We start from the raw sequence: 118,686 nt of genomic DNA on the forward strand, positions 1-118,686 counted from the left end.
CCCAGGCGACATTCTGTTGAGTCTCGACCATTAGGGAATGGCTGCCTACAACTGACATTCGAAACGACGGCCAGCATTCTGACGCGGGAAAGTGCTGACATGGTTCGGGCAGGTCCTGCCAAACAGTCATCTCACTTTGAAAATACCCGGAAAGCGTGGAATAGTGTGGACTGGTCAAAAGTCCTGTCGCTGTGAGCTGGTGACACCAGGTACTGCCTGATACTTCCTATCGTAACAATTCGTGCGTCCTATCTCAATTAAATATCAACATTCTGTTACTTGAAAAGTCTATAAACACTGCAGTTCCCAACAATTAAACTGAACTCGCATAAACAGCTCTTCTGCGCCAACGCGTGTTGTTCCATGATGAACACCCATGAACATGCTGGAGTGCACCTTGTGTAGTCCTCCTCTCCAGTTTCCTAGTAAAGGTTATCGAAGCCGCATCTTATCCCACTGGAAACGGGCTTCAGAGGTTTCCACCATTGACAACCATTCCAGAAGTATCTTTCTGGGCGCCTCGAGCCAAGACAGACCTTGGATTCCTTGCAATTCTCTCGCGCTCGAGTCGTTTCTTTTCCTCAACACGCTCCTTGTACTTCCACCACACCTGCTTCACGCCGTCGAGGGTTCTCGTTGGAAACCTTTCCTGGAGAAGCCTGTGAGTTTTAATTCGGTGAAGGCAGTGCCACTGTTCATTTGCCGTGATGGAATATCAACGATAAGGAGACTCACTCGTATTTCCTCAAAGCTCACGCCTTCTTTTCTCATCTGCACCACCGTCTGGATCTCAGCGCCTCTCTACAGCGTCCGATATGTCTTTGGTGGATCAGCTCTGTCCAAGGCGTCTCCCCTAGTTCCAGCATCAAACTGGGTCTTCCAGCTCTTGCCCTCGAGGGCTTCTTGGATGGCGATCTCGAGCTTGCGACCCCGAAGACAGATCCAGGGCCGGATTCCGCGGTACATTGGAAGAGGACGCCGACCGGACTTTAAGGCTGAAGCTTGCAACGGTGTCAGAACCGTGCTTGATAACCACGATAGCCTGCGACGGTTGATCATCTTCTTTGATTCGCTTGGACTGGGCGAATTTGTCGAAGATGGGGAGCCATGTGGTGTATCTTGCGATAGGGAAGCTTCCGTGCTGCGCATGCTGGTTCCAGACGGGTGTTCAAAAGGGCCAAAAGTCGCCAATAGTTCAGTCGCGGATGTTCAAGGTCCAGTCGGGTCTCGAGGTGGTGATGACGATGAATTGCAGGTATCAAGATTTGAGAGAAAAGGGAGAGACAGAGAGATAAAATGACTGAGCCAATGTGAATGGATGCCCAGGAATTTGCTGATAAACGCAGAAGGCAACAACAGCGGACGCCGTCTGATGTGTGGGCTGATCCCCTCAGTGCCACAGGCAGGCCACGAGCAAGCAACGAACAAAGCGACGATAGCTGGAGACTAATAAGGCCAGCGCCTCCTTATGGTCCAACTTGGATTCACTTGGCCAGATAGTAGGGACATGTAGTCACTACCACTCCAATACTTGTTCAGCGACCCGGTCCGAGAAACCGGCCAAAGGATCGACTGCTTGGCCGCAGATGAGACCAAACTGAAGAGCAAATACTGTATGTTTCGTCTGGATAAAAGGTCAAACATGGAACCACGGGAGGCAGCACAGATTTTTATTTCCACAACACCAAACTCAACTGCAACAAAAAGCATCTGGTGAGTTGAATCCAGGACAAAAGCGACTGCGTACGTGCTCTCACACTTCCAAGAAATATGTACACTAACGCTTGCCGGATGCTCGCTCCGGGAAATATCAAGACCGAACCTGAGCACGTCTCGAATGCCTTGCTAGTCCTGTCCCTGGATCGAAGACTGGCGATGCGTGTTAGACGGAGCCATCTGCCGAGAGATGGTTTTGATTTTTCATGCTTTTGACGACCGGAGAAACGTGTCTCATGATGTCGAAATCCGTTGGGGGTGACATGATTCCGCAAAAACGGTTCTGATCCTTTTTGGGTGGAGCTTCCCCACAGGGAACTTGAATTCGGCATCATGGAAAAGGTCAGCATGGTGGTGTTTTGCCTCCCGCGCGAACTCTCGACGTTGCTCCGGCATTTATCGCCCCTTGGGCTGTTGATTCAAACCAGGAAATCCATCTCGTGGATGGGGCCCAACAAGCTGGGCTCTGAACAGATCACAACGTGAGAAAAACTACATCGTCAGGTCTTCAAGACAAGTGGATAGATAGCCTCTTGGCCAGCATTCAGGGCTGGCACTTGGGAGCGCCTTCCTACACGATGTCGTGCATCCAAGTTTAGCCTAGCGCAACCTTCCCCCACGTCAAGGTTCACTGGTGAAGGTATTGGTAGCGGGGCATTTCATCGCACAGCTTCCTCCGTCTTCCTCCCACAAACCACGTATCCTTCCATCCGACATTCCTAATACGAATTGCTTGCAGCGAACAATTACTGGGTCCCATCCTTAGTACTTAGTACGATTGCTCAACATCATCTACAATGGATGACCAATTTGGCGGACGAACCGACGATGATCTGTTCTACGATGACTTTGAACCCGTCGAAAGCGAGACTGTCATCGTCTCTGAGCAACCACCAATAACGCCCGCGCCTACGAGATCGCCGGCGCCTGTTCCTGTCTCCCAGCCACAAAAGAGCCCTTCAAAACCAGTCCAAGGTCTCTCGTCTTCACGATTCGCCGACAGTCCAGAGCCTCCCGAGCAGACGACACCTCCAGCCGATGCGTCAGCTGAACCCGCAGATGCTGCCTCACTCGCTGCGAGCGGGCCGCCCTCAGACGCGCCAACCGGCCCCAAGAAACGCCAGAAAGGGAACGGCAGAAATCACAAGAACCATCAACCCCGCGCGGGGTCTGGCGCCAATCCTCGGCAAAAGCTCACGGAAGATGAGCTTTCGGCCAAGATGCAGCATATGAAGCTACTCAACGCAGAGAAGGAACGCAAGTTCGAACGAGCTTCTCAAGACGAGAAGCAGCATGCTGAGGCCTATGCTAAAGGTATGGAAGAGGCACGCAAGAGGCGCAAGGAGGCCGAGGAGCGGAGAAAGCGAACCGAAGAGACCCAACGAAAGCTAAATGATGAGCGTGAGAAGAATAGAGAGCGGAAGCTCAAAGCTATGGGCACAAAAGAAGGAGGGTCCTGGGATGAGGGCAAAGTCGAACAGCTCGAGGAAGAACGTCGCAGGGGTTTCAAAGGAGCAAACGGTGGGGTGAGAGGCACAAGACGCGGGGGCTTGGGCAACAGTCGCTTCGCTGAAGGCGACACACCCGACGTCGATCGGTTCCTCGAGGAAAGTAGTCGTGGACGAGGTCGTGGCAGGGGAGGTCGTGGGAGAGGTGGGCGTGGTGGTCGTGATAGTCCAGCCAATGAACGTGCGCCCACGAAACCGCAGGGCGTCCCCACATCGGAGGATTTCCCTGCGTTGTCTCCGAGCAGCGTCAAGGAGCCTGAGAAGGTGACCACGGCTGTGTCTCCTGCTGTCTCGCCTGCATACGAGCCCGGGAAAGGCGTTGCTTGGGATGAGGAAATGGAAGCTCTTGACGCCGAGAAGAAAAAGTTATAGGGGGACCTCGGCGATTGGGCCGAACATGTTGAAGAGGAGCTCCCGCTGGCTTCCGGTGCACCCAAGGTTCAAGAGGATCCCGGGTTGCCTTCAAGCACATCCAAGACGGAAGATGACCTCCGATTGCCATCTAGCACGCCCCAGGTTGAAGGTGACACTGGATTGCCATTCAGCGCACCCAGAGTAACCGGCAGAGCTCCAAAGGCTGAACCGTCCAAAGAGGTCCAGCAAAAGGCCGGTGGCACATGGTTCTCACATTTGGCGATGGAGGGCGACGAAGACGATAAAGACACAAGCATCGCAAACTCGGGTGAAGGCTTGGAGGACTATGGAGAAGACTCCGAAGTCTCTGATAGAGGCTCCGAGGACGAGACAGCAACTCGCGAAGAGAGCGACTACCATGCCGATGATGAGGCCGAAACATCTGACTTCGAGGTCACCAAGGCCAAGTTCATTGCTACCCAATTCCTTCAAGGCAAGGCGATCGCGGTACGAAAAGCCCATGCCACCAAAACGCTGGGTGTTGCGTTGGTGGAGATGCCAGGTGACCGAATGACCGAGAGCTGGCTGCAGCACGTGCAAGCCAGATCCAAGGACGTCAGATGCACCATTCTTGTTCGCGGTCGCAGGATCCATTCCCGTCTTGTCTGGGCATGATCAACAGAAGCGAAGTACAATTGTAAGGGAGCCTTGGAATCGGCAAGGCACAAGCGCATGTACAGCCAGCGAATAGAAAATCAATAATGGTATCATTTTCCAGTACTCTTGACGCCCCAACTCCAATGTCTGATGCCGCAACGCCGCCTCTTGCTCCTGTAGAGCGTCTACCAGCCTCCTCCACGGTATCCACGGCCACCACGACCGCCCCTAAATCCTCCAGGTCCCCTAGGCCCTCTTGGTCCGTCGTCGTCCATGCCACCGCCACCGCCGCCCCTCGGGCCTCTCCCTTTCATCTCCTTCGGAAAAGCGTCGTATGTTTTGCGCATCTGCGCGTAGCCCAAGTGCATTTTGCCGTAAAAGTGGTCAGCCAGCCTACGGTCATTGTCCAGACGACTCAGATAGGCGCCGCAGACGTCGCACACTTGAAGCTTCTGGTGTCCCGAGGGGCCAGAGGTATCAGATAGCGCTTTCAGCTCGCGCTCCCTCTCTGATTTGGTCACGGTCGCCTGCCGCACGCGGAAGAGCTCGTCCTGCGCACGCGAAACTTCGCCCATGGAGCCCAGAATCTCCACCTCCAGTAATCCATTCTGAACGGAGCTCGTCAGCTCCGAGATACTCTTGAGCAGCACATTTGTCTGCCTGATTTCGTCGGGTGTCTTCTCCAGCCGCCTCTGCGCAGACTCGATTCGTCGGTTGCACTCGTCAATGTAGCGTTGCAGGTCGCGCATGTAGTCGTACTCAAAGCCATGCCGTTGCTTCTCGCGCGCGGGTAGATTTTCGTACTCTGTTTTGAGGCCTTCGGCGTGGACTTTGGGGCAAGGCCCGAGGTCTTGCTTCGTGTTCGTGAAAAGGTCGTGTGGGCATGTGCCAACCAGGTAGGAGCGGCAGACTTTGGGGTCGGTGAGCGACAGCTGTGTGGAGCGGGAAGAAGCGGATCCGCCCATGAGCTGCTCGAGCAGCTTTCGTTGTTCGGCGGCCATGTTGGTCTGTCTTTGTCAGGGTGGTTGGTGAGGTTGGTGATGTTGGGAGAAGAACTTCCAATAAATTCGCGGTCGACGACGCGGAATGCGCCAAACGGCGCTGTAGGGAAGTGGGGCATCCAGGTACGCGGAATCCCACCGCAAATCGACCGCTCGCACGTATTCCACCCATCTCCAGGTCAGACACGTAAACCAGTCGCTCGCAAGTCCGAGTGATCAGACGCGATTCTCTAGAATCGTGTCCGATCAACCCAAAATGCAGTCAATTTTTGCCTGGCTGCTGCTATTGGCGACAGCAGTAGCAGCGTCCGATTACCACGAGCAGCTAACACTTCGCCCCCTCCCGCTGTCCTCCCTTCTCGCCAGCTTCAACTTTCGGTCGAACACATCCTTCTCCGACTACGCGTCACAAAACTTTCGACTCTTTCCCCGTTCACTGGCGCAGATTCTGCAGCATTCCGGCACAAGAGAACTACACCTAAGATTCACCCTCGGCCGATGGGATGCGGAGAACTGGGGTGCAAGGCCCTGGGACGGGACCAAAGAAGGCGGGACAGGTGTCGAGATGTGGGCACTGGTCGACGCGGGGAACGACGAGGAGGCGGACCAAAAGTGGCTGACACTGACAAACACATTGTCTGGGCTGTTCTGCGCGAGTTTGAACTTCATCGACGAGACGAGGACGATTCGGCCTGTTAAGTCGTTCCAACCAGAGGGACACCACTCGGAGGCTGCCCTGGCGCGCTCCAGGCTTCTGCATGGCGTGCTGCCGCACGAGGTTGTCTGCACGGAGAACTTGACGCCATTCTTGAAGATGCTGCCGTGCAAGGGCAAGGCTGGCATTGCCAGTCTCCTAGACGGACACAAGCTCTTCGATGCGTCGTTCCAAAGCATGGCCATTGACGTGCGACCGATCTGCGCTGAAGGGAAAGAGTGCGTATTGGAGATTGAGGAGACCATAGATATGGTTCTGGACATCAACCGGTCGAGGCGGCCAAAAGGTAAGCCGCCCTACGCACGCTGATGTTCTTTTGCTAAACATGCAGGCAACCCCATCCCTCGACCTGTCAAGGCTGAGGAGCTTATTTGCGATCAGTCCAAGCCGTATCACTCCGAAAACGCATGCTTCCCTGTCGACCACCTTGCCAGTCCCGACTGGCACCTCGAACAGGTCTTTGGTCGTCCGATGAAAGGTACGTGCCCGCTGGCTGACGCTACCGTGCCGCCTGTATGCATCCAAGTGCCCGACAAGCGCCATGTCTTCACTTCCGAGGGGTCGGTTCAGCATAAGGGAGCCGATGGCCAGTCTCGATGTTACACAATGGACGAGAACAACGACTTTACGCTCTTCCTCGCGAGACCAGACAACACTGGCGAGGGTCTCGAGGTTGTCGAACCAGAGACGCCTCTGCTCTATGCAGAGCGTAGTTTGACGGGCTATGGGCAGGAGAAGGGTGGTGTACAGGCCATCCTCACCAACCCAGGCAATGAGGATGTCGAGTTTGTCTATCTCGAATCTTTGCCGTGGTTCATGAGGATTTACTTGCACACTCTCGCGACGCACATCTCGCCAAACACGACGACAGCCGTCGATTTCTCCACTCCCTCCTCCGACATCATCAAGGAGATCTACTACCGCCCGGCTCTCGACCGTGTCCGGGGCACGCAGCTCGAGCTGCTCCTCAACATCCCAGCCAAACACACCGTCTTCTTGACATACGATGTGGAGAAGACCATTCTCAGGTACACCGAGTATCCCCCCGACGCCAACAGGGGCTTTGATGTAGCAGCTTCTGTCATCACGACCCTGTCCCCTCGGGTGATGAACCTGCGCACGACCAGCCTGCTGCTCTACCTCCCCACGCCGGACTTTAGCATGCCATACAACGTCATCATCTTCACATCGACTGCCATAGCGTTGGCATTTGGCGGTCTGTACAACATTATCGTCAGAAGATTTGTGGGCGCGGACGAGGGCGAGCCATCGCCGCTCAAGGTCAAGCTTGCTCAACTGAAGGAGATGATTGCAGCAAAACTTGGAAAGAAATCTGAAGCGTCAGAGGAGAAGGCGGCCGTTGAGGCGCAATAAAGTTGATACAAATATGCTTAGAATTGTACTTGAAAATATCCCTAGCGTGGACTGTCGCGGGACTTGATCTACGTGCTAGCGGAAATACATGGCATCTCGAATATTCATGTGTGCTCGCCGAAAGCTGACACAGTGCCTGACACCTTGAAGGTCAACATCCTCGCCAAGGTAAATCATTCGACAACATTACCCCAGAAACCCCAGATTATCCCATGCTGCCCAAAGTACCCCTGAAGAAACATATGTGTAGGGTCGCTGATCTCCTTTTCCCTCTTTCGCAGCTCTCACGACGAATCTCATGTCTCATCCTTCCACTTCCCCGAGGTACGCTGAGACGCCGTCATTGATACATCCGGGCGATCTTTCACATATACTCGTCACTTGGAGCGAAAGCTCCGTGCCTCACGTCATGAAGACGTTCATTACGTCATGATCTAGTGCTCCCTTGCTTTTGCTATAACAATTTGAAAATGTGAAAAAGGGAATAAAATCTCGGGGATCTTTCTCTGGTGGTTGACGGTTAATTCAATTCATCTTGCCGTTGCTGGTGAAGACTGTATCGATCACAATGGTTCCCAACGAAATCCCCTCCTGGGCGACGAAAGCCCCCTACGCACCACCAGCCAACGACTTTGACATCAAACTCCAAGGAAGCTGTCACTGTGGTCATGTGAAATACAATCTGAGCAGGGACAAGCCGCTGGCATCCAAGTTCTGCCATTGCAACGACTGCAAGATCATTCATGGTAAGCTCTGCCTCAGCCACGGTTCTCACATGCGGATGCTGATCGCCCAATACAGGTGCTCCTTTCCAATGGGCTACGGTTTTTCACAAGGAGGATCTTTCGTTTCCCAACCTCGATACCGAGTCTTTGAAATTTTACAACTCGTCTTTCCACGAGGAAGGCGAAGGCAAGGTTCAGCTCCCCCACAAGGTCGCCTGCAAACACTGTGGAACCTGGCTATTCGACGAGGGTAGGAACATGATCCTCCTGTTCCCGACCACAGTCCAGTTCAAGAGCACCGCGGCGAGAAGGAAGTTTGACGTGCAAATGCACTTGTTCTATGGCAACAGGGAGTGTGATATCCCAGACGGGACACCCAAGTGGAGTGGGCTGGACGAGAAGAGTGATTTGATGGACGAGAGACAGCGTTGAGCAAAACGATTGGGGGCTGTCGAAATTCAAATAACAGACATAGACACAGCGATCTGAACGTTGCCGTACATGAACTTCAACGCTCGTGTGTACGCTAAACACTGTCAAGTGCCTAGGACCCTAAACGCCTACCAAATGCGCTTCGCAATCATTTCATACCGGTTCACGCCATTATACTCGGCTTCCGGTTTCTTTTTGTCGTCAATGTCGACCCTCTTGCTCCCAGGTCCCTTGCCGCCTTTCAAGCCTTCAGTCTCGTCTGCATGTATCCACTTCTGCCGCTCATCGCCCACTTCTACGTGGCCATATCCGCCGACTCTGCGACCTGCGGCGTTGTACGATTCCCGCTCGGCCTTGTTGGCGGACACCAAGCCCTCTGCGTGACGCATCTGAGCGTATCGATTGCGTGCGTATTTAAGCAGAACCATGCCCAGCAGGAGCTTCAAGATGAGAAGCACCAAGAAAGCAATGAAGAAAAAGACAATCATCGTGAGGGCAGCGATGAAGTCGTCGGTCGTCCAGGAATACCAAGGTCGAGAGTTCAGTGGTGAACCATACGGGTAGCCGTACGTCGCCCGACCCAAAGAATCGCGAATCAAGGAGTCGAAGCGATTCAGCGCGGCCATCATGGCTGGCGAGGAGGGCGTGGCTGAGGCCTGAGCCAGGGAGGTGTGTGTGGACGGTGGTGTGGGCATTGGCAAATGCGTCGAGAGAAACATGTTGTAGGTCTGGAACGAAGCCCGGATAAAGAGGCATGACAGCGGAATGACTGCCAGGCCTAACCGCCTCGTGAGAGAAGGGCTCGTGAATGCCTGCAAATCAGTGACCATACCGGATTTGCAAAAGACAGGGTACTCACATTGGTGTAGTAGTCCTTGCAAAGAATGTCAAGGATCCTACCATAAAAGTTGGGTTTGATGTTATTGAATTTGGTCACATATGCGTGCTTGATGCTGTCCACAAGCATCTCGCTCCCGATCACGATCAGGAACGGTGACAGCACTTCGCCAGACATGAGCCAGGATGGGAGCACGGTGAAGCTGTGCGGCAGTATTGACGTGTTGTGCAGCGGAGGGATCCCACCAGCCGAGCTATCCTCATCTGCGCCCTCAAATGCAGCTCCGGGCACGGTGAGACCACCGACTTCCACGAAGTTGCGGAGGCCGATGATGAACAGCATGATCCACAACTGGAAGCGCTCCACAATGTCTGCACACGTAAGTTGAAACAAGTTGTCCTTCTCGAACCGCTTGAACACTGTGCTCTTGATTTCCACAAATTGGTTGGATAGAAGCAGCGTGAGAAGGGCGTTCGAGTACGAGTTGACGGCCACATTGAGAGTGATGACCTGGTAGTACAGAGCTACCGAGTGCAGGCAGCAGTATACCAGCGACAGAATGAACATGCCCAGTGGCAAGAGCACCTTGGATCGGCCAGATGCGTTCCTTGACAATGTTTCGGTGCTGAAGAGGCACTCTAGGATATCCTGTCCTAACGCGGAGAGGAGACGATCGCCCACTTCAAGGATGTTGTAGATGACATAGAGCTTGATCGCCGACTGCGCCCGAATGAAGTGGTACATGCGGCTGGCGTCCAAGGTCATGAGGACCATGGAACTGCAGATGATGACGAGCCCCTGCAAGAGGTCGGCTTTGTGGAAGGCCGTCAGGCTAGAAGGCATTGATTTCGTTCTCCTGTGGCGGAAAGTACCAGTCCTTGGTCCCGGGTCATGGCCAGCCTGGGATGGTCTAGAATAGCCACTGCTGACTCGGGAGTCGCCTCGGGAACGATTGGGGAAACGGTCGCGAATCGTCGAAGGGCCGTCAACATCAACGGAGAACTCGCTGGTTGTGCTGCAGCTGCGAGACCGGCTCGTTGTGGTGCCGTCCCCGTGTCTCTCGCGCCCGCGCTCTCTCAGGCGGCCGACACCACCCCAAACATACGATACGAGCCACCTGGCTTCCTTAGCAACCACGTAGGCCCACCACTGGATGAGCACGGCGACGGCCTGCACGAAACGGATGGGCAGTATAGTGAATGTGTATAGCCAGGCATCCAGACACGCCAAGGCCCCAAAGTACAGTGTTCGTTCAAGGTAGGTCGGGATCAAGAGGACGTTCTTCAGGCGCTCAAATTTGACGGCGCTGGATTCGTATGGCATATCACTCGTGTGGGGATGGAATATGTACAGCGGACTCGGCCTTTGCGCGGCGATTTCGAGCTGTAGGTGCGTTGGTATCGACATCGGCGGGAGCGGAATCTTATTCGGCAACGGCGACGATGGCGGCGCTAGACTCGGATGCTCTGACGGTCCCGATGTGCTCACAGCTGGTGGCCCGGACTTGATCTCTGGCGGCAAGTAGTGTGGTGATAGGCCATCGAGACTGATGTGCAAAGAGGCAGGCCTAGGAGGCGGATTCATGGAGAAACGACGAGGAGACTTTGGATTTGTCGATGTATCATTTGTCGGAACCGCCCTGGTGCTCGGTGGCGTCGATACCGTCCGTTGAGATGGAGGAGGGCGTCTTGAGAAGTCTCTCGTGGCCCACGAACGCCCGCCGCTCCGCGGTACGTCCAGGGTTGGGACGCTAGTTTGCACCGGTTCCGGACTTCTAGTTTCAAGACCGTGTGCAAGGGCCTGCCCTGTGATATCGAGATCATCTAATGCTCTGGGTTCCAGCTGCTGGTCAATAGACCTCCGTTGCGGAGCTGGAGCGATTGGAAGTGAGTCGGGTGAGCTTGTGAGGTCTTGGATCTCGGCGGCTGACAGCTTTTGAATCGTGTTGGTGCTGCTCCTACTCCGCGATCTTGTCTCGGCTTGTTCGCTAACCATGTTCTCGGGTTTCGCATTGTCGTCGAGTGTTGACTCTGCGGTCAAATGCTCTGATATAGACGAAGATCGCGACCAGTCGTTACGGCTACTCGTGCGCGGCGATTCATCTTCCTCGGAGGTCCGTTCTTCGTCAGAGGATATCGTAGGTAGCGCTGACGCGCTGGAGATGGGGCCGCCAGCGTGGCTGCCATCATTGGAAGAATGCCATGCTTCGCCTGAGCCGTCGTCCAGCCTTGGTGACGCTGGCCTGTGTGCACGTTCAGTCTGCTCATAAGTAGCGGCCATAGCAGGTACGCTCGGGCATTCTGTCCGTCGTGTTGGGGAGTTTCGATGACGATGGGCGTTGGGGCTACTGTGGAATCTAAGAATCGACGTTGGTTGTGGGCGCAACGGAGTCAGATAACACCTTGGCTGGAACAGCGTTCGTAAAAGCGTGGGGTGCGCACGGGACTGGATTGGAGGTTTCACAAGTGCAAGCGTATACCGGGCTACCCTATAATGACCGTATGCGATTCAACTGTTTTTTCGACCTTAGGTTTTTTAGACGTATGCGATAACAAACAAATGAACACATGCATGTGTTGACATTTCGCATGCTCTGCCTTCATTGGGCCACTATCAATTTTCGCGAGGAGCGAAGACTGATCATCGGGCACATATAAACATTTCAAACTCAGGGATAATTACTGTCTTTGGGTGAATTTGGTACGATACTTGACTTAACTAACGCTATACCTTGACAAGAAACTCATCAAACCATGCCACAGCCTGTACAAATGCCTGCTCCTTGGCAAATCTGGCAACCTTGACTGACGGATCACCTTTGGTTGCAAAGCCGTGCTCAACACCCTGGAATAGGGTAATCTGATAAGGCTGCCCCGTCCGAGACAAGATCGCCTCAGACTGATGACGCTTTTCAGGAGGAAAAATTGAATCAATCTCAGCAGCCGAAATGGCCAGGGGACCAGTGATGGCAGCCAGCTCTTCATCGTCCACAAAAGATGGATGTGCAGTGTAGCCGACGGCAATGCCGTTCTTGTAGTGGCGCACTACGTACTGCCGAATGTGAGAACAAGTACGCACATGAGCCGTTGTGCATGTATCAACTGACCTTTGCCCCAAAACAGTACCCAGCTGCCCCGATCATCTTGATGCCCTGAGCTTGCAATGTTTTAATTCCCGATACAATGATCGGGTCAATGAAGTCGGGCGTATGCGGACTGCTGCCGTCTGTGCCTTGCTCAATCCAAGTTATCAGATTAAAGTCCTCAGGTAAGGGAAACATTAGAGCATCGCCGCTAAAGATGTCGACGACGACGGTTGTGTACCCGCTGGCGGCAAAGGCATCTGCCAAGAGCATGCTATTCTGCCATATGCCGAAGACGTCTGGGATATACAAGATACCAGCTCCCTCTTTCGACCCGCTGGACGGAGGCGACGCGATGTATGCATCTGTCTTCCCGTCTTCGAGCTTGACATGCTCGCCTTTGGGCTCACCCCTGTTGAGTCAGTGTCGCCGTCATAAGCAAGGCGGCGCTGAAACATACTCAAAGAGATAGCCACTGGTACAGCAGCTATCAGGTGGATAGGACGCCATGACTTTGATGTGAATGTGCGGTGCGGGACATGAGCCGCGATGGAAGAATGCCTGAGCAATAAGTCGATGGTGAGCGCCGACCCACTAGTCCTGCGCCACTAAATTCCTGCGGTTTCCGGCAGTCGGCGAGAGAGATCTCTTCCTCAGATTGACTCATTTTTGCCTTATACCCTTTGCCTTTCGCTTCTTGAAAACTATCCCCGATGATTTCGGCTCGTCATTGGCGTCCTCAGACTTGACACAGGCATCCGTTGTCGGATTCTCGTTCTTGACCGGCGCCGCAAGACCTTGCACCTCCGTATCTGGCTCGTCTTTGACTTCAGGTTCTCCTTGGAACTCTGGCTCTGTTTTGGGCTCCAATGATGGTGGTGATCCATCTTTAACATGCTCTCCCTCGCCGTCTTTTTTCACGAGGAGGGCATCTCCCCCGAGAAGGGCATCCAGATCCTGGGTGTCCTGAGTGGGCATCTCCTTCATAGCTCGGCCCCAACGTCTAGGTTTCTTGAACAGCCCACGAATAGCGTCCTCCTCTTCCTTGTCTTCCTCGGCAATGTCCCGTTTCCGTACGCCGTTTGCCTTGCCTTCCGTCTTGGTGTCGTCAATGACTCGGGTATTCGTCACTTGCCATTCGCCAGGGATGGCCATTTCGGCGCGGAACTCGGATGGCATCGATATGCCCATTTCAGCGAGCTGCTCCCGCTGCTTCTTGAGTGACACCTCGGTCGGTGCGCTTGGTTTGCCATGATGCGCGCCCGTCGATCGTAGCGGCGGAGTGGAGGCGGACGAAGATGAACCAACAACACCCGAAAGACGAGCGACTTCTTGCTTCGCGCGGTCCTTCTCACGCTGTTCCTTCTCATGTCCTCGATGTAGATCCCGCAGGAAGCGCTTGAGGTTGCCTTGATGCCGTGCGGTTAACTCGTGATTCTGGCGTTCAAGCTTGGTATCGCGAATGTAACAGCTGCAATGCTTGCACCAGTATTTCGGTGTCGATTTCCAATGCTCTGACATGGCGACGGGCTGTCGAGTGGTCGGAAGGAGGCCTGGCTCTGCTTGAAAACGAGGACAAGAAAGTCAAGCTGCTAGCATCAAGCGCGAGGGAACATATAAGTGTGCGCCCGGGCGCGCCAATGATATTTCTTCGTCAGCATGACCCCATAAATTCACACATAAGCCAATCAATCTGTGGCGCGTAGGGAGCTCCTTGGGTCAGACTGACAATTGTAACCGCATGCCCGGGGGCACATCTATGCCTCCAAAAGGCAGACGACGCTTACTAAGGCGATTTAAGGCGTCAAGGCCAACTTCAGCTGCAGCTTACACCTTAAAATAGCCCGTGTCTCACCCGACCATGTTCCCAGCCTCCAGAAACCCTCTTGCAACTAAATCTTTCCCCTCCTTCATCCCTCATCACAATCTACTTCTGCAAGCTGTCGATTCTTGTATAATCTCGCTGGGCGGCTTTCATTCTTCTGCATTCGAGTACGCTGCTGCCGGACAGTTTGCCTACCCATCATGTCGCGCTTCTCACGTTACGACACGGATGAGGAGCGTCTGCCTGAGGGCATGACTCGCATTGGCTATGATGCCGATGATCAGACGTACACCTTCCAAGACGCTGACGGCACACTGTATCGAAGCGCCCCTGGCTGCGAGTATGGCCAGCTGTCACAGGTCGGGTTCGAAGCACCCAGCTCTCCCGCGGAGCATATCAAATCACCGTCGTGGCGCAGAGAGATGGGACCTTTCCTCAATTTCGGAGTTCTCATCGGTCTTTGGCTTTTGGGACTGTTCTGGTACCTACACTACGCCGCGTCGTCCTCGCATACGGAAGATTCGACGCCCCAGGTATCTTGTCAAGGAGATACTCTTCCCCACGTGATCAGCAAGGGCGACACGTGTTGGGAACTTGCTAACGAGCGAGGCATGTCGGTTGATGACATGACTGCTTTGAATCCTCAAATCGACTGTGAGTCGTTGGCTGTTGGATCCGAGCTGTGTCTGCCGCCACGGCCTGCGTGAGCATTCGCTCTTGTTGCTTTGGGGCCCCAGTTACTTGGCAATCTCACCGCGTCATTGCTTTGGCTGGCTGGACCTGTGGACGCGACTCTTGGACTTGTAACCATAGTCTTCTTTGTGCTGCAACATGGTCAAATACCTATCCATGAGAGTTGATCAGTGATGACGTGTAACGTCCAGCTGCTGTCAACATTCCATGTCATGCTGCATTGCAGCCCCATTTGGCGCGCCCCAGGCAGGCGGTCTCGCAGCTGTCGCCTGAAGACCCTGATAGTGGGGCAGGGGCACGCCTGGGCGGGGCCCGCTGCTGTTCAGTAATTTGCAGCTGCGGCCTGAAAAAAAGTCCTCTGGGTGCCCCGCGCCGCTCGACTCAAATTTCCTCCTGCCAACTTTTCTTCCTCTCTTTCTTCTTCACCATCAAGTCCATACGGTGAACAAGACAAAAGATGGACAAAGATCAGCTCGCCCGCTTGCTCCAGGAGAGCCAAGTGCGTAAGTGCCTCCAACACAAGGCAGCCATTTGAGCACACTGCTGACGACTGAACAGCCAACACTGAGCAGGTCAAGGCTGCCACGGCCGAGCTCCAGAAGAACTGGTACACCAAGCAGGAGACTCTCCTCGCCCTCGTCGAGCTTTCGATTACACACAGTGACAATGGCGTGCGCCAGCTTGCATCTGTCCAGGCTCTACGCCTTGTTCCCAAGCACTGGGAGAAGCTCGGTGCGGACCAGCGCCAGGCTGCCTGCCAGCACCTCCTCGATGGCGCTCTGAAGGAGAGCTCTGCTACCCTCCGCCACTCTCTGGCGCGTCTTCTGGCTGGCGCCGTCGGTGCTGACATGGAAGAGGGAGAAGGTACCGACTTCCTCAAGACTCTGCTTCCTCTCAACAACAGCGACAACGTTGTTGGCCGTGAGGTTGCCTCGTTCATCCTATACGCTATGCTCGAGGATGACCCTACCCACTTCAGCGACCACACACACGATCTCCTCAAACTATTTCAGAGCCGTGTCGAGGACCCTGACAGCAAGGAGGTCCGCATCAACATCGTGCGTGCCATTGGTGCTATCCTGATGATCGTCGAGCCCGAAGAGGATGCTCAGGCTGTCCAAATCATCCAGACCCTCCTCGCTCCCATGGTCAACATCCTCAAGGCCACCGTCGAGGCTGAGGACGAGGAGAGCTACAAGGTTGTCTTTGAGGTGTTCCAGTCCTTCATTGCCTATGACACTGCCCTGCTGGGTTCGCATCTCAAGGACCTGATCCAGTTTATGCTGGGTCTCGCCGCCAACACGGACGCTGAGGACGATGCCCGCACGCAGGCCCTTGCGTTCCTCATCCAGTGCGTGCGCTACCGCCGCATGAAGATCCAGGGCATGAAGGATGTCGGTGCCGAGATCATGGTCAAGTCCATGCAGATCGTAACCGAGCTGGATACTGAAGACGACGAGGAGTTGACTCCCGCCCGCACAGCCATCAGCCTTATCGACACCCTTGCAAGTGAACTTCCTCCTCGCCAGGTGATCGTTCCCCTGCTCGACGCCTTCAAGGCGTACGCGACCAACTCCAACCCCCAGTACCGCATGGCCGCCATGCTTGCCCTGGGCAACGCCGCTGAGGGTGCTCCCGAGTTCATGTCCACCCAGGTGCCGCCGATGCTCGACATCATTGTTAGCCTATTGAGCGACTCTGAAATCTCAGTGCGCTATGCCGCTCTCATCGGTCTGATTCATCTTGCCGAGGAGATGGCTGATGAGATGGCTTCCCACCACGAGCCTATCCTGTCTGCTGTGCTCAAGAATCTCGAGGCTGCCTCGCAGGGCCCTGCCGACAAGACCAACATTGCCATCATCCGCTCTGCTTGTGGCGTCTTGGACACCTTTGGCGACGGTGTCGACACCGACATCATGGCCCAGTACGGCCCTGGCCTCATCGCCCCCATGGTTCGCCTTTTGGACCACGAGAACTTCGGCGTCAAATCATCGGCTGCTTCTGCCGTGGGCGCCATTGCCTCTAGCATGGGCAGAGCCTTTGAGCCCTACTTCAAGGACACCATGGCTGCGCTCGGCCGCTTCGTTGTTGTCAAGGAGAACGACGAGGCTCTTGAGCTGCGTAGCTCCACTTGCGACAGCATGGGCCGCATCGCCATTGCTGTTGGTCCTCAGGCGTTCCAGCCTTACGTCGAGAACCTGATGCAGGCTAGCGAAGAGGCTCTGCACCTCGACAACCCCCGCCTCAAGGAGACCAGCTTCCTCTTATGGTCCAACTTGTCCAAGGTCTACAAGCTTGATTTTAACCACTTCTTGCAGGGTGCTTTCCAAGGCCTGTTCCAGTCTCTCGAGCTTGACGAGGAGGAGATTGACCTGCCTGGCGTTGATGCCAGCCAGCTTGGCGACGGCAGCATTGTCATTGGCGGCAAGCGCGTCAAGGTCAAGGCCCCCGAGAATGAGGAGGACCTCACCATTGCCACTGGTGGCGAGGATGACTGGGACGACATTGAGGACCTCGACGACCTCGGTGCCGTGACCGCTGTTGCTCTTGAGCAAGAGATTGCCCTGGATGTGCTGGGTGATATCATCTCGAACTCGTGCACCAGCACCGAGCTTGAGTCGTATGTCCAGCAGACCATCGAGAAGGTCACCCCCTTCGCCGAACACACTTTCGAGGGATGCCGCAAGACAGCTCTCGCTACGCTGTGGCGCATCTACGCCCGTGTCTTTCAAGTCTGGCAAGAGAACAGCGGTATTACGTGGGAACCTGGCATGCCTCCTAAGCACCAGCCCCCTCAAACTATCAAGACCATCGGCGATGCCGTGCTCAAGGCGACCATGAGCATCTGGGTCGAAGACGGCGAGCGGTAAGTCTACACTGATTTCTTTTTATACCCCCCCTCGCACATCCATATGATGAGCAACAACTCGTTATACCCAGCTCACTCAGACGCAAAGCGGTTGCTGAGAAAACGTAACATCTACTCCTGATTGGATTCTCACATGAGCACTTTTTGTTCTTGCATTCATCTTGCAGAACCCGGCTAATTGTTACAGTTCTGTTGTCAGCTCGATCAACAGCAATGTTGCTGCCACTCTGAAGGAGTGTGGCCCCGCCATTCTCTACGCCCCCGAGAACAAGCTGCTGGAACAGGTCATCTCAATTATCACCTCGCTCATCACTGGATCGCACCCCTGCCAGCAGGATCTTGGCGACGAGGAGGAAGTCCACGACCTTGAGGCCGGCTCATCCGAGGTTGACTGGCTTGTCGTCGACACTAGCTTGGATGTCATCAGCGGACTCGCCGCTGCCCTTGGTGCCGACTTCATGGAGTTGTATACCATCTTCGAGAAGCCCCTCCTCAAGCTCGCCAGCTCCACCGAAGACGTGCACCGCTCTACTGCCGTCGGCACCATTGCGGAGATCATCAAGTATGTCGGCCCTGCCGTGACCAGCCGCACCGAGTCCCTCGGTCAGACGATTGCCCGTCGCCTGACAGACACCGACCCTCTCGCCAAGTCGAACGCTGCGTACGCCATTGGCCTTCTCTTGCTGAACTCTGAGGACACCTCCAAGACCTTCCCTCTGTACCCTCAGATCTGGGAGAAGTTGGAGCCCCTCCTGTCTGTCAAGGAGATGCGCATGACTGACAATGTGGCGGGAGCCGTGAGCCGCATGATGATCAAGAACCCCGATAACGGATTCGTCGAGCAGGCACTGCCCGCCGTGGTCAACGTCTTGCCACTGAAGGACGACTACGAGGAGAACGTCCCTATTTACCAAGCCATCTACCAGTTATACGGCAGCTCCAACGCTGTTGTGCAGCAGCTCACTCCTCAGCTCATCCCCGTCTTTGAGAAGGTGATGGGCGAGCCCGAGGATCAGCTCGAGCCCGAGACCCGGGAACTCCTGAAGCAGACGGTGCAAGGGCTCTACAAGCAGCAACCCGGCCTGTTTGCCAACAACACGACGCTGCTGTCGTACGCTGGCGTGCAGTAAGGGCCAGGGCAGGACGACGACGAGGACATGACGCATATGAGTGACGAACCGGGCATGAAACGGCATGCTTGCAAAATAGACCTTGCTGGAATGGACGCAAGAGGGGTGGGATGGGATGGATAGACTATTTGATGATACCGTTAGCACATTCAGGAATTTCACAATGGCGGGAGCATATTGCTCCTCACTTCACATTGCCTTGGCGCGTTGGCCGCATTGTCGTGATCCCGGATGGCCAGCAACCTCCTCACGCCGGAGCCTAGACCACTACCTTGCGACAACAATGTGGAAGTTTTATTTGGCCTAGACTTCGACAACGCAGCAAGCCACGCACAGATATGGCAATCCGGCACGGCTCGTGGGCGGCCCGTGCCCAGTCACACGAACAATACGAAGGAAACACCACGATGCGAGAGCTCGAACCATGGCCATGCCAGATAAAGGGGCGTCTCCCCTCGGCTTGCGGCAATTACCCTGGCTCGTCATCCTCACGATCTAACAGTCCAAATCTTGGTATTAATACCAGCAGAGCCCCTCAACCTCCACCATGGTGTACAGACCTCCCCATGCGCGGCGCTGCCCCAATTTCGACGATCATCTTTACACCACGGGGTACGCACCAGCTTCATGACGATCCTAGTGACGCTCAAAGGGTCTGGTAAATAGCCACTATGCTCAGATAACGGACCAGAGCGGCCTCCATTCTCTCAAGTTGTTTCACGACAACACGCCCCAGAACGAAGGGCACAAGTCCTACCTGGGTCCCTCTGAACAGTCGTGCTTGGGCCTGGGAGGATTTTGGCAGAGAATGGGATGCAGCCTGTGTTCATGTTCTTTGACTGTGCCTATGGCAATGCTAGAAAGTATTTCGGCTGGAAGACGGTGCAGACATTGGAGTTGGATGGAGAATGACAGGAGAGCTCTCATACTTTGATTCATATATACAGAAAATCACATATGTACAATGCGGCCCCCCCCCCCCCCCCCAACAACAATAACCTACCTCATGTCACAGCAGCCCTAGCATCCCTCCGGAAGCTCAAAGTCCTCTGTGCGCGGCCTCCTAACCGCATCTGGCCCAAGACCTCGCTTGGCGAAGCCAGCCCAGAGCTCGCAAAAGTTTTCACCACCCGTCAGGACCTCGTCCGCATCAATGATTGCGTCTCGCGCCGCGATGAGGTCGGGCGAGCAGGGCTGCAGAGCCATGCCCTCCTGGACAAGCTTGAGGGCGAGGAACTTGCCATCCTGGGGAACACCCGCGCCGTCGAGGACGGGGAAGGCGTCGTCGTTCTTGCCGTGCTTGTCAATGAGGTTCCAGAGGACCTCGTAGAGGATGGTGGCCCAGATGTTGCCAATGTCGTGCACGCGGGTGAGGCCCTCGACGGCGGCGTAGGTGTGCGGGTTGGTGGTCAGGCTGGTGGAGTAGACGTACTTGCGGATGCCCGCCGGGTTGCCGGTGACCCAGTCGCCCATGGGGTAGTCGGTGGCGCGCGTGTCACCGGGCTTGAGGCGGATGGTGGTCGCGAAGAAGTCGGACCAGCCCTCGCCCATGCCGCCGGGCTCGCCCGAGCTGAGGCAGTTGGAGTTGGCGGGCCCGCCGGTCAGACGGGTCGAGAGGCCGTGGACGTACTCGTGGATGACGACGCCGGCATCGAAGCTTGAGTCGCGCTTGGGTTCGGTCGAGGTGAACATGTACATGCGCATGCGGCCGTTCTGGCCGTCCGGGGGCGTGCGGAAGTTGGCATTGTTCGTGCTGGAGCCGTCCTGGGACTGGAGGTAGACAAAGTCGTTGCCCCGGCCCCCGTTGCCATTGTTGCTGATCTGGAAGTTGCCCGCCTCCTCGTTGAAGCCGAGCACGTACAGGAGGTCGTGGAGGTGGTTGGTCGTGTAGAAGAGCTGGGTGATGGAAGCATCCCAGTACTTGGTGTTGTCGGTCTCGTTGAGGGGAAAGGGGTATTCAAAGGCAAGATCCTCGCTCTCGGGACGGTAGCGGTCGAGGTAGCCATCCACACCGCTGGGATTCACCTGGGCGATGCCGTTGTTGCCACGGGTGGTGGTGTACTCCCTGGCACCGTCATTGTGCCAACCGAAGGGCGACGCCTCGAGGAGCCAGGGATCCTCCACGACGGTTCTCTCCACGTCAGAGTCGAGGGGATCATTGAAGCCCCATGGGTAAACTTCATAGGTGGCGTCCGAGTCGTAGTCGACGACGCCAACCACACGAGTGGTGTCCGAGGCGTCGACATAGGTCAGCAGCCAGTTGTCCTCGAGTTCCGTCTCCACGCGCCAGGAGAGCTGCAGGTCCTTGTCGTTGCCGTTGCTCACCCACAAGAGCCGAGTCTCGAGCTTGCCCACGTCACCGTCTGCGCCGCCGATGGTGTACTGCTCTGGGTGCTCGCTGCCGATGAGGCTTTGCTCAACGATGGCGTTGTCAGCCTCGAGGGGCAGACCCAAGGTCTTGATGGCACCACGAAGGGCATCAATGGGGTTTGAGTAATCGCGCTTCTTCAGGGGTGAGTCGCTGGGCAGCTTGCCGGTGAAGAAGCTGTTTCCGTGGGAGAAGACCTTGCCGTCGCGAACCTGATCCATGTGTTGTCAGCATATGATCTTGGGGTCGTAGTTAGGTGGCTGAGTATGTCTGCCAACCTACGTTCACGTGAAAGTCGCCATTGTCCACGTCCAGACCGTGGACAGTCTGCTTAAAGTTGACATGCCCGACGCCGTTTCTACCAACGTATGCGTCGTCAATGATACGGAACTCGAGGTCCGGGAACCTTTCCTTGACGAGCTTGGTGGCTGTTTCCACGTAGTCGGACGACGAGCTGCGCATCTCGGCTGGCTTGACGCTGGAGGTCTTCGTGTACGAGCCAAGACCAGGCATGGTGTACCCTGAGAGGTCGATGCCGCGCTTGGACAAGGCGGACGCACCATTGTTGGGCTGGCGACGTTGGGGGTGGGCGTGGACAGCCGCGAGGCCGGTGAGGCCAAGGAGCATCTGGTACTTCATCGTGCCGTGAGGAGAGTCGTGTGGAAGCACAGAATCCTTCCGTGCGATGCATGGCGGCGATCAACTGGCTCTTTATAATACCAGAGCAAAGCACGACCCATGTCGATGAGCCCATGGTAACCTCCGAGTTCTTCTCCAACCCGTGGAGTCTCAATCCGTTGATATCCAGGGGCACCTCTCGGTATCTCTACCATCTACGAAAACGGTCTGCCTACCCCAGGAAGGCAGTTGACCGCCAAGCATCTGCAGGGTCTTTTGACATTCCGAGATGATAGGTTGGCCCTTGTTTCCCCACTGGTCAGAAGAGCTTCGATGCTACGCAGAGTCCAAGTCTTGGGACTAGACCTCCATCGAGAGTAGTTGGTTTGTGCCCTTTGGGGAAGGCGGATTGGGTGATGGAGGGAGCTTTTGTCGGCACGACCCTGACTATATGGCTGCGATAGGCAGGCGATGATGGTTACATTCATGCAATGAAGAAACATACCGTCTCCGAACTCCGGAGACAGGGGGCTTGCGTGGAGAATCATGGTCGAAACGGTTTAACGCCGGGAGTCGACTAGTCACTAGCCAGGGGTTCGCAACGGTCATGGACCACCGATTGGGCAAGACCATATTTGCCGTGCAGGGATTTCCTGTGTCCCTAATTTGCAGTCTAATCAATACGGTAATTTGCCCTGGCACTTTAGTAGGAATACGATGGCATTGTTGGGCATGTGGTAGATCCCGAGGGGCATTTATGATTTGAGGTTACATGCCGAGATCACAATCGTCAGCACATTATATTAGACGGAAAGGTTCCTTGATCCTTGATGAATACTGCACGATTGCATCCAAGGCTGATTCCAGGGCTCGCTGTTCAGAACGGTCCTGCGCGCCGGCGAAAGCACGCGTGGCCTGCACGGGGAGTTCCGACACTGTGAACAGATAGATTAATAATACTACACACAACTCTCGTGTTGATCGTCTCCCTCTCCATATTGCGCGAAATAGACTCATGCTGAGTTGACCGACCTTGGCAGACGACCTGCCGAAAAAAGACATCATCCATGGCGAGCTTTCGTTTTCCGTGGACTTGGACCTGCAGACACGCATATATACGCGGGTAACCTGGTTTCAGGCACATGATAGGAACCAATACGTTGTTACGTCGCTGTGACATCGCTGGCAACTTCAATATAACGAGCGTTAGTCAGGGTTGCACTGATTGTGGCGCGACGTGATGTTTGCACCAACTTTGGGCGGGTGATAATGGTGCACGGAGGAGTGGCTGGGTTAGGCAAGTCGATCCTCGTCACGAAAAGACTTGGCATAGACATGGCTCAACGCAATGCCTTCTTTTGAATTTGGCCAAGTTCCTGCGTCTTCGGATACCAGGCGTCATGGTGCTTAGGGCGCATGAGACAAATCGCATCGCATGGAAGTTGAGGGAGAGCACACATCAGTCTTCGTGTTGGAGACGCGGTGGGCAAAATGCAATGCCGCTGTCGGGAAAGACATCATCAGTCGTCGGAAATAAATCTTACGTGCAATAGTTGTCAGTGGCCTCAAATTCTTCAGTGAAAGAGGAGACCATGATGATCGCCAATCGACCTTGCGTTGACGGCGGAACATCGTAGTCATGGCGAACTGCCTGCAGGGACTCTAGGGTTGTGTCGTGTGGTCGACAGCGCTGGCTCGCAGGCGAGGAAAGACAACAATTCGACAGAAGCTCTGGGACATATGTTTATGCGACTACTCCGTACAAGTAGCAACATTTCAGCAAGTGTAGCGGGCGGGCGCGGCACAGGGAACTTCGCGACATCTTGGGGCACTTCAGAGGCGAATGACACCGAGCCCTTGAATCTGGTATATTATGACGGGGTCCGGTACTATGTCTTCATCCTCTCTCAATTCAAACCTTAGCGCCGGAGAGGCGGAAGTTCCAACTTGCATGCGGTTACGCATACCCCTTGATGGCCGGAATCTGAGATCGCGGGGGCTTAGAGCATGCGTAGCATAATGCATGACGACAATTGATTGTTATCAATAAAAAGAAATGCTTGGCAAGAGAGCTGATAGAGACGTATGTGCCCAACATCTGTATGTGACGGTGGCTTATTGCTATCCTACATATTCCTCGCTGAGGAATCGCATAGAGACGGCAGAGAATGACGGCTGATTGCACAACAACATCGATGTTGATGGTACATGTGTATTCTTAGCAATATCCCGTTTAGTTTAGTACGTAGAATTAAACGGCACGAAAACATCTGGAGAAAGCTTCCCCGCGGTGTTGGATGACCAAGTTAAGCTCGAGACAGCCTGAAGTCAACGGCCTTTACCAACTTCCTGAGGGTTGCAAGATGACCAGGCACCGGCGCCAGAACGCTGTTGAGTGATGAGCATCAAGGAGGAAGGCTGGGCAGAAATGTTAACCAGACGCAACGTAGTACAGGATTTACTATGCAAGCGAAGGCACACTGGTAGACTAAATGCATGTAGCTTTTAATTTCCAAGGGGCCAGGGGAACTCTAACGATCGGACCGCCTTTCAATTTTGTAAATCCAAACCCTGAAAACTCCCCATGTCAAAGACCCTCTAGTTTCAGAGCACCTAGTCCTTCAGTTTTGCCAATCTGGAAAGGGCATAATTGTGCAAAAGATGACCAGTAAGCACAAAGAACGGCAGTGAATAATGATAGCAGAAATTTCGAAGAGAAAGCCCTCAATCTACTGTCGGTCAATGTATACTGGAACTTTCGAGTGCCAGTGTGCGGGAAACAAATGAGCGTCGTGCGCATCAGACAGCTCATCCCACAACAAGTGTGCGCGTTCGGTCTCTTTGCGGCCCCAGAATGGTCTTCACGCTGGCGCCGGATTCTGTTTTTAGCTGTTCCGCGTACAGTTTCTACTCCACGTCAAACTTCGGGTTGCTGGAAACTGACGTCCCCGCAAGCCCCAGGCCTCCCATGGGTGAGGTGACATTGAGGGTTGGCCGTTTGATGCAAAGATGATGCTCACAATGTGTCCCCGACGAGCTGCTCCGCGGAGGAAAAGAGCTCTACATCTAGAAAGGATGATTTTTAGAACCTCAATCATCAGCGCATATGAAGTTAGCCAATACCACTTTATACTCTGGGCATATCTAACTTTCAGGTTTTATAAAGCAAGTCACGTCTTTCGCCTGTGCCGTAACCCATCACTCCATCGTTGCCGATTTTTCCAACACACTCGTCCCCAGAAAGCCACATACTCAGACACAATGCGTTACTCTCTGAGCTTTGAATCCCTCTTGGCGGCTGCGGCCACAATAGCTGGCATAGTTGAGGCTACCCCGCCGCCCGGATCACCCCCAACCGGCTGCCAGCCCACCTTCTCGCAGGGTCGCTTCGAGATCGTCGTCCAGCCCATCGCCAATGCCAAGACGAGGCGCCAGGACGGCATCAGCGGCGGTGCCCTGGCCATCAGACTCGTGAACGGCGTCCTCGCAGACGGGCAGGGCCGGACGGGGTACATTGCCAGCAACCGCCAGTTCCAATTCGACAAACCCCACCAGGCCGGGACCATCTACGATGCCGGGTTCTCGTCCTGTAACAACGGCCATCTCGCGCTGTGGTCCGAGGAGACCTTCTACCGCTGTCAGTCGGGCAACTTTTTCAACCTGTATGATCAGTCGATCGCGCCCCACTGTGAGAAGGTCTACATCATCATCCGCGCTGTGGGCGGTAGTACACCTATGCAGGGCTCGTCACCCTCGCAGATTTACGACGGTCAGATTCAAGCGCCCCAGGGGATCGACGCCACCACGAGGTACATGAAGCAGACAGTCAGCCCCAGGGTGCCGACATTGACCGCCAAAACGACCCGGAAATCCTCCTGGGCAAGCCGTGAAACCAAGACGGACACGCCTGCCAGGCCTAGCTGGACAGGCCGCCATGTGGCTCGCCAAGCAGATGGGCCGCCCCAGGCTCCTGGGACTCCTGGTGCCTCGACACCTTATGCTGCTCCTACTGTGCCTATGCCCCCGACCACTCCCGTCTATTCCACTGCGCCGGTGTATCCGCCCGTCTATCCGCCCATCTATCCCACTACGCCTGTCTATCCCGTCTACCCCAGTGCGCCGGCCTCTCCTACTGGGCCTGTCTCCTACGGGGACGGGTGCCGTGCCCATCGCTGCTGGTGAGCGATCTATGCCTCGCGCTGCTGCGGCACTGGTTGTGGGTGGTGCCGTGGCCGTCTTCTATCGGTAACTGCGAGCGGAAGCCTATGCTGTTCTCTTCTTTGTCCGTTCCACTTCCGTCCGTCCGAGTAGACTATTGGAGTCGTCCTCCGAGTCTGGGGAGTACACGGGTAATGAAATGGGTGGGTGATTCTGGAGTCTTGGGATGATATGGCCAGGCATACATAATTAAGTATCAAGACATTGATGAAGATGGCAAAAGATATCAAACATGAACATGCAAGGCAAGCTCCTGTCCTGTCCTGTCTTGTTGACATTTTGTCCGCCGGTGACATGTCCGATGCTACCCGAATAGGAAGTATTCAGTGGGTCCCTGCCGAGATCGCAGCGCCGGGAGCGGAGGTCATCTCCGGAGGACGCGCCTGGTGCGACGGGTGCGAAAGCATGAGTGGAATTGTTTGTGTGCAGGATGCCAGCTTCATCAGGGGGATTGTCGGGCCGTTCTTGGTATTTCCCTCTCGCTTCACGCTGCCTGTGCGCTCCTTTCAAACGCGATCGAACCGCGCAGGTAGCCATCCGCAATACCCGGGCTATGTCCGCCTCGCATCCGCCAACATGAACGCCTTTCAAGGCAACGCGTGCGCCCTGTCGGCTACATTCACCTAGTCTGGGTAATTAACCTTGCGCATCGCTGTCGGACCCTGCCCGCCTTTCGGCTTTGAGACCAGAATTTTTCCAGCCACGGACAGGGACCGCCCAATTTGTTCCATTCGTCACCCGGATCCGACTCCCTCGTACGTGGTGACTGAATCTAAGGTTCATCTTCCCGACCGACAGCGCTCATAGCTATCCACATTGCTACAGATGGGCATCCGTAGGATGACTCAGTTGGACATTCTAACACACTGCTATATCTCTCCCGCGCCGCGACATGACACTGTGACGCCTACCACCACCAGACTGGAACGCATCAGCATCCGTCCGCACGCTCTCCTCTCATCACTCACCCACCCGGGACCCCACCCCGAGCGACACGCCGATCATGGCGACAGAACATGACCGCCAAAGTGACCCCGAGAAGCAATCGCAGCAGTATGCCTCTGGCGAGATGGAAAGCAGGACGGCGCAATCACCCGACAAGCGCGCCACCTCGAGCACTAGGGCAGAACACCACCCCTCCCTCCCGGAGGCTGACGATGGCCACGACGACGAGTCCTCCTCCGACGAGGGAGGCGACCAGCCGTCGATACTAGACCGCGTGCTCAGTCGCGTCACTTCGCGCTCCAGCGTCGATCCAGGGCCGCCCCCAGACGGTGGCATGCAGGCCTGGTCACAATGTAATGACACCTCAACTCCCAACACCAACGCTTTCACACAGCCTGCTAACCAACCACCCCCCGCCTCCCAGGCATCGCCGGGCACTTTGTCATCTCCAACAGCTGGGGCTTCATCAACAGCTTCGGCGTCTGGCAGGACTACCTTCCCACCCTGCTCCCAGAGCGCTCCGACTTTGAAATCTCCTTCATCGGCTCCCTCACCGTCTTCCTGCTCTTCTTCCTCGGCACTTTCACGGGGCGCCTCGCCGACGCCGGCTACTTTCGCCCCATCTTCCTCCTCGGCAGCTTCTTCCAGCTGCTCGGCATCTTCATGACCTCGCTCTGCACAAAGTACTGGCACTTTATGCTCGCCCAGGGCATCTGCATCGGCATCGGCAACGGTCTCCTCTTCTGCCCCTCCCTCGCCCTCGTCTCGACCTACTTTCTCAAGAGGAGGGCCGTGGCCATTGGCCTGACGGCCGCCGGCTCCGTCACCGGCGGACTCATCTTTCCCATCATGGCGCGCGAGCTCCTGCCCCGGATCGGGTTCCCCTGGACCATCAGGGCCATTGGTCTGGTCCAGCTCGCGAGCCTCGCCATATCCAACTCTCTCGCCAAGCCACGCATCAGGCCGCGCAAGACGGGACCTATTGTCGAGTTGGCCGCCTTCCGGGAGCTCGAGTACACCTTTTACGTGACAGGAGCCTTCTGCGTGAGTCCAGTCCCCTCTCCTGTACGCTCCGCAAAGTCCTAACCCGAGCAGTTCTTCTGGGGTGTCTACTTTGCCTTCTACTACCTGGCCAGATTCTCCCGCGACGGGCTGGAGAAGGACCCCTTTAGCTTTGACAGCTCCCTCAACCTGCTGCTGGTCATGAATGGCGTCGGCCTCACCGGCCGGATCATCCCCAACTTCCTCGCCGACCGCTTTGGCGCCGTCAACATCTTCATCCCCATCTGCGGCGTCACCTCGCTGCTGAGCTTCTGCTGGATCGCCGTGGACACGCAGGGTGCCTTGTATGCCTGGGCCGTCCTCTACGGGATCTTTGCGGGCGGTATCCAGAGCCTGTTCCCCGTCGCCTTGTCGTTCCTGACGACGGACCTGCGCAAGCTGGGCGTGCGCATGGGGATGGGTTTCACGATTGTGTCGTTTGGTAAGTTGGGGTGCTTTGCATCGCGTCTCCCGATTCGAGCTGACTGTGATATTCTTAGCCGTCCTGACGGGACCCCCCATCGCTGGCTCCATCATTGACTCCACGGGGAGTTATGTCGGAGCGCAGGCATTCTCGGGAGCTTCCTTGGCCCTCGGGTGCTTCTTCCTGCTCTGCTCCAAGATAGTGAAGATGCGCAAGACGGGGATGGGCTGGCGAGGCAAGATCTGACCGAACGACATGCACTTGTCGCTTCTCTGCAGGCCACGGTACATATTGTAGCGTTTCATGAAGCATATCGATTTGAATATATTCACGTCCTCAAAGTAATGAAATCCTTTGCGGGCTACGTACCGCGGAATCTTGGCAGCCACAGTAGCCCGTCACACAACATCAGTGTATGCTGGGGGCTGCTCACTCGGTCCCCCCGCTCGCTCCGCTTCCTCAGACACAACGGACCGCCGGCCCTCCTCAATACGCACTGTCCACATGGCAGCGCCCGCCGTGGTCGTAAGCAGGAAGAAGAAGGACAGAATCGGGATGAGCTCCAGGATCATGGCCACCGTCCCAAACCACACATCTTCCCAAGCCAGACGCTTCGCCTCCACCTTGCGCTCCTGCTTGGAGAATCCACGCAGCTGGAACCATCGATAGTGGGACAGCTTGCCCAGGCGTGTCCCCGTGATGATGACAAACATGGGTGTGCCGAACCAGGGGATGAAATTCAGTGGCAGGCAACATGCGAGTTCGACGATCTGGACGATACTCCATGGCGTATACACGGCGGATGACGTCGGTTTCCCAAGCATCTTGACCGCATTGGGGGCGTCTGGGTACAGGACACGATGTGGTGAGACAAGGTCCGTCCATGAGAGCTTGATGAGCGTAGCCTGTTCTCAATTAGCCGAGCTGCGACGCCCTCAGGAACATGGACCCACATCAAACACATCCACGCGACACTCGTCTACAAAGAAGCCTTCAAAAAGACCCTGGATGATGACCAGCCCCTCACCGAGCACCAGAAACGTCGCATTGACCCACGCGCCTCGCCCCTGGAAAATCGCCAGGAAGGCGAGCTGCGGCAGGAAAGCGAACGTGAACAGGATGAGATACACCAGACACGATATTAGCGACAGGGGCAACAGCCTTCCAAAGAACAGTGGCCAGTATTCACCGCTGCGCACAAAGAACCAGATGCCACGTAGGGGATAGGAGGCGGCGATGGCGCACCGCTTGATGGCCCCCGCTTGGCGCCTCAGGAAGCTGCTGGGTTGGTCCGCTGGACGCGTCAAGGGGCGTCTTTCGTCTTGGGGACCTGGCTGGGCCATCTTTGCTTGTGAATGCCGATGCGGCAGGATGTCAGGGTTTGTTGCAAGTGCGCAAGTGTGCAAGCGAGACGCGGCGTTGGCACCTTGTCAGCAGATGTCCTCGTTACGCCTTCCTATGACGTCATTGCTGACATGGTCTTGGTGATCGCCATTCGCCCGTCCCGTCGCCTACAAGTATTCAATGCTACGATAGCTTCTGGACTAAAATTTCACTGTCGTATCACTATAATCAGCTTGGACAGGCAGCTCTCACCATAGCGGCGGTAGATGCACGGCCCGAAACTAGCATGGCACTCATGGACAGTTGGGCAAGGAGAGGAGCAATATCACCTCCAGGCCAGGGTGGACAGACAAAATGCTGGTATTGAGCCTCGCTGTAATAGTCCGTCCTGAACAGCTCCAGAATAGCTCAGAACCTCCCCCTTCTGAGGAACTTGTTGGGAATGTCGACGTACTTGGCGCGCAAATACTCGCACACATTCTTACCCAGCGTATCATACTCGCTCGTCGAGTTGAAGCCCCGATCCAGGTGATCCCGAATCAAAAAGTGCACCGCCCTAATCCCCGGAATCTCAAACCGTTCAATCTTGCGGCCCTTGTCGGAGCCCTCGAGGAGTTGGTGCACCTTGTCCATTGTGAGAAGACTGCGTAGCCAGTCGTACTCGTCTTCGTGGCGCACGTAGAACCCAACATTGGCATCCGAGGCCTTGTCGCCCGAACGACCACCAACGACCCAGCCCAGGGGTCCGCGTGTGGTAGGTCCATAGGACGTCAAGTCCACGGGGCGAGCGCACTCGTACGACTTTTGATCCCGCGGATATGTCGTGACATTGTTCTGCACTGGAATGTCGATGCTCTTCCCCATCCACGGGAGCTCCACGCGGTGCTTGACTTCCGACTGCGGCAGCAGGGTCACGTAGTACTCGAAGAAATCCTTGCCCTCGCTCTGGCGCTGGTCGTTGTCCAGGGACGCACCAGGACATGACTGCAAAAAGTTCTCCATGCACCAGCGGTTGAATCCGGGGACGTCAAGAGTGGACTTGTCGACGAGCGCCTTCTTCTTTGTCTGGACAAAGACGCGCAAGTCGACGGTCGCGACCTCTTGGTTCCGAGGGTTCTCCTGGGAGTAGCCGTTCAGCGAGAACTTGAGACAGGTGAGATCCTTGATCGCGTCGCCAATCGAGTGGCGAACTTGCCGCTCCGTCCACTCGGCTTTTTCTTCAAGGTCCAGACCGACAATGTGGTAGTGGAACTCGGCTTGGTAGCCGCCCCAGGCTGTCAGTCCGACCTTGGTCGTTGATGGTGCGGGAAGGCCCTTGACACCGGTGACTTGGACGCGGTCCTTGCCAATCTCCCTCATGACGATGCCCTCGAGGTTGGCCGTGGCATCGGAACCGTAGTAGAGGGGACCCTGAATTTCGTACAGAAGCTGCGACGAGACAGTTCCGACGGAGACTTCACCGCCAGTGCCAGCTTCTTTGGTGATGACACATGAACCGTCAGCGTCCACCTCGGCAATGGGGAAGCCAATGTTCTCGCATTTGTCCATGAGCCTCTTGAAGCCTGAGTAGTACCCGCCGCAGACGTAGGCCGAGCACTCAATCAGGTGGCCTGCCACGAGAGACCCAGCAATCTGATCCAGGTCAGTCTCACGGTCCCAGCCGTGCCACCACATGGCAGCGCCAATAGTCGTGGCAGCATCGGCAACACGACCGCAAATGACAATGTCGCAGCCCTGGCGAAGGGCCTCAGCAACGCCTGCGCCTCCGAGGTAGCATCTTTTCTGTCTCAGCTTAAAAGTCCACCGTTGAGAGAGACTTCACTTACTGGGCCGCGATGATTTCGTGTCCCCATTCACTCAGAGGCTTCCCGTTCATCAAGCTGGGAAAGACCTCCCCGTTGGCCTGCAACCTCTTCACAGTCTCCGTAACCTCGTCACCACTCACCCATCCAACTTTGAGGTCGAGCCCCTGCCTCTTGACCTCCTCCTCCACGGTCTTTGCGAGAAGTTCGGTATCGCTCGCACCAGCGTTCACGGCAACCTTGATGTTCTTGGACGTGAGGTACGGCAACGCGGGTGAGATATTATCCATAAAGGTCGGGTCAAAGAGACCGGCAGGCTCGTCCGTGAGCTGTCCTGTTTTCCGAAGCTTCTCATTCTCCTGTTTCTGCGCGCCGTGTAGGGTCATTGTACATTCGGACAGCCAGTCGCCGATGATGCAGTCAACGTCGCAGTTCTTGGCCAGGTCGCCAATGGCGCGCTGACGGTCGGAGAAACCGCCAGACGAGCCGGCAATCCTGATCGCACGCTTTACGGAGGGCATGATGGAATTTGAGAGAGAGCTGAAGGAGAATGTAGGGAGTGCCTGCTTCGGCAAGCCCAGCCATCGTATGCGGTACGGGCGCCTGTCTTATAGACCACGGTATGGACTCTCTCAGCCCATACTGGCCCGGCCAACGTGGTTCTCCGGAAGAACATGATGCGGAAGACACACGCTCAACTCCTCAATTGTGACACAACACCAGGCGCCAACTCTCCAGCAAGGTGACATCCATGCGGGGAAAGAGATCTTGGGGGAAGTTAAACATGCGGGAGGAGACAATCTTGAACTAGGAGGGATCATGACACGCAGCCATTACGGCCGTTTGTCCGATCACGACGAGATGGCAGGCGGAAAATAATAGCCTCAGACGGGTGTTTAAGACGCGAACCTGTGAATAGACCAAGGGCACGTCCTCTAACCGGAAGTTGATTTTCCAGCAGCCACTCGCTTACCCTGCGGCACGCCTAGCCAACTGGCTCTGCCAGCGAAATCGAACCTCCAACACTATGTTTCAATAGCTTTCAAAAAAGAACGACTCTCGTGACCCTCGTGCACCTTTGCCAACGGTATGAGATAAGCGTCGTCGTTTTGGCTGGTCAGCCAGTTGATGTACACCCTTGCCACATGCAACCACTTGGACTTCTCCGCCTTACTGGCCCCTTGCCCTTCCCAAACCCAGACAGCCTGACCAGCGTCATCAAGGATAAATACGTCGTTCCCATCGAGATCGTCCGTGGAAAGGGTGGGGCCGTCCTTGACCAGGTCAAAAGTCAGCTCACCCGAAGCATCGCTCAGGCGGAAAAGTTTCTTGGTCGTCCCCTCCTGTCCCACTTTGCGAGCCTGGGCCAAAGGTCGGCTGGCCTTGAATCCGTCCGTGGGCGTCTCGTCATTTCCACCCAGCAGGTCAACGATCCGCCTCGAGCGCGACTCTGCCTGTGTCAGGACCTCGACATCGACGTGCTTGGCGAGGGTCATGTCGTGGACAACCTGGGCTGCCTTGGCCTTCTCCATGGGGCTGCAGCCCTTGCCCTGCCATACCCAGATCTTGTCGCCAGTGTCCAGGACAAAGACATCACCGTCGTCCAGGCTTTTCCAAGTGGGTTCCACTTCGTGCACAACCAACCCGTTGGCGCCGGCACTTGGGTTCTTGAACACGCGGAGAAGTGTGAGGATCTCTTCCTTGACCTCCTCCTCCACGTGGCGGAAGCCAGATCGGACACCGCCGGCGCGAATGGATATGCGCGGGAACAAAGACAGGAACTCGTCCGACGGCGCACGCTGCACTTCCCGGTGCTGGGTGGCTGCGCCATGGAGGAACTCGTCGAGCTCGACGGTCTTGTATGCCGCGGTGCCCGCCTCATCCTGCGTGGTGTGGTTGCCCAGCCAGAAAAAGATGTCGTGGCCCAGCTTGTCGTCGCCGACCTTGTACGAGTGCAGGACAATGTAGCTGTCGCCGTCGTAGAACTGGCCGTACTTGTCCTTGGGCCAGCCGACGACCTGGAAGTCCTCAATGCGCCAGATGTGAAGGCCAGCCGCGGCGCCTACATTGTTGGCGTGCCAGGCTGGCTCGGACACGGCCGAATTGTACTTGACCTGGTGGTCTATATCGGTGCCAATGAGCTCGACGTTGCTGTCTTTGATGTCGTACTCCTTTGGGTGCACGAGGCCTGCGTTGGGAGCCATGGTGGGAAGCAAAATGATATAGTCAACAGCTATGGACTTCTCAAGTAGGTCTGCAGTATGAAGAGAACACAGATCATTATATTGATGGGGTCGACTGAGGTGAGGCGTGCGGGGACTGGATCCACCTCATGGCAGTGCCGCACGCTTGCCGCCATTCGATGGAGACTGGACTGATTCGTCAGGGGGGCAGTGAGGCGTTGTGCGTCAATAACCGCCTGTCTCGTATAGATCACGTCTACCGACCCAGGTTGTTGACTACGCTCGCCACCATGACTGCACTTTCACGCTCCCAGTTGCCCGTCGTCCTCCTCGACCCGGACAGTGCGTTGGGCGGCTGGCAGCCCCTGAGGACGGCGTGTCGGATGGCATCCCCGACATTGGATTTGTTCGATTTCAAGGTCCTCGCGACCACGCCGCCTCGGTTGACAATGTCTTGCACACGACTGGCCAGGTTGCTAGCCATTGTTCGCCAGTAGTACGATGGAAGCGAGGATGTCTCCAGGTGCGCGTACATGGACTGCAGCAGTGGTACTTGGCTCTGCCGTGCATCAGCGGGGAGCAGTGGGTGCGAAGGCGCCTTGGTAGCTTCGAGAATGATCTCCAGGGCGACAATGTGCTGGCATTTGGCAGAGACTTCCAACAGCGCCCTTTCCAGCGTCGGCAGCTGACTCAAGGCTCGGGAGAGGATCGTCACAGATGTCTGCAGGGCTGTCCGTATGTAGGATTCGAGGGCGACGAGCAGATACCGAGGGATCCATTTCTCCCATTTCTCCGCCTTGAGCGTGACCAATGGCGACAGAAGATATAGAGTCGCCATGGCCGACGCCATGTTCTCTCGAGCCTCTTCGCTTTGGGTGAATGTCATTGAGTTTGTGATCGCAAAGTCGCGTATGGTTCGCTCCGCTGTATCTCGCACTGACCGTTCAATGGGGTTGATGACGGTGTCCTGCAGGCTGCGCACCGCGTCCACTCTGTTTAGCCCGAACCCTTCTTCTCCTTGCGACCTTTTCTCGAGTATCTCCCGCAGACTGAGAATGGTGTAGGAGCACCGCACCAAAGCGGCTTGGTCGTCACCAGCCCCTGAGCCTCCCAGGTCGGCATGCTGGACTTCGAGCTGGCGTCCGAGCTGCAGACATCGACCAACAGACCGCGCCAATCTCAAAGTCTCCCATAGTCGCAGAGCAACCTGCCGCACCTCGTCTGCTTCGGCATGCTTATCGACAACCTCCTTCTCTAGCTGCTTGTAGCTATCATTCAACGTCTTGATCTGAGCGTCAAGCTCATCAACGATCCGTGCACTGGCGCTTGTTTGCTCTTGGGTATACTGAAGTAGCGGTATCGCAGAGCGCGTCGTCAGAGAGTCAATGTGCGAGTCGACCTCTTGGGCGTCAAAGAGAACCCTCGAAAGGGGGGTTGATAGGTCTAGCGTGGAGTCATTGGGGTTGTTGGTCGCAACGACCAGCGAGTTGGCAAAGGCAGCTGGCTTGAAATTCGGATCTAGGAATGTCTCGTAGTCGATGTAGGACGGCTCGTCGTTGTCTTGGGATGCTGTGGTCATGGTGGGCTGCTCGTGCAGTCAAGATTCGGCCTCGGGCGATTTCGATGGATGTTTTGTCTTAGCGTGGGGAAGAAAATCGCGGCAGACCCAGGGCAGGCTGACAAAAGTCCAGGGTGCTTGGAGCTGCATGGCATCCATCGGCCTCCTCATCCACAATCCTATATAACAGGCCTGATACTATATCAGCGAACGTAATTACTGCCCTACTGCAATCCCACAGCATTGAATTCATTCAAACTGCGACTGATTGATCATACAATCGCGTGGTCGAGTGCCAGACTCTCTCGGACTTACGCTTATGTCAGCAAACGTGATGATCGACTGCGGCATTTGCAGCCTCCGTTCTGGCGCCCTCGATCCATAATTCCTTCTACGGCACCACCAACCTGAATCATCCTGGTTCCGGCACTGCCGATTAGTAGCTCTTCGGTGTTCGCTTCCATCGCCTTTTGCGCGCGGGTGGTTGAACACCGCAAACCCCGTGTCTCTCCCGGACGTACCTCGCGTCGCGGTCGATTGGAAACTTTTTCTCAACCTGCCATCTCACTCTCACCTCCCGCCTCTCCCACCTCGAGCCATCCGTCCGTCTCGAATGTCAAGTCAGCGCGATAAGGCTTCCGCTTCCGTGTAAGCCGCCGTTCCTCTAGGCCTCACGGGTCAACGCCATCGCCCATCATGATCACCGCCGCCGACCTCCTCCTCCATGCCCGCGCCGAGATCGACTTTCCCGGCGGCGACAACGATACCGACACCTTGATTGGTGGCGTGCACTACAACAAGACCACGCTCGAGCACTTCAACTACACTCTCTTCGACAACCAGACCTTGTCCAACGGCAGCAAATGCTGGCTCGTGCAGGAGCCCTATGCGCCTCCGCTCTTGTTACAGAATGGCACCTTTATCAACCACACCAACTGCTACTACCCCGTTGACCCGATCGGCGAGCGCGGCTTTACTGGCATCGGCATGGCATGCGCATTCGGCATCGCCCTTGTCCTCATCCTCACGGTTCTAGCCAAGCACGGACGGCATTATCTTCCCACGGAGAAACGGTTCACTCCCATCGGACGGAGGTGGCAATGGTACTGGGGTTGCTTCGTCTGCGCCTGCTCGCTCATCAGCCTGTTCCTCAACGTCGAAGTCGACCGGTACCGCGTGCAGCAGCTGCCCCTCATCGTGACGAGCTTCTTCTGGTACTTGATGTGCATGGGCACCACGTGTGTCGTGTGGGAAGCGGTCCGCCACTGGGGCAGCTGGCTCGAGAGGCAGTACATTGATCCCAACCCGTTCGCCCTGTCCGAGGAGGATCGGCGCGCCAGGGTCGAGTTCTTCCTCCCGCTCATCTTCTACTTTCTGACATGGATGAACTTTTTCATGGTCATCCCCCGCAGCTGGACGTTTGCCCAGAAGCAGCGCTACCCGGAGCAGATCGAGAACGTCGCGCGAGTGGCGGCGACAAGCATCCGATTCAAGGTTGGCGCGTTCTTCCTCTTTGCCGCCTGGTTGGTCATCTGCTTCTCACTGTGGCACTCGATCAGGCACTACAAGCCCCGCAACCGCGGGATCATCAACCGCGGCGTTGGCCTCGTCAAGGCGATTCCCCTGCGCTTCCTTTTACTGATTCCCCTCCTTCTGAGCGTCATTGGGTATCAGGCACTCATCTCCTTTGACTTTGACTACTCCGTCATCAAGAAGGATGGACCTGTCCCCATCATCTATGGCTGGGGGTACGGAGCGCAGCTCCTCATCCTGATCGTCCAGATCGCCTACGGCTACGCCAGCCCCAACGAGGACAAGGAGCTCATCAGGCAGAGAAGGGTGCGCGGCGAGACCCTGGACAGGGAGTTGGGTCTCGTCCGCAAGCCTGCCTGGTGGCGCCGCGTCAAGGGGGAGCACATTGTCGGGACCTTCCGCGACAAGCTGCTCAAGAACGTCCAAGAAGTTGGCCAGGGACGGGGTGTCGGGCGCCGGGCCGAGGGCGACATGGAGCGGGACATCCGTGAGAACATGGAGTCCGAGGCTCGCCAGGACGACGGCATCAACATCGAGATGAGCAACTACGGCCGCAGAAAGAGGAACAACAGGGAGGAGTGGAATCCCCGTGCCGACTTGGCTGGCGTGCACAGCATGGACCGCGGGGACGAGCTGGCCTGCGGGAGCAACCCCGAGAACCAGCGTGTTCTAGACATGGCCTCGAGCTTGCTGTTCCCCGATCCCGCCGAGGTCGAGCGCCGGGATCGCGAGGCTGAAGCAGAGCGTATCCGCCGACTCGCCTACCTCCAGGAGGACGGACCCCCGCCAGACTACAGGGACGTGCGTGGCAGGGGTTCGACGAGCAGCCAGCGGCCCGCGACGAGCGAGCGCAGTAACAGTACGGCCACGAGCAATTCGATCAATGCGCCGCCCACCAAGGTGCGAAGCATGTTGGATATTTGATGGACATGACCAATGGCACGAGCGGAGCATGTATGACTGGCACTTGGTATGTGTGGCGTCGGAGTCCTTTGATGGGAGGCATGGCATGTTTTTGGCGTCTTGTGTTTGTATCTCTTGGTTGCGGTTGATACTTTGATGACTCCACAATTATAACATAGCAGGTCTAATCTTATTCGCTTCGTACATCACAAGGGGACTCTGACCCGGTTGGGTTGGAAGTGTAGATTCTCCGCACAGGTGATCGGTTGTTCTAGCCAGCGTCACTTCGCGCATGGCTGGGTCTCGGCTTATCCGGGTGTAAGAGAATCGGACCCTTACATAGCTTGCGAGATCCGACCTGCTTCATGCACAACACCGCGACGACGAAGCAAGGCCACGGTCAAAATGGCGGTGAAGAAGGCACGCGGCACTGGTCCCTGCGTGTCAGCGTTGCACTTGTCATGTACGTGACATCCCTTGCAGTAGCCGAGGAGATACACAGCAGGCACACCGGGTAACCAAGATGGGTCAGATTCCAAGATGTATCAACCCGTCCGTGTACCCAGCGGGAGGATGGGAGGTATGCGGATGCTCGACATTCAACGGCAGGGTATAGAGCATGCAGAAACAGCGCACCGCGGTGTATGTTGACGGGCTTGATAATTGATCCCTCCGAGTGGCCGCAGTCTTCTTAGCCAGCCTTCAAAGGCTCCCATATGATGGCGACCAAAGCTGGACAACACTCCCGGGCCCAGAGTTTTCCGTCAAGGTATGCTGAGCTCCCTCTTGGGGTCATACCCGAGCGAGCGCAAGGGGGCCGGGCGATTTCTGGTAGGCTAACCACCCGTGCCTTGTGGCTGACTGGCCGTTGGTCCCTATGTTCTTTTTCGATCGGTCCGGAGAGCTTGAGAGGTGGATGTTTAGGCGGTCCTCTGGGCCCGCTACGCGAACTCAAATATTCTCGATGACGGCACATTGAGGATCAGGTCCAGGGTCAGGTCGAGTCCTGTGACAGGTGGTACTGGGAGGGGCCGTCAAGGAGAACGGACAGCATTTCCCATTGGGGTTCCCATGTATTCCATTCGCCTGGGAGGCTGCGGCACTCATACAAGATTATCGATAGAATCAACAGGAGGCGGGTGCCCGTGCCTAGTACTTGTGATTATCATGCAGCTAGTACCTCTCTCCCTGCATGTGCTTGCTAGTCTAGTACGACTGTACTATATGCTAGCAATGTAACCAAGTGCGCATGTCTTGATGTGCATACATGTATCTTCCGAGCTTATCGGGAGAGTCTAATTAAATTCAGCTCATTCGGCTATCAGGAGTAAGGAGAGGGCCGGCATCTAGTGCTGTGCTGACATGGGACGCGTTGGCCGAGAATGCCTCTGAGATGACTGCAACCTCGATCTATTTGCCATCGTCATGTAGTCCATCTTGATGATACCTGCGCTTGTGGATGCAGTCACATCGACGTCTGCCGGAGGGCACGATATGCTGATCCATACCAGCCTCCAAGACAGATGCCAGGACGAAAACCTTCGAGAATGCGTTTTGAGCTGAAAGACTGGAGCGAGGCATGGTGATCTCCACTTGGATAATAATCAAGTGCGCCCAATACTGAATGCATCGTTATCATGCGGAGATGCAATCAGCGACAATGAAGCTATCGCATCATCGATACCAGGTAGCTCGGTTGTCCCAAATGAAAATAATAAATGGGGGTTTCATTCCAAATGGCATTCTGTGTGCATCCGAGAGCGCTTCTGAAGCGGTCAAGAACGTCATGGCTGCTGGTAGACCCCACCACTTCCACAGCGAGGGGCGGCGGGAGGGTCAGCATCTCCAGTCCACATCATGCAGCCACCAGACCAGAGACACCCCGCAGTATCCGTCAATACTAGTGCGCGCGCGAAGAGTCCTTTGGCCACGACGTATCGGTGCCATTCAAGCAAAACGCATAGCGCAGCTCAATACCACGACCGCTTCACTCTGTAACCGTTGTTCATGTTACCACTGGAATATGTCTCTGACGCCGGGGACGCCGGGGACGCCGGGCAGGAACAAGACAACCTCTAACGACACGAGGCACAGACGATGCTTGGTGGTGATGTTGCACTCCAGTCAGGCGGCCGATGCTCCGCCAGGGGACCATTCCAGGAACCGAGAGTGACATGGCGCTGGTGCTGTCGGCTGACCCAAGGCTAATAAGCTAGGTTACCTACTTACCTACCTTAGGTTTGTTGGCAAAGGTCCGCGAAATCCAGTCGACGCATCAAGCTAGGCTGAATGGCACTGCTGCTGCGCTGCGGCCAGCGGTAACTGCATCTACGTAGGGCACCCCTCCATGTACCTCGCCAAGGCTCGCCATGATAGCTCCGAATGCTATTCCTGGGAGGTGTCACTCGTCCATCCTCCCTGCATGGAGAGAACAGGGCTCGCCAGCCTCGTGGCGGGCGTCTGCCTCCTGTCTACGGACGTAAACACGAGGGAATAATTGATAAAAGAAGAGAAGATGGCGGTCAGGGCAAATTCGGTCCATCACAAGATCAGCGGATCTGCTATGCGTGCGCTCTGACACGCCCAGCCCCTCGCATTACACGGCCAAGCAAGGATCACCACGAATGGCCCCACCACCGTGGGCGCCGGCCCCTCTCGCGGCGCGGTGGCAGCTCTCAGTCTGTCAGCGTATAACGCGCAGGCATCGTCATCCAGCAATGGCGCGCACGTAGTCCCGTCCCTGAGCCTCAGATGCACCGTGGTAAGGAGTTGAGTGCTGCGCACGACGATTCATCACCAGCTTCGCGGCTCGCCTGGCCCCCCTCGTGAAGGCTGGGAAACAGTTTCAACAGTCCGTAATAAAGATTGTCTTGCTTCGTCTCGTCTGTGTTCCGTGCGGTCTCTTCAGCACGTTGTGTCTCGACCAAAGTCTCGTAGCCTCATGTCGTACATAGGCGCACCCCCCTCCAGGCCGCGGTGCTCGAGTCAGAGGCCCCAGGGGACACATCCACATGGGAGAAATCCAGGCACTTTAAAGATCTCGGCCACGAGCCTCGCATCATACTTCTCGTGCGGCGGAGGCATGGATGACGATGAGCTATCACCAGACGCCAGCATACATGTAATACCTTGCCTATCACTTGCGCGACCCTGTGGCCACCATGTACGGCCTGGCTTCATCGTACCTGACAGACTGGAGCCAGTATAGAGCATGCCCCCCTAATGACATGGATACTGCAATCAGCGGTTCGGGCCATTTCGCATTTCCTTTCATCATGTCTTGGGCGCTGTCTCACAGCGCCCGGCGGGCAGGCGGGCAGGCACCACCACTCACCAGCTTCGCCCTGCCGCCAACCACAGTGAACGCAAACGGGCTGATTGGCCGGTCGCAGATGATATGCAGCCCGCATCCGGGACTCCTGCACTGGCGCATTCGACTGACGGGCAGACAATCGATAATCAACAACAATACTCCGTGCGGATACAGAGAATGGAGTTGGGCGTTTTCAGTAAAGTAATTAGATGGCCGTTTACTGAGGCCGAGCGGGCTGGCAGGGCCAGGCGGGCTGGTAGAGGCTTGGCAGTGCAAGGTCAGGTATGACTGGAATACTCCTTACGGATACCCGAAGAAACTCTGCTTCAGCCCAGTGCAGGCCAGGCTTTTAAAGACTCGGATCAGATCATTGCGGTCCAAGCTACGGACCGTTAGTGCGGGCCCTGTTTTCAAGATCGAGGGGACGCCCTTTCCATCTGGCTTTCGTTGGCTTGGCACGGCAGGCACATGATGGAGTCCATGTCACTCACTGTCTGTCTCCGGTCCCAGCCTGTCTGACATGGCACTCATGGCCACCACCTTTTAACTGGCTTGCAAATTCAGTGTTCGGCGGACAGCGAACGAGGAACTGGTGCCTGCGTCGGCTGGAGTGACTTGAGACCTGGTTCCAGTCCTCCAGTCAGTCCTCCGTCCACGTATCCATCCATCCATCCATCCATTATTCACAATTACACGCCCCCCCCCTTTCTCATGGGCTTTGCAGTGCTTCAACCAACAACCCGCCAGCCCACCTTCCGTGCCTGGATTACCACTTATTACCTGTCTGCTATCCCTACCTCCAGCAGTCATTCCCCCTTCGTGCTCGCCGCCTCCCCTCCGACTTGTACTCCCGCATCGAATAGCCAGACGTCGCTGTGGTTCCTGCAGGCCATCCATATCCTTTTGACTCGATAGTTTTTTAAACTCGAAGCGCCCACGCCATACTTGTCGGGTCCTCGAATACCCGCATCCTTCGGCATTTTGCCTGTTACCCGGGGTTTACTACACAGCAGATATCCCAGCCCCATCCTTCCTCCGGCGCTTACCTATCCACCACATCACTACCAGGGCTCGGGTCGGTGCGCCCACGACTGCACGCCCGAACGAGTGCAAAATTACCGACCATCTCGACAACGGATACTTCGTCGCCGTCATCAGTACCCTCTCGGCGCCCATTTCGAACTCGCTTCGGTCCCCATGGCCGCGGCGTTCCGACCGGTGAACTCGCCCCTCGCCTCTGAGGCGGCCACCAACAGCAGAAGCATCATGACGCCATCATCATCAGCGACCCCAACGCCCCAACCGAGCACCGCTCCGCACACAGCGACAAAAGCCGCGATGGACTCGATGGACGACGATGGTGTAACACCTACGAGGGAGACTTTTAGTCCTGCGATAGCTGGTCAGCGACCGTTGCCCTCGAGTCCGTTCCCGCACTCCGCGCACAGCCGCACATCCGGCGAGACCGACCGATCCAGACAGTCGCGGCAACGAGATTCGGCAGAGATGGATCTGGATGAGTCGGATGGCGAGCAACAAGGCTCGGACGACGGCTCGGACGATGAAAGTGTCGACGCAGATGGCGTTCGCACGGGCAAGAAGAAAAAGTCGCAGCGCTTCTACTGCACCGATTATCCACCTTGCAAGCTGAGCTTCACACGAAGTGAGCATCTAGCGAGGCACATCAGGTTCGTTCTACTCACTTGGGAGGCGCTGTTAAACCTCTCAGTACGCTGATGGTCGCAGGAAACATACTGGTGAGAGGCCGTTTCAGTGCCACTGCTCACGCCGCTTCTCGCGCCTCGACAACTTGCGGCAGCACGCCCAGACGGTACACGTAAACGAGGATATCCCCATCAACTCGCTTGCCGCCACAGGCTCGAGATTCCAGCGGCAGATGAGGACGGAACGGGTGCGTCAAGCGGGTAACCGCGCCAGAGCATCGACGGCTGGCAGCGCTGGCGGGCCGCCCAGGGGACACTCCAAGAGCCTCTCCACGTCCAGCATCAACAGTATAAGCTCCATCAACTCCAACTACACGACGACGGTCGATTCGCGTCGAAGGCCGCCACCTCTGATCGTCGCTGATCCCCGCTCGAGACCTATGGATCCGTATAGGCAGGCCGAGGGCCTGTACCAGTACGGCCGCCAGCCCTCACCCACCGAATATAGCACACCGACATCGGCCACTTTCTCGACGGGCCACAGCAGTCCCCAGTGGGCGTCTGGGATGGGCTCACCAAGGCCATCTCACTCTCGCTCCCAGAGCATGTACACGCCCAGCCGTCGACTGAGCGTCCCGTCGGCCACGTTTCAAGCGATGCAGGGACAGGTTCCCGGCCGACCAGTGTTCAGCGGTGCCGGCTCCATGAACAGCTCCAACAGTGGAGCTTTCTCTCCGGCTTCCAACAACATGGCCGCGTCTCCTACCATTTCCAACGCATCCGGATGGTCTGGGCGTCGCGACTCTGTGTCGAGCTCTGCGGAGGACTGGCGCAGGCGAACCTGGCATCCGGATAGCCGTGTATATGGCCATGTCGGGCATCAAAGTCAACTGAGCAGCGTAGCGAGCCAGACCATGACAGGCCCAGAACCACGGCCCCCAATGGTCATGGACCCCGCCACCACCAAGTCGAACTTGCAACTACCGGGGATCGAGTCGTTTGATCAGCCAGGTGCGCAGCGTACGTCGACCACGCCGCCTCGCCGACAGCCATCGCCCATGATGGTCGACACTCACCCACGTCCTCCGACCCTGCAAGCCATTCACCACGAAGATGAGAGGCGCAACCTCAACGCCTACGATGCCAGTCTCCAGCGCGGGCTGAACCGGCTGGATATTGATCCGCACACGCCGCCGCGAGACGGTGCTGGTGCGTGGGCTTCGGAGGCCAACCGCGCTGTGCAACAGGCGCAGATGGACAACGCCAGGATGAATGCTCCCGTTGTCCGATTCGACGCTCAGCCCCCGACATCGTACCCTCACCCGGGAACCCAGGGCATGCACTACCATACCATGTCGGCGCCCAACGTCTCGGCCGCGCGGGAGTCGAAGCGTCGCGGATGGTACAATGGGCCCATGGCGACGCATCGTGAAGAACGCATGGATCAAGAGCCGCGTGCTAGTCGCGTCGACAGAATGGTCCATCCCAACTTCACTGGCTTCAGTGTCTTCCCGGCCGGAGACCAGCAGCCCTCTGGACACCAGCAGCAGCAGCCGCCTCACCATCACCAGCAGGAGGGCTCATCCAGCACGAATAATTCCCTTGGTCGACTGGAGGCCCTGGTAGCCGTGGCTACCGGAGAAGGCGCGGCCACCGCTGCCTACTAGAGAGTGGTCTTGGCAAATCCATCGCCATCCGACACGCTATCCCATTAATACTTTGGTTGTCGGCCGCACACCCTTTTCAACAAATACCACTTGCGACGTTGGCTATTGTCACCCTCTTTTTTTTGCGACACACCGTCTCCGGCGACAGTTGGGATATGCTTTCTAGACGGAATTCTTGCGGCGGGTCCTTGCATTATCTATGCTCTCTTTTGGTTTGGGTCAGCATTTGCTGTTACGACGTTATGATATACCTCTTTTTTTCATTGTGAGATGAACAGCAAGGGGGCAGCGAGGATACTTTGCGGCATGGTTCTCATGATTGTTTATCCTTTTCTCTCTGATTTCTGCTTTTTTTTTTTTTTCTTTTTTTTTTTAACGACTATGCTTGGTTTACATTGCTTTCTTTGATACCCTGAGCTTCTTTTGAGTTTCATAGGGAGGCGAAGATGGGGACTGCGGATGGACGGTACACAATGGGGATTTTGCAATGGTACTCGCTGAAGGGAGGAGGTATTGGAAGTGGGAGTGTTGATGTCTGGTGGTCGTTGTTGAATTGAACGAGTCAGTATGCCGACACGCTGTGCCTGCGTGCGTGGTGATGGTGATGAAGAATGATGTTGACCTACCGGTGTTGCCTACCCTGCAATTGCAGCAGAACAATAGTGCGTGGCTCTGTTAACTTCATGTGGAGAATGACCCGTGTCGTAATAACTGACTAGATGTGTCCTTTGGTATGACACTCGGCAGGTTTAACTGCTAGTCGCACAAAGGGCTGAAGTCTGACATTCCATCACATGTCGACGCGCAGAGGTCACATACGGAGGTGTTGTGCGATTCTCACCAAACAATACTCGGTGAAGCATGTCGATTTTCCCTGTTACGCATCCCTCTCTCACAAGCGCCTTGACGCATCTGGCCAATAAGCATGATGTACCTCCTTGGGCGTATCACAGGGACGGCCGTCGCGCACCTACCCTAATTCAGCTGGCTGAGGGACCCGATGCAATGGAGAGTGCGCCAGTCGGGGGGGTTGCATTGGGCATGCCTCCCTCCCCGCACTTTTAGGGACTGCATGCATTCTTCTGTCGTCTGCACCGCTACCTCCTCCATCCAGCGAGGTATTGGGTTCCGGCCCGATCATCGACCAAAAGGGGGGGAGGAGGCGAACACGGCTGCGGTCCTGCATGTGGTGCGCACCTATCCTTCAGCTAGCCGATCTAGAGCTGTCTAGATTCTGCTTACACTGGCTGGCATGGGCAGTCACGGCACACGATTCATGTGGGAAAGTGGCATGTCAACAAAAGTCATGATAGCCTCACTCAGAATGGAGGGACGGGGCCCAAGCGATGACGATATTCCCAATCCGCAGATCGTACCCCGATTGCCGCGACGCTCCAGTCTCCAGGAGCAGGGGGTCTATTCCGCCAATCGCCACTGTTGGGGGATCTGCAGCAGCCAGGGCGGCTTGCTGTGTTTGAATTTGTGCAGAATTGGACAGACGGACAGTGTTGCTTCGTTTCTCTCACGGCACACTTTTTACGAGGAAGAAGCAGAATTGGCTTCACCGGACTGTGTCGTAGACTCGTAGTTCAGCTTGGATGACGAGAGATGCTCTTCGTCATGATCACTCGATTATGAGGTAGGTACCCACCCGCTTCGAGACTTGTGCATACGTGTACCTAGTTGAGCACAGGCGCAGAAGCGCTTAGCCCCAAGCAGATAAGCAGCATGCTGCTAGACTTAGTAGGGACGAAACCTCCTCAATACGGGCTGTCTCTGTCCTCCACCGATGAAGTTCACAAGTCACCGACAGTCAGTCTTCTGCCAATCGAGGGCCTGGGCTCGGCTGGTCTGCCGAGCCACTCACGGATCCCCCATTTGTGACTGGAGTGCCTCCTAGGAGACTGAACCTGGACCTGGACCTGGGCTTGGGCTTGGTCGCTTTTTGCCTTCGCCTGCCCTCCAACCTTGCTACTGGATCCCCTCGTCGCCCGCCTGCCAGCAAACATCTTCCCTTTCGCATCTACGACGAATGTACCTCATTTGCGAGTACCGGTCAAGACCGTCCCTACCTGCCCTCGACAGCGAGACCAAGGCGCCGCTCGAACGGTAGGGCTCTACAGGACGTGCGCGCGTGCACCATCGTCATCATCGTCACGTCAGGTATCGAGTACCCTGGGCCTGCCCTGCCTTACCCACACTCATCCGCGCGCAAACTGCGGCATCGTCGACTCCTCTTTCGACGACCCCGTCCACGATACCCCACCGCTGCTTTTAGTAGGAGTAGACGTACCGCGCCCGCATCATGCTTTTTTCCAACATGTTCTACAAAACACATCGCTCGCCGCTCGCCAAGCTACGACACCACAAGCCCGGGCAGGGCCCCCCCACCATGTCGACCTCTTCCTCCGGATGGGATGCGCCCGAGTACGCCGACCTCTTCTCGCGCGACAAGGTGAAATTGAAGGCCGCCGTCAAGAAATACGTGGCGAGCCGCGTGCGCGACGATTGGAGCTTCACGTGGTCACCCGAGGAGCGAAGTGAGCCCACGACGAGGACAGACGCAGCAGCCACCGCCGCACCACCCCTACCTGAGCGACTCGAGCAGCGAGATCCTGCCAATGTCCAGGACGAGACGCACGAAGACGATGGATACGAGGTCGATACCGACCCCGATGACGACATCAATTTAGATCTTGACATGGACCACGACAGCGACGACGCACGCTCGGTGTACAGCATCGTCTCGGACGATCCCACACGCTACAAGCCTCGCATCGAGTGGGACTCGGACTATGCGGTCGACGAAGACGCGCTGCCTCCCACAGCTCGCGCAAACACAGCGGGCCTAGACGAGGACGAGACGAAAGCCAGGCGCAGGACACAGCAGAGGCGAGATTTGCGCAAGGAGATGGAGTGGAACCCTGGGCTCGCCTGCTTTGAAGCGCGACGCAACGCATGGACAGAGGCGAGGGTCGTTCAGCTGCGCCCCAAGCCGGAGACACCGACAAACTCTTCATCGCCCGCGAGCCAACGCTCGTCGCGTCGGCGGTTCTTCCGCCGTTCTGTCTCGTCGACGTCGTCCGCTGGCACAATCAACCAGCCGGGTGCATCATCCTCCGCCCGGGTGGAGCGATCACCGCCGAGAGAATCAGAGAATGACACCAGCAAGACGTCCAACTCGGGCTCGTTGGAGCACGGGCGGTACCCAGTAGAGACCATTGTGCCCGTGGCAGCACCCATTCTCCCACCGCAATGTCTGCTGCGGGCGGGCATCCAGCCAGACAACTACCTAAAACTGTACGACAAGTGCATACTCGACAATCAGCAGCCAGCGTGTCCCGTAAATCTATCCGACACCATCAACGCACTTGTCATGGGCTGGAAGCGCGACGGCGAGTGGCCCCCTCGTCCCGCCATCCCCAATGACTTTCCGCAAAGAGCATCGACTGGGCCGATCGAAGCGGGTGAGCGGCGCAAGAGCTTGACGGGCTTGCTGTCACGCGATAGGACGGCCGAGGCGCGCGCCGGCAAGGGTGTTCGGCAGAGTCTGTCTCGCGCCTTGGGGCTGGGCACCCATGTGGAAGCACCGGGGGGGTCCAGGCCGACCATGGCGGGCTAGCAGCGGCCGGGCGACGGCCACGGGGACCTGTTTGTTACACGGTTTAGGATTCCTTCACACCACGTGGTCGGCTTCGAGAAGCCGGCGCTGGCTATATGGTGCTGCTGTTGGTGCATTAATACGGACGTTACGAGCATATGATACCCACCACGGTTGGACGACGAGCACATGGCCACGTCTTCCACAGCTTCTCGGGCATTGTTTTTGGAGGTGATGTGGATGGGGAGTTCTAGGTGTATCTTGGAGGTCATGTTTGGAACATGGCGAGACTGGCGAGACTGAAATATAGGCAGGGTACGTACGAATGACATATTGCATAGAAAGCTCTGATGGTCTGGGCATGAGCAAGTATAGAGCCACTGCTCTTGATTACATTACACATTGTGCAGTACTGCCGAGTGTCTTTTCCCCATCAGACGACCAGACCCTTGACCTGCTTCTTGTCCTTGACATTGACGTCCCTCCACATGGCGACACCAGCAATGGCCAGCACGAGAACAGACGTGGCCGCAATCAGCATATACCGCACGGCCTCGCCGTACGAATCCTGGATGGCGATGCGCGTAGGGCTGTCCAGGGGGTAGTCGAGCTGCACCTCCAGGCTGCCGTAAATGGCCATGGCCTGGTCCTTGGTGTCGTCGGGCAAACGCCTGCCCAGAGCGCGGGGGAAGACGTGCTGCCAGATGGCGGAGGAGACGGTCTGCCCAATGGCGCCGCCGATGCTGGTGAACATGCTCTCGACGGCGAGGACGACGGCGACGTGCTGGTGGGCGGTGACGGCCATGACGGCGATCTGCTGGGTGATGACGACGGCGCCGCCCCCAAAGGCGATGAAGATCTGGCACATGACAATATAGCCAATGTTCACGTGCGGCTGGCGGAACTGGATCATGAGGCCGGCGCCGAGAATGGTGATGGGCACGCCAAAGTACAGGGCTACCCACTTGAAGCGCCCCGTGCGTCGGATGGCGTAGCCAACGGCAAAGGACCAGAAGCAGGAGCCGATGCTGTAGATCTGGGCCACGTAGCTGGCTTCGGTCACGGTGAGTCCGTTGACGGCCTGGAGGAAGGAGTAAAAGTACGAGTTCCAGATGTAGAAGCTGACAAAGAGCGTGGCGGCCATGAGACAGGCGCCCGCGACGGTGCGGTCCGTCAGCAGCTCGAACGGCATGAACTTGACGGGCGCAAAGAACTTTTCCCACACACCAAAGGCGACGAGCAGGAGGAGACCGACGAGGAGGAAGACCAGTACAATGGGGGCCTCCCAGCCCGCGGACTGCCGCGGCTGAATGTTGAAGGAGAGCAGGAAGAGGCCCAGGCCGGCGATGATGAGAACGAGGCCGACCACGTCAAACTCGCGGAGGTAGTGGAGGACGGACTGGGGCCTCGTGCGGCCGGACTCTCGCTCCTTGATCAGACCGCGGCTCTTGGCGACGCGGGCGTAGTAGACAAAGAGACCCCAGAGAGGCAGGGTGAAGACGGGCGTGAGGATGGAGAAGACGCCAAAGCCCCAGCGGAAGCCGGGCCCGTCGAGAAAGGCCTCGGAGATGGGACCGGACAGCCAGGTGGTGATGATGTAGGGCGAGGCGACGTAGGCGAGCATGAGGCCTCGGTTCTTGAGGTGGGACGTATCGGCGATGAAGACGCTGAGGGTGAAGCTGATGCCGTTGTAGCCGACCCAGTAGAAGACCTGGGCGGCGGCGTACATCTCGACACTATTGCAGGCGGCCATCATGATGAGGCCGACGGTCATGAGGAGGAGCGTGACGAGGTAGCCCGTGGGACGGCCGACGACGTCGAGGATCTTGGCAATGACCAGCTTGGAGACGCCCCCGATTATGTTGCTCATGATGCTGACGGTGGGCGTGAGCGAGTGCTCCTGGAAGGCTGACGTGACATAGGGCGTGAGGGCGCCGGTGGCGCCCTGCTGCATGGTGTTGACAAAGTAGATGACCCAGATCCAGACGTAGGCGAAGATGAGGGCCTTTTTGGACCACACTGTCGTTGTGGCCTCAATATTCTGCACGCCCGCTTGGGCTTCCTTGTCGATCGCCTCGTGGTCTGTGTCGTCCGCAGGGTCACGCCGCGCGGCCTCGGCGCCCGTGTCGGTGTAGGTAGCCTCCTTTTTGTCGGTGCCAATGTTGCTGTTGCTGCTGCTGCGCTCGCGACGGGCCTCCGTGTGCGCGAGCGCCTCGTTGGGCTCAAGTATGGTGGACATGTTGCAGGCTGGCCAGACGTCGATGAGGGCTGGCGAGAGAGGTCTCTCTGGTGGGAGGTGTCCGAGAAAGACAGGTGCAGGAGGAGATGAAGGAAAGAAATCAACGAGAAGAACCCAAGAGGTGCACATGGCTTCCTATATGGCCCCGTCAACGAGTATTATATGCATTCCTTTTGCACGTGCAGGTCCCCGAATTGCATCGCATGGCTGAACAGGGATCGGCCAAGAGACGGAGGCAGCCTAGTTTTCCATGAAGCATGGCACCTCGGTGAAGCCATGTTTGAAAACTGAGGATATTCCCCGAATCTGGGCGGCTAGGACATCCCCGAACAAGTCTGGAAGGCATACTCCATGCGTCCAAGACTGCACCCACCGATTGACTTGCAGGCGGTAGTCTGGATGGAGGCCGTAGTCTGGATGGAGGCCGCTTGTCAGTTCCCACAAGCGCCACGCATCTTGAACAGTCCTCATGTTGCTGAGGAGATGTTCTTCGCCACAAGAGGACTCGCGGATCATTGGTCCCTGGAGATGGCGTACAGTCAAGGGCCAAGGGATAGTAGTCAAGCGAACGTCGGGAGGACTCGGCTAATTCTGGACTGAGCCAAGGGGAAAAAGGTTTGCCGTGGATCTAGGATGGCCTCCCATGTCTGGCTGGCCAACGAGACTGCTCGCGGGCAGAGTTGTTGGGTCAAAGCGCTGGATGCTGACGTTGGATCAAGATACCTCTGAGTCTCTGAGATCCCTCTTCCCTCTCTTCTCCCGGATGGGGGGCAGCAGTGGCAGCATCGTGCCAAGCAGAACTATCAGAAGGCAAAGATTTTATCAGATCCTGCGGCCGGCCAGGCGAGATGGCTACGTACGTACCAACTTGCGTAGTGGTATTGGCGTCTTGGATCCCTGCGCCGGGATCTATCAAATCAGATCGATAAGATCCGGCAAAATCTGCTCCGGTGTGGGGAGTCCCATCCAACTTCCAAGGGACTGGATCCTTCGCCAGGCAGCTGTTAAGTTTACTATACATGTAGCCATCAGAGAGCGATTTGAGGCAATTTCTCCTACATGAAGTGACCACGGGCTCGTCTGCTTTGGAGCGACTGCAACCAGACTAGAAGATGCTTCGGATGGACAAGGAATCAAGGCGTTGTGTCTGTGCTTTAGGACCCAGGAGTCCCACCCGCAAAGTCTTTCTCGCCGGATATTAAGCATACAAGCTTTTGGTGGCGTCGACGCGTCAGTGGCTGGGGTTTGTTGTGGACCGAGTCCGATCCATCCATCCGGGCGACGAGATTCAGATTGACCAAACTGACAAAGCCTCGGATCAAATCAGATAACTCACTCCACCCGAAGGACCAACTGCTGCGAAAAGGGACAGATCACACTTGAGAATCAAGACCGCGCGAGGTACTAGATGTCATTTCTATTCCACAATGTACTTGAAGCTTAGACTGCCCCAAAGGTGCGTGTACCGAACTGGTCTACGCGAAAACGCTATGCCCAACGCCAAATGACCAAAGAACAGCCTCTCCTCCCAGAGATTCTATTCATACCTTGACCTCGTCCTTGCGCCCAGAAAGCTGCATGTAGTTCCAGCAAATGTCAAAGCCCAGGTCGTTGTTGAAGTACGCCTGCATCACGTCCTCGCCCCACGCCGTGCCGACCTCGGGCCCGTACGACACGGCCTGCTTGCCCACGGCGAGGCCGATCATGGGGGGCGTCGGCTGCATCTCAAAGAACTTGGGCTTGTGGCCGACAAAATCCCGCAAGATGGACTGGTGGATGTTATTGGCCGAGATCCAGCCCATGTACATGGCGCCACCGCAGCGCTTGATACCAGACCATAGGACGGCGTCGCCCGCGCAAAAGTGGTACTCCGAGTTGGGCGTCTCCTGGGGGAGCTTCAGGCTGTGTAGTTGTTAGCGGATTGTCATTCTAGATATACCTGGAGAGAGAGAATGGACTTACTTGGGCCTGATCTTGACGAGACCCTCCTCATCCAGCGCAGACGTGGGGAGGTACGTGGTCGTTGGCACACTCTTGGAAATGGCCATGATCACCTCGCTCGCGACCATGGTCTTGCCATTCGTAAACAGGATCTCGAACCGTGGTGCGCCGTCTCCATTGTCGACCGGCTTCGACTCCTTCAAGCGGTGGCCCATGAGGACCTCGACGCCACTCTCGAGCAGCAGTTCCAGCGCCTTATCCTTGCACTCCTCTGACAGCCCTTCCGACGACAGCAGCTTGTCGCGCGAGTGAACTAGTGTCACATTGACGTGCGGCTTGACGAGCTTCAGCTCCGCAGCCACCTCGATCCCTACAGCGCCTCCTCCAACGACAACGACTCCGTCTTTCGCATTGTCCACCGTGTGAATGAGCTCGCTCGCCTCAATGAGGTACTGCTTCCTCGTCAAGGCACGAGGGGCCACGGGCCACACGCGGCGCAGACCAGAGGCGGCGATGAAGTAGTCGTACTCGTACATGGCCGCCTCCTTCGAAGCGTGGTCGACCACGGTGGCCTTCTTGGTCTCGCAGTCCACGTGCGTCACACTGCCCTGCAAGACCTTGATGCTGGGATGGTCAAGGGAGGGAACGTCACTAAACTTAACCCACGCCTTCTTCGAGTATTCGGCGTCGCAGAGGGCCAGAGGTGTGCCGATAAGGTGGTCTGGAGCCGGTCAGAATAAACGTGCACGATATACTGTGGCAGACTTTCTTGAACATACAGAAGCCATCACGCTCGTCCACCACGGTGATCTCAATGTCGAACTTGGGAAGATCTGGGTGGTGCACATGGGGCTCGCGCGCGACCCGCGGTGTGAGCCCCTCGGCGATGTCGAGGAGGTTGAGTGCGCTCGAGAGGCCAGCGTACGAGCCACCGGCGATGAAGACGCGCACAGGCGGATGCGCTTGGATAGGGCTCATCTTGGCAGTATGACAGAGTCGTTTGAATGTGGAATTTTGATGCCCAGAACAAATTTTGACCTTTGAAGAAGGAAGCCGGGGCACACAGCAGGATCGTGGGCTCGTCAAGGCAAATGCAGGACTCGACTGGGCAACGAAGAGCCGTGGGAAAGAGAAGGGGAAGCGTGGCATGTGAGCAAAGGACAAAGAGCCGGAATATTTGTCTGCAATGTGCGTGGCTCTGTAGATATATCCCTTCCGACAACGGGCAACCAGCTCATGCGGCTTATGTCGGATATCCGGCTCACCGACTTATCTGATCCGTCCCCCACCATCCGCGTCGGCGCCGGATGGTCTTATTATCAGATTGATAATATTTTCCTAGTGCGCATTCTCAGAGCACGAGTCATGTACTCCCAAATGTCCTTTACGAGCTTATTAGACAAAAGTACGTAACACGAACCTGAAACTCGCATCCTTCCGAGAGATCTCCAGGCCAAGCAGCGAGTGCGTGATTTTCCACAGTCTGCTGCGCATGGCGAGAGATGGATAAGATTGATAAAATCCACCCCGGACTCCACATCCATTAAGCGTGCATTTCGGAGGATGCGAGGCCATCCAACTCACCTTGGCTTAGAGGCAATCCTGGAAAGATAGGTGCTTGCGCAGTGACTAATCGGAGGCGGAAGACTAGCACCTCCGACAGGCTTTAGGGCGTGGAAGTAAGGTATCAACGAGGCCTTTAGCCGCTCTCCAAGCTGGCACCCCGTGCGTATTGCGTGTTCCGCCAATACCCCTCGTGTTTTGGCTTGGCAGTCGGCAAATTACTGCGATCATGGACAACGAGAGCAGCTGTGTTTCCGTGTGCAGGAATGACAAGCAGCTCTCCAATACCACCGACCCGTTCGCTGTACGAGCAAGGGTCGTCGGAATAGCGCCAGTCCGATGGGACGCTGCTGTCTGCGATCACCGCGCTGGCATGGACTCCGTAACCGGCCACATCATGGGTACGGCCTCCTCATTGTGGTAAGCTCCCTCATCGCCTACATGTGCTACATTATCAAATGTACCATGTCATTGTCTGCCTCATATCGGTGCTTGTGCGGGCCTGTACCATGCCGCTCCAGGCGCTGAGCAACCTTGAGCGCAAATAAGCTGTCCCGTTCTCCGATGATGTCGGCATCGGAGTCGAAGAGTACAACCCATTCGAGACCGTCTCGTCGCTCTCACTGTAGGAGGGGTCACGACCGGGTATCGCTAAAGGCACCTTAGAAGGGAATGGCCATGGTGAGTGCTTACACCAGCATCTGGCTTGCGTGCCTCAGCACCCAGGCAAACCCGTATATTCTTTTGCTTATTGGCGAGGATCCACAAAGATCACCAAGAGGGGGGCGGCCCAAACTTCATTCTGCATCGTCCTTGTCTCTATGCTTGTGAGCGCACAGCTTTGGGCCAAATGTTTGCGCTTGCTCCAGAGTAACCCAAAGCCAAATGCGCTGCCTTGAGGATCTTGAGTCTTCTCGACAACGGCTCCGTGAAGAAAATGTCCGTGAAAGAGTCCCAACTCTTCCAGGCGATGTCGTTGCCAGGACATCGAAGGTGAAGTAAAAGGACTCGTGAGCAAGGACTCGTATCTTAACCCTAAAAGGGCTGTCGCTCACCGTCAAGGAATGGCAGTTGTGTGGTCTCATCAGCCCTCCTGGCGCTGACAAGTCGACCATCACGTCCCTTGTGCTGCGTACGTACACGCCGGCCAGCGGCACAGTGGACATAGACCGCGTCGATGTCAGCAGCTGCGAGAGGGACAAGTTCCGCAACGACATTGCCGTGGATTGTCCCTGTTCAACAGAACGAAAAATCCAGCGTCGGCTGGAGCGCCAGGAGGGATTGTAAAGCAACCCAGTCAGGAATCGAGGACGTTTGCAAGCTCGCCAGCATTCACGAGCTCATCCTGTCTGTACCTGACGACTACGATGCAGAGCATGGCCCCAATAGCTCATGCCTGGCGGGAAGGAAGCGTCAGGGATTGGCCATTGCGAATGCCTTGATGCGCGAACCGCGTCTGCTGCTGCTCGACCAGAGTACCAGCGCCCTGGATGCCGAGAGCGAAAGGCTCTTTCAAGAGCGCCTCGAACAGGCGGCACGAGGTATAATAGTCATTGCAATCGCGCACAATTTACACATCGCTCGAAGAGCCGATGTGGTCTTCGTAAAAGATGATGGCCAGATCGTCGACCCGGAGTGTCATGAGGAGCTGATCGCGGCAGGCGAGACGCGTGACTGACTTACAGGAGATTCTGGGGAACTGTGGCCTCCAAAATGAATTAAAAAAATATGGCATGTGACTTAAAACGTGCTCCAAACAGACGGTTTGATAGGTGAACTGTTAATGGCTGGCGCACTGTTCGCTGTCGCCGGCGGGTGGCTTTTCTTCAGGTAGCCTTTCCAGTTGGTGGCCTTCAATTTGAGGCAACACTGAGGGCAAGGCACGAGGATCACGGCGGCGCATGACCTTTCCCTCTGCACCCACACAAGCCCCACGCGCTGTGTCATGGCGCATACCGCTATCCGCCTTACTCTGCGTTGAACTCAAAAGTCGATCCAAATGTCTACATGTTGTTCGTAAGGTAGCTAGTGATTCCACGAGCCACCATTTCATCCCCGGCTGTCTCTAGGAATCCCTCCTCTGTTCCTGACAACGACGACGACGCAGGTCCAGCCACGTTTGCCGGCACCCGCTCCTCGAACCACCCGAGCGAACGAGGAGGGAATGCGGCTCCAGTGTCCCATCCACCCCCCGATCAACTCTCCTACGAATTAGACAACTACCGCGCAATTGAAGCGCGAGAAGACGCTGACGAGGCCGAGCGACGGCGCGAAGAGAAGAAGAAAGACAAGCGGGCGTGGCTCGAAGAACAGGACGAGATGAAGTTCTCACACAGTATCCAATTCAATGCTGTACCGGACTGGAGTAGTCACTACATTGCGTACAGCAACTTGAAGAAACTGTTCGTCATCTTGTCCCGGAGGAATTACTTGGCCCGTGCTGACCCATCGCAGGATATACCAGCTTGAAAAGACCGCTCATCAAGGACTCGCTGGCGATGGCGAGTCTCGACCGTTAATATCGACGGAAGACCCCGAGGAAGTCTTCAGCAGAGCATTGGGCATCGAACTGGAGAAGATATGCTCCTTCTACAATGCCAAGGAGGGCGAGCTGCGCGATGAGGTCAACCAGCTACTGCACGACATCTCGCAACGCGTCGTCCCAGATGGAACAACCACCAATGCACTCCAACCGACCACTTCAAACGGGCTGAGGAGGCCAAGCTTGGCCCGGCAGATGAGCTCAAGTGGCCTTATTTCGGATGACGATGTCGAGGAAAGTGCTAGCGACGACGACGAAACGACCGGCCTGACGCGGCCTCGTAAGCATAGCTTTGGGAGGAGGAGAACAATTGCCAGTACCACAGGGGGCCAGGGGCAGGACCTGACGGCCTCGTCAGAGTTCGCGCGTTCCATACGCAGGCGAAGCACTACCGTCGACGACTACGGCGAACAGTCCGCCCTGTTCCCCTCTGGAGTCTACTCCTCCGACATTATGCTGAAGAAGCGCATCATCAGCCTCTACGTCCAGCTGTGCGAGCTCAAATCATACGTTCAGCTCAACCGCACTGGTTTCAGAAAGGTGCTCAAAAAGTTTGATAAAATTGTCGACAAGGACCTCAAGGCCACATACGTCCCCGAGCACGTGGACGCTTCCTACCCCTTCAAAGACGAGACCAAGGAGGCCCTCGAGCACAACATTGAGAAGATGGAGGCGGCATACACCGAGGTCGTCACGCAAGGCGATCGAGAGGCCGCAAAGAGGGATCTGCGGTCGCATCTGCGAGAGCACGTCGTATGGGAGCGCAACACGGTCTGGCGCGACCTCATTGGTATCGAGCGCAGGGCGGAAGCGGCGCGACTCGGACAGTCTCTTCTTGGCTCTGACCCGAATGCGACGGCGAGGAGACTGCAAGGCGACGAGGCCCAAGCCGAGACCAAGGGCATTAGCACACCCATTGGTCGTTTCAGGGTGCCCGCGTGGCTGCTCAACTCGTCCATGTACACTCTCCTTGGCTCCTTGGCGGTCTTTTTCGTGCTTCTCTACCTGCCCATCATGGAGAAGGCTGAGCAGCAGAATTGTCTGGCCATGCTGGTTTTGGTCAGTCTGCTGTGGGCAACGGAAACAATACCCCTCTTCGTCACGTCCCTGCTCATCCCGTTCCTGTCGGTGCTGCTCAACGTGGTGCGAGAGGAGGATCCCACCAAGCCACCTAAACGCCTCTCATCCAAGGACGCTACGTCGGCCATCTTTGCGGCCATGTGGACGCCCGTCATCATGCTACTGCTCGGCGGCTTCACCCTCGCAGCCGCACTGTCCAAGTGCAAGATCGACAAGCGGCTGGCGACCCTGGTCCTCAGCAAAGCTGGGACGCAGCCGAAGACGGTGCTGGTAGCGAACATGTTCGTCGCTGCCTTTGCCTCCATGCTCATCAGCAATGTTGCGGCTCCCGTACTTTGCTACTCGATCATCGAGGTATGTTTTTACGGAACCGTTGCTTGAACTCTTGCTGACTTTTTCAGCCCATGTTGCGCACCCTCCCCTCCGATTCGAGCATGTCCAAGGCTGTCATCATTGGCATCGCGCTGGCCTCCAACATTGGCGGTATGCTGTCGCCCATTGCCTCGCCGCAAAACGTGGTCGCCATGGGTATCATGCAGCCGGAGCCCACCTGGCTCCAATGGTTCTTCATTGTCATCCCAGTCGGCGCCATTTCACTGATTCTGATCTGGCTGCTTCTTCTCGTCACCTTCCACCCCGGACGAGGCACTACTATTTCGCCGATTCGACCTGTCAAGGAGAGCTTTACTGGTGTGCAGTACTTTGTGTCATTCATCACCATTGCCACAATCGCCCTATGGTGTGCTAGCCACCAGCTCGAGGGTGTCTTTGGCGACATGGGAGTGATTGCCATCATCCCCATTGTGCTCTTCTTCGGTATCGGCATCCTCACCAAGGAGGACTTCAACAACTTCCCGTGGACCATCATCATTCTCGCTGCTGGTGGCCTGTCGCTTGGCAAGGCTGTCCGGTCGTCTGGGCTCCTGCACACTGTTGCTGAGCTTGTCTCGGACAAGGTCGAGGGGATGAGTCTGTATGGCGTGCTGGTTGTGTTCTCCGTGCTGATCCTGGTCGTCGCCACGTTCATCAGTCACACTGTTGCCGCTCTGATCTTCCTGCCCTTGGTCTACGATGTCGGAGTCGCGATGGATCAGCCCCATCCGAATCTGTTGGTCTTTGGTGGTGTTCTCATGTGCAGCGCCGCCATGGGCCTGCCCACCAGTGGTTTCCCTAATATGAGTAAGTGGTCCCTCCCGTGTCGAGGCTCGGGGCTTTGCTAACAGTCGACAGCCGCCATCATGAAGGAGGATCCTGCTGGGCAGAGGTACTTGCAAGTCAAGCATTTCATCAGCAGGGGTGTTCCTAGCAGCATTATCACATTGGTGGTGGTCATTACTTTGGGCTATGGAATCATGCAAGTGGCTGGGATAGACTGAGGGTCGATAATCCGGATGCGAAATGGTGGCAACCTACATGTGCTTATAGATTCGTCCCTTGTCATAACATTTGCATTACATAGGGAGAAGAATGGCGATGGGTCTCGGTAGGCATGTATCTTACGTTCAGGTGGTACGGATAGAAATCTCGAGGTGCGATCTCACACTGTGCTACTGTGCGACAGGGGTGCCTTAACTGACGTCGGCGCGGTGACGTTCAATGGAAGCTACCAACCCAACAACTCACCGTCACGCACTCGCTGCGCACCAGTTTGACGAGCTGTTGCGAGGATCATTCGCAAAGTCTTATGAGCTCATGGGCCTCCTGTCGATATAGTAACACCAGTAGGAGCTGGTCGCCGCCGCCATGCTCTCCGCGTTCACAGCCCGCCCCATCATCGAGCTGCGGCTGCGGGACAAGTCAAAGATCGAGTCCATACTTGCCCATGGTAGGTTGCCCCCTCCTTTCTTGAATGAATTGAGCGCTGACCGGGAAGGCGATCGTATTCTTGTTGGATTGAACACCGGTGCGCTGCGCGTGTATCGCCTGAACGACCTGCATCCCTCGGACGACTCGAAGCCAAGCCCGAACGAACAAGTCGTCGCTAGTCCGCCACAGAATGGCGAGAGGCCAACGTCGCGGTCGAATCCTTCCCGGCCGACGGATCTGCTGCGCGAAATAGAAAAGTTCTCTACCAGGGGGGTCGAGCAGCTCGCCATTATCAAGGAAGCCAACACAATCGTCTCGCTGTCCAATTACCACGTCTCACTGCACCACCTGCACAACTACGAATTGGTCGAGACTCTATCTCGAACGAAGAACGCGACTTGCTTTGCCGTCACCTCGAACATTGTCAAAGATGCCGAGACGGGCATTCCCGAAATTATCAGTCGACTGGTTGTCGCCGTCAAGAGGAGGATCCTGCTATGGTCATGGCATGAGAGTGAGCTGAGCGAGCAAGTCGCAGAGATCAGTCTCTCGGAAACAATCAGGTCCGTGACGTGGGCGAATGCGACAAAGCTGCTCTGTGGCATGAACGGGGGCTATGTCATGGTCGATGTCATATCGCACGACGTTGAGGAGATTATGAGCCCCGGCACAATGCAGGCAGGCAACCAGGGTAGTCGCTTTGGTGCCGTAGGTAGCGCTGGCATGGGCTACATGGGCTTGGGAGGATACATGCCGAAACCACTCGCCGCGCGACTCGCAGAAGGGGAGATGCTACTCGCCAAGGATATCAATACCCTATTCGTGGACGACAAGGGCAAGCCATTAGATCGGAAACAGATCCCTTGGCAGTCCGCGCCAGAGTCCATCGGATACTCCTACCCATATATACTTGCTCTTCTGCAGCCCTCGAAAGGCTCGCTCGAAGTTCGCAACCCGGAGACATTGACCTTGTTGCAGTCGATTTCCCTGCCGGGCGCGTCTCAGCTTCACTTTGCGCCCCCGACGTCCAGTCTGGCCCATGCAGGAAAGGGCTTCCACATCTCCAGCGATCGGTGTATATGGAAGATGGATACAACGGACTATGACTCGCAAATCCAAGAGCTGATACGGAGCACACAATATGATGAAGCTATAAGTGTCCTAGGAATGCTTGAGGATGCCCTCCTGAAGAATAAGACGGAAACGCTCCGCGAGGTCAAGATGCTCAAGGCGGAATCGTTATTCAGACAGAAGAAATTCCGGCAATCGATGGACCTCTTTAACGAAGACGACGTCCATGCACCGCCGGAAAGGGTTTTGCGGCTGTTCCCACCGAGAATCTCAGGGGAGCTGTCAGCATACCCCGATCATGAGGAGGCCTCGCCGCAGCAGGACGATACTCCATCCAAAAAGACAAACGGAACCAGGTCAGATAGCCCAGTGGGGTCGGCAGACCCATCATCACCACCAAACATTGGTAGTTTCGCCAAGCTTTTTGGAGGTGGGCATAAGAAGGCTTCTGACGCTGCCTCCATCACATCCAAGAAGGAGACCAAGGAAGAGCCCGAAGCAGACGACTCGTCGGCCAGTGCTAAAGACACAGAAAGCCAGGATCCGCTTGTTCTTGAGGGCAAGGATCTGACAAACGCCGTGCTAGAGCTGAACAGCTATCTGGCGGGGACGCGCGCTCGTCTACAGCGCGTCATTGACCCGATCACAGGCCAGCTGAAGCCGCGAAGCGACAGCAACGGCAGTCTCGAAGATGCTGCGGAGCGTTTCTTGCGGACGTCACCCACGGATACAGAGAAGGAACTGGAAGAGACCTTGAGGAAGACATTCCGCGTGGTCGACACGACGCTTTTCCGAGCGTACATGTTCTCCCGACCGACTTTGGCAGGCTCGCTCTTCCGTATTCCCAACTTCTGCGACCCTGATGTGGTCAATGAACGTCTTCTTGAGCAAAACCGCTACATGGAGCTGATCGACTTTTTCTACGGGAAGAAACTACACAAGGAGGCACTTGAGCTTCTGAAGAAATTCGGCTCGGCGACGAAACCTGACCCAGCGGCCCCTACACTGCATGGGCCCGATAGAGCCATACAATACCTCCAGGGACTGTCGCCCGAGAACATTGACCTGATTCTCGAACATGCCAAGTGGACACTCAAGGCAAACGCGGGCTACGCCATGGAGATCTTTGTGGGCGACACGGAGAATGCGGAGACGCTACCGCGCGAGAGAGTACTGACCTTTCTCAAAGAGCAAGATCCTCAACTGGAAGCTCAGTATCTGGCGCACATTATCGATGAACTTGGCGACGACACAACCGAGTTTCACAATCGACTCGTCCAATTATATGTGCGCAACTTGACGACCATGGTGAAGGGTGAAGAGTGGGATCGTACCATGCACAATTTCCTCAACTTCCTTCGCGAGTCGAAACAGTACAGTCTGAGCAAAGCATTCAGTCTCATACCCCGGGATGGTAAATATGGCGTTTTCCCAGTCTTCATGGATATTTACTAACGACACCAGACGCCATCTTCTACGAGTCGCAAGCCGTTGTGTTGAGCAACATGGGTCAACATAAACAAGCTTTAGAAATCTTTGTCTTCAAGCTGAAGGATTATGCGAAAGCGGAAGAGTAGGTTCCTGCTATAGACGCCACAGAAGCTGAGCTAACATGCCACACCTAGTTACTGCAATCGTGTGCTTTTGTCGCAGGATACGCCCACAAGCGTCGAGGATCCCGACGACAGTGCCCCTTCCATCTACCACACCCTCTTGTCGTTGTACTTGCAACCGCCATCATCCCACAAGCCAGATTTGCCGCCAGCTCTCGATCTCCTCTCCAAGCATGGCTCTCGCTTGCCAGCGACCTCCACGCTCAGCCTGATCCCAGACGACATCCCCGTCGGCGATCTCGAGGCCTACTTCCGTGGACGCATACGGGCAGTCAACAGTCTTGTGAACCAGACCCGCGTTGTTGCTGGCCTGCGCAAGTCCGAGGGCATCTCCGTGGCAGCGCGACTGCATCTGGGCGACGATCAAGAAGGAGGCCAAGGTGGACGGAACAGGCATGTGACGATCACGGATGAGAGACATTGCGTGGTGTGCCACAAGAAACTCGGCGGCGGCATGAGGATGGGCGGTACGGTCGTTGCGGTGCTGCCGGACAATACAGTCGTCCATTATAGTTGCCTGAGTCGAGTGCCTGGCCAGCGCCCAGAGAGCTCGAGAGCACCGAGCTGGGGTCGTGGGTTCTGAGGCCGTGGGCTGAGATGGATTGGTTGTTCTGCGTTTGGCTGCATTGAGCGAGCAGATGTGATGGTAGATTGAGTGGCAGTTCGACCCAGCGCATGGAAGGTGTCTTCAGCAGGAGCAAATACCCCGTATATACGCATTGAGCACCTTTTTTTTGTTTTTGCTTTTTTTGCCTTTTCTTTTGGTCTTTCAGTCCTCTTCCTCGACAATTTCTTCGCCATAATTCTCCTCTTCTTTGACTTCGGCAGCACTCTTCCCCCCTGCGCGCCCATTGTCTTCCTCCATTCGTTGTGTGAGCTCGGTATTGATCTCGGCTTGAGTAGATATGAGGGCTTCGCGCAGAGATTGTAGATACTGCGTCTTGTCGGTGGTTGCGGATGATGATGATGATGGGGTCGGTAGAGGCTTGGAGACGGTGAAAGGGGTGCTGACGGCTGAGGCGTACGTCGCCGTCAATGCGATTTTCGAATCTTGCGACATTTTACTGTGTTTGACGGAAGGCAGAGTTTCAATGTAGAAGACGACGGATCTGTGATGAGGCTTGCAAGAAGTCGAAACTGGCTCTGTTGCCTTTTGAATGGCGGGGTTCTTCTTGGAGCTTTGAGATCCACCAGGCGGCGGTCACCGTCACAGTGGCAGGGATGCTTCTACCCCATGCGGCTCAGCTGCCCATGGCTTGCCAAGGGTCCATCGAGGGCAGTGCTCCAACTCCAACTTTACCTTGCCATCCTCATCTTTCCCAATTTCCGTCAGCTTCAGTCGAGCTCCAGCCGGCACCTCGTGCGACGGACGGCCTGCGAATTAGACGTCCAACATGTGACATTTCTCTGACGCTCTGCAGCCAGAATGTCTCGCCCACAACGAGCTCCAGGCAGCTTTTCCCCGCTGCCGGGAGCGGCGCCACCACAACCACCAAGCTCAGGACCGCCGCCGCCTCCATCCATCGCGCGCCCTCCCATTCGAGCAGTCGACTCGCCGGAAAGCGAAGCCTCCTCTTTATCCGGCTCGGGTATCACAATTGCGAAAACGCGCCATCAGAACCAGCCGCCAGAGTCCCCCGCGACGCCGTCATACTCTCAGTTCACCAACAGTGTCTCTCCCCCAACATTGACACACCAAACGAACAACTTCTCTCGACCGGCGCGCGGCGCTCCGTCTTCTACGCAAAGCCCTATGGGCGGTATGAAGAATCATGCTAGGAAACATTCAGCGACGCCCGGCCTCTTCGAGCCGTCGCTGCCATCAACCAGCACCTCGAATCTGGGTCATCTGGGAATGAGCATGTCGACGGCAGGAAATAATTCGGCGACGTCTGTGCTGTCCGCCAGTCAGATTGCGGCGCAGGCCGCGGTCATGTCACATCAGCATAGTCAGCAGCACGCGCGGCAACGTTCCTCAACCGTGCCCCATCCCAACGACGGCGCTGATGGGCCGAGACGAGGCAGTGGGAGTAAAGGACCCGTCAGTCCGCCCACGCTCAGCCTGACAGAGGCCAGCGCGCCACGAGATGCCGCCTTCGGGACACATCACTATCAGCAAGGCAGACTAGCATCCGGGAGTGCGCACTCCAGCGCCGCCACCGCTGCTGCGAATGTGGTGTTCCCCCGGTCGGGACACAACTCGCCCAGCCCGGGTCTGGCTGCGTCGCAGATGCCGCCTCCCCCGATACCACCGCCTGCTTCGGAGAAACCTAGCAAGTCGGAAAAGGCGAGGGCAAAGTTATTCTCGCGACCGAGCAAAATCAGTACCAAGAGCGACACCAAGGAGAAGCCACTGCCGAGTCCAGGGAAAATTGGATCGGCCCTCTCGGCCCTGCAGCGTGGGAACTTTAGCACTACAAGCCTCGTCGAGCCGAACACCCAGGCCTTATACAGCCATAGCAACTCTTCTGCCGCCACCATCCGACCATCCGACGCGCTTCCAGAGGACAAGGGCAAGGAGAAGGAGAAGAAGCATCACTTCTTATCGCGGCAAAAACACAAGCTCAAGGATGAGTTCCACTTGCCACTTTCTTCAGTCGCAAGCAACTCAGTCCCTACCGATCCGAATGCGCCTAAACCACTGTACAACTTCAACCTACCTCCGAGCCCCGGCGTCGGCTCAAGTAACTTCGTCAAAGCCAAGAAGGAGAAGAAACTCGCAGAGCGTTCCGAAAGTCGTCTAGGGCATGGCGATGAAGCAGCAGACTACTGGTCAGCCACGGGAAGTGTGCCGAACCTATCGCAGCAGTCTACCATGTACGACCCAATAGATCCGGGGAAATTGGGCTTGCAAAATCAGATGACCTTAGACGACGCATGGCCGTACCTCAAGGCCAAGTTGCTCGTCATCTTCGAGGGCGAGGACTTGAGGCTGCCAGTGGAAGACTTCAACAGGGTCGTGCAAATGCACATTCAGTACTGCATACATCGCAGGTCCCCAAACAGCATGCTTGAGGACTTGCGAGATCTTCTCTCGGTGGGGTTTTCGTCGCTGGATCGTACGTTGCGCAAGACCCCGGAAGAGCGGTTCATACCAACTCTTGTGGAGTTGTGGCTCTTCACCTTCACGTCTATATTACCGTACATGCAGTCCGTTTTTCTTCCACTCGATCTTGAAGTGTCCGGTGGCGGTACGATCATGAACCGTGATCAGGCTCGCGACTTCTGGGGAGGGGTCGTAGCGAGACCGTCGTCCGCGGATGGACCAGCTCGCGTCGCGCCGGCCGCCACAGTTCTCGACGTGCGGCGCCTTGTCCTGATTGCCTACCGGGACAGCATCATCTTGCCTCGCTATGACAAACTCAGAACAATTTTTTCTCGCTTGTCACTCGAATTTCTCCCCTCATCTTTCAACACATCATATGGCTCCCCGCAGGACGCCAGTCTGTCAACGTCGCCCCCTGAATCCTTCCTTTCGATGGCGCGTCCGGGGACAGCAATGTCTCTTGACCCGTCCAACGCCTCCTATAACTCGAGTTCGACGACGCTATTTGGCGAGAGCTCGGTGGGGTCTGCGGATGGCCGCAGTCGAGCGATCAGCAATGTCTCCTTCGGCAGTCATGGTAGCGAGGGTGGAATGCGGCCCTTTACGCCATCAGGGGTGCAGGTCCTGGGCAGCGTGAGAGAGCAAAACGTCGAGGACTCGAAGCAAGTTACGGAGATGGTCGGGCGCATGCTCCAGTGCATGAGTGTCCTGGCGAGCTTGGGGGGTGTCGGCGGAGCAGATGACGAGGGCAACAGGAAGGTGATTGAGCTCTGTAAGATGCTCAAACTGAATTGGCTAGGCAGAGGAAGGACTGGGAGGAACAGGATGGGCATCGTGGGCGGCAGAGTCAAGCGCGAAGGGCCGCGGGAAGAATTACGGGTCTCATGATATGTGTACAGCATGTTCACCAACAGGCGTTCACTAGGCAGCGTGTTTATTCCAGTTGTTCTTGACAGAAACCTTGGATTGACATTATCAAGATATTAATTACGCTATGATTGGATCCTCACAATACGTGCTACATTTGCGCAGGCTACCTGACACCAGCGTCGTAAATGAATAAAAAATTTGTTCCCTAGACTTGAGACAGTTAGCTATCTGCTTGAGTCGTGATTTCAACAGCGCCAGAAAAGCAAGGTATGTAAAACTTAATCAGACATCCAAGGAAGATCTATTATCCCTCATCTGTCACCAAAGGCTCATGGGACTCGAGTGGAAACTGCGAATAGTGGTGGAAAATTCATCATGAAAGTGCAAAATGCTCATGGCGGTTATCGAAGGGGGAAGGAGCCTTACGATTAAGACAAAATTTATTCAGCCGTCGTGACTGAAGAAGTTAGATGTTTGTCTGGGGAAACTGACGCCGAGTTAGCATTCTGCTTTTCTGAGCATGCCCTGCAGCACCACATGTTGGGTTGAGATCTTGCGTAGTCAGAATGATATACTGGCAAGTAACAGGCCCGTTGGAAGCGGGCCCGAGTACGTCTCTTCATGGTCGAATCGAGACAAGGTAAGAAGTGATTGGGTGATCATCATGCAAAAAGGAAAGGAGAGATGGTGATGCAAGGGAAGAAAAAGCTTACCTTCCTATGTATGTGCGCGCGCGCGCGCTCAGATACTCGCCCTGCATCCACGATGCAGCGACTGGCCTCCGACCTTAGATATTGGCGAGAACAAATAAGTTCCCAAGCTCTGAGAGCAGTCGTGATCAAGGCACTGAAAGTCGGCGCAGCATGGCTGTTGTAGGACAGGTATCGTTGGCGGTTGAGCGCGCGCGTTGGTTGTGAGAGAGGAGGAATTTCTCGTCGAGATTCGCGATGAAGTTTATGCTAGGACAGTGCAAGCAAAATTTGCTTCACTCACATGCACACTGTGCTGTCCACGTGACCTGCAGTCGGCCACTCGAGCCGCGATGTTAGCGGCGGGATTGCCGTAAGGTGACAATTCATCAACCGCAAGACGAAAGACTACCGAGACTAGCTCGGCATCCGCATTAAGAGGATTTCTGTACAGGTTCGATTCAATTTCAGTTCTGTAGCAGTTCTATGTGATTGTATGTGAGGTTATTGAAGACAGAGTGGCGCCTCAAGGCTGCAGCACGTCTTGTCGCATTGTTTCTCGTCTACCAGTTGTGACGCTGCCCAGACTGGGCGACAAAAGTCTGTCTCATACTGATACGTTATTTGCCGCGCCTACCACACTATTCTTTTCGTCGTTAAAGATCCTAAATCTCTTGGCCCCGTTTAATCGCATATTTAGCACGGCTTTTGTACATAGACCCGCAATTATTATCCTTGTATCCCATATTACGTTCTCGTTCAGGCTGCGAGTTCCGTCGAGGCGCCAGGACTGGAAGCATCGAGTCCACCCATCTGGACGATCCCAACCTGCTGCGTCGCTCGTCTCTTCCCATCACCCTGTCCCTAGCAGGCAGATCAGGGTTGGCATTCTGCACTTCACCTCTCCACGCCCCGAACCGATTCACATCGCCGTGGCGACTGCCCGACGACGCCCACCACGTCACGATACATTTGCGCTGCACTATCCGCTTCTTGCTGAATTAATCCTCAAATCCGCAGTGGTGCGCTTGGGCTCTGTCGCTTTCGAATCGACTCCCCACTGCCCGACGGGTGGACTAGCGTCACGGCGGCCCACGTAAAACACGCGAGACACGAACCACTGTACCGTTACCATTCGTGACGAGCAAAGCGCTACAGAGGAAAAAAACGACCTTTTTATCCTCGCTCTGAAAGACTGCCCCGCGAAAGCGTGCATACCAGGGCGCGCGCCGTGACTGGTCGTGGTTGTTCCGCGCAACACTGACAGACACTTCTGTCACGCCATTGTATTCAGGACGTCACGAGGTGTGTTCCTGCATAGCGTACTTCCGCTATCGCTCGATCTCATCTGCCCTTCGACAGGATTGTCGCTGCGATAAGTTCCTTGCGGAAACCAGGTGTTACGCGACGTGAACCACGTTGCGGCAATCTGACCGCAGTCCAACCTACCACCTCGGGCACGCTTCGCGATCGACACACCTACTCGTCGAAGCGTATGCAATAGCACAGGACGTCTTCGTCGACACCCACGTCGTGGAGTGGCGACCAGGAAACTGAGATGATGGCTACTAGTAGCATGGGCCCCAACTTCAATGCCGGTCATCCTGCTGGCATGGGGCACCCAGGCGTGGCTGGCCATCCCGTGGGACCCGGGATGCCTCACCAGCCGGGGCAGCAAGGCGCACCGGGCGGCATGCCTCATCAGTTCGCCGGCGGGCCGATGGGGGTGCCGCCTGGTGCTCAAGCCAATGCGATGATGGCTGCTATGCCGCCAGGTATGGCTGCGCAGTTTCAGAATATGGCTCCTGCGCAGCAACAGGCGTTTATGCAGCAGCATCAGCAGCAGCAGCAGCAACAACAGCAACATCAACAGCATAACATGCAACAGCAATGTATTTTTGCGGATACCCTGTCCAGTTGTTCTCCCACAGGCTAACTCGATCTTTCAGTTGCTCAGAACCCCAATTTCGCGGCGATACGACAACAACAGATGATGGCACAGCATCACCAGCAACAGCAAGCTCGAAATATGATGGCGCAGCAGTTCAATGCTGGCGTGCAACACCAAGGCATGCCTATCGGACAAATGCAGCTCACCCCGCAGCAAATCCATGCCCTCCGTCAGCAGCGAGGCCAAATGCCTATGGTAAGATTTGGTATTCATCTTTTCATGTCCAACAGAACGCTAAATGTGCGCAGCAGGGGCATCCGAACATGATGTACGCGATGCATCAACAGCAACAACAGGCTGCTCATCAACACCAAATGCAGGCTCAGGCCCAGCAGCAGGCGCAACAGCAGCAGGCTCAGCAACAACACCAACACCAACATCAACATGGCCAGCAGCAGCAACAACCTGGGCAGCCAGGCCAAGCAGGACAGATGAACGTGCCTAATATGCCGGGAATGCCACAGCAGGCGCAACCAAGCCAGGCACAGATGAATGCTCAACAAGCCAATCACCCACAAGGCCCGCAAGCGCAGCCAACCCGTACACAAACACCCTCGCAGCAGCAAAACCAGTCACAGCAAGGAGGCCCACAGCCGCATCAAACGCCGCAACAAACGTCACAAGCCGGCACGCCAGCCAATACTGGTGGGCATACCCCTGCACAGACCCCAGGCTCAACAGCCGCGCAGCAGCAAGGCCCACAGCCACCACCGCAACCGCAAGTCCAGCAGCCGCAGGGCCCAGCCCAACCTGCGCAACCTGCGCAACCTCAGCCGGGCCCGCAAGCTGTTCCGCAGCAGATGCAACAGCATCCGCAAATGAGCGCGGCCCATCAACACATGATGCAGAGTCAACTGATGGCGCGGCGACAGATGCAACAGCAACAGCAGAACGCGGACGGGATTCGCGGTCAATGTTTGTTGAAATTGATGCAGTTTGGCGAACACCTCAGTGGCTACGCTGTGAGCACTCTCCTCCGTGCAGTATTGAACCAATGTTAACATGAGCCAGCAAAATGCCCGCGGACGGGATGACCACTCCTACTGGGCGACGTTTGTCGATCGATTCTTCGCCCCCGAGGGCGTCTTCCGGCACTCATTGCACATTACGGACGGCGGGGAGACGACCGACAAGCAATACGAAATAGCTTCCTCGGCCATCGCGCGATACTTCCACACACATTTTCACAGTGGCGTCAAGAATATACAGTTGATCCTGGATAGGGGGACCATGGATCGAGCGTTGCCGCACGATTGCCACTATGTTGAGAACAGCCGGGCCAGCCTTGTGTATTGGTTCGAGACGGGTTCACACGTAAGTGTTTATTGTGCTGCGGGGACACGGACGCGACTAACGACCATAGCTTATTGCGAACGGAACACTACGCGCTAGCTTCAACAGTCAGCAGAAGCTCGACCTCTTTGAGTTCGTGACATCCAGCCAGGAAGAATATGTATCTCGGAAGCAGGTGATCGAAGCCGCCAAGCCTACTCATGCATGGATCAAGGAATGGCGGAATGTCAACAGCGACATGAAGCAGTCGCCCGAATTGTCCAAGAAGGGCAAGGGGAAGCAATTGAAATCCCCACAGACACACCCTCCCGAGGTCTTGATGGACTTGCCGGACTCCGCTGTCAACAGCAAAGGAGTCACGCCAGCAGTTCATCAGTTCCTGGAGATAGTGGAGGTCATGGGCCAGATGAACCCTTTGTTCAGCTACTACCACGCCAACCCTGGCATGGGACCCTACGCAGCGCTGGAGCAGTACGTCGCGACCAACATTGTCAGTCAAGGGGGTCCCAACGGCCAGCCCGGTCTGCAGAATCCCCGAACGCCAAGCTTCAATCAATTCCAGATGGGAGCGAGCCCGGCCGTCGCTAACGCCAATCTGCCCGGCTCGCCGCACATGGGTAGCCCTGCACCTGGGCAGATGCAAGCGCCGCCCATGCAGATGCAGCAGAGCCAGCAGGGCACGAGCTCGAGCGGTCCGAGTGCGAACACGTCGCCTGCGTCTAATAAGCGAAGACGCCCGTCAGGCGTTAAGGTCGAAGATGACGGGTCGGGCGCGCCGACGCCGCAGATGAACGGAGTGCAGAATCGGCCTGGCAAGCCAGCGACACCTAGGATGAACAAGCGGACCAAAGTGAACCCGTCATGAGGGGGGACGACTGCCCGGTGTGGATATCGATTATTTTGACATACAATTGTGCTTTTAGGCGGCATGGCGTTTTGTGCTTGCATGGCCTCCCAAAGCACAGGGCTGTCTTTTGTGGGCTGGGAGCATGGCGCATTGCTTCACCTGGGTATATGCTGGCTTACGGCGAGTCAGTTGCCGACGCTCTGGGATGTACTGACGAAGAAGTACGGGATGAATCAACACGAGGAATTACGTGTCCGACGTGAAGGCGGTCTTTGGTATTAATTTGAGTAACGGAGTTACTCGTGTACGATAGAGACGTGGGGCTTTGGTTGGTTGGTTGGACTTACTTGCACGCCCCGGCTTTCTCATATTGCATCACTTCAAAAAGGGGGAGGATTCGAGGAGGACCTATTGACGCGATGGTCCAGTGCTGGCCTTCTCCACTGGGCTCTAACAAAACTGCGCAAGGACTGGCGTCAAAACGCGACCCTTGGCTGGGAGGAGGTATCGTTGCGTTGTTTCTTGGTTTCAGACTTATACCACCCTATAGTATCGTTCCTTTTCATTTCTTTTTTAACTCACACAGTAGCTGCATCATAGTTCTGCGGGCTTGGGCGGATGGAGTTGGGGATGCATATATACTGGTTCCGCCTTGATCAGCTTCTTCCTGGTTCCTTTTGTGGTGATGTGGGAAGCGATGGGGAGCTTTCTGGTACTCCTAGCGACCCATTGGTTTTGCTCCTGGCGGTCAGAGGTTTCGCACCTGAAGATCCTATTCTGCATCGCCTACTATACCTGTCTATGTGTCCCGTCCTCTTACTGAACTGGCGTAATAAAATTAGTCTGGGATTAAATCATTAGGCTGGATAGTAGTGAGTCTTGCTGAGAAGCGTGCAAGTTAAACGTTGGTACATGTAGTAGAAAGATACTAATGGCCGGATATTATGAGCGCCATAATGCTCGAGATTCGAGGAACGAGCTCTCAACTTCATGTGTAAAGGTATTATATTTAGCCTTTGTGTCATGACCGTCTAATTGAGTTTGATCGCCAACAACCTCTGTCAAACCTTTGCCCTTCTTGCGCCTCTTGCGAAAGAAAGAGCGATTTTAAAAAGGGCCTGGATCAAAAATATCGTGGCAGGTGACTCCTTGGTGGCGGTTGTACAGGATCAACGTATGCATGGTTATTGTATCAATCTCCCTGGATGTAAATACTGCCCGAGTGCCACTGCGAATCTTTGCTAATCAACCCTCCCAAAAAAAAGTCTCCATTGGTAGCATGTTGTCCCCCAGCTGGCTTTTTCTCTTCGTCTGCTTCCACCCCATTGCCTACCTCATCAAGCTTTACAGTGAAATGACAATGTCCGATCTCATCGCCAAAACTGACAAGGCATCGAGATACTCGACCAACTGCCGCCATTGCAGCGACCTACCTCTCTACGAAACCCTGGAAAGTACGCAGGGGCGGATGGCGGCAACATCTCAGCGCTTTGACGAAGCCGGGACGCCGAAACTGGCGACCGCAAGAAGAGGCACCGAGGATCGGGAGCGCGCTGACGCACTTGAAACCCCTGATACGGTTCGGCAAATAAAAGCAACGGTGAAGACCAACGGGGACGATCCGGAGCTAGGAATGGACTCGTCAGAGTTCCCACCCGCGACGAATGAGTCGGAGGCCGGGCCGAGGCCCAGGATCATCAGTTATGGCGGCCATGGGAGCATTTTCTGAACAGTGAGCCGGCTCGAGAAATCCGGATGTTTCCCCGGAACGCACAAATATATCCTGCCAGGGCGAGCAGAGCATGTGGAAATGTAAATTGCTTTGAATCTGCAAGCACCAACAAAGTACAGTGAAGCCGTCAGTCCTCCTGTGCCAGCCCGCCCACCTAATCTTGATGAATGCACTTGTCCAATTCAGCCCCTGAGCCCGACACAGTCTTCCCGACCTACAGGCTGCCCGGTGTGGGATTCTCATGCTTGGCCGTGCTGCCCTTAGCGCGCCACGTACTGACCGCCGGGATATTCGCCTCCCAGCGTTCCTCCACAGTGCCGTACGCCTTGGGAGTCAGCTTGATGAGTGTGTGTAAGGGCACATTCATCCAAGGGCTTCTCGTGTGATCCTTCTTCATGAAGTAGGCGTAGATGCAGCGTAGGACAGCCTGATGCGTGACAATCAGAATGTCTTCGCCGCGTTCAACCTCCATGATGATGGGTTCCAGACGGATGACAACATCACGATATGACTCGCCGCCACGGTAGCGATAATTGTACTTGTCCTCGTCGCGAGCGGCAAAATCATCGGGATACCGGTCCTTGATTTCCTGGTACGTCAAGCCGTCGCAGACGCCAGAGTCGAGCTCGTCCAGCGCCTTCCACTGCAACTGGTTATAGTGCGAAGGGAGGAAACGACTCGTGGCGATAGTGCGTTTTAATGTGGACGTCCAGACAGTGAGCGGTCGGTCATCCTACAGCCATTAGTAAGGGCTCAAAGAAAAATTTGGGAGCAAACGTACGCCTACTGATTGTCGCACGAGCTCGGGAAGTTTCCTCGCATATGCCTCTCCACGTGGTGAGAGGAGTGTATCCCCTCCAATCCGCCCGTCAAGGTTATACATTGATTCGCCGTGCTGACGAATTAGTGGTGACCACTGTCATTCAGGCTGTGATGACTTACTCTTGACAGCCAGATCGAACGTGGACGAATGTGCAGATTCATCAGATAGTAGACCACCCGACTCTGCAGATAGTCCTGGATGCGGTTGATGATGACCTGCTTGCTTACATCCATGAGCTTGAGGTATGTGTACTCGTCTTCTTCCGAGTCATCCCCGCCAATCGTTTCATATATCTTTTCGTACATTTTGATGCGGTTGCGGAAATCTTGTGCTGCCTTTTCTGGGTCTTGTCCCTTGTAGTCTGGGCTGGTGGTTTTGACATCGCGCACATTGGCCATGATGAGGTCTTCATCGTCACACTTGCTCTCGACAAACAGCACTTCAACGCCATGGCCATTACATGTGTCGAGAACCCACTTGCGGCGCTCCTTTGTTGAGTTGGTCGCGTCAAGGATACCGACCACGCCGCCAGAACGTAGCCAGGCCAGCATGTCTGCGACAGCGGCTTCAGCCGCCGCGCGGCGTTTCCGTTCGCCTTCCGTGTTGTTCATGTCAAAGAAGTCTGCAGTTGGTTGTGGCGCATCGCTACGGCGGTAGTTACCCACGTTGAAGACCTGCGCCGGTATTGAAAGCCACTGGAGGTACCGTTGGGCTGACGTCGTTAGTGGAAGCACGCTATGGCGGTTAAGAGGAACTCACCTTTTTGAGCAATGAAACTTTTCCCGCGCGCGGGCAATCCGACCATGACAACACAGATCTTTGTGTCCTCAACCTGCACGCCGATCCCGTTAGTAATGGCCTTGGACGCCATGATTATGGTAGAAATCCAACGCGCTTCCTGCTTAGACAAAGCCACCCTCGACAAATTTACTCAGCACCGAGGACTGCAAAGCGCAGGGATAAAAGTAGCGGTTTTGATGTGCAAAGGAGCTGTGGTATCAGCGTGGAGAGAGTTCTTGGTCGTGTGACCTCGACCTGAAATCAGAGAACGGAAGGAGCCCCCCTGATTGCGCAACGGCTCGCCCAATAATGGTGAAAACACTAGGCGGTAAAGGCCAGTGTAGTGACGGATTGATGGTGACACCAGCAGACGAGGGGATCCCACTGGAGATGTCAAGGTTGCTTGAATGAAGAGTGCCGAGGCTGATACTGCCTGGCAGCTGCAGGAGACCTCGTGCACGAGTGAAGATTGATGAAGAGGGTCAACGCAAGGAGCCCAGCTTGTATGTCGTGCGCCGCAATGACGTCCGCGGCAGAGATTGCGTCTGCGACGACTGGAGTCTCACGACCCGATGTTGCTCCCCGGGGAGATGGTAAGGTACAGGTACCTTGAGGTACCTCGGGCGTCCAGCTGTTGACGATGCCAAACCAGAGATCGATCAATTGCCAATTTCCAGTCGGTTGTACAGGAGCGTCCAATTCCTCTCAATGAAAGTCTGGGAAGGTGCAATGAGACGAATCACGTGCTGCTCGGACATTCACTTGTCACCGGGTCGGGCGAGGACTTCCAAGGCTCAAGCGGCTCTCGACGACTTGTTGACGACACAGCTTCCAACTCCAACGCCTTTTGGGTTTACCGAGGTGGAGTACTGCTCCCCCTCCCTCTCCGCGATGCACCAGGAAGCAAGACGACCACTTGGCGACCCTTTCTGCATTCCTTTGCCCCGACGCCTTGCACACCCATCCGGTTCGACCCGCGCTCGCCCACAGTGCAGCTTTGATAGCGTAACAGAAACCCCAACGGGTGCTGTCCCGGCTCAAGCCGGTGCAGCATTTCGGTGAATGCAGAAGATGCTTCTATTGAACAGCCAGTCTGCGCCCAGCAGCCAGAAGGCGCGCTGTCGGTTGTGCAGATCCGTGGAACGACCGTCAACAGCGTCGGAGGAACCCCCGATGGTTCACCGCCTGGACAGCTGGGGTGATCGCTTGACTGACTGGCTGGCCACTGAAGCTTGCGAGAAAGGGAAAAATAGAAGGACCGACCTTGCTGAAACTGTAGGTATTGGCTCTTGACCTGCCCTGCGGCGAGGGAGATCCCGCTGCCACGCCCACCGTCATCTTGTCCAGGCTTCAATGTCGTTGTCGTCGTTCACTTATCGGTTATCGCAGATGCTGGGTAGGTTCGCGGGGCACTGATGATGTCAACTGGCACGGCCTGCCACGAAAAGCAGAGTGTGTTGAAGAAGAGCGTGCGAAATGCCGGGGAAAGTATCGTGCGAGAAAGTTGGAAGAAGATGATCTCAACTTCCTGCTGGTTACATAGCAACACCTGAAGTGAAAAGATCACACCCTGCGCCCACGAGGCGATTATCGTCGAGCTGGCGCCATAGATTGGCCTACAGCAGGGCCCGGGGCCCACGATAGGACCAAATGACTAAGAGTACGGCGAGCTCTACTTGTGACTCTGACATCTATACGTATCTCTTGAGTCTTCGGGCGCAGACACACGAATGACACCTCCTTGCTGTTTCGTCCTTTTCGGTCTCTTCTTTTTTTTTTTTTTACGTTTGTCGGCATGCGCTGTGGCCAAACGGGTTTTCACGTCTAATCTACACTCAAATCTGCCCCTCTAGGGATTTCCTACTAACCACGATGCCCTCGGGTAATGCCGCTAATGCGTCAAACAATCGCGTCCGCCGAGGTTGCCTTGTCAATTTCGCGACCAACGACGAAGTATAAATAGAGGCGCACTATACCTTTCATCCAAGTCTACATTGGTACCACGCGTTCGGTTCGGTAAAAGTGCATCTCAGCCCTTCCAACGTCAAAACCAGCGACAACGTTCTGCAGGAACATGTCGTCTCGTCCATGTACAGTCCACTCTGGCACTCCTCCCATGATGCGCAACGCGTCAATGAGCTCGCGAAAGATGAGATACGAGCCCTCGCGAATCTGGAGTCATGGCGACCCCGAGTCAACAATACAGGGATACGGTCTAAACTTAAAACCCAGCGAACGCTATCGCGGATGATGGCTAGAAGAGCGATCTCCAGGGGGTATCGACCTTATCAATCAAATTGACTGGGCGCTGTCCGGCAGCCGCCGCATGGCAGGACGCCGTGGATTAGTCCTTCGAAGAGCCATACTGAGGGTGGTTTCTGGCCAGTGACGGTTGTCAAGAAGAAGGACAAATAAGTGACGATACTCTGAAAGTACTCGTCATGGATCTGATCCCAGGAGCCGATGGTGAGCGAAATAGGCCAGGTACGCATTTCGTTTGCTCGTGGTCCAAGAGTATCCATGCTCGCACAGCCTGCCGTCTACAGCTCCTCTGCTCAATCTGTTGTCGTTAGCAAAAGAAAACGACGAGCGGAATCCAAGGTCCACATTGCGGTCCGTCGTAGTGTCCCACCGCCTCGCGCTGATGCCTACGATCGGTATAGGCCCTCGGCAAGGATGCGCGCTCAACAAATCGAATGCTCTCACATGCACACTTGATGTTCATCATGGTATAAGATCAGGCGATAGGCGATTTTACCGAAAATGAATGCGAAAGCGAAGGAGAAAAGCTTAACTCCTACTTGCATTGTTCACAATGGCGAGTGCTGACTGGAAACCACTGTCAGCCTCTGTATCCTTTTATCAACCATGTGATTCCAGACCGGCGCCAACCTCACCAAGCCTCATCGTCCTCTGCACCTGGTTCGCAGCACAGGAGTCGCACATTGCCAAATACACCAATCCGTACATAGCCCTGTACCCATCGACACCGATCCTCATCATCCGCTGTCCGGCGTCTCACCTCTACACGCCCGGTGCCGTGACCCGGGATCTGACGCCGGCATCGGCCTACTTGGAATCTCACACGGAGCAGTGTCCCAACAGGAAGATAATATGCCAGATCTTCTCCAATGGAGGCACGGGCGTGTTCGCCTACTTGCACAAGATGCTCCGGGTCCGATTGCCGCCTAGAGTCCTCGTCCTCGATTCGTGTCCTGGCTACTTCCACTGGATGAGAACACACAAGGCCGTCATGGCATCGACGCCAGGGTTTTTCTCGCCTGTCGTCCATTTTGCCATAGGGGTGGAGGTTCTACTTCATCGCCCGTGGGGTTACGAAGCCCCTCAGAACGCGGCCACCATGCTCATGAATTCACCAGAGCTCACAGATGGTGAGCTGCGGAGGCTATACCTGTACGGCACGGGCGATGAGATGGTGTCATTTGAGGATGTCGAGCGTCATGCGCTCGAGGCCGAGGTAGACAGGGACCTTGTGGTCAGGAAAGAGTGCTTTGACGGAGGCAAACACGTTGCGCACGCAAGAGAGGATGCGGACAGGTACTGGCGCTGCATCAGGGAAGTCTGGGAACATGCCCTGAGTGAGGACAGAGTGTCTGGCGCGGTGGCAGGGGCTGAGGTAGTAGACAATTGTCGGGTCGGAGACCTGGTGGCACCATAGAGACAATAGTGGACTTGACGAAAATCGTACTTTACACATTATTAAGCTGTCAATTTTACGAAAGAGACATGCACCCATGCCCAACCCTCGCATCGTAAGCAATACCGTTGATTGATCCCAGGCCACTCCCCCCGGCCCCCTTGATCATTCATCCTAAAACGCAACGCAGCGAATGAGCAAACTGGATTCATAAATCAGAATGTGAGAGAATCACAACTGGACGGAAGAAGGACCCGAGGGGGCAACAAATTACACGTCAAGGCTCGTCGAATGAGTCCCAGGGTGCGCCGCCGCGCCACGCCATTAGAAGCAGAAACCGAAGCCACCGAAAGAGAAGGCAGAGACCACATGGAAGAAGGCTTCAGTAGTCGCCCTCGACATATGAAGACTATACGTCAGTGATAGAAGCAGCCCGTGCTGGCAAGCAGGCCCAACGACGCGCGACCTAATATTCGTCGCACAATCAAAGCGATCTTTGTTTGCTGGGAGGGGGAAAAGCCTCAACATCAGAAAGAAGTCGGTGTCAATGATGGACGTCTGATCGTGAACTCCGCAGCCCGAAAGGAGCACGCAGGAAAAAAGAGGGAGCTGGGTCAGTCGGTACACGCAGCAACCCGCCGGTCCGCCACAAGGAAGATATCAAAACTTTTTTCGTAGACTGATGTCAGGCACACATCAGGCATGTCGATCGGTGTCTCTCGACACCGGTCAATGTGGACGAGTCTCAATCAGGGTTGCCCCCCATGAATATGGCACGACACGACGGTTCAAGGACATCATCGTCACTCAGGATGGGGGAGCTGGTGCTCCCCCGGCTGGGGCTCCCTGCCCGCCTTGCTGCTGCTGATACATCAAAGACTGATACCACAGGGCGAGGTAGTTTTGGTAACCGCCGTCTGTGTGTTCGGTTAGTTTCATTGCCGAGCGCGAACAGATATCGAGAAACGTACACTGTGCGTAGGGATCGCTGCCATCGGCTGCAGCAGACGGTTGCGCGGGCTGATTAGCAGATTGGTGGTGAGCGTCACGTTGCCCATAACCTCCTCGATCCTGGTCGTGGTGACCACGGCTACGACCACCTCCACCACCTCCACCACTCTTCTGTCTCTGCTCCATGGTTAGCAAAAGTTCTGCCATCGTGGCCGACGAGAGAACTCACCACTGCCTCCACCTTCTCCTCAATAGCGATCTTAGCCTGCGTGATGGCGTCCCTCGAACCAATCAGAGCAATCTCACGCTCGACCTCTCCTGGACCTGAAGACTGGGCGACATTGATTTTGCAGCCAGTGGTGCTTTGCATCTCGCGAATCGTTTCGCCTCCCTTACCAATGATCATGCCAACAGCATCAGACGGTACATATACCGCGTCGTTGATCTTGTCTGTCCCTCCACCACCACCACCACCACCACCACCGCCGCCGCCGCCGCCGCCGCCATCTCTACGTTGGTTGTCGGGCCGGCCAGCACTGGCTCGTCCTCCAATGCCGGGTCCGCCAAGAGCTACCAGGCTGGCAGCACCGCCGGGCGTTTCGCCGCGGCTGTCACTGTCCACAATTTCCATGATGGCATCCTTGGCCTTCGCCGCAGCTTCCGGTGTGCCGATCAAGTTGACAGGGCGAAGTCCATTGACACTCTTAGATTCTCCGACGATGTTGATGTGGCACCCAGAGCGTTCCTGAAGGTCGCGAATCGTCTCGCCTCCACGACCGATGATGAGACCAACGGTCCGGTCCGGAACCATGATCTGCATGTGATCCTCTCCATCCCGCAGAGCAGTCGCGCCGCCTTTGTTGGCATCCCGAGGCTTGTCCGCTGCCCTGTTCAGAGGACCCATGCCACTGTCATCGATAATGCGGTCAATAGCCTGCTTCACCTCAGCCCGTCGTTGGCGAGGTCCGCTGATTTTGCACTGCCTGAACGGCCCGCCATCGCTGGCCGGCAGAAACTGCACTCGACAGCTGGATTCGGATTCAATACGGCGGAGGTTCTCACCCTGGCGACCAATGATAAGGCCAACGAGGCTGGACTCGATCTGAATGACTTCGCTGTTATCGTCGCCGCCGCGGAGGGGTGATCGGTCGCGGCCGTTGTTGCGTGGCGAAAACGCCCGATTGCGACCGGGAGAGTGAGATCGATCGCGTCCGTAGTCTCTACCGTGGCCGCCGCGACGCTCGTCCTGGTAAGGGTTTGATCGGTTCGCGTAGTCGCCGCGTGGAGGCGAGCGCGATCTCGAGCGCCCATACGGTCTGTCCTGCGCGCGGTTTTCATTGCCATAGACGAGGGGCCTGTCGTACGAGGCGATGCCCCTCTCAGCAGCAGATGCGCGTACTTTGGCCAAAGTATCGTTAAAATTCACCGTGCCAGAGTTGACGGGCCGGATGGCGCTGAGGTCGAGGCTACCACTAGCAGCCGGGGCAGGCAGCCCCGGGGCGCCTGGGGCATATCCAGGCGCTCCAGGCAGAGGGGGCTGGTATCCAGGTGCGGACTGCGATGTGGTCGGGGGAGGAGCATAGGCTGGATTCGTCAATGTCGGTGTTTGCGATGGGGTTGTGGTGGCAGGTCGTTGGGCGGCTGAGATATGATCGCATTAGACTTCAGTTCAAGTACAGTTCACACGAAGCCCAACGTGACTTACCCAGTGCTGCCAGCAGATTTTGTATGTTTGTTGCGTCGGCCATTGCAGCGGTTGCTTGATGAATCGTGATTGACACTTGGAGCGGAAGCAGACGATGGTTAAAGAGTAGAAGATCTTGATCACTGACGTCGCGCGAGGTGGAGGCCCAGCACAGCAGCTCAATCAATACAAGGACGCAGCAGAGATGCTTCGCATTACGCGCAGTAATATGATTGCAAAATGCGATACACAACGATCGGCGATTGTGGTGAACTCTTGTTGATGGCGAGGTGTCAAAGAGTGTGCGCAAACAATGACTTCAATTTAGCAAAGTTCTGACGCGCACGAATCCTTCACCACGAGTAGATGAGCAGAGACGACGATGCAGCGCTTGGCAGATTGTAGTCGCTAAAAGGCCGTGAGTATTGATGGGCAGCACTGCGTATGGAGTGGGAAGGATGAAAATTGCGATCCGTTGTCACGATGTGGGTAACACGGTGTGGTGGTTCAAAGGGAGAAAGAATCATGTGGTGGCCAAAGGTTTCGTGCCTGGCGGCGTCGTTGATGTGGGGCAGTCCGTAAGGCGAGCGAGGAAATGAGGTGGAAGGAGGTGAACCCTCACCAAGGTCCTAAGTGGTCTTTTTTTTTTTTTTTTTTTTTCTTACCCTTTCCGACTGCTTTGTCGTTTCGGGTCACCGTTTGACATCAGGTGCATGACAAGCGGATCAACAGGTCCGCCTAGACCCGGTTGAACATTATTGCGAACCGTTAGCAGAATCCGGTCATCACAAATCATGGCGATCAACTTGGATCTATCGGTATCCGTACGGAGTACTCAAAGCAGAAATTGCAAGGCTGCGTGGGTGTAGTTCAAGTGGCAATCACGAAGAGTTGAACGAAGCGAATTGAATAGCAGATCGTTCCAACGTCAGAGCCAGATCTGCGCATGTCTGGAAGAGGATGGCCTTCCTCGCCAAAAGGACCAGAGTCTGTGTCAGTTCCTGACAGGTTACCTCGTGCTCGTGAGCCTGCATCTTGCTACGTATATGCTATAATCATTTAAAATCATCGGTGCGCTTTGAAACGAGGCATGACTGCAGATCTTGGGATGAGTCGTCTTGCTCCTGAGACAGGGAGATTGATGAAAATGAACCGGACAGCAGTACGTGTAGCGTAATTAGTAATTACATTGCAGTCAGATCGGCGCTCCACAAAGCTTAGCACGAAGTCGATACAAGTTACTACCGCGAAAAGTTGGTGCCTGGGCGGTGCCCTGTTGTGATGAAGAGTTCGGATGGACTGGCGAGTACTTAGTCACCAGTACACGTCAGCGAGTGACGAATAGACATGGACGATGGATTTCGATTTCACGCCGCGGTGATCGGGAAGTGCTACCAACCACGCACACGACGCAGGGGCCTCCAACAAGTGGGTTTCCGGAATGCGCGGGTGCCAGCATGTTTCTTCTCGCAGGCTTGCAGCTGCAAACGAATTGCTGGCACTTCCGTCGATGATACCTGCACAGCACCAACAGACAAGGTTCTGCAACAAATACATCCTGTCACTGACTGGATCTGATGTCCTGACTTGAATTTGAACACTGGACCGCTCGCACTGGCGGCACCCGTTCACTGTAAACCCCGGCCCCTCCGTGGGTTGGCCTGGCAGCTCGGTATGGTGGTCACTGTTGGTGTGCCTTCGGGGCCACCATGATACTTGCACATGTACCGGTACGTACTTCGTGGCATGGACTGGAGTCGGAAAACATGGCAGTGCCCTCGTATTGCGCCGCCCGCCATATCGCATAGAGCAAGGGCCCGAGACTAGTTTCCAGCATCGCGTGCGTCCCGAAAGCAAAGTGTGTGCCGGATCGATGCAAGGCCAGGAACTCTTGCGCAAGCCTACACTAAAAAAGTCCGCCTTCGCCATGACGCGGCAGGCTTTGTTGACCAATGATGGAGGTTGCACTTGCTTGCACCGCCATGCCTGAGACGGGATGCAACCTGCAGTCCAGATCGCTCCATGTCGAGGTCAGGACTGGAGTCTAACATGGTGACCAGAGAAGGAGCCGTGAGCCGAAACGGTTTCGTTCAACTCGTTTAGTGTCCGGTTGTTTCTTGCAACTACACATGTATCCGTACTCACTTTACATACTCGAGTCTCTCGGTCTTCTGACCCTCGTCACTTACAGTAGAACTCTCGCAGACATTAGTTCAGTCGCTTCGCCGTCGCTCAGGCTCAGGACGTCTTCCTTTCTGCAGCTTCTTCTTACACAGATCCTCAATCAAGACCAGCATCACCTTTCGTTGCCGCGGGTTCCGGTTGCGCCTCTTGAGAATCTCGTCATTGATTAGCGATTGGATCTCGAGCCTTTCACAGCTACTCCCTCAGCGACCGCCAACATCTTTTGCCCGACGACACCTGCTTCTGCGACATCGCTAGGCACGGGTAGCCCGCCCAACACTCAGAACCAATGTGCACGCGAAACGTGATCGAGTATACAAAGTGTGGCCATCAGGTCCTGCGGGGCAACACCAGATGCTTCAACGAGTCCTGCCCTGGTCGCCGCGACGACATCTTGAAGGTGGATGACAAGTGTCCCCAGTGCGATCATCAAATCAGAGTCCGGTCAGCCCGGTGGTGTCCTATGGGGTGCAATTGCGTGGTCATGTAGAAGACCCCGACGGCAGGAGACCTGCGCACATATATCGATCTAAATCGCCTTCGCGTCTTCACGGCACAGAATCGCATTGCTTTATACCGTTCCACTCGGCTGCGCACACCGGCGCGCAGTCGAAACATGCTGGCAGTGGCAGCGGCCAAGACGCTCGACCGCACCTCTTCCTTTGCGACCACAACAGGAGGTGCTCTTCATGGTCTTGAGAGACGGCTAAAGCGGATAGACGCCAGGTTGAATTCGGCGGTTTGGACCCCTCGTCGTTCTGGAAAGAGGGGTCTTTTGCGCCGAGAGGAGACTGAGAAGGACGGGGGGCTTGCACTGCTCGACAGTGATTCGGCCCAACATTGCTGATAACAGCCAAAGCTTGCGTGCTATTGGTGTCGACGTCTACTGATAGCGCTTGCTAGCGAGGCATGCTACGAAGCAGGAAACTTGTAAGATCAAAGGAAGCCAGAAGTATCAAAATTACGACCAAAAGTCAAAGTCGCTTGAAATTGGTTGCGCAACGACGTACGCGCGATGCGTTACGCGCTGATTGTTCCAGGCAGGGACCGTGTTATAGGTGATTATCCGTTGAAATATCCGTGGCGTGGAACAGTCCAATCGCTGGCTCCAGTCGCTGCCCATTAGCGCTTCCCCGCCAAAGGCTGCCCGCCCGCTGGGTTTACAGGGGTGCTTAGCACGCAGCCTTGGCCGACGGCAGGCCAATCCGCGCCCTCCTCCAGAATGACGTTCGGTCGGAGGCACCTTCCCCCAGCCCTGCTGGCCACTCACCTTCACTCTATCCCACAACCACCCGTTTGGCCCAGTCCTCCACACGTGGCTTGCTTCAACTTTCTTGGTGATTTACGTGCGCAGGAGTTATTACTCTCATCGCTGTTTTTCGAACCGACAGGAGAACCGTTTCACCAAGCTTGACTCTCGTTGGCAGCTCACGTGGTGCGACGCCACAATGGCGACAAAGAAAGCCCGCCAGAGGATCAGCTATGGTAAGCAGCTTGCGCAGGCCTCCAATCCGACGTCGCGTGCGGAATTTGGTGGCACATGCCCAGCGTGCAGCCAAATGGATATCTCCATGCTCGAGATGATGGCACCAATGGTAGCTGACCTTACTTGCAGTCATTGAAAACCCTCGGGCTTCAGCGGGCGGCCATCGACTAGGCGTGTGGTGTGTCGCTGCTGATCCGACCAACAACATTCTGTAAGCACTATCCACCGGAACACGAGAAATGGCATTCGCTGAACTCGCGCAGGTACTCTGGAGGCAAGGATGGAGTGATCTGCGCCTGGGACATCAATCTCGACCAAAGCGACAATCGCACGACCGACCAGTCTGCTGCGGCCTCCGCCAAGGCGACGACCAAATTCCGCGCGGAGGTTCAAGCCCACCACAACACCGTCCGCGATCTTGTCCTTGCGCAGAACAGTACGGCTGTCGTAACAGCCTCTACAGATTTGACGGTCAAGGTCTGGCGACCGCACTCCGAAGCGCATGCGGAACCTCTCGAGATTGGGCGGCATGCCGATTATGCCAACCGCTTGGCAGTGCCGCCCGGCGACATGGGCCTCAATTGGGTAGCTTCTGGAGGTCTCGATCGGAAGGTGTGTCTCTGGGATCTCAATGGTGGTGGCAAGACCCTTGAGATTGAGACGCAGGGCGAGGACAAGCCTGAAAAGGGCTCCGTATACGCACTGAGTGCCGGGCGCAACATCATTGCGGTCGGCAGTCCCGAAAAGACAGTGCGCTTGTACGACTCTCGATCGGGTACCAGATTCTCCAAGATGGTTGGCCACACTGACAACATTCGCTCCATCCTCATTGGCGATTCAGGAGAGCTCATCCTGAGTGCCAGTGCGGACAAGACCATCAAGATGTGGAGTACCAGAGCTGGTCGCTGCCTGTACACCTTCACCATGCACGATGCCCCTGTTTGGGCGCTACGATCTGATCACCCGGAGCTTCGCGTCTTCCACAGCGCTGACCGCGACGGTCTTATTGCCAAGACTGACGTGCGTGGCAAGGTTGAGGACATGGACAATGGTCTAAGTTTGGCTGTGGCACAGGAGCACAACAAGGTATGGGGGATGACCGCTGCTGGCGGGCACATATGGACGGCAACAATGCAGTCCTCCATCAATCGCTGGGCTGATATCGATGTGGACGACTATTCTTGCCTGAGAGAAAGCATGAAGCGCCACAGGGGGGCTTCAGTCGCGTCTCGAGGACCAAGGCCAATGTCGATTTCTGCAGTGGATGGCTCGGAACAGAAGAAGGTACCACCAAAGTCGATTCTCCAGCTCTCGAATACGGCCCCTGTCCCCTTCCGACCTGCGAGTGTCTCCGTACCGGCAGCCGTGGTTGCCAAAGGGGTGGACACAGAGTCTCCGGCTGCTGCTTCCACTACCGGAACGCAATTATCCGAGCTATCGCTAGATGAGCCGTCCGTGAAACCTATACACCAGAACCCCACGGAGACCATTGAAGGCCAATTCGGGCTGCTTAAGCACCAGCTTCTCAACGATAGACGGCGGGTACTGACAGTGGATACTGCGGGCGAGGTAGTCATGTGGGATCTCATACAGTGTCGACAGGTGGAGAGCTTTGGTAAGATGCATCTGGACGAGGTCGCTGAGATGAGGAACACACCCGAGGCCGTGGCTCCATGGTGTCACATTGACCTTGCCTCTGGCAATCTCACTGTCGTTTTGGAGCAGTACAACTGCTTCGATGCCGAGGTGTACGCCGATCAGTTGAAGCTCGAAGAGACAGTGGAGTTTAGAGAGGACCAGAGGATCTCGCTCGGTCGATGGATCCTGCGCTACCTGTTTGCAAACCTCATCGATGAGGAGCTGAAGCGTGACGAGGTGTACCGAGCAGCACTGAATGAGAACGTGGAGAAGCGGCAGTTGGCAAATCGCGCCAACGCGCCTACATCTATCCCTCTCCCTCCGCCGAGTATGGCTGGCTGGGAGACGCCGGATCAGATGACAACGCCCAGAGCGAACGGGCTGCACATGCCCAGCACGACCCCGGGAATGGCAATCCACCAGGCTACTCCAGGCCCTGGGCTTATGGGCGTATCTGAAAATGCCGTAGCGACGCCGCTCAGCCCTCTAGAGAAGCGGCAGTCACACACCGGCCGCCCATCAGGCGATCATGATTACTTCACCAGCACGATTGGGCCAGCTGATACCGCGGCAAAGGCCCCAGCCACGCCTTCCACGCCAGCCGCCGAGACCGCGGACGCCGACAAAACCAAGGACAAGGCTCAGGACACTGCCAAGTCACCCACGAGTGCGTTTGGCAAAAAGTTCCGCATGTCCTTTGGAACCAAGAAGATGGGGCGCTCGGCATCGCAAACCGCCACCGAGAAGCCAGCCATTCCAGAAGAAAAGGCGGAAGAGTCCGAAGCCTCGTCAACCCATGAGAAAGAAGTCGAGGACAACTTTCTTGGCGTCATACAGAAGATGCGGAACGACTACGACAGACAGCTCATCGAGAAGCCTGACCAGTTGGTCGAGACGCGCATGTCACCAAGCTTGCCCAACGAGACGCCCGTGCTCAAACTCCCGCCCAATACTAAGATCTTCGTCCAAGAGGAGACTTCCGGCAGCGTTGCCAACGTCTACGAAGGCACCATCGCAGGCGTCGGTGCCGATGCCGACGTGATAGAGCACAAGGCCCCCATGTGGCTTGGCCATGTCCTCCTTCAGAACCAGATCACGTCCAAGGAACCGGTCAAGATCTCCTTTGTGCTTCACCCTCTGGACGACTTGCCGCCAGTCGCCTCAGCGGATGGCAACAACAGGCTCAACGCTAACCGCATGCTGCGGGTTAAGAAGATCATTGGCTATGTCGTGGAGCGGATTGAGCAACCACCGGAGGAACCGGAGGGGAACCCGCTGAAGCCGGAGGAGTACATGGAGCTCTACTGCAACGGCCAGGTACGTTTGCTGACTTTTTTTTGTTTCCTATGAATGAGTCCACATGCTAACATTTCCCCAGTTGCTGGATCCACTGATGAGCCTGGCAACGCTGCGCACTCACGTCTGGAAAAGCGGAAACGATATTGTCCTTCAGTACAAGGCGAATGGCCGCAAGGAGATCCGATTTGCGCCGCCGCCAGAGGAGCCCGCTCCCGAGCCTGAAGCCGGCCAGGATGGCGGGATCACAGGGGAGGCGCAGCCGACAGCGCCACCTGCGGCTCCAGCGCAAGCGACATGATCCCAGGCTGAAGCCGTATTATATACCATCTATCTTGTATATACGCACACCAGCGCCCCCGTTTCTATAGCGTTTCCATTTTTCCCCCATTCTCTATGCGTACAAACTCAACCATTGATCGTACACAAGCACTGCCGCAACAATGTCCTCGCCCTTTCATAACGCTGCGCCCAGGGTGTTAACAGCCCACTGATAGCTCCCCAGGAAGATGAACCCGCCTATTGATATCCACATCGTCCTAGGCGCGAGTCCCGCAAAGAATGGCCTGAGGCCCTCCTTTCTCGCGATATCACGAAATGTGCTCCCGACCGACACTCTCTTCTCGGCCAGCATGACCCTCGTCTTGAGCACGTCGAGCGGTGTCGTCAAGCCGGCCGCAATCGCACCCGCCAGGCTTCCAAACACGGCACTCTCGAGCGCAGGCACATCTCCCTTGGTGTCGCCTCGCCTCCTTCGCCCCCAGGACTTGAGCGCCTCCCATATCGGGAACTGGATGACGGTGAACGGGACCTCGCGAAAGACTGTAATGCCCCATCCGCGATAGAGCTCCCTCCACATCCTCACAAAGCCCTCAGACTGCCGCAGGCTTAGAATCGCCCGGAAGGCATCCCCGCTCCGGCCCCCGTGCAGTCCCGCCTGCGCCCTCTGCTTGACCACCTCTGTCGGCACGCGCACGGCGCACGCGGCGACCTCGCCGCAACTCGCCGCCAGCATGTGTCCGACGGCCGTGTCCTTGCCGTACAGCGACTTGACGCTCTCGTACGTGCAGAAGAAGAAGGCCGCGCCGGGCGCGGAGCCGACGAGCGCAGAGCCGATGCCGCGGTATATGCCGCCGAAACCGCCCGAGGGGAAGAAACCGGCGGAGGACTGGAGGCGTGTCTTGAGGGTGTCGAGGGGGAAGAGGGAGAGGTCGACAGTTGTGCCAGCCAAGGCGCCGGCGAGTAGTGCCGTTTGGAAGGGGGGGTTCTTTGGGTCCATGGCCCGATGTCTCGGCGTCGCGATGGCTAGGTTGAGGAATTGATTGAGCAAGAGGACGGCCGCGGGCCGGGCTGGGCAGGTACGTGAGGTGGGTGGTCGCGTGTGATATTAGTCAAGTGGTGATGGTGATGATGGGGACTTTTGAGACGCGCCCAGTTTAATCGATAAGGCTGCTTGTCGTCAGGGTCCGGCTACGATGACTGGAGTCTGGAGCTACCCTATGCTCGGCAGCGATCGGCGACCGAGCGGCAAACATGCAAGACGCGGGATGAGATCACCTTCAATTCCTGATTCATATACTCATTTGAATGCTTTGCTGAATAGTACAAGTCAATGGACGATTGGTTTGTGGATGCGCAAATGGCTGACAGCTAGTGATGCCATTGACGTAAATGAACACTGCTCAATCTACAGACAGGGCTCACACTCGTTATGTGAGCATAGCCACCAGATCCATAGGCCAGTACCAAAAATAACGACCATGCTGATTGACTTAAGGTATTACCCCCAACACCTAATGACCCGGATTTGTTCGTGCTGCATTGTGATGGCCCTTACATGGTGTCCCTGACACTGGTGCCCGCCTTGGTCGACTCCTCAGCCGCGCGTTTTGTCCTCTCCTGCAGCTTGGCCGTCTCCTCAGGTCCACTGCCGCTGCGGTCTGCCTTGACTGCCTCCTCGCTGTCGGAGGCGAGCTCGGGCTTCCAGTGGCCCTTGCCCTGCTTCTGCTTCTCGAGCGAGTCGGACTTGTGCTTGGTGTAGTCGATGTTCTCACCTGCGATTAATCCATTTAGTTAAATGTCCCTGAGGTCATGACGAGAGAGGGAGTACCCGGGGGGTTCCGTTACGTACTGTCAGATGACTCCTTGAGGCCAAGACGGCTGGTAGACGTGAAGGCCATGCCGCGCGAAGAGGCAGGGGTCATGACAGCGCGCGAGACGCGCAGTGCGATGATGCTTCTGGGGAACATGATGTTTTGAAGGGTCAATTGACTTTTTGAGAGGACGATGGAGGGTTTTTCTTGTGAGTGTAACAGAGAGGATTGATTATTGTTCTGGTTTGCGTTGCCTGTTATGACCATCGGCATCCGTACAGGCAAGGTAATACCTTAGCCGACGAGTACCGTTAATTCTGACGTCACCATTGGTCATGGCTCGTGTTTTGCTCCGTCTCCCTCCATGCTTCGTGCGCACCTGTGAAGAACGGCCCATTTGCAAGCTCACGGCGTCTAGTCTCTACTAGCACGTATGTACTATGTGTTAGGTAGTGAAGTGGGGAGAACGGGGTGCGAGATGCGTAGAGCCGTTCGAACGCAGGGAACCTATCTGCCGTTTGGCACACCCTTTCCGTGCGCAGGTACGAATTCCTGGTCGCCAAGCAAGGCCGAGACATCATCACCAAGGCGGGGGGAGCAGGCTAAGGTACTAGCAGTTACACTCAAAGTTCAAACATCGTGTATTCTCGTCTGGAAGATCATCTGCCACATGGCAATGTACAAAGCGCTCTGACGAAAAAGTCAACAACACCATGGGGCACGAAAGACCCCAATCGCTATACCCAATGCAACCATGCCACGACTAGCTCGTGTCGTCCCAAGTCAACAACCCCACCCAGATAATAGCATTCCCAGACGAGGCACCCAAAGCATCATGAGCCGGCTCGATCAAAGCTCGACCAACAAACAGACAGGCCCCAAGACCCCCATATGCCCAAAGCCCATAAAACCAAAGCGTGATACAGAGAAGTGAAAGACCGCAGGCGCATAGATAAATGTACCGGCAGCTCCTCAATCCAGTGCCAGAGAGCGAGTGGCATGTGCTCCTTCTCCAAAAATTCGACAAACTCCTCTGTGTTTCGACCCAAGGAAAATGAGATCCAGTTCCGGCTCCGAAGATGCGCATACAAAAACCGTCAACCCGCTCGTGTTTAACCAACACCTGCTTGCCAAAAGCCCAGTACCCAGATGTATAAAACCTGACAAACGCAAAGTAGCCCGCTCGCCAGTCGAAAAAAGTACACCTCCCCTCCTCTAAGTGTTTTCTTTTCTCTTTGATGATTCGTAAATCCGTATCGTGATCGCGACATGAACAAAAAGCATGTTTTCTTGTTTTCCGCCAACGGTCCAGAGGCGCCGCCCAGCCCCCTGCAGCACCGATGCAATGCGTAGCCTGAAATGCAAAACTGAGAATCGCCAAAGGCAAACGCCCCATACGATCGTACAACCTCTCCTCGGGAGGCGAAGCACCGACCATTGAATATAAAAGACAAAAACGTGAGATGGTATCGAATCTTCCAAGCCGCGCCCAAAGGGAATCCACGATAATATCGATTAAGGATGTTTGTACAGTCAAATTGCCTAGCAGACGCAACCTGTGCGAGTGTGATGCTTGACGTGGCCCAGCCCAGCCAGGCCGAAAGATCGATGCCATGAAATGTAGATGTCTGTGTCGAGATGCTCGCCGAGGAGACGACAGCCGATGATGAAAGCAAATTCACACCTCTTTCAGTTGCGCAAAGCCATCAGGGCGATAACAAGACGGCACCGCTACGCGACGTGTCTACCACCGGGCCCTGGCAGACTGCTGCATCTTGGCGGGCGACACAGACGAAGGTGGGCTGGACATGGAGATGCCAGTGGCTGGGTTGATGATTGGGATCGCGTTGCGGCCACGTGTCGCGGCGGGCTGGTGCAGCTTCATGTTGGGCTGGTGGTTGTGGAATGCGGTGCTCGGGGGCACAAAGGGGGGAGAGGAGGTGTTAAGAGAGAATCCTGGAGCGACGGCTTGGGGTTGCTGAGTCGGCGACGACTGCGGCGAATTGCTTGCGAGCGAGGATCGCTCAGATGCACTGGAGATGGAGACCAACTGAGGGAGGAGCATGTCAGTCAATGAAGACCTTGAGTACGGTGAACCTGGCGAAGTCCTGCCAGAACTCGGGCGACTCACGTCATTCTCAGTCAGTAGACCGGGGCAAAACTCGAGGTCGTCTTCGAGCTCGAAAGAGCTGGCCGCCTCGAATTTTGTACGGAATGCAGACATGGACGCGGATTCGTTGAGCTCCTTCATGCTGCGGACGCCTCGGAATTGGCGCTGCGAGTTTTGCGACACAGACAGACGGGGAGCTCTACGGTTGCGACCGCCGTGGCTGTGGTGGATTGCGGGTGTGGGGTGCGTCGAGTGTGCATTGAAGTTGTAGTATCCTGACATGATTGCGGTCCGTTGTTGATGATGGTCGGTGGTGTAGTAGGTTTAGGCGGGGTGGCGGTGACCTTTCGGCGTTTGGAGGGTTTCAAACGCGCTGTAATTGTGAGGGATTAAGCAATGATGTTGTCGCAGGGATGGGTGAAAGGGGAGAAGCAACGTATACGAGGTATTGTCGTTTTGGTTTGATTATTTTTCGTCGTCGTCGGCAGTGAGAATAGCTGATGCTGTTATCGTTTGTTGTTGTTGTTGTTGTTGTTGTCGGTGGTGGTGGTGGTGGTGGTGTAGGCGAGGAAAAGTGATGAGTCGTGCGTTGGGGTGGGATGCTGGATGGCGTGGTGCAGAGGCAGAAGAAGGAGGAGTCGAAGAGGACATGAATAATTGTCGGGGGATGACGGCCTGTGGCTTTTGTTGGATACAATCCCGCTGAAAGCAGCTTCGCGCGCAGTGGCCAATGAATTGGGTCAACGTGTGGATACGCGCCCCTCGCCACCAGTTTCTGATTGGACAGGGGCATGCACTATGGGATCGAAAACGGACTAGCCCACTACTTTGAGGCGCTCAGGCATGTCCGGTGCGATGCGGGACAGTGTCAATGAGCGCAAGCAGACACAGTAACCGCGGGTGGCCAAACCCAAGCTTTCAATATATACCGCCTTTGACCACTATAAACGACCATTCCAATGTGGATTTAATACTTGGTAAGTCTTTGAACAGACTGTGGCGACTGAGGAGACTTTTGTGTGCGGACATTCACTCTGGCAAGATAGGGGGTTGGACCAAGGTGCACCAGCCTCTCGCCCTTCTGGATGACTGAAGCTTCATGTGCATGGTGGCTGGTCCCGAGCAGGGCGGCACCGCCGAAGTATTATTGCCTTAACTGTAGCTTGCTGATAATCGCCTGCACAGCGTGTTTGTCGCCCAGCGCTAGGGATTCACGGGGCCAGCAGCCACAACGTGCGGCCACCAAGGATGACGCACAGAGCAGACATGGGACATCATTGATAGCAGATTGGACTCCATTCCAACTGCGTTGTTACTGGACCGCACGCGTTCGATACAGCACCCTTTGCATTCTTACTCGAGACATTCAGCGACGGCAATGGATATCGACATGTTTGAGAAAGTCCATGGCGCTATGAACGTGTCAGGTTGTTATTATCGTTTGTGAAACCTCTAAGAAACCTATCTACAATCCTACAGCTTGTGGTGCAAGTGGTGCACCGTCTTGGGCCAGCAGAGCTGTAGGGTAACGCAACCAGGCCCTTGAGGTCGCATCGAGGGCCCCATGTTGTCGTACGGAATACCCCGTACAGTGAGCGGCTACACAGCGCCACTGGCTTCGGCGGCTGGCATTTGGCGGTCAGGGGTGTTTTACCCAAGGTGTACGTACCGCTGTTGAACACGTCGCACTGTGGAGGTGGTGCGGGCAAACGTGACCATTCACGGTGGTCTACCATGAACGTTCGTCAATGCGCGCTGGTTGATGTGTGTGGGGATGCGTCAGGATAGCAAAGAGGGTTGCATCTTTGGGCGTTGGACCTAGTCTATGTCTGCAAGAGATGAGGGGGTTGCGCCCTCCCCTTGGCTTGATGAGGGCGCTCGCGATGCAGCGAGTGGCCTCTGGACCTGTAGGTCTCTGTTGTTTGACTCAGAAGTCTAGAGGGCCCTTCAAGGTTCATGCCCCTCCCAACCGCAGGGATGGAAGTGATTTGTTGCATCACGAGACCCAGCCTCTGTGCTGCTAGCCTTGCTAGGCGGACTATCGAAATCGTAGGAGGATTTAGGCATTTCGACCAGAACCCCTCAATATCCATTGCAAATTAGACCTGACTTGCGACAGGAATTCTCGCCGGATGCTGCATGGCTGAATTCTGCGAGCATCAGTCGCTTCAGAACCTCATGTTTATCAATTGTCTGTACAAAGAACGGGACAGTGACTTGGCAGAACGCGCCTTGTTAGTCTTCCTCCGATGGCGCCGAGTCGCCGATCCAGAATGGGGGACAGCCAAACCATGGCCTCCAGTCCGCAATCCGCAAGAGCCATTGCTCCTGTGGTAATTATTAGTGAATTTAGCAGCGAAATGGAGCCTGCGACGGCGGCGTCGCAGTCATCAATGTGATGTCGTTGATGTCTCATCTTTCACAGCGCTCGATGTCAGCATGTCCGGCAGTCTCATGTCAGGCACCACCACATGCACAGATCGATATCGCTGCATCTTGCTCCCGCATTTTTGCTCCCGCAATGGATCAAACGGGTACCTGACCTCACCGCACTCTGTATCACATCAGCGACCAATATGCATGCCTCAAAACGAGATTGTCAATCTCAACTCAAGGCGTTGGTTCGTACCAACCGAAGAGAATGAAATCGCATGTTCTCTACTCTGCTAGATTCGCTTTGCATCGAATACCGGCCGAGCTGAACCGTTCTTATCTACAGGCGGAGACTTTGTCCGAGGCGTAAAGGAGACCAGGTTGGGTGTCTGTCGGGCATTACCGCTCCCTTTTGACTCTTCTCGATTTTTCTTCGTTACAGCAGCGTGACGCCCACCCCTGCGCTCAGTCGCTTCCAGTCTCAACTCGGTCGTAATGGTATTGGCTGCTTTTTGCGTGGACCAGTGGAGTTGGACATATGTTCATGCACGTGGTGCCCCAGATCATGAAGCCTTACATTTGATGAACTCACAAAGCCGTGCGTTCCGTGCCAGGTCGAATCGTCTGGGCTCTTGAGGCTTGTGATCTGTGTCGCGCGCGACCTGTCGTGATCGTGGTGGACTGGAGCCTGGAGGCTGACGACATCGCCTAGTTCGGCTGTCTTCAGTACAGTACAGGACGGATCTTGGCGGCAGACCAGCTGAAGGCGTCGCCGCCCACGAGGCTTTCTGCATGCTCTCTTCTTGGCATAGACAACTAAGCAGAGCGGTTGAAAGAAAGTAAGTCACTCAGTATTGGTATCAGCAGTTCGCCTGGGGCGATTTGGAACGAGCCATGGGGTCTGGTGACGACTCGGGAAGCAGAGGTGGCGGAGAGCGGGTCAAGTTGTCAACCCCTTTGCATCCTTCCCGACATGAGTATCCGATCATGAACTGAAGTTGACTGTTTGCTTTGGTAGGGGTTCTACCACGACTGTGCCGAGGGTCCTAGTCGGACAGTCGTGCTTAGGGCTATCAGCTATATTTGAGTGTCACGGAGACGTGGATCTTGTCAACCATTCCACGATGACTACAGGTCTCGATGACTCTCGCCACCTATGCCAGAATCAGTACTCTTCCAGAAACAGTTGCCGCTCGCGAATTCTTGAGGGTAGCAGAACAGGACCACATCAGAAACATGGATATTGCGAGCGTTTCCACTTCTCCAGCCGTCGATTGAGACGTTCTACGAGCGGCATTAGAGCTAAGAAACTACCTTCACCACAGCCTTCGGGAACGTACATTGTCAACGAGGCATGTCTCCAGCTCTCGTTGTACAGAGCTTTGGAACTGCAATGTAGTTTCCACAGCCACGGCCAAAGTTGATCAGCATCGCACCCGCTGCTTAACGAAAGACGCTCGAACCAGCTGGAGTAGGGTTCGCAACCAGTCTTCGGTAGCGTGAGGCTAATTGCTGAGCAACTTCCGACCTTGTCACAGCCGCAAAAGTACTAGTTCATGCCCCGAGGGTGTATACTGCGAATCCATATACAGATAGATATAAACTTGCAAGACATTCCGTCGACATGTCCAGGAGCACCGGAGCAAACAACACCTGAAGGCACTAAATATATACAAGTCACGCTCAAGTCACGCTCAAGTCACGCTCAAGTCACGCTCAAGTCACGCTCAAGTCACGCACAAGCCACAACAACCGGCCCAAGATGGGCTCCTTCAACTCCAAGCCAGAAACCTTCAGTCCACCAAACAAAATACCCAAGAAGCACGATAAGAAGCCGACACGTCGCCGTGAAAAAACGTCACAGTAACGACTCCTCGGGTAGAGGAGGCCATCCCAGTACAACCGCTGCTGGCGGAAATGGAGGCGGTTTCAATTGTAGCGGCGGTTACGGCGGATATGGACACGCGCAAAGCTATGATTTTGGCTGTAGCAATGCGGGCGGTAACGACGACCCATGGGTTTGAAAAAGTCATAGTGGAGGAGGAGGCGATTCTGGTGGTGGAAGTTGTCAACCATAAGGTACCTCGATATATTATCTCATACTTCTATCTGCTCGGGAAAAACAGAAAATCTGTTCATGCGGAAGCTCGAAGGATCTACGTTAAGGTTTGGTCACTTGGCTTCGGCCACTTGGACCCTTTATATAAGTCAGTTCGGACCAGATGAGTGCTCGATACTTACACCGACTTGCTAACCTTCTCCGCATCATATGTGATCAAATTCATCAAAAGTCGGTAATATACGACCAGATCTATCGAACCTTTGCAATGGGCTCCCAATAGGTTCCTGCCTTTCCAAGTCGATCGACATTAGAGTTGATGACCACGTCGTCACCGTACAGGCGAGGCGTCACCAACCGGACGTAAGCGAGAACGTGAAGATATACAATGAAGGCAACATATTGGGAACTTCAGCGCAAAACCCCCCTGTGGATGATGTTAACGAGAAAACCCAAAGAAAGCGAACGAAAACCAAACGGGAGGAATAAGGTACAGGACGTCGATAACGCCATGCATGAAGGAGAAGCTGTCGAAAGGCCAACATGCGAAGAGCTCAGGCAGGCCAGGATGGCAGCCTACGAGAGGGAACAATTTTCTGATAAATGCAACCGTCAAGCAGACGAGCAACTTCAGGACGAGAGGAGAGGGCGACGTTCCTGGCGTGATGATGAAGACGCAAGAGCACACAGCAACTTGAGGCCAGCTCGACCTCGCAACACATAAACCATTATGAGACTTTCGTGGAATTTGTCATGTGGTTGATCTTTTGTGGCCTATGGGGTGATGATTGGAACAACTGTCTCACCTGGTGAGACGTGCCAAACAAGCTTATTGCGCGTCCAACACTCTAGAAATGTTCTAGAAGGCAACAATCAACTATGTCTTTTCTACCTGCGAGTCGTCAGAGTCGTGCAACGCCGTCGGGACACGCGATCGGCACAGGATCCTCCCACATTCAGTCGCAGGATCAGGAGGACCCTTGCCAAGCCATGTGGCGATCATGAATTCATAATGGCAGTGCCGTCCTCTGCCATGAGCCGGGCGTACAAAACGTGCCTGTTGTGAGGTATGGTATGGCGCTGTTTCAAATTGGGTTGCTTTTGATCTTATTCGTCTGTCTCTGCGAGCGTGTTGGTTGCAGTACCGCCCGTACTGGAAGCTGATCGCCCCGTTCAGCAGCGCCGTGGTTGGGGGCGGTGACGTTGCTTCAGTCTGGGGAAGCCCTTTGCTTCATTGCCAGAAGGGTGACACTGTGATTGATATATATTTTCGATGGATGTCCAGAATCTAATCCTTGTGCATGATTCCGTTTGTCGTTTCTTCCCCATGACTCCAGTCTCTCTATCTGCACTCTAATCATCTCAGCGCCTCTTGGGTTCCATAACGTCAAAAGCAAGACCGTCAACAAGCTATCTATCCTACATTTACCTATAAAACAACACAGCACCCTACTAGGCGCCCCCTCCAATATGTGCATCTACTACTGCCTCAGCCACATGTGTGGCTCGCGCAGCAAAAAGTCCAAGCAGAAGCGCGAGATGGCCCAGATGCGCGCCAAACAACGGTACTACAACGCCCGCCCGGTATACGCCAGCGACTATTACCGCAAGCAACAATACCGCCACCACTACGGCAGCTCAAAGAAGCACAAAAAATACAAGGCGTACGGCGAGATGGGCAACTTTGCCGACGAGGACGTGAGCTGCTGGGCGTGTAGTGATGGAGGCGCGGGAGGGGACGGCGGAGGTGGAGGTGGTGACGGTGGAGGCGGCGGCGGCGGTGTTTAAGCTGTCGGCCATGGTCATGATATGTGTATGATAGCGTTTGGAATTGCATTGATTTGTTGTGTTACTTTACAAGTCTTCCTCCCACGAGCGCATGGCAATGTCGGCGACAGCTTCACCGCGTGAGATGGCGATCTCATGCCCGCCGGGCAGAACGTTAATTTCGACGCCGAATTCGCCCAAGATATGCCTCGAGTCTTGGATCCATTCATCCTTGACGACCACGGGATCGTTCTCCGCGAGGACGAGACAGACCCGTCCCAGCGGCAGACCTGGCGGTGGTTCGCGTGAGACTCGCCTCTCGGCAAGACGAGCGCTGAGGCGTCGCCAGAGGCCGTCGTGTTGCCCGTATATGGGTGCGTTTCGAATGGTGCTGATATAGGCGTCCACCAACCCAGGGTTGCTGACCAGCTGTCTGCGCATTGCGTCGCCCACTCGGAGAGAGGGCGTCTCCTTGGACAAGACGACCTGGTCAAAGTCGACAGAGACATCCGCGGTGTCGTCGACAGGTACATCAGCGCTGGGACCAGGGCTAGGCTGCAGACGCCGGCGGATCAACCACTTGACCCATCCTTCCGGCAAGACGCCCTTTGTGTATAATAATCGGCTGCGTAGGCTGATGTGTGATGGTCTGATCAGACCGCCAGGACAGACCAGCGTCACGGAGAGGAGGCGATGGGGGAAGTAGGCGGCAAAGGCAGCGGCAATGGCGCCGCCGAGGGAGTAGCCGAGGATGTGGAAAGAGTACCATGGTATTGGCGACGATGCCAACACGCATAAAATCTGAGATGTGTAGAGACGGATGTCAAAGGGAATGTCAGATGGTGTGTCTGAGTACCCTCTCCCAAAGAAATCTGAGATGATATCCAGGTCAGCTTCAGTTCCCATGTGTCACGGACGAAACGTACCGAACAGCATGACTCGGCAGCCACAGTCGACGAATCTGTTGGCCATATTGCCCAATGCCACACATGGTGTGCCAATGCCATGCATGAGAAGGACCTGCTCGCCGTTCTCAGGACCCCATTCATACACCTGTATGGTGCCGTACGGAGTATCGACCGACCTCCCACCCGGGAAAATGTCCTCAGGGTACGGGCCTTCCTCCTCCGCCCCCGCGTCTGTTGCCACTTCTAACGCCTTGCGATGCCTGCCACCATAGCGCTTTGCCGGTATTGATGATGGTAACGGCTGTGTGAAGGAGAGTGCAGGTCGGATAAAGAGATATGTCGACAGACAACCGACCGTCGCTGCCACCGCAGTCAACCCGTAGGGTCGTGTGAAGATGCGCTCTGTCCAGTCGCGGCCGAGGCCCAGGTCCAAAGACCGCAAACTGGCCAGATAATTTTCCATCTGCGAACCCAAGAGCGAAGATGAGTCGGGCATGAAAAGGATAGAGGCTTTCTTGAGGTTCGAATTCGACATGAGTGGCAGACCTCGGGCCCGGCCGGAAATGACAGGCCCGACCGACGTCTCCACCGTTCTCGCGTCTCCAGCTTTGTCTACGTACCGTACCACACGCAAGGATGTAAGTACTAATTAGTAATGATATATTTACTGTCCATTGTATAAGCGATGTCTTTCTCTTCCAGCTAGCAGGATCAAAACAGAGCAAGGAAGGGTCAATCATGTCAGACGCGAAGCCGCCATTCATTCCACAGCCGGACAACTTTCAGGTTTCTTTCAGCGCTTCTACTTGGCGCATGTTCCCCATCGGAGCATGCTCTTCGGTTCGTGTAGCTTCATCGTGTCGACTTTTGCGCTTGTTGTGATTGAAATCATGTTGTTGACACGAGGTCTGCCTGGTCGTGCACTGACTTGTCTTAGGCAAAATGTGGCTGATATTGACAGCTCACCTGACCTCCACGGACCCCGTGCGTCTCTGCGACCTTTGCCTCCCGGCAAAGGGCAGAGAGTCCTGCGTCGCTTAATCCCCCACCAAAGTGAACGCCCAGATGTTCAAACTGCTTCCAGCCGGGCACCCATATACTGCGCACCTATGCCCCGGATACCAACCCACTGCCGCTGGCTGGTCGCAGGTAGACGGCCGGATCACTTTGATTGGGCGTGCCCTACTTGTCCAATCCTCGAGCCTTGACAAACCTGTTGATCTGCTCCTTTGTCAATTTCTCATTGTACGCCTCCTGGCATTCGTAAAAAGAAATAATCTCCTGCGTGGCATCAACCATGGAGGGAATGTCCAGATTGCTGTCCGATAACCAGGCCGCGAACTGCTGGACCCGGCTGAGCCTATCACCCAGCTGGCCCTTGTTGGCGACGCCAGGCTGTAGCAGGCTCGGCGAGGGCAATGGAGAGGACCCGATGAGTGGGTTGCTGAAAGACGAGCCCAGCGGCGACGGCGAAGGCAGCCCTCGCGCCTGGCTCAGTGCGGCCTGTGCAGCTGCCAGACCAGCCGCCGCGCCAGAGCCAGACGCGCCAGGCCCTTGATTCGGCCTAAGAACCAGCGCCAACAATATCGCCGCCAAAGCAATGGTGTGCGGTGCGCATGTCACCGGCAGATCTGTTATGAAAGCGTCGTTGATGATGGACCTTGCCAGCTGCGAGTCCTCCTCCGTCATGTTGAGCTCGCCACGTAGCGCTTGCAACGTGCGGTACGGTTGATGGATCATGAGTTGGCTGCTCATCTCACTGATGAGCATGAACTCGCACTCGCCAAGCTTGCTGGCATCGAGGGAGATGAAGTCGCCCCATAGCGTGCGGGCTTCGGTGACGACAAGCCGGATATGCTGGGGTGCCTCCTCAATCTTGCAGGCTAGGTATACGCATGTGGTGACGACGAGGTATGGGTTCGTGCGGCGGATCTCGACGCGAGAGTAGAAGCGTTTAAGGTAGACCTGGGCCGTTGCCATGCATTGCTGTCGGATCTGGATCCGCTTGCTGAGACGGATCATGACTAGCAGGGTTAGCCGGCCGAGCGAGGCGTTCCTAGGGAGATGGGTAATACCTACGCTGGTTGAAGAAGATGGAAAGGTGCCGTATCTGTGGCAGTGGGAACATGCGCACAAGCTCCTGGTTATCGTCTTCCAGCTTCTGGCGTGCGGCCGCGAGTTCCTCCTTGGTAAAGGTCCAGTGACGGCGCTGCGTCGACTCCCAATAGTTGGCGGACATGCTGGATCAGGCCTGGCTGGGTATGTCGCGAACAGATCCTGCCCCTCGTTGCCGCTTCTGCGCTGGCGGTAGAGGGGCGCAAGTGGTGTGCTTGCTGAGGATCATGGGTTTGCTTTGGTGTGTTGAAGTAACTGCCTGGGCGCGGTTCGAGGTCTATTAATGATGCGACTGACAGATGCATGTGTGGCTGGCGAGACACCAAAAGGTGGCTCGTGGCAGGGTGGGGGCGTACTGACTTATTTCCGCCCTCTGATTGCTCGGGAACCGCTGGGCATGGCGCCCAGGTACCCTCCAGTGAGTCCAGTCGTTCTCAGGCCCTCGGCAGGCCAGCTGTGCCTCCAATAATCCGATCCAGCCCAGTTCTTTGCAGCCCACGTTACGACATCGCACAGGAAAAGCCAAGCACAGCACAGTGAAGGACCCGACCATCTCCCAACGGTGTCCGGACCATCGAACACCGCCAATACATTACTGAGCGGTCAATTGGCACTCTCGAATCGCCCTTCACCGACACCCTGCACGATCACGGGTATCATGTCTTCTAGATAACCAAGCGCCGCGCCAACGATTCCAAAGTGCCCATCATTCTCCCTTGCCAATCGACCGACCGACCTTGGATCGCGACTGCGCGGGCAACTCGTCGACGAGACATGCCGCCGCTATGAGCCCGTCCAAGCTGGTCGCCGAGGGGAGGGTCGGCCTGGGAGAGTCTGAGAACCAGCGCGATGCGCGCATTGAGCAGCTCTGGTTCAAGCTCGACCCCGGACGAACGGGCGAGCTGGACCTGAAAGGCCTTCAGCGGGCCTTTCGCAAAATCGACCACCGTAAGTAGCTGCGCAAATGATTGACGTGGCAATCGACTTATGAGGTGCAGCTATGAAGAATGCGGACGACATGCTCAAGAAGATTCTGAAAGAGGTGGATACCAACGGCGACGGCAAGATACAGTACGAAGGTAGGCTGGTCTCTCGCCCCGAGGATAGTCACAACATTGCTGACAAGGTAGAATTCCGAGTCTTTGTGCAACATGCCGAGCAGCAGCTCTCGCGACTCTTCTCCACCATTGATAGAAACGGTGACGGGAGGCTGGACGTCAAGGAGCTCCAGGCAGCCTTTCGCAGCGCCGGCTTGACCGTGGCCAATGCGAGGCTGACAGAGTTCTTCAATGACCTGGACATGAACAATGACGGCTTCGTCACCTTTTCTGAATGGCGGTATGTCTTGTCGCCTTTTTTCCCCCCCTTCTCTTTCTGCCTCGCTTCTGGGTCATGCGTGGGGCTGTCAAGAGACCGCACTTGTCAGACGTCAGATGGGCGGGTGTCATGCGGCCGCGCCCGCTGTCCCGGGACTCACATTCACCCACCGTACCAAAGGAGCATGCTCAAAGGGCAAAAAACCACCCGTGATAGTGGCACGCGGCTGACAAGATGGGCACAGGGACTTTCTCCTATTCATGCCAGCCAAGGACCATGCCTCGCAGCTTCGGGCCGTGCTGTCATACTACAATTCGGTGGTCAACGTCACTCCTGAGGGAGACACGCTCGTCGGCGAGGATACTTTGCAAGGCTTAGGTACGACAGGCTCTTCTCGCTCTCTCCTTAAGTCTCTCTTTGGTTCGCTCGTGAGAGTCGCCTTTCCTTTCGGTTCCACGACTGCCGACTCCAGCCAGTCAGAGACCGTCTCCTCTCCCCCTACCACCTCATTATTGTCTACGGATGGAGAAGCACAATCATCACACAAGTCAAAGTTGTCCTCGAAACGAAAAGAGCCTGTTGCTGGCGGCGGTCCACAGTCGCGAGCCACCGCCGTTGCTGTCACTGCCATCGACAACAACGCCCGCCGTAGCAGAGAGGGCAGCACTCTTGCGGTGGCTGATGCCGCGGATGTCGACGGCGATGGTGGTGCGGAGGAGGAGCACAGGGGCATCAACAAACGGTCATCTACCACCGCCTTGGATGTCAAGCCTCCCAAGAAATTTAGACTGACGGATTTCATTCCTGATCCAGGTTACTTCGTTGCCGGAGCCATCGCTGGAGGTGTTTCGCGTACAGCCACGGCGCCTCTTGATCGCCTCAAGGTGTACCTGCTCGTCAACACCAGTAGCGCTCCCGAGACAGCTGCGAAGGCCATTAAGTCTGGCCGCGTGCTCAGCGCTGCGCAACACGCTGCGCGCCCCTTCAAAGATGCTATCAAGGATATTTTTCGATCAGGCGGCCTGGCTGGTTTCTTTGCAGGCAATGGTTTGAATGTAGCCAAGATCATGCCCGAGACGGCCATTAAATTTGGTTCTTACGAGGCCGCAAAACGCGCACTCGCCAACTTTGAAGGGCATGGAGACATCAGGCAGATAAGCTCCGTCTCCAAATTCACAGCCGGTGGTGTGGCTGGTATGGTGGCACAGTAAGCTCGACTGTTAACGTTTTCGTATCGACAACGCTGACATTCTCCCAGATTCTGCGTCTACCCACTGGACACCCTGAAGTTCCGTCTGCAGTGCGAAACAGTGGAGGGTGGCCTCAAGGGCCGCGCCCTTGTCCGACAGACAGCCGCCAAAATGTGGGCAGATGGCGGCATGCGGTCCTGCTACCGTGGAGTGACCATGGGCCTGATAGGCATGTTCCCCTACAGCGCCATCGATATGGGCATGTTTGAGCTGCTCAAGAAGACGTACCGCACCTACTATGCGCGATACGCCGGCATCCACGAGGACGACGCCAACCCGGGCAACGTGGCGACGGGGATCATCGGCGCGTCGTCGGGCGCATTTGGCGCATCCGTAGTATATCCCTTGAACGTGGTGCGGACCCGACTCCAGACCCAGGGCACAGTCATGCACCGCGCAACGTACACCGGTATCTGGGACGTCACCCAGAAGACGATTCAGCGTGAGGGCTACCGCGGGCTGTACAAGGGGCTCACGCCCAATATTCTAAAAGTGGCGCCCGCGTTGAGCATAACGTGGGTTGTGTATGAGAACTCGAAGAAGATGCTGGGGCTACACTAAGAGCATGGCGAAGATGCCAAGAACGTAGAGGAGGATATACCAGGAACGTACTGCGCGGTCATCTGAAGAGGACGATTTCCCCATCCAGACCATTGCCTTTGTCTTTGTCTCTTGTTTTTGTCTCTTGTCTTTTTATTATTGTTTCTTTTTACCGTCATCGTGGTATGCTCCGCGAGCGAGGCTCCGGGTATAGGAGCAAACAAGCATAGCAGGGAGGAAACAGCGTTTTTGTTCTCAATCAACACTGGTTCACAAAGTTCGTGGTCTGTCTGAGTCTGTCTTGTGTTTGAACTTTGAACGTCCTTCTGGCGACAATGGTATGCTGCGCAGGCAGTTACGGGGGCCCAGCCGAGAGGTTGGCCGATTACGACTGCAAGGATGTCTGCACGGTTAAGGCACAGTTCTACTTGTAGTGGTTTGTTGCAAGTTGGTGTGCTGACTTGTTTGCGCACGCTAGCCAGGCAGCATTCTGGTGCAGCACTGGTCATCAAGGCCGACCTTGATCTGGCAACGGCCGCATTCATGTCACATACCTTCACACCACAGCTCAATCATCGATCGGTCCTCTGCGCCACGTTGAATATGTCAGCAAGCGTGTCAGGGCGATCCACCAAGGATGGCTTGGCCTCGTTGCTCATAACGAGCCGATATCCGAACTTGAAGGCTGGGCTGGTTACCAGGGGTATTTACTAACCTACAACTCCCTGTTCCACTGCACGGACTTCCCTCTCTTCTCCCCAGCATTCCAGACCACATTCATCGACGTATCGGCTCCTGAAAAAAAGCCGATCCGCCCGCAAGTACAGTCAACATGTCTGTTAATGAGAAGCAGCCTGCCTCGTCTGACAGCGCATTTTACTCGGCGAGGGATGAGGATGAGTACCAGCATGAACGACGTGACAATCGTCCCAAGTGGGGGGGGATTCTGCCTCGTCGGTGAATTCGTCATGACAATGTTGCTATTCGCGGCCTGTGGGCGTTGGCTGTCCATCAATGGCTTCCGATTCGGGCATCTGGACATCTCCGATATTGTTCACCAAGAGATGCGCCCAGCAACACCTACGACGACATCGTGCGGCTGCCAAACTACTGTCGCAACACGCCGCAGCGGCTCTCAAGGACCTCAGAGGCATTATCCTTGATTTCTGGCCAGATTTCACCATCGTCCAGAGGATTGAAATGCCAAACCCGGATGACGAGGATGTGCGACCGCTGGGCGTATCTGGGGGCGTCATCTTCCGCCAAAATGATGGTCGCCGACCGCGGACAAGATGGATATTGAGACCATTCTCAAAGATGAGAGCATCCAATTCAAGTCAGAATGGGATGCGGCTGCGCAACGCCTCAAGTTGACCATGCCCCACGGCGTCAAGGGGTGGAGGCACAATCTATGGCCTTGCATGGACGTTCGTATCACGGTCTGGGTGGCACCGGGATCGACAGTAGCGCAACTCACAGCTGACACCCTACACCTAAGCATAGACATCCTCGAAGATCTGGACTTACAGGTGGAGGACAAGACGATCCCGAAGAGCGTTGTTCGCAACGTAACCGTCCCTGAGAAGAAAGGCAGCAGAAAGACGCCGCATGGCCGGGTTTCGAGGGAAATCGAAATCGAGACAACAAGTGGGCAAGTCAAAGGGTGGTATCCTCTGTACGATCTTCTCAAAATACATACCGTTTCGGGCGTATCATAACCAATGTCGACAGAATGACGCCTGGGTCTATCGTCTTTCTAGTTTGACTCGGTCATTGTCCTCATTGTATTGTACTTATACTAGTCAAATATCCACATCGAAGTCTGCTCCGACATATTGCAAATAGCCGTCATCATCATCAATCAACCAAGGGGGTATCCATCATCCACATATATCCAACCAAACGCCAGAAAACGCAATCCCAATCCTCTCTGCATCCTGTCACCAGGGAAGATCCCGATTCGCGACCGCCGTGCAGGTCAGGTAGCTTATGCCTTCCACCACGCGGCCTGATCCGCCGAGATCCAGCTCCAGACTGCTGCCCATGAGGGGCCGTACAATGTCCCGCGCCATGGCCTTGAGCTCGTCCATGCGCTTCTCGAAGCGCCGCAGGTTCTCGCGCGAGTACATGTCGGGCGTGAGCTTGAGGAAGCGCTTGCACTCGTCGTGTCCCAAATACGAGGCTGGGTTGGGGGCACCCAGGGTGCGGTATGCCCGACCGAGACTTGTCAGCGGTGGAACAGCCGGCGGCAGCGCTTGCCTTGGCATGTCGCGCGAGCGTCGATCCGTCGAGGACAGAGGTGCTGGCTGAGGCGAGGTGTTGTCCGCGATCCACTGTCGGAAGAGGCTGACGGCCAGCCAGTCGAGGTAGTTCGTGTTGGGGCCCACGCGCTCTCCCCGACTGTTCGTCAGGTTCAGCCTGAAGAGGCGCCCCTCGACCCGACTCACGCTCTCCTCCAGCTCATCGACCTTATCTTCGATGATGTCCAGGACGATGTCGGGCAGCGCGGCGCGCAAACTGCGCTCGCCAGAGGGCCACTGCCCCACCACATGGACCAGAGCTTCCTGGAAGATGATCTTGCTGCGCGCCAAGTACCCCAGCCGTAGATAGGATATCGGGTACTTGGCGATCTGTTTCCAGAGCCTCGACTGGAATTGCAAGAGGTGGTGGTCCACCCGCGGCCCGACCACCGCCAGCGCGTCGTACTGATCCGCCAGGTTCAGGAGGCTCTTACACTGCACGTAGGCATCCGCGACGTTCACGCCATCCAGCACGGGAGGGTAGTTGTACATGGTGCGAAACAGGTTGTCGTAGTCGCGCAGGAGGTCCTGGTCCGCCTTGGAGATGTGGTGTGCTTGTTGCTGGTGATGCAGATTCGACACCGACCGGAAGAAGTCGCGGCTCGAGGATGTCGAGTGTGAGCTCTTGTGTCGTCCTCTCGATCCGTCGCCCGGTCCGAATATTGATTTCGATGGCACAGGTCGCGATTCATCCTTTTGCATGAGCATGGGGATATCGCCGCCCCCCGTGCCCGGGTCAAGTTCGTATCTCCATCTCTTCCGCGGTAGATCGCTGTCGAGGTCTCCGTCTACCGCTGATGCCGCTGGTGTCGGCAGGCTCCCATCTGATGCTAGTCGCGCGACTTCGTTACCGCCGGCCAGGAGCTTCGCCTTTGACCACTGCTCACTCGTGCTCGCTTCGAAAAATCCGCTGCATCGGGTGAGGGTATGTCTGTGCAGCAGGTATCTCGCCTCGCCGCCTGAAGGTGTGTGGATGTTGATGTCGACGTCGCCCGAGTGCGAGAAAATGGGAAACTCGTTCTGTTGTGTGTAGGAGGTGTTGCTCGTCGTGCCGCCGACGTGGGATCTGTTGTAGCGCTTGGATCTGGAGAGCGTGCTCGATGTCGCGATGCGGTCCCGATGGTCGCGTGCCGGGCGCAGGGAGAGGGCGCTCTGAGCTGCGAGGGAAGTCTCAGGCTGGGAGACCATGCCGGGCTATGGCCAGTGAGAGGGCATTTATTTGTCTCTTTGCTTGTTTGCGAGTCGAGCCTGTGGCCTTGGGAGGTCTTCGAGGTGCGCGTGAAGTTGGCCGCCAATGTGTGGTGGGGAAGTTCGAGTCAATCAAGGTCTCGGTGGCGCGCAGGGGCTCACGAAATTATTGATCGTGTGTCGAAGCCAGTCTTGGTAGGGAGCTTATTAGAGGAGAGTGAACGACACCAGATAGAAGGCGAAAGATGGGAGCCGTGAGGGTTGATCACGGGCAAAGAAAGACGCGCCTGTGCAGCGTGGGTGCGTGTGGTGTCACGAGATCTCGAGCTTCTGAGATCTTTGCTTCAGATATCCTGGCGAGCGCACAACCGATTGGGATCAGCCTAACTCAGCAGTGCTGTCAGTCCCTGAGAAATATGCCTTGCGCTGGAGCATTAGCAGCCAGTGAGCCACCCATTATATCCCCGGCTCGTGGCGATATGCACGACGTGCTTTAGCAGATGCGGACTGGCAGATGACCCCAGCCAGTGGTTCGTCATATGTCGGCCGCCGCCAGTCGCAGATTTTGATCGTTGGCCAGAGGTGATGCGACGCAAACAGAGAGCTGGTATTCTTAGACTTGTGTCTCCAGACTAATTATGATTTACGTGAAGGAAAGCAGAGAGGGCCTGGCTGTACCTGGAGGTAATAAGGCAGCTGAGATTTATTAGGCTGGGCCATCTGGCATACACTCCCTGTACAATGCACACGGACTTCGGCAAGTAGAGCGTCCAGACACCGACTGGACAGCTCTCATTTCTACCTACCTGGTAATTATCTTCCTCACCTAATTACGTGAGCTTTCCCAGCCTCGAATTTCCACCAGGTACCAAACATCAACTCGAGACCTACCCAACCACCCAATGTCTCTTCTCGCAGCGCGCTGGTAGCGCCGCCTAACATGGAGCAATGGGATCGCGCTCCATAAGCAGCTTCGTCAATGGCGTCACCAGGCCCGTCTCGGCACTCGAATTCAAGGACGCCCTCGACGCAGCATGTCGTCCCCAATTCCCGACAGCTACGTGGTACCGCGACCGGCCCTTGGCCCTCGCCGTCAGCGGAGGCCTCGACTCCATGGCCTTAACCCACCTCGCGGTCGAGTTGTCGAGGTCGATTCCACAGTTTCGCGTGGCCGGCTACCCGGTCACCTCTGTGTTGGGGTTGATCATAGACCATGGGTTGCGCGAGGGGAGCGCTGAGGAGGCAATGAAGGTGGCGGCTGCGATCCGCGATATTGGCGCCGCGCCGTCCATCAAAACGTTGAAATGGGGCCAGCTGGTCAAGCATGGAATAGTGCCGGCGGATTTGTCGAATGTCGAGAGCATGGCTCGGAAACTTCGATACTGGTATCTGGGCAAGAGTTTACGGAATTTGGGGGCGCCCGTGCTCCTGCTTGGTCATCATGAGGACGATCAGCACGAGACGGTTCTCATGCGTCTGCTGGGGGGGCACTCATACCGAGGCCTGCGTGGAATGCAGCCGGTGAACGACATGCCCGAGACACAGGGACTCTATGGTGTTCACAAGAGCGGCTTGATTGCGGACCAGCAGTCGACGAGGCCATCTGTGCGGTTCAGGCCAACCCAGAGGGAGCAGAAGCGCCTAAGAAACATCTTTCGCGAAGAACACCGACAAGTGCCAGTGGACACATCAACAAGACAGCCTGTTGGCACATCGGCCTTCCACGACAACGTCTACCTGGGTGACGACCCGCGAGTACCGTACCTGAGGCCTGTAAACACGGAAGGCGGCGGTATTTGCGTTGTACGTCCACTACTGGGCTTCAGCAAGGACCGATTGAGAGCTACTCTCGAGGCCCGCGGTCTCTCTTGGTTTGAGGATCACACCAACGCTGATCAGACGTTGACCATGCGGAACGCAGTCCGCCACATAGTTAGGGACCATACACTGCCAAAGGCCTTACAAAAGGAATCGATCCTTGCCCTAAGCCAGAAAGCGAGAAAAAGGGTCGAGCACGAAGAAGCCGAGGCCCGTCGGTTGCTCACCCGCGAGGGCGTTGCCAAAAACTTCGATCCCTGTGCTGGCACGCTGATCATCGACTTGCCATCCATGCGCACCAAGAGGCGGAAAAGGCGTGACCGTCTGGCTGGGGCCAGAGCCGAGGCTCGTAAGCCACGACAAAAGCTCATCGCTGCTCTGGCCTTGCGTCAGCTTATCGATTTTGTGACACCGGAGACCAACCTTCCTCCACCCTCGGCCATGGGCAATGTTGTCATGCGTCTATTCCCGGAGCTACGGCCGAGCTCTGACCCGGCACCGCCGCGGCCAACAGCATTCGGCATCGCAGGCGTCCTCTTTGAACCCATCGTTCGGCCTGACTCCGTGCGCTGGTTCCTCTCCCGAGCCCCGTACACCTCGAAGCAGAACCTGCCCAACTTCTTCCATGACTGGCGCATTGCCGGCGAAGCGCCCCCGACGCCTGACCAGAAGGCAGCCTGTCCGCCCGCACCGCCGAGCCCACCCCGCGGTTGGCACAGCATGAAGATGCGGAGGTTATGGGACGGGCGCTTCTGGTTCTCGATCGACTCCACGGTCAGGGAGCGGTTCCACGTTCGACCCTACGACACGACCCACGCGCGAGCCTTCAAGCGCCGTCTCCTCCCGCATCAGCTCGCCCGCATGGAAGAACTACTCAAACACTACGCACCAGGAAAAGTGCGCACGACTCTCCCCGCTCTGTATCTTGCCGACCACGACGCGCCCATGACGCTCGAGGGCGTTGGGAACTTGACCCTCATCAGTCTGCCAACGCTACGGATCCAGCTGCCAGGCACGGAGGAGTGGATCAGGTGCAATTGCACGTATAAAAAGGTAGACACGGGTCTTTTGAGGCATCCTAAGCGGGCCACGTCAGGTCAGCATGAGGATGCATGGAACTACCACATGATGAGCACGTCGAGACGGATCAGAGTCCGACGGCTGAGCAAACGTAACAAGAACTCAAGGAGACTGTAGGCAATAAGTGGAAATACCCCTGTCGAGTATGTCGACTATGTTACATTCAACAATACACTGTCTTATGCATGCTTCCACGAATGCATGCATCGTCAGGGGTGACCAGGGCCAAGCTGTACAAGTCTTGAGGCCGCACTTCCCCATCCATTCATTGCTACCTCACGCAAGCAGTGTATGACTATGATTCTAGCCAGGAGTACAATGTCTTTTGGGAAAAAGAAGACGAGAATTTTAGGGTCCCTGGCCCATACGGCTCTGACCTCAAGTAAACAGAAAGGTCAGGCAGGTCACGTGCCCCCCCTGAGCTGCACATGCAGCTATTCAAAGACATGATACTCTTTCTCACAACCAACACTTAACTGGCTCAAACTAGTCGAACGACGACTTTTGACTGAGAAAACTTGACATGCTGACCGTGCAGCTTGTATCGCAAACCTACATACAGACCTCAGATGCCAAGGCCACACAACATGATGCGTTCTGAGGTCCAAGACTCCAAGGCGAACGAACGGTGCAACCCCCATAATGCTGTGGAAAGTTTTGCGAACAACTGTCATGTGTCATCTAGGGAGAGAAGTCTTGAAGCGGCAGTTGTCCACGGCACGAAGGAACCAATGCGGCGTGATCAAACCAGAGCCTTGCGATCTGTCAGCTGCATATGCCAAGTACTCGGGAATCTATGCGTCGGCCGCTTCCCATTGGTGTCGCCAACCCCCCTCCCCCCCAGCGCACCCACTGGTCAGCACCATTCTATTGACTGCCAGATCTGGTCAAGATGTTGCGATATATCTGCCGCTCATAAGAGCTGGAGACAGGGGGAATGAGAAGCGTAAGATCGCCAGAACGACTCCTCGCATCCGCCTCGGGTGGATCTCGGCTTCACGAGACGACGAGTTCACGATTCAAAGGCCTTCAAAGGTCGCACATGCAGATGCACAGAGGAAGCAGTGCTTGCACAAGTCTGACAGTATCGGCAGTGGACTGGGAGCGTGGAGATGAAGCTGAAGCATTTAAAGCTCGTCCTCTGCAGCGACCGTTTACTCGGAATATCGGCAAACGAAGTATCATCTTCCCCTGAATCCTCGTCACTGCACCAAAACTACACAATCATTGTGCCGAACTGTATACGACCACGCTATCCTGTACGGCAACCCACTACGCTTGATGAACGTTGATTCTTGTTTCATCTTTGCATCTTGCACGAAGTCTGCAGTCCCTCTTTTATCTCGCTTCTTCTGGTTCCAGAAGTCCTTTGTCAAAATGGCACAGCCATCTTTCCAGCAGGTCTGCAAGGCCTTTATGAACATTCCAGAGTTTCCAAGCGGCTTCTACATGGAGCGCCTCGACAACAAGATTCGATCTCTGCCCGCCATCAACAGCGTCTTCAATGTCACCGGATTCTCCTAGGAGGACCCCGATACGGACTGGAAGAACTCCAAGATCGACGGAGTGGATTCGATAGCCCCGCTAAAGTCTTTGGGTTTCTATACGGTGGCTTCTGCCCTTGATGATATCGACAGCAGCAAGGACGCAGCGAATTTTCGGGGCTATGTAAAGAACGTATTTGCCCCTTTTCTTTTTCTTTGGTCCACCTTGCTCCAAATCAAAGAGTCTGACTGTGCTATCACTAGAATGTCGCCGACGACGAAGCGCGTGCAGTCATGGCCAGGATCACGGCCCTCTTCTCCGCACAGCACATCAGCAAAGAGCTCACAAAGAGCGGCCTCCCGCAACTCAAAGACTTCTCCATTGGCGATCAGTACGCTAGCCGTCAAGTACTCATCGTCTGGGCTTCGCACTTGCTCAACACGCCGGGCGTCACTCTCGAGATGGCCTTCTCGGATGCCACTCGCATCGTGTCAGCCGTCGTTGCGCCGGTCAGCACCGAGGGCAAAGCCGTACTGCCGTCAGCTGAACTTCTCAAGCCGGTCGTCCAGAGGCTCGCGATGACCGATGCCCGATGCCCTGCCTCTCGCCAAGGCGCACCGCCAGAATATAGAGAGGAGCTTGGTTTTGGACGTGTCCTTGCCGCTGGCGAACTTGAACGCAACCCAGGATGACTTCAAGGAGACAGGCCTATCGACTTTCGACTCGGCCGCCAGCCTGAATATGGATATCTGGGAAACGACCGTGCGGGGAAAGTGGACTGGTCCTGTCACATCCGAGGCTACGCACCAGACGTCTTCGCAGCATACAAAGACACAGAAGCCGAGTCTGGCAATGTCCGCCACACCAGGTTTCTCAGACGCCTTTTTGCCCAAGGTAATCTCCCCTGGCTTGCCGCTGTATCTGTGTTGTTTAGACCGACGTGACCGTCACAGCTATTGAGGTCGAGCGGACATGAAAGGCGTTGGCGCAGATGCGCAAGCGAAGAGTCCAAGTAGTAGTCACTAAAGAAAAATATCAGTATGCGGATAAGAAGAGCAACGCGAGCGTAGGTGGAAGTATGTGACAAAAGCGCATCTCTTTCCGAGCAGAGACAGTTCCAGCATTAAAAAGTAGAGTATAGCATTCTAACTACATCTCTAAACAGTCTTGTACAGTACAGGGCGAAGGAAAACTTTTCATCCATCTGCCAACGATCACTCAATGTAAGGTCCGAGACACATTCCTCGATCAGAACGAGGGCGCGTTGAGGGCCATGAGAAGGAGGAGACCCGAGATGAGGCCGGCCGAGGGCAGGGTGAGGACCCAGCCGCAGAAGATGAATCCAAGCTGCTTCCAGTTGATGGCGCTAAAGTCGAGGTTCATGAGCGCCACGCCAATGACGGCGCCCGTGACACACTGGGTCGTTGACACGGGCAGGCCCAGGCTCGAGGCGAGCAGGACGGTGATGGCGGCGCCGAGCTCGGCCGCGAAGCCACGGGTGGGGCTCATCTGCGTAATCTTGTTGCCGAGCGAGCGGATAATGTGGAAGCCGAAGAACCAGAAGCCGGCGCCCAGCAGGAAACCGGCGACGACGATGATCCAGATGGGCGTGTCAGCCTCCTCCTCCACACGCTCCGTCTTCCACGTGTTGTACGCGCCAACCCAGGGGCCCAGGGCGTTGGCGACATCGTTCGAGCCGTGCGCAATCGACATGATAATGGCGCTGACCACTTGGGCGTACCTCCAGAGGAACTCGACGCGGTTGTCGTAGCGCTTGGCCCGGGAGTGGACGTTGGCCAGCTGGACATTGGCGTGCGAGACGCAGTCGCGGGAGACACCCTGCAGGAAGAAGTACTTGACCATGTAGCCCAGGCGGGTGGGGTTGTAGATGGGCAGGTGCTGGTACGGCTTCAACCAGCGATCCTCAGGCTCTGGGATCTTGGGCTCCTTGCTTGACACTACCGAGGTGGGCGCGCCGCCGGCTTCTGCGTCGTTGATGGTCTTGGACTGCGTGCCAGGGACAGCATCCTCGCTGCCGGTGCCCTGGAGGCCGGTCGCATCGTTGTCGGCGGGTGCCTCCTTGCGGACGCCCTGGTCGCTGTCATTGTCCGTGTGTGTCATGTGGGTGGACGCGTAGTAGTCCTTGAGGGGTTTGTTGTCCTTGCCTGGCCAGAACAGGGGAGGGTTGTCGCGGAGGAGCAGGGGGCCGAGGATGACGTGGTAGATTCGAAGACGATGATCGTGACGCTCGATGCGGGCCTTGAAAAAGGGCACAAAGAAGATGAAGGAGATAGCCAGGACGCCAAAGAAAACGCCCAAGACAATGCCCACGACGACACCCGGGGCGAGCGCACCCTCTCCCTCGATACCGGGGCTGATGGGGATCTCCATGATGAAGAAGAGGGCCAGGACGCCGGCAGTGAAGGCAAAGTAGAAGGGGATCGCGCGCATCGCCTTCTTGAAGGAGTCCTCCCGTTCGAGAATGGTGAACTTCATGGTGGAGAAGAGAATGGCGGAGAAGCAGGCGGCCAAGCAGGGGGCGATGCCCCAGGAGGCGGCGACCTGGCTGACACTGCCCTTGGTCCACTCCCAGTTGACTGATGCCTGCGAGGCGATGCCAGCACCGACCAGGGCGCCGACGATCGTCTGGGTCGTGGACACGGGAAAGCCCAGCCTGGTCGCGGTGAGGAGCCAGGTGGCGCTGCCCACCTCGGCGCAGCCCATGGCGAGGACGAGGACCGCGGGGTCGGCCCTGAAGTGTTCAATGTCGATGATGCCGCTCTTGATGGTGTCGGTCACACGCGAACCGAGGGCGACGGCGCCGATGAACTCGGTGAACATGGCCAGGACGCCAACCTGGGCGAGCGTCAGGGTCTGGGCGGCGACCGAGGTCGCGTAAGCGTTGGCAACATCGTTGGCGCCATTACCAAAGGCACTTGCGCAGAGCGCGATGGAGATGAGGCCGATAATCCAGGTGACACCGTCAAGCATCTTGTCGTCGTGGTAGATTCGGTGCGCCCGAATCTTTGCGAAGAACAGATGTGTGTTATCACCGCGGTGAGTGCTGTGTGAGCAAGAGAGGAACGCCTCGGAACAAAGACGAGGAGCAAGGCAACCGTCTGGTTTATAAAACGTTGGCTCCCTCCCAAGACGGGCCTCATGTTGGGTTTATCTTGCACATGCTGGAGGCAGTAGTTGCTCTCCAGCCTCGCCACATGCGTGTGGCATCAAAGATTTACTTTGATGGCTTCGTGGGATGGCAGCACGTGGTCCAACGATGGACTGGGAGAGGAAGGCCGGGGATTGTCGACTGCTTGGCTCTTCTCGCCAAGTCACTAGGATGACGTGAGAGGACATCGGTCCCACCGACTCCCACGGGCGGAAGCATGCATGGATCACTCGCGCGAGCACGTGAATGGTAGAGGAGAGGTGATGCTCCATGCCGGGACTCAAGTCGTTCGTCACGGCGTCCTGTGCAATGTGAGCCTAAGTCGAAGTGTGTGGAGTGGCTGGTTAACCTTGAATCTAAGCTTGGCGATTCCGGGAGCGTCTGTCAGACTAATGAGCGACGAGTCTGCTCCCACGTGCTTGCGACGAAGCACCAATCGTCCGCTTGGGCTCAGGTCGAAGCGGCAAGGATGGGCGGGTACACGGTGATGGTGGGGAGGGTCGGTCGATCTGAGAGCTTGTGCGCGGCTGCGCATTGGCATTGGGCTGAATGATTGCATTATCGTTCTTCTACTCCGTACGTACGTTGAATATTCAAGGACCGTGGGGGTTTGTGCTCTGGCACCCATCATACCCAGTTTCGAGGCGCAAAATGTGATTTTGCCGAGGATTCTAGAAGGTAAAAAGACGCCACACGCGTGACGCCAGAGTGGGAAAGAACTCGCTCGACGTTGCACGTGCGCTGAGCGCGTCCTCTCGCTGGAGCCTGGAGCCCGGAGCCCAGCACTCCGGGGGCAGGACAACATCACATACCTTACTCGGTACGCGCAGTACGTATTTCCAACCCTTTCTTTCATCAGGTTCTTCTCCCTTTGATTTCCCATTTCGGTTGGCTTACTCGCTCTCTGTACCATTTATTTCAATCTCTAGGAGCGGCACCATCAATTTATTATGCTCGCGCTTCTTGCGTCTTCTCACAGGAACATTCCAGAAGCTGGCGTGGGAGGGGGGAGCCCGGGTGATCCTCGTCTCTCAGCCAGCCAACTGTAGTGGATGCAGCAAGCGCAAATCTTCTTCTACAAGTATTTTAAAATCAGTGTTTTAGCACATGCGACTACCCGTATCTAGCAGAAGAGACGGGATCCTATCTTGATCTTTAGTGTTCCCCAAGTTCTCAACAACTCCTGATTCACCTACCCGGTAGCTAGCTTAGACCCGAACGTCACACAGGGTCATAGTGGCTAGAGGTCTTGTGTCCAGGGATTTGTACGCAGACGGTCATCGAATAATCCTGTATCATTTGCCGTCATCCGAGAAGGAAAGTTGGGGCACTTACCGTGGGCTTAGCTAAACTCACGTCGTGAAACCTGGCTGAATGTGGGACAGGATTACGCATTTGCACCAGAATCTCCAAAGGGCGCAAAGTTGTGAAGCTATCTACACGATCCGAGTCATTCCATGGACATAACGCATGGCACATATGCATACTCTGATGAGCCTCTCTGCACCATTCTGATATTGATGCCAAAGGAAGTGTACTACGCTCAAAGGAGCAACTCGAGATCATACAATGTGTGTACAACCCACGGGTCTTCTGGACGGTTTATTTGAAGCTTTGTAATCGAGGTCTCAGAACACCTTTACTCGTAGATGTAGCAGTAGGGAGTCCCCCCCAAGGTGTTGAAGGTGTCCGTGATCTTCAAGTGCGGGCCGAGAATACCGACATCAAGCTCATCCTCGACAGTGCCGTTGCGGCTGGGGATAATGTTCATGTACGTCAGCGTTCCGGCGACGGTGTTGGCCTCCTTGGGGTGAAGGGCTTGCCACATCCAGTACAGCTTGTCGACCATGGCGTGGTGCAGGTAAAAGGCCGGGTCATTAAGTGAGGTGAAGACGTCGGACCCATCACCGCCCATGGCGTAGTGGCCGGCGCCGTGCTGGCTCAGCGTACCGGCTTCCTGGAACTTGTTCTGCATGAGCTCAATGGTGTGCGAGTGATCGCCGGCAAGAAGATCGAAGAGACCGTCGAACGTGTAGCGTTCCGAGGCAGCATGGACGAGATCGCGGCGCTGGCAGCGAGGGTTATAGTCTCGCTGGTCTTTCATCCAGGGCTCGTAGCCGTTCATCGCAGGGCGGATAGGGCCGATGTTGATCGTGTAGCTGTTGTGAAGGTTAGCCACCACGAATTTCCAAGCGAACGAGTTTGCTCACCCGACAAATGGACCATCTTTGATGCAGCCGCCACCCTCTCCAGGGGGCAGGTGCACCGTCCTGCTGCCGACGAGACTCCCATTGTGAGGGAAGTATTCGCCCGTGCTACCAAAGCTGGTGTCGCTGCCATCGAACACGGGAGAAAGGTGAAGGGCGGATTGGTATTTGTACCTGTGCATCATGAGCTTCCTCGCTTGTCACGAGAGTGGGACATAGCGAGGGCAACGAACCAGTTCCAGTACGGGAGAGCGCCCTTGTATCCGCACTGATCGCGAAGAGTATCTTCCCAAAGGGCAATCAAGTATCGATGCCACGTGAAGAAATTGGCAGTACCGTGGACAAAGTCCGTCACGTTGGCGTGAATGGCCACGAATTCATCGAAATAGTTTTGTGCGGCGGAGAACTCGGTGTCGACGGCTGGGAGGTCCCAAAGACACTTGACGGCCTTGATGTACTCCTTGCGCTCGCACTTACCCATGTGCTCCCTAGTGACCAAACATGATTAGCCATTGAGAGAAAGAAAGGAAAGGAGAAAACAGACATACCAGTCACGTCGAACGCGGGCGTTTTCAAGAGTGCATGTACCCTGTTCACCGCGGCGCTGGAGATCGGCCTGCTGAGATTCCAAAGCCTGCATAGCCAGGTCCCGGAAGTCGTCGACGCTCTTCGCGCTCTGCATCTCTTCAGTCGTCGGTGCCCGCGGCGCAAGGTTGGGCGCGGCCAGAGCAAGACCAGAGACCAGCGCCAGTGCGCCGGTCACTCCGGAAACAAAGCGCATGGCTCACGGGTAAGGAGGGTGAAGCAAAGGGATGTTGTCGCAAACGGCAGCAGAAGACCAGAAGTGGAAAGACAATCTCGAAGCCGCACACAAAAGAACGAGCGAGCCTGGCTGCCACGTGGTAGGGGGACTGTCGGAGACCGATACTTATACCATCGGCAGAATTGACCAGCTCAAAAGAGACCTTCTCGAGACCTTCTAGTCTAGAGACCCGTCGGAAGATAGCCCAGGACTATGGCCAATGCACCGCAAGGCGTGGCAAGCAATGATTCTCGGTAGGTCAGACAGAACTCGCAAGAATGGCGTAGTCGGCTAACCACTTCGCCCTTGGTTGGAACATGAATTTACCAACGTGCAGCTTGTCGAAGACTACAAGGGATAGCATACGTACGAGAGCGAGGAGCGGGCGAGGGAGGGCAAGGATCCAGGGGTCGTGGCAAATCTGCCTGGAAGTTGGAGAGGGGAGATGCAGTCTGCAGGCATCTATGATAAACTCTCCGTTCTACTCTCCCCCACATCTTTGCCTATTGCTTGATGCAGCTCCTGGGTCTGCCGTGCCGTGCGCGTTGTGGCAATTTGAAAAGAATTGGATCCTGCAGGAGTGCAGACAAATCAGCCTGCCCTGAGCTTGGCCAACAGGAGGATGCTTCGAAACACAGACGAGATGCTACTCACATGGGCATGTACATGTACGACAGAGGCTATCGCGTGGGCATCAGATTCATGTTTCCTTGGCTATATGCATGTGCGAGACTGCTAGATGGTGGGAAATGCTCAAGACCAAAGAGCGAAAGTCAAGCTCCTTTGATACCACTTTGCCTCCGGCCTGCCGGGATGCGTCTGATACTCTGATTACTGCAAGGAACGGACCAACAGCCATTTGCTTGATGCGAACAAACGTCCGTGGAAGATCACCAATCACGATTTAGCCTTGTCCTGCATTGCACCGGCTAAAGGCAGGCCCCTCTTGGCTGTACATGCAGGGACATGGGACGGGTGTGTTCTATGACTTCTCCTCAGGGAACCTTAGCATGTTGTCCTCGAGGAGGGATGCCAAACGACACGGCCGGCGTCTCTTGCCCTCCGCCAAGCTGTGCCGTGTCATGGTCGGGCCCCGGGGACTTGGAGGAATTCCCGCGGGAAATCAAAACTGGGTTTCCATCGACCGGAGGACCGGGGGACAGGGGGGGCTGGGGCCCCGGGGGCAGGGTGCAGGCAGCGGCACCTCAGAGCCTTGTCATC

General features: G+C 55.9%; 41 protein-coding genes across 41 annotated transcripts; 21 read left to right on the plus strand and 20 right to left on the minus strand.

Moving 5' to 3' along the window:
• Positions 1 to 2,513: 2,513 nt before the first annotated feature.
• J7T54_005674 (uncharacterized protein) lies at positions 2,514 to 4,253 on the plus strand (the record flags this gene model as incomplete). Its single annotated transcript, XM_051504118.1, has 2 exons — positions 2,514 to 3,242; positions 3,597 to 4,253. The coding sequence occupies 2 exons, from the start codon at positions 2,514 to 2,516 to the stop codon at positions 4,251 to 4,253; spliced, it is 1,386 nt and encodes a 461-aa protein (XP_051364501.1).
• Positions 4,254 to 4,420: 167 nt separating this feature from the next.
• On the minus strand, positions 4,421 to 5,236 carry J7T54_005675 (uncharacterized protein; the record flags this gene model as incomplete). Its single annotated transcript, XM_051504120.1, has 1 exon — positions 4,421 to 5,236. One exon carries the CDS (start codon positions 5,234 to 5,236, stop codon positions 4,421 to 4,423), a length of 816 nt encoding a protein of 271 aa, XP_051364502.1.
• Positions 5,237 to 5,492: 256 nt separating this feature from the next.
• On the plus strand, positions 5,493 to 7,325 carry J7T54_005676 (GPI transamidase component-like protein; the record flags this gene model as incomplete). The annotated part of the gene is made up of 2 exons (XM_051504121.1): positions 5,493 to 6,237; positions 6,283 to 7,325. The coding sequence occupies 2 exons, from the start codon at positions 5,493 to 5,495 to the stop codon at positions 7,323 to 7,325; spliced, it is 1,788 nt and encodes a 595-aa protein (XP_051364503.1).
• Positions 7,326 to 7,893: 568 nt separating this feature from the next.
• On the plus strand, positions 7,894 to 8,482 carry J7T54_005677 (uncharacterized protein; the record flags this gene model as incomplete). Its single annotated transcript, XM_051504122.1, has 2 exons — positions 7,894 to 8,071; positions 8,127 to 8,482. The coding sequence occupies 2 exons, from the start codon at positions 7,894 to 7,896 to the stop codon at positions 8,480 to 8,482; spliced, it is 534 nt and encodes a 177-aa protein (XP_051364504.1).
• Positions 8,483 to 8,610: 128 nt separating this feature from the next.
• On the minus strand, positions 8,611 to 12,912 carry J7T54_005678 (uncharacterized protein; the record flags this gene model as incomplete). The annotated part of the gene is made up of 5 exons (XM_051504123.1): positions 8,611 to 9,294; positions 9,342 to 11,579; positions 12,051 to 12,371; positions 12,427 to 12,814; positions 12,863 to 12,912. The coding sequence occupies 5 exons, from the start codon at positions 12,910 to 12,912 to the stop codon at positions 8,611 to 8,613; spliced, it is 3,681 nt and encodes a 1,226-aa protein (XP_051364505.1).
• Positions 12,913 to 13,065: 153 nt separating this feature from the next.
• Positions 13,066 to 13,923, minus strand: J7T54_005679 (uncharacterized protein; the record flags this gene model as incomplete). The annotated part of the gene is made up of 1 exon (XM_051504124.1): positions 13,066 to 13,923. The coding sequence occupies one exon, from the start codon at positions 13,921 to 13,923 to the stop codon at positions 13,066 to 13,068; it is 858 nt and encodes a 285-aa protein (XP_051364506.1).
• Positions 13,924 to 14,427: 504 nt separating this feature from the next.
• On the plus strand, positions 14,428 to 18,919 carry J7T54_005680 (importin-4; the record flags this gene model as incomplete). The annotated part of the gene is made up of 4 exons (XM_051504125.1): positions 14,428 to 14,881; positions 15,388 to 15,423; positions 15,479 to 17,786; positions 17,977 to 18,919. The coding sequence occupies 4 exons, from the start codon at positions 14,428 to 14,430 to the stop codon at positions 18,917 to 18,919; spliced, it is 3,741 nt and encodes a 1,246-aa protein (XP_051364507.1).
• Positions 18,920 to 19,939: 1,020 nt separating this feature from the next.
• On the minus strand, positions 19,940 to 21,926 carry J7T54_005681 (Extracellular metalloproteinase mep-like protein; the record flags this gene model as incomplete). Its single annotated transcript, XM_051504126.1, has 2 exons — positions 19,940 to 21,499; positions 21,570 to 21,926. 2 exons carry the CDS (start codon positions 21,924 to 21,926, stop codon positions 19,940 to 19,942), a joined length of 1,917 nt encoding a protein of 638 aa, XP_051364508.1.
• Positions 21,927 to 25,166: 3,240 nt separating this feature from the next.
• J7T54_005682 (uncharacterized protein) lies at positions 25,167 to 26,087 on the plus strand (the record flags this gene model as incomplete). The annotated part of the gene is made up of 1 exon (XM_051504127.1): positions 25,167 to 26,087. The coding sequence occupies one exon, from the start codon at positions 25,167 to 25,169 to the stop codon at positions 26,085 to 26,087; it is 921 nt and encodes a 306-aa protein (XP_051364509.1).
• Positions 26,088 to 27,126: 1,039 nt separating this feature from the next.
• On the plus strand, positions 27,127 to 28,779 carry J7T54_005683 (Major Facilitator Superfamily; the record flags this gene model as incomplete). Its single annotated transcript, XM_051504128.1, has 4 exons — positions 27,127 to 27,421; positions 27,493 to 28,112; positions 28,164 to 28,551; positions 28,610 to 28,779. The coding sequence occupies 4 exons, from the start codon at positions 27,127 to 27,129 to the stop codon at positions 28,777 to 28,779; spliced, it is 1,473 nt and encodes a 490-aa protein (XP_051364510.1).
• Positions 28,780 to 28,931: 152 nt separating this feature from the next.
• On the minus strand, positions 28,932 to 29,876 carry J7T54_005684 (uncharacterized protein; the record flags this gene model as incomplete). The annotated part of the gene is made up of 2 exons (XM_051504129.1): positions 28,932 to 29,438; positions 29,487 to 29,876. The coding sequence occupies 2 exons, from the start codon at positions 29,874 to 29,876 to the stop codon at positions 28,932 to 28,934; spliced, it is 897 nt and encodes a 298-aa protein (XP_051364511.1).
• A 409-nt stretch (positions 29,877 to 30,285) lies between these two features.
• J7T54_005685 (uncharacterized protein) lies at positions 30,286 to 32,200 on the minus strand (the record flags this gene model as incomplete). Its single annotated transcript, XM_051504131.1, has 2 exons — positions 30,286 to 31,654; positions 31,704 to 32,200. 2 exons carry the CDS (start codon positions 32,198 to 32,200, stop codon positions 30,286 to 30,288), a joined length of 1,866 nt encoding a protein of 621 aa, XP_051364512.1.
• Positions 32,201 to 32,704: 504 nt separating this feature from the next.
• J7T54_005686 (uncharacterized protein) lies at positions 32,705 to 35,441 on the minus strand (the record flags this gene model as incomplete). The annotated part of the gene is made up of 3 exons (XM_051504132.1): positions 32,705 to 33,867; positions 34,127 to 34,731; positions 34,804 to 35,441. 3 exons carry the CDS (start codon positions 35,439 to 35,441, stop codon positions 32,705 to 32,707), a joined length of 2,406 nt encoding a protein of 801 aa, XP_051364513.1.
• A 675-nt stretch (positions 35,442 to 36,116) lies between these two features.
• Positions 36,117 to 37,877, plus strand: J7T54_005687 (uncharacterized protein; the record flags this gene model as incomplete). The annotated part of the gene is made up of 1 exon (XM_051504133.1): positions 36,117 to 37,877. The coding sequence occupies one exon, from the start codon at positions 36,117 to 36,119 to the stop codon at positions 37,875 to 37,877; it is 1,761 nt and encodes a 586-aa protein (XP_051364514.1).
• Positions 37,878 to 42,366: 4,489 nt separating this feature from the next.
• On the plus strand, positions 42,367 to 44,500 carry J7T54_005688 (Biofilm and cell wall regulator-like protein; the record flags this gene model as incomplete). Its single annotated transcript, XM_051504134.1, has 2 exons — positions 42,367 to 42,857; positions 42,916 to 44,500. 2 exons carry the CDS (start codon positions 42,367 to 42,369, stop codon positions 44,498 to 44,500), a joined length of 2,076 nt encoding a protein of 691 aa, XP_051364515.1.
• Positions 44,501 to 46,820: 2,320 nt separating this feature from the next.
• On the plus strand, positions 46,821 to 48,122 carry J7T54_005689 (uncharacterized protein; the record flags this gene model as incomplete). Its single annotated transcript, XM_051504135.1, has 1 exon — positions 46,821 to 48,122. One exon carries the CDS (start codon positions 46,821 to 46,823, stop codon positions 48,120 to 48,122), a length of 1,302 nt encoding a protein of 433 aa, XP_051364516.1.
• A 412-nt stretch (positions 48,123 to 48,534) lies between these two features.
• On the minus strand, positions 48,535 to 50,340 carry J7T54_005690 (Siderophore iron transporter-like protein; the record flags this gene model as incomplete). Its single annotated transcript, XM_051504136.1, has 1 exon — positions 48,535 to 50,340. One exon carries the CDS (start codon positions 50,338 to 50,340, stop codon positions 48,535 to 48,537), a length of 1,806 nt encoding a protein of 601 aa, XP_051364517.1.
• Positions 50,341 to 51,881: 1,541 nt separating this feature from the next.
• J7T54_005691 (uncharacterized protein) lies at positions 51,882 to 53,259 on the minus strand (the record flags this gene model as incomplete). The annotated part of the gene is made up of 3 exons (XM_051504137.1): positions 51,882 to 52,242; positions 52,303 to 53,002; positions 53,061 to 53,259. 3 exons carry the CDS (start codon positions 53,257 to 53,259, stop codon positions 51,882 to 51,884), a joined length of 1,260 nt encoding a protein of 419 aa, XP_051364518.1.
• Positions 53,260 to 54,073: 814 nt separating this feature from the next.
• On the plus strand, positions 54,074 to 58,842 carry J7T54_005692 (Leptomycin B resistance protein; the record flags this gene model as incomplete). The annotated part of the gene is made up of 7 exons (XM_051504138.1): positions 54,074 to 54,245; positions 54,887 to 55,072; positions 55,134 to 55,514; positions 55,952 to 56,246; positions 56,299 to 57,820; positions 57,868 to 58,645; positions 58,697 to 58,842. 7 exons carry the CDS (start codon positions 54,074 to 54,076, stop codon positions 58,840 to 58,842), a joined length of 3,480 nt encoding a protein of 1,159 aa, XP_051364519.1.
• Positions 58,843 to 59,209: 367 nt separating this feature from the next.
• J7T54_005693 (Vacuolar morphogenesis protein-like protein) lies at positions 59,210 to 62,539 on the plus strand (the record flags this gene model as incomplete). The annotated part of the gene is made up of 3 exons (XM_051504139.1): positions 59,210 to 61,757; positions 61,808 to 61,916; positions 61,969 to 62,539. 3 exons carry the CDS (start codon positions 59,210 to 59,212, stop codon positions 62,537 to 62,539), a joined length of 3,228 nt encoding a protein of 1,075 aa, XP_051364520.1.
• Positions 62,540 to 62,725: 186 nt separating this feature from the next.
• Positions 62,726 to 63,016, minus strand: J7T54_005694 (uncharacterized protein; the record flags this gene model as incomplete). Its single annotated transcript, XM_051504140.1, has 1 exon — positions 62,726 to 63,016. One exon carries the CDS (start codon positions 63,014 to 63,016, stop codon positions 62,726 to 62,728), a length of 291 nt encoding a protein of 96 aa, XP_051364521.1.
• A 693-nt stretch (positions 63,017 to 63,709) lies between these two features.
• On the plus strand, positions 63,710 to 65,890 carry J7T54_005695 (Target of rapamycin complex 2 subunit-like protein; the record flags this gene model as incomplete). Its single annotated transcript, XM_051504142.1, has 1 exon — positions 63,710 to 65,890. One exon carries the CDS (start codon positions 63,710 to 63,712, stop codon positions 65,888 to 65,890), a length of 2,181 nt encoding a protein of 726 aa, XP_051364522.1.
• Positions 65,891 to 68,119: 2,229 nt separating this feature from the next.
• On the plus strand, positions 68,120 to 68,947 carry J7T54_005696 (uncharacterized protein; the record flags this gene model as incomplete). Its single annotated transcript, XM_051504143.1, has 4 exons — positions 68,120 to 68,453; positions 68,511 to 68,707; positions 68,764 to 68,780; positions 68,833 to 68,947. 4 exons carry the CDS (start codon positions 68,120 to 68,122, stop codon positions 68,945 to 68,947), a joined length of 663 nt encoding a protein of 220 aa, XP_051364523.1.
• A 57-nt stretch (positions 68,948 to 69,004) lies between these two features.
• On the plus strand, positions 69,005 to 69,334 carry J7T54_005697 (uncharacterized protein; the record flags this gene model as incomplete). Its single annotated transcript, XM_051504144.1, has 1 exon — positions 69,005 to 69,334. The coding sequence occupies one exon, from the start codon at positions 69,005 to 69,007 to the stop codon at positions 69,332 to 69,334; it is 330 nt and encodes a 109-aa protein (XP_051364524.1).
• A 180-nt stretch (positions 69,335 to 69,514) lies between these two features.
• J7T54_005698 (Adhesion defective protein-like protein) lies at positions 69,515 to 70,670 on the plus strand (the record flags this gene model as incomplete). Its single annotated transcript, XM_051504145.1, has 2 exons — positions 69,515 to 69,826; positions 69,876 to 70,670. The coding sequence occupies 2 exons, from the start codon at positions 69,515 to 69,517 to the stop codon at positions 70,668 to 70,670; spliced, it is 1,107 nt and encodes a 368-aa protein (XP_051364525.1).
• A 1,928-nt stretch (positions 70,671 to 72,598) lies between these two features.
• On the minus strand, positions 72,599 to 74,078 carry J7T54_005699 (Fructose-2; the record flags this gene model as incomplete). The annotated part of the gene is made up of 3 exons (XM_051504146.1): positions 72,599 to 73,117; positions 73,327 to 73,919; positions 73,967 to 74,078. The coding sequence occupies 3 exons, from the start codon at positions 74,076 to 74,078 to the stop codon at positions 72,599 to 72,601; spliced, it is 1,224 nt and encodes a 407-aa protein (XP_051364526.1).
• A 2,372-nt stretch (positions 74,079 to 76,450) lies between these two features.
• J7T54_005700 (Transmembrane protein-like protein) lies at positions 76,451 to 77,666 on the plus strand (the record flags this gene model as incomplete). Its single annotated transcript, XM_051504147.1, has 3 exons — positions 76,451 to 76,453; positions 76,520 to 76,644; positions 76,868 to 77,666. 3 exons carry the CDS (start codon positions 76,451 to 76,453, stop codon positions 77,664 to 77,666), a joined length of 927 nt encoding a protein of 308 aa, XP_051364527.1.
• Positions 77,667 to 78,452: 786 nt separating this feature from the next.
• J7T54_005701 (Far upstream element-binding protein-like protein) lies at positions 78,453 to 80,344 on the minus strand (the record flags this gene model as incomplete). The annotated part of the gene is made up of 4 exons (XM_051504148.1): positions 78,453 to 78,562; positions 78,617 to 78,773; positions 78,826 to 80,237; positions 80,302 to 80,344. The coding sequence occupies 4 exons, from the start codon at positions 80,342 to 80,344 to the stop codon at positions 78,453 to 78,455; spliced, it is 1,722 nt and encodes a 573-aa protein (XP_051364528.1).
• A 3,568-nt stretch (positions 80,345 to 83,912) lies between these two features.
• Positions 83,913 to 87,185, plus strand: J7T54_005702 (uncharacterized protein; the record flags this gene model as incomplete). The annotated part of the gene is made up of 4 exons (XM_051504149.1): positions 83,913 to 83,949; positions 84,080 to 84,161; positions 84,214 to 86,905; positions 86,967 to 87,185. The coding sequence occupies 4 exons, from the start codon at positions 83,913 to 83,915 to the stop codon at positions 87,183 to 87,185; spliced, it is 3,030 nt and encodes a 1,009-aa protein (XP_051364529.1).
• Positions 87,186 to 87,341: 156 nt separating this feature from the next.
• Positions 87,342 to 88,163, minus strand: J7T54_005703 (putative mitochondrial carrier-like protein; the record flags this gene model as incomplete). The annotated part of the gene is made up of 1 exon (XM_051504150.1): positions 87,342 to 88,163. One exon carries the CDS (start codon positions 88,161 to 88,163, stop codon positions 87,342 to 87,344), a length of 822 nt encoding a protein of 273 aa, XP_051364530.1.
• A 554-nt stretch (positions 88,164 to 88,717) lies between these two features.
• On the minus strand, positions 88,718 to 89,133 carry J7T54_005704 (uncharacterized protein; the record flags this gene model as incomplete). The annotated part of the gene is made up of 2 exons (XM_051504151.1): positions 88,718 to 88,938; positions 89,016 to 89,133. 2 exons carry the CDS (start codon positions 89,131 to 89,133, stop codon positions 88,718 to 88,720), a joined length of 339 nt encoding a protein of 112 aa, XP_051364531.1.
• A 1,588-nt stretch (positions 89,134 to 90,721) lies between these two features.
• On the minus strand, positions 90,722 to 91,369 carry J7T54_005705 (uncharacterized protein; the record flags this gene model as incomplete). Its single annotated transcript, XM_051504153.1, has 2 exons — positions 90,722 to 91,027; positions 91,109 to 91,369. 2 exons carry the CDS (start codon positions 91,367 to 91,369, stop codon positions 90,722 to 90,724), a joined length of 567 nt encoding a protein of 188 aa, XP_051364532.1.
• A 5,647-nt stretch (positions 91,370 to 97,016) lies between these two features.
• On the plus strand, positions 97,017 to 97,307 carry J7T54_005706 (uncharacterized protein; the record flags this gene model as incomplete). The annotated part of the gene is made up of 1 exon (XM_051504154.1): positions 97,017 to 97,307. The coding sequence occupies one exon, from the start codon at positions 97,017 to 97,019 to the stop codon at positions 97,305 to 97,307; it is 291 nt and encodes a 96-aa protein (XP_051364533.1).
• Positions 97,308 to 97,373: 66 nt separating this feature from the next.
• On the minus strand, positions 97,374 to 98,729 carry J7T54_005707 (Serine hydrolase-like protein; the record flags this gene model as incomplete). Its single annotated transcript, XM_051504155.1, has 2 exons — positions 97,374 to 98,158; positions 98,213 to 98,729. The coding sequence occupies 2 exons, from the start codon at positions 98,727 to 98,729 to the stop codon at positions 97,374 to 97,376; spliced, it is 1,302 nt and encodes a 433-aa protein (XP_051364534.1).
• A 647-nt stretch (positions 98,730 to 99,376) lies between these two features.
• Positions 99,377 to 100,433, minus strand: J7T54_005708 (C-type cyclin (Fic1); the record flags this gene model as incomplete). Its single annotated transcript, XM_051504156.1, has 2 exons — positions 99,377 to 100,218; positions 100,274 to 100,433. The coding sequence occupies 2 exons, from the start codon at positions 100,431 to 100,433 to the stop codon at positions 99,377 to 99,379; spliced, it is 1,002 nt and encodes a 333-aa protein (XP_051364535.1).
• Positions 100,434 to 101,094: 661 nt separating this feature from the next.
• On the plus strand, positions 101,095 to 103,437 carry J7T54_005709 (calcium dependent mitochondrial carrier protein; the record flags this gene model as incomplete). Its single annotated transcript, XM_051504157.1, has 6 exons — positions 101,095 to 101,257; positions 101,308 to 101,388; positions 101,440 to 101,647; positions 101,871 to 102,004; positions 102,200 to 102,833; positions 102,885 to 103,437. The coding sequence occupies 6 exons, from the start codon at positions 101,095 to 101,097 to the stop codon at positions 103,435 to 103,437; spliced, it is 1,773 nt and encodes a 590-aa protein (XP_051364536.1).
• Positions 103,438 to 105,356: 1,919 nt separating this feature from the next.
• Positions 105,357 to 106,904, minus strand: J7T54_005710 (uncharacterized protein; the record flags this gene model as incomplete). Its single annotated transcript, XM_051504158.1, has 1 exon — positions 105,357 to 106,904. The coding sequence occupies one exon, from the start codon at positions 106,902 to 106,904 to the stop codon at positions 105,357 to 105,359; it is 1,548 nt and encodes a 515-aa protein (XP_051364537.1).
• A 948-nt stretch (positions 106,905 to 107,852) lies between these two features.
• On the plus strand, positions 107,853 to 109,919 carry J7T54_005711 (tRNA(Ile)-lysidine synthase-like protein; the record flags this gene model as incomplete). The annotated part of the gene is made up of 1 exon (XM_051504159.1): positions 107,853 to 109,919. The coding sequence occupies one exon, from the start codon at positions 107,853 to 107,855 to the stop codon at positions 109,917 to 109,919; it is 2,067 nt and encodes a 688-aa protein (XP_051364538.1).
• Positions 109,920 to 111,179: 1,260 nt separating this feature from the next.
• On the plus strand, positions 111,180 to 112,247 carry J7T54_005712 (uncharacterized protein; the record flags this gene model as incomplete). The annotated part of the gene is made up of 4 exons (XM_051504160.1): positions 111,180 to 111,308; positions 111,551 to 111,817; positions 111,900 to 112,141; positions 112,241 to 112,247. 4 exons carry the CDS (start codon positions 111,180 to 111,182, stop codon positions 112,245 to 112,247), a joined length of 645 nt encoding a protein of 214 aa, XP_051364539.1.
• A 288-nt stretch (positions 112,248 to 112,535) lies between these two features.
• On the minus strand, positions 112,536 to 114,278 carry J7T54_005713 (PiT family inorganic phosphate transporter; the record flags this gene model as incomplete). Its single annotated transcript, XM_051504161.1, has 1 exon — positions 112,536 to 114,278. One exon carries the CDS (start codon positions 114,276 to 114,278, stop codon positions 112,536 to 112,538), a length of 1,743 nt encoding a protein of 580 aa, XP_051364540.1.
• A 1,817-nt stretch (positions 114,279 to 116,095) lies between these two features.
• J7T54_005714 (O-aminophenol oxidase-like protein) lies at positions 116,096 to 117,444 on the minus strand (the record flags this gene model as incomplete). Its single annotated transcript, XM_051504162.1, has 4 exons — positions 116,096 to 116,615; positions 116,667 to 116,837; positions 116,897 to 117,151; positions 117,212 to 117,444. The coding sequence occupies 4 exons, from the start codon at positions 117,442 to 117,444 to the stop codon at positions 116,096 to 116,098; spliced, it is 1,179 nt and encodes a 392-aa protein (XP_051364541.1).
• Positions 117,445 to 118,686: the final 1,242 nt, after the last annotated feature.

The sequence above is a fragment of the Emericellopsis cladophorae genome, assembly GCF_022114955.1.
Source record: "Emericellopsis cladophorae strain MUM 19.33 chromosome Unknown NODE_7_length_695568_cov_118_814649, whole genome shotgun sequence".
Taxonomy (NCBI): Eukaryota; Fungi; Ascomycota; class Sordariomycetes; order Hypocreales; family Bionectriaceae; genus Emericellopsis; species Emericellopsis cladophorae.